Raw genomic sequence first — 127,566 nt, forward strand, 5'->3', positions numbered from 1 at the left:
TTAAAAAAACTTTTTATTATTTTTGGAAGCGGTTTTTGGGCGTTAACTTCAAAATTTTCTTGGGTCACCCCTAACATTTACTGGCTTATTTTGTTCGTCTCGGCGAGCCCTATCCATAGACACCCCGTTTGTAGGGATCCGACGTCATAAAATTCAAAAATTCGCCGTCCCACCCACCCTTTTGTGTCTAGGCAGGTAGACTTTTTTCGCTGGGCCAAAAATATTTTTTCGCGTTTCGATCGGGTTATGCTAGATCTATATCAAGGATCACTTGCAAGTGTAAATTGAGTTAATTTAAAGGACCCTGTCCCAAAGATTAACTGTTAGAGACTGGCTTTGTTTGCAAAAAAAGTTAATATTTTATATTCAGTGCTGCATGGTTCAAGTGACGGTCGCGGGGACGAACCGTGCGCGCGGGGCTGTCAACGTTTAGCACAAATTAATTTATTTTATAAAGGAAATTATTTTTAGTGTTTTTTTTTTCACAAGTGAATTATTCATGCCCAATACATACTAAACAATTTATATTAAATAATCGTAAAACTCACCGGTAATCAGCTATGCTTGAGTAACCACACCACAACACAAATAATTCACAATACTGCACCTCACTGTTTAGATCACGCTCTGTGGGTTTTTTTTTATGTGATAGGAGGCAAACGAGCAGACGGATCACCAGACCTGATGGTAAGTGATTACCGTCCGCTAAGGGTCTTCTACTTCGTTCTGACAAGCACAGGTCGTTCTTCTCACAATGCTCAGAAAATAAGAACCGGAACCTTTCGCTTTGGAGTGGTTCGTTCAGGCCCGATTGGTCGTATCGACATAATCTGAACTTAGTTTGAAACACATTGTGATATGCGTCCTACTTGTTTCGAAATAATTAGTACCTACCTAAAACCGAAAACTCGCAAGGTTGTGCGAAACCTATGGCGATAACAAATGAACGATAAAATTCATGCATTTTTTGCTTTATTATATTTTAAACTTTCATGTTGCATAAATATCTAAATAATTCTCACTATAACGGGATTTGGCAACACACAAACACTTTTAAAAAGGTAAAAAGGTATTTACCTTCCCGACGGCTCGACTCGGTCGCGGGGTCGCGGACAGACTGAAGAGAGAGATTCGTCGTCGTCTGCTCGGGCGCGATGATAATTTTCTTCACCCACCCGCATTTGCACAATATTTCGTCAGTGGTACAGTCAGTCCAACAAACTACACTAACAGTGTCCAGCTTTCTTTGAAATGGCCTTAAACACGATTTGCACTTCGTTATCACCTTAGAAAAAAATGCAACATGAAAGTACAATATTATATAGAAACGCTAACTTATTGACTAAATCATAAAATATAAAACCGGCCAAGTGCGAGTCGGGCTCGCGCACAAAGGGTTCCGTAGCAGCAACAGTTAAATCAACCTATCTCAAAAACTATAAGAGATACTTTGATCAAACCAAAAATCGTTGAAAGAGTTAATTAGCATGCATCACCTCTATTTTTTTTAGAATTTTATACCCCGTAGTTATAAAAATAGAGGGGGGGGGACATACTTTTTACGACTTTGAGAGCTGATATCTCAAAAACCGTTCACTTTAAGAAAAATGTTTTTTAGAAAACTTTATATCATTTTAAAAGACCTTTCCATTGATACCCCACACGGGTATGTACATCGAAAAAAAATTTTCATCCCTCAGTTACATGTATGGGGGGCCCCACCCCCAATTCTTTTTTTTACTATTTAGTGTCATAATTTTGTAGCGGTTCATACAACACATATTCCCATCAAATTTCATCACTGTAGTACTTATAGTTTCCGAGTAAATCGGCTGTGACAGACGGACAGACGGACAGACGGACAGACGGACAGACGGACAGACGGACAGACGGACAGACGGACAGACGGACATGACGAAACTATAAGGGTTCCGTTTTTGCCATTTTGGCTACGGAACCCTAAAAATGAATATATTATAATAAACTTCGGAGGACTTTTCTAGTTTTTTGCAAAAGCTGCATGAATTTTGCACATTTATTTTTTAATAGTCACAATAACTAAACCCTATACGGTTCAGCATAAATCATTAAAATGTATCACAGACCACAGAAAAAAAAATTCACTTACAACTTATTGCAAAATAAATCTCAAAGACGAGCGAAGGCGTGTGTTGTTTGTTTTTCCATAAATATTTTTGTTACGCATTACCTACTTTGATACACTTTGACAGCCGATTATTTTCATTATTTAGTAGGTAGTAATTTTACTCAAAGATTTCTTATTGGTTTATTTACTATTCCATTAGCTGTTTAAATTATTACTTTATTTAATTAATTACGACTTATATCTTGTTGTATGATAATTTTCTATTTTATGTCAAACTAGCTTTTGCCAACGGCTTCGACCGCGTGAAATTTTGTCTGTAAAACATTATCGCGCGCGTCCCTGTTTCAAATACCGGGATAAATCTATCCTGTGTCCTTACCCGGGACTCAAACTATGTAAGTATTTCTATGCCAAATTTCATCAAAATCAGTTCAGTCTTATAGGCGTGAAAGCGTGACAGACAGTCAAGAGTTACTTTCGCATTTATAATACGAGTATTAGTAGGGATTTACAGGATAAGTTACCTAGCTACTACAACCGTTCAGTCTAAATGGTGTAGGTATCTCAGTTTATTAAGAAAAACATGCTGTCTGTATCCTGCTTTGTGTCTGCTTGCCCTACTTCTGGCAACTGTCAGTAACAGTCTATGTAGGTAACAAAGTGACAAGCGCAAGTCATGTCTTTTAATCTTCATACATTGGAAAAGAAATGAAACAATGTCACTTATGTAATAGATCTAACTTTATTACAATACATGTTTAGTGTGGTGCGGGGAAGGAAAGGGGTTGAGAGGTGAGGGGTGAGGGCGGGGGCGGAGGCGGTTACTGCTTGGTGGCGGCCTCGTGCAGCTTCTTCTGCACCTCCTCGGCCTGCTTGACGAAGTCGTCGTAGGCCTTCTTGATCTGCGGCGCGAGCTTGGCGTTGGTGGCCTCCACGTTGGACTGCACCTCCTTGGCCAGCTTCTGGGTTTCCTGTGCGATGGAGAAACAAATGAGTATGCATCAGAAACATCTACGAATGTACCTACTACCTATTAGGTTTAAAAACGCTAATTCTTCTTAGAAGCACTAGAACTAGATGACGGCTCAGACCCAGGAGAGTGACCCAGTCAAAGCAGGCATGAGTTGATTTGGAATCAATCGTTTTTGCGAATCGAAACGGGCTTTAATTATGTTACACGTCGTTATAGAATGAGCACTTATTACCCGACTGCGCCAGAAGGAGGGTTGTGTTTTGTTAGAGTTATATATTGACGTTGTCGTACCTGCACGGTGTTCTGCACGGCGGCCTGCAGCTTGTCCTTGAGCTCGGAGGCCTTCTTCTCGACGTCGGGGTGCGCCTTGCGCAGCTCGTCGGCCGTCTTCTCCAGGTTGGCGCGCGTGGCCTCCAGCGCCTCCTTGGCCTTGCCGTTCGCGTCCGTCAGCTGCACACAACACAATGACAGATCAATCGAACAACAGCTCCAATAGTCAAGTTGCTTAACTGCCAACCACCACACCGTGGTATACCTACATGAACTTGCACTTAATCGGTTGAAACACACACCATAGACCCGGCTAAACTAGATCATGAAAGCCTTGAAGGAAATTTAATTAAAAATAAATACTTATGCACAAAACATTGTTCAAATAATACAGTGGGCGAGTCAACTTATAAACAAAAGCTATGCATATAAAAAGAAAAGTTAATTTGAGTTAAAGTTCAACGCATCGCTGACTAAGTATGGACCACGAGTAATAGCACAATTACCATCATCATTAAGAACGGAAGGTTCCATCTAGGTTGATTGATCACAAGTGCTCTTGTTTGCGAACGAGAGTCGCAACCATCGGTAATTCTCTAATTATGCGCCGGGAATGATAAAACAAAGCGATAAGAGTTGCCGAGCGGCCTGATAAGGCGCGGAGCCGGTACTGACCGCTCCTTGCAGGCTGGAGGACAGCGCCGACAGCTGCTGCAGCACGGAGTCGGAGCCGTCCTTGAGCGCCTTGTTGAAGTCCTGCGTGTTCTTGGAGTTGGCGAGCGAGTTGATCTGCTCCTGGAACGTCTTCTGGAACTCCGCGGCGTGCTTCTGCAGGTCCTCGAGCGGCGAGGGCGCGTCGCGTTTCACGAGCGCCGCCTGCGTCTGTGGACACGATAACGACGGTCACTCAATTGGCAATCTACGAAGAGACCGCGGAAGGCTATCGAGAGGCACTTACGAGAGCGAGGCACGAGATGAGGACGACGAACTTGGCGGCCATTGCGATGTGTGGGTGCTGTACGGCTCGGTCTGCAACACAAGGGGTAGTGTGTCGGGAGGCGGCGGGCGCCGGCTTATGTACGGCGCGGCGGGGCGCGGGCGGCGCGGGCGCCGATAAGCGTCTCCGGGAGGGCGGTGGGCAAATTTTCCCTCCGCCCTCGCCCTAGTGCGGCGGCGTGTTTACAAACACGGCCACGGAATGCAGCGGTGCACGCCAGCGATAACTCCGCGTGACTCTTCCGCCGCGCGTCCTCAGTACCTATCGAGGGCGTGTTCCAAGAACTGCTCGCTTTTTGCAAAGTTCAAGTAAGTAAATAGGCATCTCTACAGAGTTACTACATATTTATTTTAGGCTCATTTGAATATTTCAATAATCAGTACACCTAGGTATATCAATTTATTTCGGGCAGACCCTGAGCCTGAGCACAACATTCTATTCCATTGTAATTCGCGTCTAATTTTGTATGGCGGGTGCATTACGAATTACGTATTAGTAACCATTCTATATTTTAATCACGTTGTTTGTATAGTGTAGTGTACATCTTAATAGCAGATAAATAGTCAAGTCAACCAGTGAGTAGTTACATACATAGTTCGTATGTTTTACCTAGTCACAACAAGCAGAGCTTGATCTGGTACATTGCATAGCAAGAATAAAATTTTGGGCGCGCATTTTGATTCAATCCCTGACATGACGTGCACGTGGTAGATTTAGTTTTCTTAAGGTCTGTCTCTATATACTTGTTTTTTTTAATAACACAAGAGTCTTTCCATGTACAAAAGGAACATAAATAAGGAGTCCTATCGATGTATTGTATTAGTACGTCATGGAAAAAAAATCTAAACCCTTTGAGTTAGGTGTTTAAAATTATAATAATTATTGGCATGCGTATGAGATATTGTAAGAGTATAATCATAGAAATGTTAACTGTAGTAGGTACACAGATATGACATAGGTGTAATGCCTATTATACTGATTCCAATTTAGTTCCGAGTTTTTATTACGAATCTGTCAATTTTGTCGTAGTACGAAGAATAAGAAGTTGTTACTTTGTTCCTAAGTTTTTACAAATACCTATCATTAATTAAAATTATGTTGCAAAAACGTGCGCTCGCGTAATCGCGACCGTGACCGCGGGCGGCGGCGCGGGCGCTATCGCGCCGATAATTCGGGTAACCTTACGGTCGCGCGAATTGTTCTAATATCTCATCTTAGGACAATGACTGCTCCAGTAATTGTACATACGGATCTGCCCGCTTGCTTGTTACAAGTGCGCACAATGCAAAAACTCATAATATGAAAAAAAAAAACTAAGTAGTATCACATAATAAATAATAAGTGCTGCAGTATTAGTAAGTAGTAGTATGTAATTAGTTTGATTAATTATGATAGACTTAGACTGAGTTGCACCACCTAACTTTGACCATAACTTTGACGATAACCGGTGTTTTTTGTATGGAGTTTGACAGATTTTTGACATTTGTCAAAGTTAAAATAGGATGGTGCAACCCAGCCTAAGTCTAGGCGCAGACAATAGTTGGGTGTATGAAAGGGCGCACATTACATCGGCCGATTCTTTATACAAATTAAAATCGGGCCCAACTATCGGCGAGTTTATAAGTGCCTCTAGTGCATTCCAAATTGAATAAAATATTTTTGATTTGATTTGCTTTCATTTAAGTTGAGTAGGTAAGTCTGTATGTAGTCTGTGGGGAGATTCAAGCCCTAGTAGAGTCCATTGATTGCACCTACTCATTCTTAAAATGTTAGCAGTGATACTAACATAGAGAAACTGAATTGACCAAGAATGTTCGCATTACTCTATAGACTAACGCCCCAGCAACGACGACTGATAAAACTATTCTCTTTACATTGTAAAGGGGGTTAGTTACATAAGGAAGTTTGATCGCGATATTATTATGTACTTGGACTAGGCAATAACATTCTGATCAGAGTGTAAGGCCAAGGTTTGACGGTCAGTTATTTTCCGCAGAAGAAGCATAATTTTATCATAAGTGGTAATTTCACATCATGTATCCATTACCCATAGTCTATCAAGTAAGGTGATCATCATGGCGTACTTATGTAGTAGTTAGTGCGTAGTTGTAGTTGCTCGGTAGTAAAATACACACAATTCGAATGATACTTGTATCGAAAATCATACTTTAAATAACTAATATCTCACAAGCAGCTACTAAGCAAGCAACCACTCTGTGGCTGTGGCCTCTTGTTAGCTTATTTTATTCATAGGATTAAACACCACGTAAGCGAAACTGTTCAGAAACATCTCCAGTGGCATGTGCCAGCGCCAACAGGCACCCGGCGGGCGCGGGCTATCTCCGGTTGCCCTTAGGTACATTAGCTAATCTTCAATGGCAGTTATTTTCCGTAATGATCACAAACGCAGATTTTGTGAGATAACTAATCTGCGTTTTAACGACCCCTGTAGACCCTAAATGACCGTGTGCACAAGAATCTGTGGAACAAATTATATTTTTTTACACAGAATCGGCCAATTTATTTATAGACTTTATTTGTTAATCTACAAATTAACGGTAAATATTGACAGTAAAATCGCATGGTACAAATAAAGATACCAATATTATACAATTTTCATAACATGTGTACTCTTTCAACTTGTACTAACATCATTTTTAAATACCTACTAAAGGCTTACCATGTTTTCACGTAAATAAAAATACTGATTCTAAATTAGATGGGTGGTTGATTCTATTCAAGAGACACATTACTAGAAGACAACAGAGGACAACAATGGTTGATTCTATTCTAGACACACGTTACTAGAAGAAAAATCGCTGTTTGTCTTCATCTCGTAGAACTGAAATATAGACATTGCTTTCTCACTTTGTGACGTGTCAACAGTTGCTGGGGGTAGGAAATTAGTAATTTAATTACTTTGCATATATCATATCACAAATATTTACTAACCTATTTCCTGAGTCAGGAATCAAAACAACCCACCGTTGGTCATCAGTTGACCAATTTGTAATCTGTTTGGTACCTCAGAGCCGGATGTTGAACGTAAGTAATAAACCTCCCGTATTCACAAAGGTGCCTGCTTAAGTGAAGAAGCAAATCGAACGCACAGCGTTGAATAGAGTTCTGTGATTGGTTCGTATGTCACCCTGTGCGTTCACGCGCACTGTGAGACCTCATAGTAAAGTTTGTGACTATGGGTGTAAGTAACACTTGGTGTGCAAAATATTTTTAGGTTTAGGTCCTTTTCTTAAAACATAGAGTCCGAAATTGAAGCTTTTTTTGCCTTTTTTCAAACCTACATTTTTAGGTGCTTTTGTCAGTCAGCAACTTCAGTTGAAATGGTGTGCATTTTGGAAATATTCAATACTAGGGTCACTAAATGATAATAATAACTAGGTATGCTTGAGGTGCTGGTGTAGGACGTGGAAAGGTTATGCAAGCTGCAGCACCCACGAGTGCCTAAGTCTGTTGTTGAGAAGTCGATCACGATAACAAGGTCTCCAGCTGGCCCTTATCAGGCGTTAGGTGTGCACCTCGGGAGCATGAGTAATTTGTTTGTTTGTTTTGCGAGTGGAGGGTCAAAGGGTGCGGGCCGCGCCTTGACCCTAGAGGCGGATGCTCATTAAGTGCATCATAAACAAGATATCGGTAATGAGGTGCACGGACACTCGCCTCCCGGGTGGGCCGCGAATGATCCTTCATTCTTTACTTTGGAATCATCGTCGTTTCAGCCAAATGACGTCCACTGCTGGACAAAGGCCTCCCCCAAGGTTTTCCACTTTGGAATATCCACTAATAAATCATGTAGAATCCTCTTGCTGGCGCAGACTATAAAAGACAATTAATTCTAAATTAAGGTTGTTGTTACAACTCCAAAATTTCCTGCTACGAAAAATTAAATGCCTTTGAAATGTTATTGTATCATGTTTTCTTCATCAATGCCCCAGAACTTAAAAATAGCTGCAGCAGATACGAAATAAAAGAAATAGTATGATTCACGATGACGTTAAAGCGATAACTTTGAGGTACTGAGAGAAGAGCAACGATAAACCATTTATTATGAAACTAAATGAGATATTATTTAGCTGATAGCTTTGTCCTTCTTTGGAGGTTTAAAAATAACAAAGCAGTTGAAACACACATGACCTTTCATTTTCAAAAGTCTGCTATTCTAGCACTAACGATGTCTACAATTAAAACCTTGTTTTTCCAAAAGTCAAGTCAACCAGAACTTAGAAATTAAAAAATAAGTATCTTTTAAAGCTGCATGGGATGCTGCATTAATTTTGGATTAAAGAATTTCTTAGGATTATATTATTGGTAAGTAAGGTTAGATTAGTGTTATAGTATTTAATTTAAACCATTGTTAATTATTGTAGATAGTAGAGTCATGACTGCGCCGACGCGTCGAGGGTTGCGTCAAGCTCTACAAGCGAGCTACAGGAATGAACATAAATATTTGGCTTTTCGATTATTCAATATTAAGGGTGGTTTTCGAGGTAGGTACATTTTATTTCTTAATTACTTTAATTACCAACTGAATTGATTATCACGTAGGAAGCAATAATATTATGGTAAACTCCATTTTAAGTAATTCATGAATTGTAAAATTATTAAATTTTCCTTAAAATAATATCGACTCTGTATGTTCTCATGAAATATGAGTAATACTCAAGAACAAACACGCCACTTGCCTATTAAAATCACAATAGCGAATTTATGTTTTTAATATACCATAAGGTTTCCAATCATTAGTATTTACCTACATAATATAAAGAAGTACATAATATTAATGCAATTTTCTTTTAGCACAATAATGCTGTTATTATGTGTAAATAACTCTCATCTTCTATCTGCTTCTCACTTACACCAGGTGCGATTGCGGTCACATAGTGCCTTGTCTTGCATAAAAAAAGTAGTTTAAAAATATATCTTTTAAAACCACAATGTTATTAAGATCGATCAGCGTTAACTAAATTATTATTTAGATATAATAAATACGTTTCATGACATTGAATATTTAAATGCTTTTTGGAGCACGTGGTAATTTATTAAAATACTCCACGAAATAATCTTTCGTTTCCTTCTGTACGTTAATTTTATATACCCGATGTACGTAATTATATTAATATACGTTATATTCAGGTATATTATTGTTAAGTCCACAAAACGTACGTCAGAAGGTTGGAACAGTAAAACATGTGATTTCTTTAAAGGTGTATTTGCGACTAAAATAAAACTGGCGGGCTCAGCCGCCGACACATACAAGGAACAGTATAACTATTGTTTTCTATTGTTAATTGTATTGGGCAATGATGTGGGAACGCAGGACGCTACTCAATACGCTCTGTTCATTCATGAAGTTAATTTATTACTCTGATTAATGTGTACCTACACCTTCTTTACATTTTTTGTTGTTTACAGTTTATCGAGACCCAAATCGTCATAGAAATGGACACGGGCGATAACCTGCTAGTAATTTTCATGTCCATGTAAACTTTTGTACCATCTGATACAACCTTATTTTGGGACTGACTGAAAAACAGCACATTAATATATATCGCAAGAAAGACTTTTGAAAAGTTTAACTTCTATGTTTACGGATGCATACTGCTGCCTAGTGTGCTTACTTACTTGCATTTATTTAAATGATTTTCTTGAACACCTGCCTACAAAAAAGTTATCATTAGAGGCTTCATCAAAAAAGCTTTCCGGGTTCAAAGTTTAAGCTCTTAGTCATCAGATTCCTGAGCAAATTGTTTCTTATCGCACAAAGACCGTTTAACTAATCGCAACTCTAATGATGGTTTAAGTGAAGTCAATAAGGCAAAGTTAAAATAGTTTCACGTACGCATCACATTGCTAAGTTTTGTATTGGCACAACGAGCTCAGCTCGAACAAACTACAAAAAATACTACACTCGTGCTTAAATTAAGAGCTAGGTATCTGACTGAGGTAACGTGTACCTACCTACTCAGTTCGGAGTGGACTACCGACTCTCTTAATTGGGAATGGAGTTTATTTATTTACAAATTGCGTCCCATGCGGCTTAGTGATTAAGTTACATTTTTTTGATCCAAAATGACACTTTGTCAGTTCCATTGAGTTTCCTACTGTTAATCACTGACGGGAAGCTATTATAACAGAAACATTATCTGGTTTTGTCACCTGCTTGTTTATATTGTATGTGCAACTCACCTGCGCGGGGGCTCGCGGGCGACTCCTGCGCAGCGCGGATGCTCCGGGCCGCCATTGTTCCCATATATAGCGCCGCGAGGGCTGTCCTCGTGCTGTTTACAGGTAATAGGTCTACATAATAACTATATTTTAACTACATTTTCTAATTCATCGAGGAAAAATAAGCGTTTGCCATATAACTAATATTTGAATATAATATGGCGTGCACATTCCCTTCGAGATTATGGTGTTTTTCGTTCTCTACCCATGTTATTTGAATTTGTATATAGAGTGTACTCCATGGTTCTAATTGTAGTTATTTCAACGTTATTACATACTTTAAAATAACATAGGTGTATCAAAAGTACGAGTATTACCAGCCACCATAAGCAACTTGAATGTTCTAGCCCCATGTTAGCCCTAGAGGTGCCGCGATGCCGGCAGTTCATACTGAATGTGGTCTGTAGATGAAGATGGACTACTACTTAAGGTCTTGTAGGCCGTATTTTACATTGGGGACAGGCTAAAGGCATCTTTACTTGCGATTTGGCAGGAAACAAGTTCCCAAAGTCTAACAACGGTCAGTAAAATTTGGTGTTCGACCATGTGGCAGCCCTCGCCAGTCGCCACTGCCGAAAAGGTCGCAAGGCTGCGCCTGCGCGACACAATGATAATAATTGAACACTTTGTGATGCTGATTATTGGCTACATTATAATTCACGTCCAATCCTGCCGTGCCTACAACATTACGAGTAACAACACGTACTTAATAATTGTTACTGCGCTAAAACGTGGACTATGGCCTAGCATACATAAATATTACGATGTGCTATTTATAAGTATTTTTCTTAATTGTTATTTTAACAGGTAGAAAATTATTCTCACCTTAATTACATTGAATTGGCTCATAGAAATGCAAGGTACATCTACTATTGAATGATATGGGACACAGTCGTCTTGGTAGAAACAGAAAATCAAAAAGAGTCCAGGTAATTATGTAGGTACGTAACGTATGCAAAGAATTTTGCAAGCTCACCAAACCCCGGGCTACAAGAACCGAACCTCGAACCAGGGACTTGCTGCGGCGTCGCGACTGTGCACTTGACCTTCATATTCGGTCGCCTGTGCAGCAAACGTGTTAAACTGAATATATTGTCACATTGTTGTCGGCGCGTCGGCCTCGCCCCTCGGCTGCGGCTGGACCGGTAGAGTCGTGGAAATTGGCACATTTCTATATTTTCAGTGTTTGAAAAAGTATTTTTTAGTTATTGTTAGTATTTCTTATAACAAAAGGATTGTTTATTGACTCTTTTATCATGCGAACAGCTAGGGACTGGAATTCGTTGCCTGCTGCTGTTTTTCCCGAAGACTATAATCCGGGCCTTTTCAAGGCGAGACTGAATAGGCACTTACAGGGCAGATATATACCATCCCAGACTGCATCCCACTTAACATCAGGCGAATGTGGCCAAATGTTCTATGCCTTGTTATGCATTAAAAAAAAACAATTTCATTAAAAACTGATGGAAAAAAGATTCAGTAGGCTTTCTTCGTTCGTTCGTTCATTTCAGCCGAAAGACGTCCACTGCTGGACAAAGGCCTTCCCCAAGTATTTCCACAAAGACCAAACCTGCGCCGCTCGCATCCAGGCATCTCCCATGACCTTCACCAGATCGTTGGTCCACCTAGTTGGAGGTCTGCCCACTCTACTTCTTCCTGCTCGTGGTTGCCACTCAAGAACTTTTCTGCCCCAGCGGCCATCAGCTCTACGAGTTATGTGGCTTTCTTAATAAAGAATAATAGCATTACCTCAAAGATACGAGCTAAAACGTAAGTACCTAATAGAGTCATGTTAAAATAATGTTCTATTTAAACTGCAAATGGTTCATCGTTATTTAGACGCAACTTTTAATAAATTCAATATACTTAGAACTATCATCAAATTGTTTTAATTAACTTGACCACGTTCACAAATAAGTATCCATTAACAGATTGATAATAATTGGTAGGTACTAAGAAAACATTCGAGTAGCTTGAGATAGTAGTTACCGGTTCGCAGTAATCACTATCGTGTTTAATTGCGTTGTTGATACCTAATCTTATTACTATTTTTATTACTTGAAACTATGTTCGGTGATAGTAAACAAACCAAGGGTATAGGTATAATAATGTTACCAGTGGTTTGCATTAAGTAATACCCGAGGGTAAGTCCTGATAATTTGAATGTGTGATTTAAAAGAATGCACCTACTTAGGTACCTACTCGTAGAAAAACGTTACTATCCTAAATAGTAACGTTTTTTGTTTTTGATATTATTATTATTCTACTTGCATGCTTTAGTTGTTTCCCCTTGTACATGACGTGTAAATGTGGATTTCTACGAGCTGGTATATCTACAAGTTTCAAACGAAGTAGAGCTTTTGAGTGCTAATGAGAAATATGTAGTTACGCCTATAGCATACTACACTATCCGACAAAAACCTGACCGGAAATGGATCCTGGGGCTCTGGTGCTCTATGGTTGCCAGTCGCCACCGGTCGCAGCCAGGACTAATATTAAGTAAGTATAACTTTTCTCGGTATAATAAGAGAAAGAGAAAAGTAAGTATACAATAGGCCTACGAACTAAGCAAGTATGTAGTTAGGTTTTACTTATTTAAAAAGCACAAAATAGGTAACTTTTGTTTTAAAAGTTTACATTACTTTTCATATTTTTACCTACTACCCTACCACAACAATATTATTAGGTAACACCAATGGCACATTGGCTTGTGCAGGTGAAAAATGAATCTTAGGGCAGAAACTGCGTTAAACGGGCCTCGCCGCGGCGCGGGGGACTTTCGTATGAAACCGCGCCGGAGCCCGCTTAACGCAGTTTCGGGCCTTATTTATTGTATTTTTAAACGACCCTCAAGCATTATCTACGCGGGCGATTTGCGGGTGACGTCACGGCCAAAGCTCAAACACTAGATGTCGCTGTTTAGATTATAGTGCCATCTACAGTGATTTATATTATTTCGATGACATAATGTACAATTTTATGTTAGTTCATGTTCACCAAACAAGGGGGCGTTAGGTACACAGTCATGTCATTCCAAGAATTTCACAATGCTAGTTTTTTTTATAAATATTCTATTCTAATCATAGTAATAATACGGCACCAGACATGAGTTTTGTATGGTGTTTTATGATTCTTCAAGCAAAAGTATGGAATATGGAATCATCCCCTTATGTTTTGTTCCGAGCAATCATAAGAACTGAATGCCTATGAATGTATCAATGGTATTAATGGTACCATTTTTATTTATCTTCTATTAGTCATTTAGTTTTTACGATCGTTCATAACAAATAGGGTGAATCCATACTTTTGCTCGCGAGTGTAGTATTTGAAAATAAAATAGTGTTGCGTTGTATGTCATGTATTAGTCTTTAAGTTGTGAGTACACAATAAACAAAGCGATCCATAGAAATTCTGGGAAATAATATTTTATTTATTTATTTATTTAATAATTTACATCAGCAAGACGTATTTATATTGTATTTCTTAGGAAGTTTGTTCATCGTGCACATTTTTAGTTTTACTCTATGAAAGGGAAGCAACAATCTTAGCAGACTAATGTAGCAGACAGAAGTAAAACAAGAGATATGTTTAAAATATTTATTTATTTACTATTTACACAATCCAAATTCCATTAGTACATCGTTATAAAATTATAAATGGGATTTGAATCCAAGACACGTCAGTCACTCACTTGCCTACATTGACTCGAAATACAACTACGCCTCCACACAAGCTCTCCAAGCTACGGAAGTAAATTGTACTAAAATTAAGTAGGTTTCATTATCAGGGCTAAAATTTTTCTTGCTTACATTTTTAAAACCTAGTGGTTTTCAATGTAAAAATAAATTATTTCTATCATGTGATATGTATGATTTCCGAATCAAAATATTGATAAAGGTAAAATACAATTTACAACAAATATAATAGGTCAATAATAACAATATATAAGAGGTCGATTTTTCACATAAATGCCATATTTCTGAAAATATCACCCAATAGAGGAGTTCATAACTGGACACACGCTGCATTCATAGGAACATGACAAGGACAATGGGGAAAGATAAATAAGTTCATACACTAACGCCTGACGCCGAGCTCTCAGGCTCCCCTCGGGAAGGTGCTGCTTTCACTAATACTTATTATTTATGTTTCACCGATTTCTCACCATATTTTGTACATAAAGAATAAGCCAAGTTGAACTTTAAAAGTAAACATAATACTAGCATTTAATACATAAAGGACTAAGCGTAGGAAACCGCCCTCGGGCTGGGCGGGCGGCGCGGCTGGGCGGCCGAGACTAAGGACAGCACTACCGACTACTAGCGTCTTTCACCTATTTTAAATCTTGAAACTGCTGCTCTACCTTACTACTTAACACGCAACCTATATTAGATTTTAGTAGAATAGCTAGGTTTTTTTAAAATTAATTTCGTTATACGCTTGGAATTCCGCTCGAGTCACAAAATCGCGTGAGCGTCACTCATTAAAACCGAATACTATTTCCCAAGAATGTGCCTATACAAATCGGTATGTAAAGAAAGCATGTTCACTGATCGCCTTACATACGTTTAACAATTACTAAACTACTCGAAACGTTTTTCACATCATCACAGAAAAATAGACGTATACAGCACATCCTCGGGAAGCCGCAATTTAAATGGTTCAGCAGCGGCGCCGAACCGAAGCAAAGCAGCAGGTTCCAGGGACGAGTTCGGCGGAGGCTCCCAAGCGTGGAACTAGCTCAAGTTCCAGTCGGGAGCGGCCGCTCGGGCGGACGCAGGGCGGCGGGGTCGGACGCGGGCGGTCACCGGTGCGGCGGCAGGAAGGCGAGCGCGCGCAAGGCCGCGTCCACGCGCGCCACCAGCGGCTCGCGCCAGCGCCACAGCGCCGTGTCGCGCACGGGCTGCGCGCTCAGCTCGCCGCACGACTTGCTGAGCGCGCGCACGCAGTCGGCGCGGTAGTGCTGCAGGCGCGCGTGCTCGTGCTCCAGCGCGTACGACGAGCACGCGCCGCCCAGGCACGCCAGCGGGAAGTGGTTGTGCAGCGCCAGCACGCGCTCCGTCTCGTGGAACGCCTGAAACGCAACACGGAGCAATGTTCAATATCGTTCACTACTATCGAATCTTTTATAAAGTAATCTATTACTTAGTAGGAAAACCAGAATGTTAATTTTAAAATGCAATAGTAAAAACTCGAGCTAAGTTTATTCTGGACCTAAATAACAACCCACAGAATGAATATAAGAAAACACGTAATGAATATAAGAAATAATATAAGAATATCCCACCAAAAACATTCTGTAAAAAACTAGCCAAGTCTCGGTGGAGCTGCTTGTTTATCTCTAAAAAGTAATGAAATCTAGACAAAGTCGTGCCAAGTCTATGGTTCCTTACTGCGATTTCTTTATTATTAAAGTTAATGTTGTGTGACTTGGCCGTTGAAGGGTACAAAACGAGGTCCATCCATGACACAATTGCACCAATCGGTCGCTAGAACCGCTACCTACCGCGCCACTTGGAAAACGTTGATTCAACAATAACCAGTCAATTGTAGGTTTAATAAAGCTGCGTATTTCAATAATACTTATGTAATTATCTTAATAAAGATTGTTCAACGGCCAAGTCACACAACATTAACTATAATAATAAAGAAATCGCAGTAAGGAACCATAGACTTGGCACGACTTTGTCTAGATTTCATTACTTTTTAGAGATAAACAAGCAGCTCCACCGAGACTTGGCTAGTTTTTTACAGAATGTTTTTGGTGGGATTTCACTTCTTTTTGTAGAAAGTGGCAAAATTATTTAACGTCGTCGTTTTATCGACATTTTTTTACGATATTAAACACAAATAAACTCAACGACCCTTAAAATGGACAACGAATGAACAATTATTTAAATAACATAACCTTAGCGAACCTTATAATATAATAAACGAAATTAACGAAATGCAAATTACATAACATTCAACTTAATCGACGGGGGACTCTAGAAAGGAAAAAATCTGGACACCGCTTGCTACTGCTAGCGCCATCTAGTGGCGAGCGATACATGCGAACACCACGGTGCCGGAGTAGTATTGATTATGAATTTGGTGTTACTCCAGATCTTCGATTTTCCTAGTTTTTATAGTTTTCCCTTTATGTGGCCATTAAACCCTAACTTTGTACCAAATTTCAGCTCTCTGAGTTTACGGGAAGTACTAGTTCTATTTTGATGATTATCAGTGAGTGAGTGTCGTAAATACGAAACTTTGCTTTCGCTTAACTTCGGAACTAAATGACCTACAGGCTTGAAATTTTGGATTTGAAGTATGTGATTATAGCTTACTAGATGACGAAAATTTCTGCGTTGTGGTCTTATCCAGAGGTTCTCAAATAGGGGCCTGAAAATGCGGCGAAATGGTTCCAATAAAGGATGGTACGGCAGTGTTTGCTTCGCGCTCGACTTGGCGGGGGCACTGCCGTGCCCCCAGATTATGCTAAAGAATAAAAATAATAGCTTCAGTAAAAAATTGGTGAGCTCACCTTAACGTATTGTCCCGGCTTGGTGAAGTTCCTGGTGCGGAAGACGTGCTGCATCATGTGCATGTAGCGCGGCACGCCGTCCTCCCAGCCGTGCTCGTGGCGCAGCGAGTCCAGGAAGTACAGGTTGGAGGCGTGGTAGGAGGAGCGCGCGGGCTTGCCGGGCGCCGGCGCGGCCAGCGGCAGCACGCGCCGCAGCAGCCCGGCCCAGTCGGCATCCTCCAGCGGCACGATCACCTCGTCGATGTCCAGCAGCGCCAGCCAGCGGTACTCGTACATGTGCCGGTACAGGCAGTCGTTGTACGGGATCAGCTCCATCTGCCGCTTGTGCGTCGTCTTCTTCTTCAGATACATGTGCTGCAGCCCCGGCAGGTTGGGCTGGCCGCCCGGCAGCGTGATCGGCGTGACGGTCACGTCGCCGCGCGCCGCGTAGTAGTCCAGCACCTTCGTGATGTTCGGGTGCACCTGCAGCTCGTAGAAGAAGATCTTGTCCGCGCCCAGCAGCCGCACCAGCTCGATCCACTCCACGAGGCGCACGGAGAGGTCCTCGTGCAGGAAGTCGAGCCCCTTGACGCACACCGCGAAGTCCTTGCGCGCGGCCGGGCGCTCGTAGTGCACGCGCAGGTTGTTGGTGGCGCGGTCGCACGGGCTCTCCACGATGGACACGGAGGCCGGCGTGAGGTGGCGCACGTCGGCCGGCAGCACGCACGCCAGCAGGTAGGGCTGCAGCACGTGGTCGCGGTAGTTGCCCCACTTGCTGTTCCACACGTACTTGTACTCCAGGTTGCGCACCACCACGGGCGCCTCGCGCTCCTCGAACCACAGCTGGCAGTGCGTGGCCAGCGTCGGCTTGATGCGGTCGTGCACGGCCAGCACGCGCACGGCCGGCCCGATGCGCGACGTGTTGCGCGCGTCCATGTACGCGCCGTAGAAGTGGAACACGCCCTGCGTCGAGTGGAACGTCTGCCAGTACGTGTTGTGGAACTCGAGGTCGTACACGGAGGGGAAGGGGGCGCAGTCCTTCTTCTTGTAGAACTTGTTCTTGTCGTTCTTGTGCTTGTTCCAGTAGGCGAGCGGCAGCGACGGCAGGCGGCGCTCGGCCTCGGCCACCTGCTCGTCCTCGGTCAGCACGCGCGTGTCGGTGGCGGGCAGGCCGGCGGTGGGGGCGGGCGCGGGGGCGGCGGGCACGGGCGGGGCAGCGCCAGCGCCGCCAGCGCGCCCCAGCACAGCAGCGCCGCCAGCCAGCGCACGCGGCTGCGCGCGCCGCCGCTCCACCAGCGCATGCACCAGCCTCGCATCGCCTGGAAACAAACGATTCAACTTTAATGCCATCTGTTAAATATACTATTTGATACTTATATGTGAGAAATCTTTGGTAAGGAAGTGAAGTTGAGGGTCAAAAAAAAAGAGAGAAGGGGAGACCGGCTCAAATAAGTACCTAAGCACACTTTGCTGCAAGACAATCACTTGATTGTCCTGCAACAAAGTGTGCTTAGGTTAGTACTATGAAAAGTGCGCTCTACGTGTTATGGTGCGTCCACACTGGGCAAACACGCTCGCGCGGCAAACTCGACATCTTGCTCACTCAAGAGCAGGGTGAGCAGGATGTCGAGCTTCTCTTCGGATTCGCCCAGTGTGGACGCACCATTACATGAAATAAATGTAACATATGGTCCCACCGAACTGTTCATCCATTTGTTGTCACGAAAAGCTATTTGTAAATTTCCCTAGAGCTTAATTTGAACGAAAGCTGAACTAGAACAGAAATTATTACGTGAATCCCAGGAGTGTCGGCTCCAGCCGACATGGTGCCTCGCCACCATCGCTCTCGGACACCGCCTCCTCACAAACTTAATATTAGGAAAACTCACGAACTACAAATTTGACCTCACATTGTCACATTACAACTTAACATAAATATTGGAAAATATTCACACTTTCACTTTAGCATCTTTGTTGTCAGACAGCTTGTGACATTGCCATGTCACAACACTCATGACAAACAAACGAGAGGGTTCGGCGCAAGCAGAATGCAATAGAATTGACAGAATAAAGGTTTGTGTAATAAGAGGCGGCTGTAAATTGCCAAATGCAGATTGTTTTCGCGGCTAGTGCTGCTGAAGTGTCCTTTTGAGCACAGTTTAGTGGTCTGCATCTGATGCAACGTCGCTGCGTGGGCGGGCCTCGGGCCGCGGAGAGCAAGTAACGGGCCGGCCTAGCGCCAGCGTCTGTCCCGTTCGGGCGCGCCCACTCGGAGTCTCGGACGCGTGACGTCGGCGAGCTACAACTATTTAGGACACGTCTTATTTGCATCCTCATAACACTCGTGACATCTTAGCGAGAGAAAGGACGTCGCATATAGGAATGACAAATGTGGATAAAGGGCAATTTCGACAACAATACACGCCAGTAAATTACATCTTCGAATAGATAGAGCATTAGTCATTGCCGAGTTGTGTTGTTGAGTTTCCTGTTTATGTCCGTTGTAGGTACTTCGCAATTTACCTACGAGGGGCCCTGATCATGATGGACGCCTGGAAGATCGCTGGATGTAACGCGCCCGGCAGACAGGCAAGTATAATGATACAAGTAGTGTGTGTGATTCGCTAACGTAAGGTTTAGCAATTGCAATCGTTACGATAACTTTTTTGTTTCGATTCCTACATTTAATGCTGAATACATAACTAAAGATAAATAAGGAGAAGTAACTAAACAGTCCCGGTCCTCGTAGGCCGGTTCGAGGTAAGCGCTGTAGCGGACACAATCTTAAATGGATTTTCCTAATTCAAGTGACGCACGAATGAATCGCTAAACACCTTTAGTAGAAAAATGACCAAGGTAAAATTTTTTTGACGTCATTATTTTTATTGAATGATTGAGTATTCTATCAGCGTATTGAACTTTTTGTATAAAAGTGAGTCATCTGCCTTAAATCAGCGAAGAGTATTCTACAATGAGTGACCTTGTCATTCATGCTCATCCTTTCAGAGTGCATCGCAGGCGGCACTTGGTCTCCGCAGGACCGCAGTTGCGGGCAATTTGTTGCTGTTTACTCGTGCCAATTTGCGACAGAACGAGTCGCAGCCGTCACAACCTGTCTCTGGCGGAAGTGAGAATGAGCCGTTGAAATCAATAGCAGATAACTTGCCCATCAAGTAATTAAATGGCAATAGTGAGTGCTAAGAGAATAATAGAGTCACTTTCAAAAGTAACCCTAATAGGAATTTTAATAATTAACATAATAACTAACGACCAATACACAAGATATTATAATAAGATAACCATTACGTAGAGTTCGTAGAGGCATTTTTTGCCAATGTAGTGTCGTCACAATGTCACCAAAGCAGACAACAGTAGGTAAGGTCAGAAGCAAAATAGCATAAAACTCCTGTCAGTTTTGGTTGTAATACAAGAGGCATTTTGCTAAATTTTACTGAAAAAAAACCTAAACACTGACATTCTAAGCGACATTTTGCAATGCAGGATCGGTCCCAGGGCCAACATTGAGCCATGAAACAAAATAACACCCCTCTCTTTTTGCGTCGGGGGTAAAAAAATTAAATAACACGACAAATGGAATTAATTATAAATACTTTTACATTGTATTAAGTATTTGTGTTCAGCGGCTCTAGTAAATAAGTAGGATAAACTTGTGTTGAAAAAATGATTTATGCTCATAAAGTTAGTATGAGTGTTTTAGTAAAAGTGTCTGTCCGGTGTCGCGGGACAGCGCCGCGGGTCAAGGTCGCGGCCGCGACACACCGTCAGTCTGCTGACGCTACCGCCTTAACACTTACTCTACACATATTCTATACCGATCTTCCGACGGTGTGATGACATCAAAACGTACAGATTTTTTTTATTTTATGCATAACAAGGCAGTTATTTGACCACAATCGCACCTGATGTTAAGTGGGATGCAGTCTAGAATGGTACATGCCCTGTAAGTGCCTTTCACTCTCGCCTTGAAAATGCCCGGAATATAGTCTTCGGGAAATACAGCAAATTTAAGTTGTAACACTCTCCTGAAGATGATTGCAGAAGAACATACAGCTCTAATTTTAATTTCTACTTCGACTAACTTAGCGTTTACATTTTGTAATTATAACTTTACAGATTCTAAAAAAATAACTTAAATTCATTTCCATAGAAGCCTTACAAAAAAATAACCATAAAAATAAAATTATTATTATCACAAACATATTGTAGAGCTATGTCCAAAAGACCGCTTTTTTCCGTTAGATGACAAAAGAACAGTTTTTAACGTTATCCTCAAACGAGAAAATACATTTCTGCCTGTTATTACAAGAAAGTAATATTATGTAATAAAGGTACCAAATGGTATGCTGGATAAGTTTAAAACTTAAAAGCCGTAACTTAAACTTAACGGCATCAAAGTCCATTCTGCTTTATCAATGTCTGTGATAGGTAAGGTATTTATTACTGGCTGCCCAAAGCGGGCAGAGCTCAGGCACTCGCTGTGACCTCGCGCCGATCAAGGGCTCGCTTCCGGCGCGCGCGCACGTCGCCGCTGCGGAAGGGGGGACGGGGGCAGAGGGGGACTTTCAATTACTCAGGTTTATATAAGTAATTGGTTTAAACTTTATATGCCTATCAAAAGGTCATTTTGAACCAGATTACTACGCGTACTTGTATAATGAGAGCTTTATTAATTTAAAATTCACTATTTGCGTATGTAGACAGGGCCGGATCTACCTATGGGCTGATTGGGCTGCAGCCCAGGGCCCCGGGGTTACAAGGGGCCCCCAGATCCCGCTAAAAAGTAGGCCATAAATAAAATAAAAAAAGTGTGAAGTCGGTTTACGGACGATATTTTTACGTGACAACGTCATAAGAAGTTTCAGCCCAGGGCCCCACAAATTCACGATCCGTCCCTGTATGTAGAGTCAGACACATACTATCGCAAACTGAAAATAATTTTACTACAGCTCTCCTAAAAGCATACAGTCATAGTAGTAAGGAGTGTCTGAAAGCTTGAAATCAGACGCTTAGTAAAAATAAAACTTGCCTGAACGGAACTTTAAATTCTTTAAAACTACTGACATAGATAGTGCAGTAAAGCTTTCTGAAGCTTCTTTTACCAGGTAGGAGTAGTTAGTACTTAAGCAAATCATTTTTGTTGCATACTTCTCGTATTCGGCGGGCAGTAATAACACTGCTGCAACATCCTAATACTGAGCAGTGTAAAAATTAAACGAGTGATGAGTTTTCGCATACGAGCCGGTCAGTCAACCCTCGCTCGCTGCACAACCGGTCCCGACGCAAGCGCAGCCTGCCCCGCCCGCCCGGGAACAAAACAACTACGACTCGTTCCAAACGAGCGGCTGATTTCCGAAAGAATGTTACACATTTGCAGACAACAAAGCCCTTATGTTTTCACGTAAATTGTACTTGGGTAGATAAAAATTTATGTTTTAAAACCGACTTCAAGGGGAAGCTGCTCTCAATGCTTAACACATAACTAACCAGTGATACTTCTATGCACGCTTAATATTTTAGTAAGTTGAAGGTTAATTGAAAGCAATAACTACAATCGGACATTTTCAAAGCGTTTTGAAAGTTTGCACGGACATTATAGTCTAGGTCATTTCTGAAACATTTGAAATACCTATTTATAAACCATCGATCCAATAATAATAGTTCATTTATTTAATCATCATTGGTGGTTATCGAATAGGTCTAACTACCTGTTTGAAGTGGGTTTATGCATTCAGCACACTTGAACTTTATTTACTTCCTCCGAACAACATTATTCGACAGAATTTTCCATGGCGAAGGTCACCATTAGCGCGTTTCTGAAAACTTTCTGAGCGAAGGAAAACATCGGCGAGTCGCCTCGAGAGAAACCTCTCCGGCTGCAAACACACAGCAACAAAACAAGTTTTATTCTCGCTTGCGTTCATAAAAATGAAAAGGTTTTCTTTTGCTCTCTTTTCCAATAGGTCGGAAGCCTCTGATATGAAATCTAATATGCTCGAGTCTTGATAAATCTAAGAGACTGCCTTTTAAATTAGTAATCAAAAGATTTTCAATAATCAATGCTTTTACATTCTATTCATCTGCTATAAATAGTACCGCAGGCTGTGTCCTGAGACTTCTTCGCTTACGTGGAATGAATGAAACTAATTAAGTGTAATTTCGTGTGTTGGAATTGTGATTGGAATGTTATTAGATTACTGATTAGGCTAGGCATTGGATGTTGTTCTGATTTCTTCACGATAATTTCTCAGCGTCAGTAAACAACTTTCATTTATAAACTCGTAACTTGTGATGAAACTAGTTACGTCATTTGGTGCATTGCGATGACAAGTGATAATAACTGATCCTCCACTTTGAATGTCGGTTCCGTGTTCGGTTGGCAACCGGGCGTTAAGCCACCTAGTTGTTATTGCGAGCATTCTACCACTTCGCGGCATGTAGGCCACAGCACGCATGGCTAAGCCTTGCCAATCTGTTATCATTCATTACCCTCGTGAGCTAATTAGTGTCGTTACCAGGCGGCCGCTTGGTCGATGCCCCCGGAGCCTCCATGAGGACGATAGTCGCAGTGAATTTGTCCCGCATAGAAAACTTGACTCTATTTTGTCATAAGGGCGATAATTGGAAAGGTGTACGAGTAGAACCGGTGTATTAACAGGAGCGTGTTAACAAGGTTTACTAGTTTTTGTATCTCTATTGTGTCTCTTTGTGCGTGAAACGTGTGTATTCTAAAAGGGATAAATATATTTCTAAGCAATAACTTCTGCAGAGGGTAATTTGGCGAAATATTTATTATTTTGGGTCATTATCTTTCATTGGTCTGTTTTGCAAATTACTTAATTACATTTAGAATGTATGTGATGCTAGGTCGCGATGTTCAGAACTCATTATGTTCTCTTGTAATACATGCAGATTGCACATTCACAAATCAAATTGTCTTTGGCAATCAGATCAGCTTTGCGCAATGTCCATTCGCTTGTAACAGCTGGAAGCGTATTTTCAGCGACCCCGCACCTAACGCCGACCACATGCTTTTACACGGCTGATTGCGTCGCCGCTGCAACTGGCTTAGTGATGTGCTGCACCTATACGTTTTACCGATACTTTGGGTAGAGGTTTTTAACGTTTTAGGACAACCACGTAGTTTGAATGGGGTACATGTAGCCACATGAAGTGAGGACATACAGATCGTAGTAAAAGTTAATTGATTCAAAAATCCCAAGCGTTCACGACGAGGAGGAAAGAGGCTGACACGAAAGATGACAAAAATGACAGTAACTCTAACAAGTTTTGGTGATTTAAAAAACAAGCTTAGGTAAACAGAATACAGTTGTGTTACTGAATAGTTTGCTTAATTTTACTACAACAAAATTGTCCTATGAGTTTTTCTATCGATATGTGTCGGGCAGCGTCACTGCGCGGCAGACGATGCGCGGGCGCAGTCCCGGTGACATAAGCGCGTTGTGCAAAGGACCGCGCGCGCCAACTGGGCCACGCGGCTAATGCCACACCAAACATTAGCCACTGCAGATGCTTTTTGTAAATAGATGCGACAATGTTATTAAAGCTGATTTCTTATCATTGCAATTCAAATTCTTTATTTGCTGCACTGCATGAGTTGCTTTTCTTATATTATAATTCTAGAGAAATCTTGAGATAGCTCTACCATCGGAAAAATAATTTAAGTCCTACACATTTGATTGTAGGTCCTATCTACGAGTATTAATTGACCATTCGTATTTGAACTTGAGACTAATAATAAATGCGGTACTAATGGAAGTGCCGCAATATTTAATTAACGTCGCATAATTAAACACAAGAAATACAATGATTGTTAAATGCTAGGGAATAATATTATGGTCATAACATGCATGGACCACTCAACAAATTCCTGAAGCCCATAAATGTTTCCAAGGAAATATAAAAAAACCACAATGTAAATCCCAAATTTGACTCCTTGATAGCGCTGTCCCTCAAGTTGACGTTAGTCATGAGGTGACTCACGCGCAGCCGCGGGCGTTGTTGGCTCGCTGACCGTCGTCGACGCCTTTTCCGGCCTTGTAAGACTTCTAAGCTTTGTATGATATTTAAAATGTTGTCACTTAAAGATTTCTTATTTTAAGAGAACACAAGATTTTCCTATTTTTGCTGATAGCATGCTGACTGAGCTTACGAATCTTATTGTACTTCTTGCTCTAGCTTACGCTATTTGTACTCGTAGTACACACAGTACACAGTGATGTATTAATTATGCGCGTATTGCATCCGTCGCTATGATGGACAAACACGCGAGGTTCTGTTCATAATTGAGATAACATGTGACAGCCTATACATATTTCAGGAATTTCGTAATATTTAATTTAGCCAGTATCATGAAAATAATAAAACTACTTATTGGTGCGTGATTAACGAGTATCTTCATTATTTTGAAGGGCCAATCCCTGGTGAGTGTAGTTCTTAAGAAATAATGAGACTCATCAATATCTCTAGAGTGTATTGAATCTCTTTGAAATCGTACAGACATTACTTACGTTCTAAGAAATGTTCTTACTGTTAATCTTAATGTGATTTATCATTTAAAACAATATCAGGGTAAATTCGTAAACTTTATAACGAATATTTTCTCTGAAAAGGTCAGAAAACTTTTGTTTGGTTTTAAGATGAATATTGATTACATGGCATTCAATTCAATTGTTACGGACGTCGTTAGTAAACGTTTCTTCATCTCGAGCACGTCGAGGAAGCACACTATCGATATGAAGCATCGGCGAAGAATGCCGATGGCTGATAATCGCTTTGAATGATAGAATGGTGTTGCAATAAACGCCTAAGAGGGTATAATTACGATTTTATATCATCGACATAAGACTCTAAAACATTTGTGTGCTAAGCGAATGGAGGACGGTTCTGATGAAATAAATTGGAGATCGATTTGATTTACATTATTTATTCAATGTTCGCTACTGTTTGCGCCATAAGCTTACTAGCTGTTCTAGTGAATCATTTTCGAAAAGCAACTCTCTGACTTTTAGTAAGTAATAGACATAATGCAGACGGCCGATGGCGAAGTGTGTGGCGTCATGCGGCGGCGCCGCTATCTCCTCGCGATCATCAGCTCTCCTCGCGGCTGGGTATTGAACCCCTATTGTTACTTAAGACAATGCATTTAGGTTTAAATTCGTAACCGAAATACACACTTTTTTATTTCTCAAGGAGACTTTTATCTAGTATCAATTGCGACACCGGTCGGTCTATGTTATTTATTAGGAAATAGGTCTGATAATCTTTAAATTTTAAACCATTTTAGCTGTCATCAATAAAGCCCTTTTCTCTTTTTTTTTAGTATAGTAAGTTATTTGCGCCACAATAGTAACCAATGCGTTACAAATTTCAGTCCAATAACACATTCACTGTGACTAATAACTTAAGGATATCAATTGATACGGCTTATTCATCGATAGGGCACAAAAAGTCTCCGACTCTACCTGCGCGCTACCTGCCTTGCAACTGGTTTGCGTTTCGGTTCGGGTGCTACAGTTCTCGGCTTTTTTGTTACAGTGGAAATACATTTAAAGAGATACCTTATCACCGTGTTTGGATCAATGCGCTATGCTAGGTTTGTTGTAGAGCTAAATTACATCACAGGTTACAATCGTGACAGAAAGTCTTGCGACGTTTATATCATCAATTGCATGCCAAAGCATAATGTTCGACACAGTCACCGAATCTTGAGATACCTAATTGATATCGAAAGGTATTTCAAAAACTTTTACGAATTTTGATCGACAGGTATCACTGATTACGAGTTTACTATGTCGCTAGTGCGAAGGCGTTGGAAAGCGCAGGCGCAGTAGAAATCATGTGTTTGCGCAGCGACGGCGACGCAACTCCGCGGTTTAAGGCTGGAGTCCACATTTTCTCTGAGAAACTTGATAGAAGTCAGGGCTTATGTACTTTCTTGAGCCTACTTTTGTTAATATCTCATGCTATTTACATACGTTGATATCGAAAATGCTACTGTCAGCCTAGTCTACTATTGAAAAGGGTTGAGAATGTTTCCGCAGCGGCTTTGAAACCTTATGCATTTTCTATCGATTCCAGTATCTAATGGATTCTGCATGTGTCATGAATTTAACTAAGTAAATATACTTATTTTTCCTTCATCATCATGATAAATTAAATAAGTAGTAATCGGGATAAAGTGGAAGAATTACGAACTAGTTACATTTACCTACATTTTATGAAGTAGTAATAACATCGTCAGCGCGTGACAAATGTTAAGTGCAGCGGCGACAACTTTCGAGCTGCAGGCCAAGGTGGGCCGGACGCGGCGCTGCACGCGTTAGATAACAAGATATTGCGGTTCCAGTCAACATCAACTACAGAATTCAATACTCTACATTTTGCTAAATTAAACCACTGCCTCGCAAACTAAGTAATGTTCAGTCAGTGGATTCAATCGAGCAGCAAAACAAACAACAAAACATTACATAATTTCAATACTGAGCATCTTTGTCAAGTCATAGTCTTTGGTCATGTTTCAAATTATTTATATCCATGTCCACAATTATTAGTCCCAAATGTATGATTGTAGCATTATACAACAGTTCGGTAATTAGATAGGCCGTTATGACAAAATGTGTAATTAAAACGCTGTGTTTTAATGTCTCGAGCATAAACTAGCTCCATTCGCAAATCGATAACGTCCGCGTACCTGCTAATTAACTTACTACCTAGTACCAAACCTTAGAATTTGCCGATATTCTTGTGCTTGCTGAAATACATAATAAGGAAGATGCATGCCCAAAGCATTTGCTTTACTATGTCGATTTCGTTGTGCGAGCGTTTGAGACCCACGGACGTTCTTATGAGAAAATCGAACCGATGATCTCTAAACATAGCTTGAGGATAATATCGTAATACTCTTACTCTTCGATTAACGCACGAATGCTTTCTACCCAATTCGCAAGTCGAATTACAGAGTACGAGTCGGTCCCTCCTTTAAGTCCTCGAATGTGAATCGGCAGTAATGTCACGTCCGTCATTACCGCTGATCGCCGATGACAGGCGCGGGCGGCATCATTACGCTGCCCGTCATTATGCGCATCAAAACACGATTAGGGGAAAACATGGCATAAGTTAAGTCAGAATCACATGTGAATTGCAGATTCTTTCTGTTTTGTGTTAACGTTCTGCTTCATTTTCAATTCAATTTGGCTTTTAAACATCACGTTTAAATATGTCAAGTTATCAACTGGCATGGACATTAGATATCTGCACTAATAAACGGGGCGTCAATTGAACATCTGTAATAATTTAAACAATTTTATTTCTAAAACTATAGAGCTTGTGTTTTAACCAGTTTAACACCAAACAAACACAGTTCATTATATTACAAAGAAACAGTTACGTCACGGCCAAAAAGGCGTAATATTTTTCAATCTGAAGAGTATCGCAACGCGGACGACTCTGAACTTGAGGCGGTTCCGGGCGAGCGGCGGCGCCTGCGCATGGAACGGTATCTTTACGTGTACTCACCAACGTCTGCTCAGTGCGAACACTTTTATTGGTTGAAAGCATATTTAGCACGAGAATAACTTATTGTACTGGAGAGAAGTCGGTGTTAATCTCCCACTTCTTTGTTTTTGATGCGTTGTTACCTATCTATCGTAGATTATTTTCCCTGGGGACGTAGGTAGGTACCATGTACGAACCATCATCCATAATAATAATATAGTAGAAGTCAAAGTTACTCTATCTGCCTTTTATCATTAGCCTTGTCATTAAGTTGAAATTTTTAATACTTACTTAGAGATAGTTTGAGAAAACAGCTGTTATCAAACAACGAACGTGCATAATTGTCTTTCCATACCAGACCAGAGCGAAATTTTTGCGGGAAAAAACTGGTAGTAATTAATTAAAAATCATCAGGAAAGTGGGTGGCTGGCCATTGACACCGTTAGTAATGTATGTATCATGATAACGAGCAAACATCATAGGTACATAAAGTTACGTAACTCGATATGAAAGCCGATGATGATGTGTTTGATTACTGGAGAGCAATGTATTCGTTTCGTCTTTGATGAAAGATAAATACAAAAGGCAAGAGAGGCCTAACGACTTTGACAGAAAAGGGTCAGCAAGTAAACGTAATGAAGATTATTATTTGGTCGCAGTGAGCGATGACCCTATTAAAACAAACATTAGGGATAAGAGAGGTCCTACTTAACACACTTAATGTGCTGCCTACATTACAAACGTGTTATGGATAGGTGTCATAAGCAGAAGGGTTACTGCGCACTTGTGTGACACTCGGTCCACATGGAGGTTATGCAAATAATTGTACTGGTACTTCTCTTGACTAAACTTAATATTGTTGCATCCTTGGAGATTACTGGGTTGTTTTTCTCAGGGATATTTATAAATCCATTATAGTCTGGTAATTGTCACGTATAATCCGCCACAAATAACGTTAAAAATTAAGAACACATTTGTTATTTAGCAATTCAATTAAAAAGCAAAGTTTTCATTCAATCTGCTACTTCACATAATATTATTGTCTACATAGCTTCTGTGCTGCAAAACCTGTCGACTAGTAAGAGTACTATAATTAAGGTAAATTAAAATTTTGTAAAATGCCGTTTGTCTTGACAGATTTTCCTCAACAGCCAGAGCTCAGACTACAGCGAGGGGCGGGCGGCAGCGGTGGGCGGGCGCATCGTGCGCGATTCTACGAGAATGTTTTACGCAAAGAATTTTAATAAGGTATGTAAAGTTATGAATGTAAAAGTTTAGTCGCCGTGTTCATTGTTCCGTAGTACGGTTTCATTGTAACACTCGTACATTGTCTAGAAATTGAAGTTGGTTGTATGATTTAATAATAAAAATATACATACTGTTTTCGCTGCTCCGCTTCGCTCATCAGCGATTGATAATTACATTGTGTAAAATACTCTACTCAACTAGATAATTAGAGAGAACAGGCGACGACTATTATTTCTTTACTTTTATTTATTTACGTATCTCAAATTTATGTCGATGACTAAGTTTTCAAACAAGCCATTTATATTTATTCATAAATTATGTAGGTATTAGAGTACGTTAGGTAGTTTCCATCGCAATTAAAGATTGAATATAAGATCGAATTCAAATCAGACAAAATAATGAAATATGTATTATATAAACTATCTAATAACTTAATGTCACTCTCAAGTAACGGCCTTGCACCCGCACGTGCTGAGACTGCTGTTTAACGAGCAGTGTAATTCTAAATGATATTAATTATCTTACCAACTCTCATAATATAGCGGAGGAAGGCTCAGAATATCCGCGATTTAGTTATAAGGTTTGTATTTTTCTCTGACCTAACTTTTCAAGACATAGAGACGTCTAGATGATCAAAACAGCTTCTAAATATAACAACCGTCCTAGTGCCAAGTTAGTAGGTATACACAGTTATAAGATACCTGAATTTAATTCTAAATGTCACAATCTCTCGGCAAGTATGGAGTAGTCATAATGTTTTACAGTTCGGAAAAGAGTGAGCCTACTTATTCTATTTGAATTGTACTCGTTCACTGATTATCGAGAGTAGTAGTATTGTCCAATTAGTTGTATGTCAGCAACTCGAAATCAATTGTTGTTGGGTAATTAGTAATTAATAGTAATTATGCCGTAGTATGGGAGCATTGTTCGCTCACGCGTTGGGAGTTGTTAGTTCATCGTGAAAGTACAAGCTGTATATCTGTATAGCTGTATTATGTACATTGTGTTAATTACATTATTATGTAATTAATACAATGTACATAATAATGTAGTGTGCTTAATATTAATACAAATAATAAATGAAAAATAATGTTCTTTTAGAAATAAAGACCTAAAACTAAAATAATACTGATTCAAAAACAGCCATGAAATTTTGTTACTCTGTTTTTCTTGTGTTTATTTTGGATTGTTTAATAATTAATTATTAAAACCAATAAACAAAAACATGAAACTTCTTTGATCTGTTAAGTTGTTCATTTAGGTATTATTTACATTATATTGTAATTTTAGATTTTAATTTTATTTTGGTACAGAGTGCTATGTTGCTATAAAAGTTAAGAATGAAATCTTAACATAGTATCTACTACGAGTATAATGAACTTCATTTAATACCGTTCTACAATATGATTTAACTGGCATGATCATAATATCTTATAATAAATAAGTACGTGATTAATTATACTAATTGGCGATCATGCAATTAATGTATATTTAACCTTCAAGCGGGCGCGCGGTCTTTTGTAACGGCAGCGGTCGCGCGTAAACGAAAAGACCTATAGGGTCTAGTAAATAAATAAAGCACTTATTTTCCAATAATCATTTATTATTTTGTACGCGGATATATTATGATTGTATTTAAGTCTTAAGTAATTTGAATTAAGTTAAAGAAACAATTATTAAATCAATTAACATAACGAAAATATTATTTGGATCAAAAACTAATTTTTGTACACAAAATCTTTTAAATTACCTCAGAATAGTTCATATACCTGGTAAAAACGATAAAAATGGCAAAATAATGATAAAACATAATTTTATAATTTTGGCTTAGTTTAGCTTGGTCTCTGAGCTCCGATTCACTCTCTTTTTCATCTTTTCATAATAATGTCTCTGTTATTTCACTTTGTACTAGCAGTGTACGACTTATTTAATAAGAAAAAACAGAATTGCAAACTTAATTCAATAATATTGGGTGATAGCCGAAGAAATGTTATACCGCATAGAGAGTCGCGCGTAACCTTTTCGACGACAGGCGCGCGGCGTGCTTTCGACGCCGGTGCCGCGTCTAAAACAATAGCAAGCCATGGGGTGGGAAAAGCGCGGAGAGCTGAGGTAAGCTCTTTATTTCACTCACAATGAGCAAGCGACAGGCTACTAAAAATGAGAAATATGTGTAACAAGTAAAAAAAAAGTTATGAACGAAAATGTGTTAGGCGCGGTCGATTAGACGCCGCGCGCCCGCTTGAAGGTTAAGAAAGCACGTCAAAGACAATGTTTTATTACTACACGTTGCGAAAGTTACAACGAGTTAAATATTTAACAGAATATGAGTGAAGTTTGTACCGAGCCTAAGTGAGCAGACCTTTTGCTGACAACGAATAACGATTAAAGCGTAGTAAAGGCAAAGAGAGAAGAACGAAGCTAAACATATAAAGAAGGTTATGATAAAAGTGGCACTGTGAATTCAATTGAACTCCGAAGGCCGCAGAAAGACCTTCAGGCCTTAGTTGACATAATGTTTCTGTTATGTTATAAATGAGTAGTGCGTGCTCTAACAAACGTGTTGTTTGCGTTATCAATTATCACACAATTGATATGCCAATGCGCGCGCGCAGATAGCGCCCGCTAATGAGCAGCCGTAATCAATGCCTTGGTTATTAACACTTTTCACTGATAACTGCTGAGTACCTCATTGATTACGAACATTTGAAGTTCAGACAAAGGATTTAAATCGGAAATACGTAACGAAATACTTACGAAAAATAAGGAAATTTCTTACTAACATATTGAACTGTGGAATGGACTGTCGTCTGCGGTGTTTCCGGACGGATACGACCTGCAAGCTTTCAAGAGGAGAGCGTATGGGTGAATATCCCAAACACGTTTTTTACGCGGCGGAGCTGAGAATCGATGGGAGAAATGTAACTAGAGCGATGATTTTTTTTTCTGTATATAGTTTATACAGCGTTTTATTAATTATTAAAGAATCTGCTTTAATACATTAATCTTTCCCAATTTACAAATGACTAATGCCCAAAATTCTAACATTCGTTTGTGAATGCGGGCATTCACAAACGATGCAAGTGGTGCACTTGAGCAAGTCAAGTGAAGCAGCTAATCGAACGCACAGCGTTGAATAGAACTCTGTGATTGTTTCATGTGTCACCCTGAGCGACCACGCGCACTGTGAGACCTCATAGTAATGTTTGTGAATACGGGCGTCAATCAATTTAGTCCATCCGATTTTCAGCCTTCTTTTGACATCGTGGGTAAACTAATAAACAAATTAAATGTTACTAGCGAATATAGAAAGGTAAATTTTACATTACTATAACTAGTAGGTAATAATACTCGTAGATGATACAATAATAATATCAATAGGCCGGAAAGTAATGTTCTTTTTGCGCATTTCGATATTTGATTGTCGTTTATCAGTTCATTGTGCATCTCGAAGGTGTGCCCCTATTNTCTCCCGTGACCTTCACCAGATCGTCGGTCCACCTAGTGGAAGAACTTTCCTGCCCCAGCGGCCATCAGCTCTACGAGCTATGTGCCCCGCCCACTGTCACTTTATTTTAGCGATTCGAAAAGGCGCTTTATAAGTTCAATTACGTTTTCTTTATTTTTCCCTCAAAATATGAGCCTTGTAAGGAAGTTTCGGTTTCGGTTTCGGTTTCGGCCGAAACAGACACCGTTGCCGAAATTCGTTTTCGGTTTCGGTTTCGGTCGTAAAACTAGTTTCGGTCGGACACTAAAATAAATAAGTAATTTGAGACAATCATCCGTAACATTCAGTACATAAATATTTCATAAATTTCGGTGGATTGGTTCTTAATTCCGGTGGCTCAAATACAATTTCGGTGGCTCTTGATAATTTCAAATTGACATATCTCGAGAAGTATTAATAATATTTTGATCTCTACCATATCATTGAATAATACAAGTTATTTACTATTATTTCTGCCACAAAAAAGTTTTGGAAAGTGGAAATTAAAATTCGCCACCGGAATTAGGCAAAAAACGAGTTTGTTGATATTCACCCGTATCTTTACGTTAAAGGCCGGCAACGCACCTGTAACGCCCCTGGGTCTGCGGGTGTCTATGGGCGACGGTAATCACTTACCATCAGGTGATCCGTCTGCTCGTTTGCCTCCTATCACATAAAAAAAAGAAAAAAAAAGAAAAAGAGGCCTTCCAAAGAATTACTTCTTTTCTTCCAGGCTTAAATACTACTTTCGCAAAAATATTTACAGATAAGTACTAAAAGTTTAATTTGTAATAATATATTATTTTAAATTCGTTTGTTTATCTAAATGACTAACATAACAATAAAGTTAAATGATCATAAAGTAGTGTAATAAACCCTTACAAGCCGCGATTACGAGCGCCCAAGGACAAGGCTGCGTGCGCGCAAGCGTGGAAGCCCGCGACGGCTGCGCAGGCACAGTGCAGGGAAACAGTACATCATCTCCATACTACACGTAGGTTAGGTAGTGTTTTAAAGACTGTAAACCCTTGAAAAAGAGGCTGACAATAGTGACTGGGTTTCTTGCGCTGCTTCTTCTCAGCACTGGTCCATTTATTGTCCCGAAGCAGTGGTAGCGTTAATACTGGGACGATTAAAAGTGCTATTCAAAAGCCTACTTGCTAAAATAATATTAGTTTTAGGAGTTTTTAGTATGTACCTCCATTTCGCTTGTATAAAACTACAAATAAACCTAAGCAAACTAATGCAAACGCTCTACGAATTATCTAGTAAATGAACTCTATTTTCTAATGAAAAAAGAATGGTGGCTCAATAAGAATTCTTGTGCGCATAATCCATAATAATTAGTATCTAGGAAAATATTTTACTTTGTATTATTTTTTACTGTGCTATTACTCCTTTTTTGTTTGCAGTTTGTGCAATATCGGGTTTTTAATGCCATAAAATTAACATCTTCAGATTAATCGTTGATGCATGAAAATTTTTCTATAAATAGAATTCTGTCTGGTTAATAGGTATAGTAATTGCCGTTTATGGTTTGTGTACTTTTTTACTTTCATTTTACCTTAACTTTGTACGATCACATCAGTGATAAAATGCCTACGCTAATAATATTTTTGAGCCAAGCAAAAAATGGTATCAATTTGTAAATCAATTTAATCAATCCGATTGGAAACAAATTATGGTGGCATTATTCAGAGAGGTAATTTGATAATAACATGCCTACATAAGATTTTCTTTTCAAACTATATATGGAAACCTTTTTTGAAGGAAATTAATATGTGACGAAACAATTTTGAAGACTGGGGCACTCATGATTCCACGCACGCGGGCGGGACGTGCGCGACGTTTTATTACTTCGCTTGACGCCGCTGAAGCGCTGTAGCTTGCTGCTTGGCGCGACGGACTCTTCCGACGACATTAGTGTAATATCACCACATGCCTAGAGTCTGCGCTGACTCTTGATGACGTCAGCTTTTTAAACCTGATACAATCACTCGCTTATTTCGAATAAAATATAAATAAGGATAACCCTCCCTCTGTCTCATATTTTGCTGTGCCCTTGCAGGGCGTCATAATTATGTATTCTTATTATAACACCACATTTTGTAACGTGATATGCAATAAACAATTTGAATTTGAAGGACACGGTAGTGAATAAGAATCAAACATTGCTTAATCGGATGCAGTCTATCTCTGTGATATGAATCACAAAACAGACTGAAGCGATATGCGTTTAATGTTTAACGTATTGATTTTATAGGTAGAGTTATCAATACATCTTTCATGATAATAATAATATCTTGATTTTGTGAAGTCTGACTATAAGGAGATTTTGATATAAAGTTTTGATTAGAAATAGGTACGAGGATATGCAAGAAGGAATTACGAGACCCAGCGTGTTAACTGCATTTTATGAAATACTTTTTTACTTCGAGCAATAGGATTAACATAGGTTACAGAGAAACTGTGCTTATAAACAGTATCGATATGTCTTGAAATACTGTATTGTAAAGCTGCGTAACACAAGCTGCCGCACACTGACCACACAGCGGTCAACGAGACAATGGACCAGCCGCGTGTAGTTCACGGGTCAGTGTTAAGTTGTTAACACGTTACTCCATTTATAAAAGGAGGACACTAATGTTAACACCGTATGTTTTTGAAATCTGCCTACCTATTTGAATCAGGTATCATTTAAAACACCAATATCGTTGTTGCTTTTTTTTGCATATTATTGTTACGAATTTATAAATTCTATTGCATTTTTAAACTATTCTGATTTGTAAATCTTATTGTGTGTTCTTGAATGAATAATAGCTGGCACTGATGCAAAATCCTTGGGGTTTTTCATAAAAATCTAATGTAGTGTTTTACATATTTTATTTTCAACGCTCGTGAATCGTTAATTTGAGTGATAGTGTCACTTTGAAAAAGGTCAGATAAGAATAACAAGTTCCGATTTGAACTCTTTCCAAAACCTGTTCCATCTTCATTCCGGCGGCTGTGGGTCACGGGTACAGTTAGAGTCGGCAACGGCGAGATTAGACAAAAACTCGGACCGCGACCGCCGACCGCGCGAGACTATACGTGTATGTGGGTATCTAATGGCTGTAAAAGTGAACACACGAACGGGTCTTATTTTCAATGGAAACTATAGTAATCCAATCATATGTCGTCACTTTGCAAAAGGCTTGTTGAAGATTGAAAAAATTCTGACCGATAAAGATTCTCCAGTGCAATTTACATAAGTAATACATAATGTAGGTCACAATTGTTTTATTTATATCATGTTTCGTAAGAGCACCAGTTTATCGGGGAACCTTTTACGTTTCATATTTAGACATTTGGCATTGGCAGAACCGCTGCACCGTTCACAAAAATAGACAAATAGCTTTATGTAACGGACAGATTAAGCGCGTCTCTGCGCCTTACAAAAAGCTCAACACTGAGATGACTTTCAGATGCTCTAAATTCATTCAATGTATCTTCTTTATGTAATATTACTAGGAAACAGCTAGACCTCAATTTTTACTCAAAATCTACCAGATAAGTAAATGAAATATGTCATCAAGAGAGTGTCTATTGATGTGTTCAGTCTTCAGTATGATGGCATTATGTGATTACTCATTTTTTACGAATAAATATGCAAGCAATACTAGATGAAATTAACTGGATATAGTTCCGTATCTAATCAGATTTATTTATTCGTCAAAAGAATAGATAATGGAGAGAGGATAATATGATGGCAATAACAGATCAATAGATACCTATCTATGAACCGATAACTTGCGAAATGCTCGTACAAACAAAGTATTTGACCTCCGCGGAAACAAACCCTCTCGTATCGACTGGGCCGAGTGGCTGCTCCGGTAACTGGACGCGAGTGTTTGTTCAACACCCGCGACGTGCAACTTGAAACGAGCCGGCCCAGTGTTTTAAATACAAGTAAGAGTCAATTATTACCGACTGACGAGTGTTAACAACCTGACTCTACTAATATTGCCTTCTGTTATTCACCGCGTCGGATCATCGCACTGAAAACTTGTTAAAATACTGTTTCTTGATTAGAAAATGACTGATGAATGGTGTCTGTCTTAACAGTCGACGTCGGCGTTAAGCTGCTGCATATTGATTAATAACTAAGTGCATAAACGAATTAATTAATATGTCGGCCGTTTGGAGTAGTGGTTCAGAACGGACTACTATGCCGAGAGGTCCCGGGTTCGATTCCCGGCCGGGCAGAAATTGAAATGATGAATTTTAATTTCTGTGACGGGTCTGGGTGTTTTCTATGTAGTTATAATATATATGTATTGACAAAAAAAAAAAGTATATTATAAGTATGTTTATCCCGTCGTCTAGTACCCATAGTACAAGCTTTGCTTAGTTTGGGACTAGAGGCGCAGTGTAAAATGACCAAGGATATTTATTATTATATTTATTATTATAATTGTCTTGTTTTTGTGACAGCGATTATAAATCTGACATAACTGACACCAGAAAGTTGGCTCTACCTTTTAAGTAGTTTACAAAACTTAATACTGAGTGTTTGTATTTACCTTTGGGAATAGACCATGACAACTATTTTCTACTAATAAGAAATAAGAGGTGTTAAAACTTACATCTAACAATAAATAGTTTCTTTAGTAAACACACGAGTGTCACCGATTGCGATTCAATAATTAAATAAGTTAGCAATGTAGGTAATTACATTTTCCATAAATGACTAATGTTAGCAGAAACTAACTCTATTATACCTAACTACGAGGATCTTGAGAAGTCACAAAACCCCATTGAAAGAATCATTTCATTTTTGACATTACTCATTACATTACATTCATCACAACATTACTCTCATAAGCAATATCTAGCTAGATAGAGTTACTATCTGATACCATCTTCGTTGCAAGCTTGCAACCTTTCTTAAAACTTAAACAACTGCACATGCATTCCAAATGACGTCACGATCGTCGATGTTCCCAGGTCGCCTGCGCGCGCGCAGCGTGCAACCGCCGCCATTGCTTGTAATTGCGCGCGCGGATCAGCGCATAAATCATGAGCAAGTTCAACTAGTCTCTAACTAAACTTGTTTATTGACAAATCTAGGACAGCTTACATTTTAATCTTTTATATTCATGTACAAAGTTAGACCGTTCCAGACCGTTTTATGATGCTTGAGTTTTTGTTTGAAATTTTTTAACTTGATGTATTGTGTTTACGGTGCAGCTATTTTATTTTTATTTTTCTTTATTAGGAAAACATACAGCTTATATTATGATACAGGTAGAATAAAAATAATAAGTCTTACACACAGTTATCATACATTAATAATGTTTAGCAACTGGACCCGATATTACTCATGAACACAATCTCAATATAGCTTTTACTTCGAGCGCAGGCAATATCTCTATGAAGATAAGTGCGCGTTCGACAGAGGCCGGTAGAAAGCCGCGGCTAATGTCACTGCAAGCCACTACCAGACGATGGACATCAAGCTGAACACTAGTGTACTCGTAACAAGGGCGATTTTGAAACAAAAATAGAGTTTGATGTCTGTACAAAACAGGATGCCAATGGGTCCGATTCTGAACCTCTTCACTTCACTGTTATCGAAAAGTAAGTAATGGGCAAGATTCTCACTCCTTTAAAATGAGTAAAACGGCTCTTAAATGTAGTACCCATACAAAATATTTTACATCAACTTCTGCAAAATAATGTGGCAAACATAGAAATCTTCTTTTGCGGAGTTCGGATATTATAAGAGAAATACAATAATATCGGTTACTATTCATTGTCATGTTTCATTTCTCTCTACATCACACATCTCTCTACCTAATTGTAAGCAATACCTACATTATTTTATTACCACAACTAGTATAGAGTGGTGACAGAATCGGGCTCGATGATTCGCAAATAAACCGCAAGAGCGTATTCAGTCAAAGGTCACGCTTAATGCAAATGCCGCCTTTCCTAACATTTGAATACCACGTTTTATTGTACCTGCCGTCTATTCAATACATTTATTGTGTGTTTTGATTAGATTATCAGATTATTCGGAAAGACAGAACTAGTCTTTGATAATAAATAGGCCAGATGCAATAAGGAGTTTCTAATAAGTTACAAGATGTAGTCAACTGGTAGTTAGATAGTATCTACAATCTTGTGACACGAGTTAAAAACGTTTCTAAATTCGTCAATGAAGAAATCGAACCTGTGACCTAGTTCATTTAAACATTATCACTACGTCTCCAGCGAAATAGTAAAGGCATCCTGCGCATTTTTACGAGCATTACCTTCATAGTTTATTTGGGGTTTCAATTTTGCTTAATTTTAGTCGTCTAACTGATTGTAAGTTTTGGGTCAGCAGCTATACTCAACCTTTTTGTAGGGATAGTTTTGGAGCCGCAACATAACATTTAATTTTAATATGATACTAATGTGATCTTCACTTTATCCTGCCTTGTACAAGAGCTCATTTACAAAAGTTGGCCGGGCCGCAGGTTGAGCTAAGCCTTAGGTAGGTAATTAACTTCGCGGCAAATGGTAGATTTAATTGGTCTGTATTTTTTTACAAAGCCGCAGAGGATTAAAATCCCACAAAGCACGGAACTCACTGTATTAAGCACGGGCGCGTAGTGTCATCATACATTATGTAGAAGCAGATTGTTGCTAATTAGTAAGTTAGTGGAAACAATCTTTTATTCACAAGGTTTGGCTTTAGAAACTTTAACAATTACTTCGCTAACTAGTTTCTTAAACTCAGAGGACTTAAAGCTAAGACAAACTAAAGTTCCTTGAACTTCCTTGTATCGTACAGTTTGAGTTTCTGGCAGATAGAGCAAGCTTTGTAAAACAATAGTGTCTTGGACAACTGAATAACATAGCTATCCAAACGCAAGCATAACGGCACCAACTGCTCCGATGGACAGACGATTACAGTTACGGAGAGCCACCGCAAGTAGGCTGCTATAGGTGGCCGCTATCTCCCTAGTACAGCCGCGATGAGAAAGAAAGTTGCTTTAATTAATCAATTCACAGTTTCCCTCGCGTTATGGCTTCACCTGCTGCGGCGGCGATTTTTAACACGGTTTTTTTTTTCAAAACTCATCATAATTTAACGCAGAATCGGACTCTAGGGTAAAGCTAAGAGTTGGACGTGTGATGATGAACATTATAGCGTCGAACTAAAGAGCTTATGTGAATAATGTGCTGTTTTATATTATCTGCCCATATAGTAAATAGTCTCCGCGTTGTATTATTATTTCCTCCCGGACCCACGTCAGGATTTAGAAGACCCTTTCGTTACTATTTCGTTTTATTTACGGTATATTGCAATACGTTTCCAGCAAGCAGAGAAGTAATGACAATTTGTGAAATCCCTTAAATATGTATAAGTCCAGCCCAGACATGGTCCGGTATTACGTATCACGCTTTATTGCAAATGCCTCAGGAAGCATGTTCTCTCAAATACAAAGTAGAGATTTCAAGTAGAGCCAACTAAACATATTTATTGTTTTAAACCTCTGTAAGTAACACGTAATCACGCTAGAAATTCTATCACAGGCCAACTTTATACACTTTATACATGGCCCCTGTTTATCCAGGAACTACGCACAGTTTCAAAATGTGGTAAAATAATTCTGATCCTCAACACCAAAAGTTTCGTTTCAAAATGTTGTGTTCGTTGTGGGAATCTTTTCTTGATTCAGCCAAAACGTTGAGTCTAACTATTGACAATGTGATCTCCATGAGAAATAACATGGCAGCCCTGGATAAGGGAGTAGGAAGCGATACAGCGCTGCTAATGCGGGCAGACTCTACATAGAAAGCGCACGCGCACGAAAGTAGCCGAGACTGCGCGCCGGCCGCTGGCGTTACAATAACAATTATTGATTGACATCTAACAACTGTTATTTAGTATGCCACTGCCACTACAGCCTGGGCAAGAAATACTACATAAATAATAGAAAAATCAATGAGTGGCTCCAATTTATTTATATTATTGTCTATGTGCGAGTGTGCTGGGTCAGCAAAGACCTGCTACAGTTAGTAAAAAGAAGGATTTAGTTACTTGGAGCCCATCATGTTCAGTATCATAAAGTTATTGTAATACTTAAAAGAAAGTTACGGGTGGAATACTGGGAGGATTATAACTTTCAGACTGGAATGGAACAATTACACGGCAACATAAGGCGGTTCACGAAGTTGATAGTTGATTTGGGGAGTACCTACAATCTGCTAGATTATCGATTGATAATGATAATGATAATCAGTCGATAAGAGCAGCGTGAAGTGATTGTGCTTGACAGCTGGTGTTATTTTTAAGAGTGACTCGCGTCTGGGCGTGCTTGGAGACAGATACCTCCTAGAAGTAATGCACTTTTTGAAGGGTTGAATATGTGATAATGTACTAGTTCCTTATTTCAGGACCATTGTGACTGGTGTGCTGTTTAAAGTGCTGTCTAATATCTTCAATTTTATTAAATTTCAATCTGTATGTTATCTACCTTCTTGTTATCATTTTGCGCATGCTATTTCTTTGATAAACATTATCAGTTCTAATTTGTAATCGAAATATATGTACAGTAATCATTGATAAGATAGATATTTATAAAATTACTAAGGTTATTAGGTACTTTATGGTAATAGGCAAACTCTATACTTATTGTTACAGTGCCGCAATACATTATAAAGAAACGTACATAAATGTTTGTATTCTTGAATAAAAGTTAAGTCTATATTACGAGATACGAGAATGCGTCAATATTGGTTTAGCGATGAAAATGTGAGAGATGAAGAAATTTTGGCGATTTCAATTTTAAATACCTGCTTAAATATTATTGCCCACGAACAACGTCTACATCGGTACAGCACCAGCATTTTGATGTATGAAATGTTGTAAAAACATTGAGTTTCCACGATTTGTGGACGTATTTCTAATTGCAATTACGGTTGTTTTAATTTGTTATTATCAAAACTACATATTAAAGTACTGAAATAATTATTCAACATTTTGTTTCAAATGAGCGCAATAAATAATCACTTGAAAGTTACGCGCACGAAAATTAATTTTATTTTCTAACGCTACAAATTCGCACGTTTTTGTGTAGTACTCGTAGAGTATTTCACTTTTCCACTGAACTGATTAATGAGAAGTAAAAGGGAAACGTTTGTACTCACTTCGAAACAATTCATGTTAGCGAAGATGCGGCGGACGAGAGCAGAGATGAAGGAGGTAGTTGTCCCCGAGTTTTCGCGAGTCTCATGGTAGAGCGCTGTTATCACGGGCGCGCGCTCCGGGGCCGGCCGCGGACTGGCGCTATCACAGGACATCTAATCTGCTGTAATCGCCGTATCGTCGCGACACGTCACCGCGATAATGTGCACTCGGAAAACAATCATAAGTGTTACTATTGTCGCTATAATAGGTATTACCTGTGTGTTACTTTGCCGCGATGACTTAATAAAAAGTGAAGCGGAATAAGTTTCCCGTCGTGTAAAGTAACCTTAGAAATTCTGTAATTGGTTATGCTAGTGATAATGAAAGTTGAAACAACCGTTTGTTATATTGTGTGATGTGTCTATAAAAGATTTATTGTTGGCAATATATAAAAATTATGGATAAGTAATTTATAACATTTAAGTAAGGTAGTTTCCATTAATTAAATTAAAGTGTGATTTTTTACTGTGTTCACACTACGGAAGGAAATGGTTAGCGAACGAGAAATGTGTAATTTAGTATTATTTTTTAACGGAAACTTATTGTTTAACATACTTACTTTATTATTTAGCGCGACAAATTAGTCTTTGTCAAAGAAAATCATTTCAAACTAGTAAAATTATTAGTACCTAATGAAAAGAATTCGTAAATACAAGTACCAGTAGGTAGTGAGGATATAGAGACGTAGCAATTTCAGCTCTGGCGTAGGTCAAAGGTAATTAAAAGTTCCCTCAGAGTAACGTTAATTTAAGTACCTACCTACTTACAAATAAATATAGATTTGGTCATTGATTAAATAAATGGGACACGCAAAAAACACCTAGGCCAAAGGGAAAATTAACAAATAAGTAGAGCGTTGTGTACACGGCGCCCTAATGATACCTTTAATTTAATTAGTTTTTCACGAACATCCGTTTGTTGTGATACGGGTATGTTCGGTGGAACCGGTTTCCAATTAAAAAGACCTGTTGGGTCCATGGGCCGCCTCACACTTGACATTTCTTACAATTGTGTGTTTTCTGAAAATCGAACAAAGGCTCTTTATTCATACCTGAAGGGCTAAGGGTCGGGAGCCAAAAGAAATTAGTGAATAAGTGACTAACGTTGCTAATTACATTTATTTCGTTAATGAGTTCGCGGTACAAATTAACAGCTTTATTTCTTGCACTTTTAATAGATTAGCATTAATTTGTTTTTGCTATTACGAAGAGCTGTCCATACTAATCGGGTATTAATGATGAATCCCAACAAATCATTCCGGGATTTGTATAATAATTAAATCCGACTCGTTACGGCGTTCTAATTAATTCGCTAATGATATATTTGCGTGTGCCGAAACATTCCTTCCTCGCTAACGCAATTTCAAAATGTGTATAGCCAAATTGTTATCATTTTTATAATTTGTCAGTCAAATAATATCGCATTCTTGAAAATCTACGCATAAAATTACACGTGCTATAAGAGGTTTTTATTTTATGAGCAGTAAAAGTACTTGGCCACAGCTGATTATATTCGCCATTGATTCGTTTTCACTACATATTAATGTACTTGTTAGTGAGGTGCATTAACAGCATGGCAATCAGCTCTTCGAATCGATTTCCCGAACATATTTTCCGCTGTCTGTAGCCAAGGGGCTCCACGACAAAAGGAGCGGGGCAGGCGTGTGCCACGGGGACCAGCACACACACTTAATATCAGATGTGAATAATGATCAAATATTTAAATCTGATCATCTATTTTTTACCACCCAAGGAAAAAAAGCATTATAAGCTTTGCGAGGCCATCAGTGAATCTGCCTGTGGACTCATGAGATAGGTTTACGCAAGAAACATAACTTCCCAATGCGACGATACGTTCATGTTTTTGGGGGGTATAAAATTTTTGAATGATTGTCAGTCTGTTATGCCTCATTTACGTAGCTTAAATGCGTAACCAATAAGCACCATTTGTCTATTATCGTAATAAACTGCGTGGCCGGTGCTAGGCACGGGCGGCTCTACTTACTGTCCTAGAGGGCACAAGCACAGCTCGTGGATATAAGCCAGCATTGTTCAAAGCTGGCGTTCGTGTCATTATGTATTGTTGCCTGATGTTATGTGATATTTACCTGAAACAAACAAACGAGTAATTAGTAGGTAATGAGGAATTCACACGAAATAGTAACTTAGCTGAAATAACAACTATTTGAGTCATGTTATACGATCACGCTGATATTACATCTAGCGAAAAACAAAGTTAGAAATCAATCACTACTTAATTATTTGATGTATGTTCTTATAAATCATATTTCCTGACAATTTATTTAAATTAAGTTAAGTGTCAGGAAATTTATAATTTATAAGAGCTCAATAAATAAGCCAAGTGAAGTAGATAGGTAAATAAAGTTTTATGTGCTCTTGTGATTGAAATAATCAATCGCTTTATATAATCCTATTTTCATTCAGAATAGGTTATTCATAATCTTTTATTATCTTTCATGCATACCTGAAAAAGCTATCTGCTCTCTCTGCGCTGTGGCTGAGGGCGGCGAAAGTCGCTGAATATTCTAATGCCTGATAACATCTATGCGTTCATTACATCAATTGCGCTGTTTAATTGCTGGAGATGAGCTCCGAATGGACATTATTATACTTTTGCTCTTTCAGAAACACAAGGTTTTATACACTTTCTCCTACTTAATCGTAAAAGCAGCCGGAAAAGTATTCCGTAGAAAATACATAATTAGACGAAACTCAACTCAACGAATATAAAATTTACAATTACCGAGAGCAATATGAATTGACTTAATCAGTAGTAATCTAATGTTAAGAAGGTATAGGTAATAGATTAGTCCAGATTTTAAATTTTCCAATCATCAAATGAAGAATGTTCACTAATTTTGTTTTTTAGCTTTCTGTATTCTCTGTTAAAAATAAAAAATACACGTGAAAGAATTATTTCGATACGTCAATTAGTTTCCAAGATATTGAATTTTAAAAGTGCGGGCGGCGGCCGGCCCGCCATTTTATGCGCGTGACGTCATATTACAACGACTGGCTCATATTTGTATGGGTGGAATCTTGCAAACTGAATTAAGACCCACTTCCAGGCAACCGATTAAGCAGAAATTTCGCAAACACATGTGATTTGGATGACCATGCAATATTATGATAACATGGAGCTGATCTGATGATGGAGCTGGAAGGTGGCCATAGGAACTCTATAATAAAACGACTTAAATGCATCGAGTTTGGGCTCGTTCGTTTTGTATTGATGAGTATTTTAATTCTATATAGTAATCGGGGTCTAATGATGGAGCTGGAAGGTAATTCGCAATAAAACGACACAATCGCATCAAGTTTGGGTTTGGTTCAATTTTAATTTCTGTGATGGGTCTGGGTGTTAATATGTATAATAAGTTTGTATTTACAAAAAAAAAATATTTAAGTATGTTTATATCCGTTTTCTAGTGAGCGGACGCTGTGAATGTACGTCACACGGGGTCACGTGACCGTCGGCGGGACTCAATATTTAAGCGAACTTTGGATGCCTATAAAATCATAACTACTGGGTATTTTTGAATGAAATAAAAACTAATGTATTTGTAAATGTAAAAGCTTAACTGTAACATAGGTTTCAAGTGATTTTGCATACCTAGTAACATTCTCAATTGTCCTATTTAAAAGTAGCATGAAGTGATAGCTCATTTTTCACCAGCTAAAACTCCTGTGTATCAAAGTGGAATGTTAAATAAGATAAACATGAAGTTAACTTGAGAACACTGATTTTCTAGCGGAAGCAATTTGCTAAGTCGGAGTACACACAAATATTTGTACACGGCTCAGTTTCCAGCCGTCAGATAACAGAAACAAAACACTGTGTATACTTCGTACACGTTATTTCCGCCAGCACAGATTATAAAACAAACGATTATGACAAACAGATATTGCAGATAGCATCTTAAGCTGTTTTAATTCATGCCTCCTTTCATGGGCCGCGTTGCATAAGGCTTTCTCGTCTGTGGCGAGTACCGAGGACGTGCCGAGTCGCTTGAAACGGCTCTTAGTCGTGGATTAATGTTGATGGCTTTTATACACCCGATTGTCGTGGAACCGACGTCCACTAATGGAGCTGCGAGAGTCTGCGAGAGATCTGTACTTCTGTTGCATTCGTCGCATAATATATGTCAAAAGATGGACCTTTGATACTTTGAAATTAATGCTTTATTAAAATGTAACAAAATATCTGAATTGGAACGGTACATAATAAGCATGCTTGCAGTTTCGTACTAATACACAACAAGTACTCATATGGTTTATATTATTTTTCTAAAAGTATACAATTATTCTTATTTATAAGAAAAACACAGAATAAACTTAATAAGAAATAAGCAGCAAGTGCATGCAACAGACAAGTTCATGCATAAACGAAACTACAGAAATTAAAGAAGAAGTCAAATAATTAACAATCCGCTCAAATGCTATATTTTTCCACCTTTGGTTGATATCAATTACAATAAATATAAGAAGAAGAATAATGTTTTTAAATTGAAAATTACTACATCTATCTAGAGTCTAGACGCTTCTGTAAGTACTCTTAGGTTGAGTGCCTTGTGTCGCTGATGTCAGTCCGGTGAAGCCATTAGGCGCGTGGGCCACTATACCCATTAAGGAAAAAGTCACAGGAACACGACGTGATACAGTATCAGTGACTAATTTCAGGCCCTGCTATGAGTATTAATATTGATTTAATCATACAATTTCGGCAAATACTTTATATGAAGTAATTAATGTGAAGTTGGTGTCATCATCGCCAGCAGCGTGAGAACAAGCGACAGCATTAAACGTTTATTAAGTTAAGTAACCCGAACTGTGGCCCATCAGCGGCGCTTGACTCCGACGCGTCGTTCCTCGCAGCCATTGTCTCGTCGATCTGTTACGCGTTGTATAACGCCATTGAATTGATTTAATGATATTATTCAGCCATCTGAAGACGTTTGTCTTAAAACAACCATTTGTTTAAGACAAACGTCTTCTATTTCTATAGTATGGGTTGTAATAGCTGGTATCAGATTTTATGAGCCGTCATTGACATTTGCCCAACCACAAACCACATAATAAGCTATTGGACTATAGAGGGAGTAGGTTAATAAAATTTACATTTGAATCCTCCTCAACTCAGTTCGATTTGTTTAAAAGTAAGTCAGTAATAAGTCAAACACTTTACAGTATTTTTAACAGTAATAAAATAGGTGTAATAATATTTATAACCACATAAACCGTAAAATAATTCGTAATTGAAGTTATTACTTTAAATACTGGGTACTTTACTGTTGGTTCCGGTCGTATATCACTTTCATGGAAATAAACTGAAGGCGATAAGCCGATTCATCGGAACTAACGTATTTTTTGCAACATTGCAATTAATGTGCCTACACATTTTATTCACTTTATTAGTCATAGTCACAGCGTGTCATTTATTGCGTCATACGCGTAGACACGTTTACCTCAACAAGTGCCCAATAATTGTGTCAAGACCTTTCGAAATTAGAGAGGTCAGCAGAGAGTTCATCAATCAATCTCATTAAATCTAGATTTTTTAGACCTTATCTATTAGATACAGATCCAAGATCCCTAGAGATTCAAGCCGCCTCCACCACCACCATCGGCGAAAAATCCGTTTTTACGTGAACTTAGGCATGCATAATGTAGGTAAAACTAATAGTTATTGCTAGAGAATAGTTTGTTACATATTTGCTTAATGATTATATGTTCCTTCCTTCCTCGTCACTGATATTTAATATAAATGCATGATAGTTTATAATAATATCATATAAAGGTGTGTAATGTGCGTTTTATTTTTCTATTTTACGGGTCGTTAAACTCATTGATTACTACTTAAACGCCGCAACAATGTACCTATTCGTACCTACATTATATTAGAATCCTTACATGTAACTGTAGTTTCAAATCATAAAATAATATAATTTAGTATTTATAATTTTAAAACAAATTAAAAAAGCTATTACGTCAATTACAAAAGGTGAAAAATACTTAAGCATCTATTATTTTAATTGTTAAAAAAACTAATTACCTATAAATAAAGTATTAAAGTCCTTAAGTACCTATTATTTTAATTAGAAAGATAATATAGAGTTACCATTGTTTATGCAATCGGTAATAGTTTCCGGTACCTTGAGCAGTTCAATTGTAGCCTCGTAGTACTAGGACTCTAGTATATTGTAAACAGCACGATTTTTGTTTATCAAGTTCAACAAAAATCAGCAGGCAACGTCTGCTTTGCATCAGTGTTGCTGATATGAATATGTCACTTATCCCACTATATTTTAACTATTTCGATATCGCATTAATAGAAAACGTTGCACAGTCGCCACTAGTACATCAAAATAAATCATCAGGTGATCCGTGTGTTCTTTTGCCTCCTGTCACATTAAAAAAAATCTATTCATAACATTTGTTAATTCATAAAAATAGGTAAAAACGGTGATAATTATTAGATTAACAGTGGGCTCTATGCCCAACTTATTCAGAATGAAATTATTTTGAGAAAATTAAAGTAATTGGCCAAAAAACATGGCTAACGAATAAAAAAGCGCCAATTACAAGTACAAAGAAACCGCGTATGTGTGTGGCGTTTCTTGAGCACCCTGTATGTAGAGCGGCCATCGCGAGATGACTTGCGGGTAGGGTTGCTAGGTCCTAAAACACAAAAGCCGGACTCTGTGCTTCATTTGGCCGGACATTTTACCCTAAAAGCCGGACATGCAATTAGTGTCATAGCTTACGAGTGAATTCTCTCATCATCGGTTGCCCAACATCCTGATGCGTGCGCTTGATATTATTCTGTAGCTCGACTTTAGCCTGCTGCGCCAGGCACCACATAAAAAGCCTAACAAAATATCCGGACAAGACAATTTTTGGCCGGACACGACCGTACAAAAGCCAAACATGTCCGGCTAAAGCCGGACACCTGGCAACCCTACTTGCGGGAGTATCGAGGGCAGTGGGCGCCGGCACACTTGCGGAGAAGCGCGGCTGCGGCGGCGCTTTGCTAAGATCTATTTGTTGAGGCACAGTGATATGGCTGGCCAACACAGTCGATGTTGTGGCGGTACACTTATTAATGTTTTTTAAAGGTTATGCTCGCTTTGAAGGTGTACCAATGCAGTCGTACAACAATACAAAAATACAATACAAGACATGTAAACCGATAGCGCCGCGCTCTCTCTGAAATTAAAAATGCCCAAATTAAAAAAAAAATACAAGACATGCAAACTTTGGAAAAGATACCCTTGGGAATTCAAATCAAATCAAATCAAATCAAAATCTTTATTTACTCACACAGACATTGAAAACATACATGAGATAATTATGATTATAATGTTTAATATCAGTGTGAGTCTGATGCCTATGCTAGGTATCGAATACCTGTGTTACAGGACATCAGGCTCCCACCGCCTCGAACCTTATAGCGCTTAGACAAGGCTATGAGCTAAGTGTAAGAACAACATCCAAGTGGACAAAGATTTAAAAAAAAAAAAAGAAAATAAGTATAACATAAATTACAGAATAAAATTAAAAAGATACAATACGTTACAAGAAAACAATGTACCTAGTGCACAATAAAGAGTGTATGTGTATCTAGGCACCAGTGAGTGATATGAATGAGTGTTTGTGGATGAGAGGGTGAGCCCACTTCTAAACAGACGCTCCGAGACGGAAGGCCGCCGCCCGTCCGCAGGACCATACATGGAAAGTTGTATGATAATAGCGTTGGTATAAAATTGTCATGCCACCTAACGACAGCAAGTGTGTAAGCCCGCGCACGCACGAAGACCGCCCAGCCCAAAGACTTCAAATCCGAGAGAGCTCTAAGTCCATAGGTGTGTTTTAGATGTACTCATTTAATTAGTTTTTCGGTTTCATCGTAGTTACGATTCAAAAGCCACTCCGTGATAGTTCTCTTAACCCCACGTTTTAGTAGCGGGTAAATATTGAGCGAAGCATTAAGTTTATTGTACAAACGATCGCCTCGGAAACAGAAGAATCTGTGGGCAAATATTGTTTTAAACTGTGTTTTGGTGCAGGCTATATTTTTTCTGCGTCTAATTTGACTAAGCTGTGGGTCATATGAGAGCATAAAATGCTTGCGTAGAACCACTGCTAGTATGAATAGCTGCCGAACAGTTAACACCCTCCAATGTCTGTATACATCAATTGTGGGGTGCAAACGCGGAAGGAATGCACTGACTTTCAGTACCGCTCTTTGTGCTCTTTCAACTCTTATGAGGTGAGTCTTGGCAGCACCACCCCATGTAGTGATGCAGTAACCCAGGAGAGATTGACACAGAGAAAAATAAACTGTTCTTAAGAAGGACTGATCGGCAATGTGGCGTAAAGTTTTGAATACAAAGATCAGCTTCCTTACTCTAGCAGCCAAAAGATCCAGATGAGGTTGAAAGTTAAGGTGGCAGTCGATCATGATGCCCAGGTATTTAATTGTGTCAGTTCGGGTTAACTTAGGGCAATGGCAGTTAGACTTAGTCACACATGAGCTAGAATGTGACACAAGCGAATGTCCAGTGGAAAGGCCTCTCTTAGAAATGGCAAAGGTAATATATTTAGTTTTACTTACGTTAAGTGATAGCAAATTAGAAGCCAACCAATCTGTAACCATATTCACCCCATCCTGAGCATGGTGGAAAGCCAGCTCCCATGTATCAGCATGGAACAGCAGGGCAGTGTCGTCAGCAAAAGCCACCATCGTTCCATTTATCATTCTTGACTGTAGAAGGTCATTTATGTAAATGAGAAACAGCGTAGGGCCAAGGACAATGCCCTGCGGCACACCGATTGTCACCGGCAATTCATCACTGATCCACTCACCAATTTTTACGGCTTGAGAGCGATTAGCGAGATAATTCGCGAAAAGTTGTAGTGTCAGTCCGCGTATACCCAACCTCTCCATTTTTTTCAAAAGAATTGTGACAGAGACCGTGTCAAATGCCTTAGCCAAATCCAGAAACACACCAATCACCTTCCTCCCCCCGTCCAAATCTTTGGCTATGAAATCGGAAAGCGCAAGGGCAGCGTCGTCGGTTGACTTCCCCGAACGAAAACCAAACTGAAGAGGCGATAGTATATTGTGTTTGTCAAGGAAGCCAACTAGGCGCTTGTTTAGTAGTCGTTCCAGGATCTTAGACAGGACGGGGAGCAGCGATATGGGCCTATAGTTGTTGACACAGTCTCTGTCACCACCCTTATAGACAGGGGTAATGAGAGACTTCTTGTAGTTATCAGGGAATACTCCAGTCCCCATACATAAGTTACATATGTATGTTATTGGTGGAATTAGCAGCTTACTATACTGTTTGAGCAGCTGGCCAGATATCAGATCAATGCCCACAGCACAACCATCTTTTAGGCTCATAACAAGATTAGCGACTTCAGTCATATCAGTGGGCTCAAGGACAAGTGAGTCTGGGAGAGACAAAAGCGAACCAGTGGGGCTAGGAGTGGCAGGATTACTAGTTATTTTGGCAGCAAGGCTTTTTCCAATGTTAGTGAAGAAGTCATTCACGCTATTCACACCAACTTGAGGATCAACATGAGCAACCAAGTCCATGGACGTGGTTTTTGATTTTTTGTAGTGAGTTGTATTTCTTACAGCCTCCCACAGTTTCCTGCTATTATTACATGCATTTGTAATTTGTTGTCTGTCATATGCGCGCCTAACCTTTTTGAGTAATGAGTTACAAAAATTCCGATAACGCTTATAAGTAATCCTGAGGTCATCGTCCTCTGGACTATTACTCGACTTTATGTGTAATTTGTCCCTGTGACGCATGCATCTAAGAAGCCCAGGAGTAATCCAGGGCTTGTTGATCCTTTTCCTCCCAGCAATATTAATAACTCTAGTACTACGTTTAATTACATCAGATAGACTATCAGTCAGGAAACTAGAGGCCTCATTAGCGTCTTGCATGTCATATAGCGGTGTTAAGTCAATACCATCCATCAGCATATCCAATTTACTTTGGTCGATAATATGTCTTGTCTTAACAGGGGGAAGTGGGTCATTATTTGTGTCCAAGAGAACAGCGACGCTACTATGATCAGTGATAGAGGAGTTCATGATCAAGCACCTAAAGACTTTATTTGATTTGATCATAACATGATCAAGACAGGAGCGTTCGTGCGTAGGGACGTTATGCCCAGCATGTATGTTAAATTCAGCAAGAAGGTTTAGGTAGTCCCAAGAGCGAAGGTCATTGGTATTTTGGACAATATTAATGTTAATATCACCGACCAGTACAATGTTCTCAAAGTGTTTCAGTTTATTCAGAAGTGAATTTAATGATGAGTTAAAGATCGCAGGTTCCTTATATCCAGGTGGGCGATAGATTGCAACAATAGCAGTAGATTTATTTAGTTTAACCACTAGACAATTTGCATGTTCAAACTGGGGTTCCTCAATAGATGGGCAAAAATCATTTTTGTAGTATATAACCACTCCCTCGTTTTGTGTCTTGTTGTTATTAGTAGTGGCATACAAATAGTCTTTTAATTCAGGAATGTACCTGGCAGACGGAAGCCAACATTCTGTTAATATTAAGAAGTCCCAAGACACATTTAATCTCGCAAGTAGGGTGTTGAAATTATCAAGGGAATTGTTATCAGATTTCTTTGGAAATTGGATCAGTAGTTTTGAATTAACCAATAAACAAAAATTCTATCTTTTTTTAGTTGTCAGTCACTATGCTGACAGCAAAACATTACAAGTAATAACGCATGTCTCATCATCTGCAATAATCTTAGTACTTACAAAATAAGTATACCATGGCAATTATAAAGGAATTCCAGTGTTTCTGACCCACACTGCGCAAGAGTTCGTGTCGCTGTAGGTAGAGCCACAACGCGACGACACAATAGCGCCTCCCAGACGCCGCTATCAGCATCAAGTTATAATTCACAATTCATTAACAAGACAATCATAAAAAGATGGAGAGATACGTAAGCACTATATCGATATTTTTGCAACCAAAACCTTTGGATTCTTAAAAAACTTTCATCTTTTTCATTTAGGCGTCGCTTTAAGCAACGAACTGGTAACTCTTCCATTTTTTGGGATAACCTACATGCCCATTCTTCTGTCTAATCAATGGCATCTAATTCGAAAACCGCACCTTTAAACTCTTTAAAAAGTGGTCGTTCTGCAGCGCGTGCAGCGTGCATTGCGCGCGCATGTCGTAACGAGTGCGGGCGCGGCTGGCGTGCGACAGCGGCCATTGTGTCGGGACGACATCGTTGCCTAAATACCGACCCAACACAATCTATTTGATTACGACGAACCTATGTGTCGTTTGATATTCGTCAATGATCTAGCATTATTGTGTTAGAAAGCTTTGATAGTCTCTAAAATACAAACGAATATCAGAGTATATAAGGACGGTTAAAGTTTTAAGTAATAACATCACGGGTTCGGCACTTCTCTAACTCGACACAATAATAAAAAGAAATCTCACACATTTTCCACATAAAAGGCAAGGGAACGAGGAAGTGGTTTTATCCTGGGCACACCTCATATAAAAGGAATTTAATAAATCCCGTCGCATACATATTATTTTGACGAAGATCCAATATGAACAATAACAAACATTACCGAGCTAATCTAAGGGTGGGTTGCACCATCTTACTTTAACTTTGACAAACGTCAAAAATCTGTCAAACTCTATACAAAAAGCGCGCGGTTATCGTCATAGTTACCGTTAAAGTTAGGTGGTGCAACTCAGCCTTAGGCATCTTTGTAGTAACTATGAACACAAAGGCTAAATAACATTGAATAGAAAAGCATGGACAATGGACTTGGCTACGCGCGTGCAATTTGCGAAGATTACATCCGATTAAATAAATACAAATTACAGGTTCTTTTCTTGATAGCCTAGTCAAGTGACTGTCTTTGAGGTGGAACCAGTGGGTCTAGACAAAGTGCACTTTTTGATCGAATCGAAAATCGAATCCGTCAAAACTCCTTACAAAAAAAGGCTTTTCGACCACTTTTCGACTGGTTTGCGATTAAAATGTGCACTTTGTCTAGACCCACAGATTATACCTACCCAGTCAAGTCTTACATTAGTAAGAAATCGATAGTCATTGTCAAAATTTGACGTCGACAATAACATTCTTGAGGATGACTGCCAAAGATTGTTCCCACACATTGTATAACTATAATAATAAACCACGCACCGTGAGACGTTGTCATCATAATATTATTATCACTAAAATGTTTATGTTGGTAGTTAATAAATGTGTTATTCACACAAAGTTTTTCTAATTCTCAAAGCAATTGCTACCTACTAGTAAACTTAACTTTTAAGAAAAACATTTTGAGTATCAAAATGAACATAAAAATATGTATAGCAAACGGTCCCTATTAAAAATAAGGTTCTACATCTAACAGTAGGTACACACCAACAAGAACACAAAGACACCTCTCACCTGAGTAAATCAAAACTTCGTATTGACTTAGATCGGCCACACTTTTCATGGCAAAAATATTAATATTGCATAACTAGTCAAATATTATAAGTACTCGTATTACAATAGATAAAACTTCTCCTTTTCAATACAATACAAGCAATATTGATGCTCATATATTTAATTTAGAAGTCCATGGCCAAACGTCCTTAAAACTCGTTTAAACTCAAAATAGATGTGCACCGCTTTTCCTCATAATGCTGTAATTATAAACATGATCAGCTGAATCAGCGTGTGTGCCATACTTCAAAGTGATGTTATTGCATCAAAACTATATTATTGCAAGCTTCTCAGCGTTTTAGATCAACGACAAACCATCGACCTACATTATTTAGAATGCTGTAAACGGAGATTGATTGACTACGTGTTTTTTGTTTGTTTTAGTTTGTGAGACGTAATGGGACTATTGAGTATTCTGTGATCGTGAATAATAGCAGAAATCTCGTTCTCTTTAAAATTCAAGAGAATACGGATGTTTCCTGGGTAAAAAAGCAAGAGTTTTAATTAGTTCGTCGATCAAGTTATCAAAAAATACTTGACACGTATTTTTCAAACTATTGACTTAAAGAGATAATGCGCACCAAAGTTCAAAAGCAGAGGCCCGTGACGTCAAGGCGTGCCAAAAAGTGTAGCACTTTGTGACGTCACGTGGAACTTCAACGCATCATAACTTCGTAAATTACTTGTTTGATTGACAAATAAAAATATACGTGTCCAATATTTTTTGATAATGTAATTGACGGACTAAAAGATATTTTTTAGGAAACTAGCCTATTAGAGCGTTTGAAAGATTGACAACCATTACATGACACAACTTACATTTGTTTGAAAAGTAATAAAGCTGAGTAGATTCCCTACACTTGTATTGCGATCACGGCGCTCGCTGCAGGTGCAGCATTCTCTACGATGGCCGTAAATATTCTAAACTTAGCATCTTCGTGGCATACAGTTCGCGCATCAAGGTGCATTCTTTGGCAGGAGGCGCTGATTTGCTTATAAATCGCCTAACTGCATCTAAAGTTATGGCTGTCTTCAACAGACACGAATTCCCTCGCGTTCAGATTCAAGAGTCTTTCAATAGCCAATAACATAGTTGTATAAGTTCTGTATAGTTCTAGGACTAATACACATTCGCTGCAGTGGATATTCGTTTTATACTTTAAACAAATGCTCTACCTAAATCTAGGTCAGAAAAAAATACGCCATGAATTTTTTCCTCCCTAATTGATGCTGACTGTACCGTGACATTTCAGTTAACTGATAAAGATTAATATTTGTTCACTAAAAGCCATGCTGAACGGCAAATATTTCGTTCCAAAACATCATTAGAAACTTCACATAATGCTCTATTGTTACGTAGAGCAGTGAAATGCATTATAAAGTTTTTTGTTATCCATGTCTAACATGTTTTGATACAGCATTTAAAGTCAATTTGCTAAACCTTTCTGATGTGGGCTCGAAAATGTTGCCTTTGCTTCATCCACAAAGCGAATCTAAAACAAAATCCAGTTATCTTCAGTTTGAGAGTCGGAATGCTGGGGCCGGGTCCGTTTCTCCGCTGCTCATCCGTAACAAGCGGGCTAACAGCCGGCGCACGCGCCGCATTCACTGATCTCCGCTTAGCACATTTCTAAGAACACTCCATTCAACTCGTACAATTAGAGGGAACACAATGGGATGTGTAAATCTGCTCGAGGCAAGTGTTTGGCAACGTTCGGAACCTCAACAATTGGATGAGTGGGTCAAACCATTACAAATGCTTTGTTAGTATTTAGGTGATTTAAATAATCAATATACGATACCAATCTATTTCAAACGCCGGCATTGTTTCCTTAACATTATAGGATCCGCGAAATTACTCCGGTATTTGCTCTTTTCGTCTCTCTCACATAACTTATGAACAAAAGAGACAATAATATAATATGATAATGTGTTAATAATAATTATGTACCTAAATCCAATTATACGAGTATAATTAAATTATGAACTTATAATATTTTGTGTATTGTGTCATTGTAAAACAGTTTCCTTCTGTTTTTCCTTATAAGTGTCTGTTGGCAAAATTAATCCACATCACAAATTGACTGACTCTACATTTTCATTAAAAAGATAATATTTTAATGCTTTTAAATTTCAATAAATACAGCGTTAAGCAAATAAAACAATTAGAACAGTTACTGAGAAGTGTAACTTGTAAATTGAAGTTCCAAGTAAGAGACGTTAATACCCACAATTCACCAGTCAGAACGTGCGCCGTGCGCTCGGCAAATATTCTCACAAAATATTACTTTTCTACAAAATTTGCTTTGTGTATAGCTTTATTACACGTACGGGCCGCTGTTTATTATGTATTGTTTAGTTACGGAACAGCATCTCTGAGTTATGTTCTTCGTGCGGGGGGCGGGGCGGGGAGCGTTGTGTAAGCGGCCTCAGCCGGCACTGAACTCTGACACCCTCGTCAAAATTCAGCAGTCGCAACATTTCCAGCGTATTGTTCTCCATTTTCCAATGACACTTTAAAGATGTATTAGTAAATTACAAGCGTCAATCAAGGTGGCATAGAAAGTGACCTCTCTGCGCTCGTGTCGTGGGCCTTGGTCTCTACATCGGTTCTGGCAATATTGCTGGCAAGCTCAACTACCGTTCTCACTGCAAATGTCCCAACAGTGATATCTCTTCTGGACCGGATCTTATCAGATCTTGGATTAGTTGGATTAAAAACCGCCTCATCCAGATTACAAAAAAACTATAAATGCAAAAGTGATTAAACTAATTAATTACTTAAATAAAAGAGTAATCAACGCAACTGACTGCACATAGTATGCTTTCGTGAACACTGTCTGGGCTCGTCTTTCACGGAGGCGATTGTCCCGCATGTTACGCAAACACGATCGCTTGCGCACTCGCCGCGCACCAGGAAGCGTGGCGCATCATTTAAGACAAATCCAAACCAGTTTTGATGTGTGCACTTTCTTAAACCAATCGATGGTTTGGTTGGGCTGCATGTACGAAATTGTACATTCCGGGCAAACATGGCAATACCTCGATATTAACAACTAATCGCACAGCCATGACATAGTCTTGAATTTTAATCTTGCCTCGACATGCTACCAGCGTCGTCAGTCGACGTTTATCTTGATGAATTGCAACAGGTTGTTAACTTGCGAAACATGGAGACGGTCCCTGCGAAGTGCATCGCGCGGCGGTTGAACAACCAGCCTTGGACGCTTTGTATGCAAACCTGCTCCTTTCCCCGGGATCCATGGGCTTCCCACAACCAGTTCCCTTAATTGGCTGTTGAAGATCATTATACATTAGAACTCATATATTATGTATCGACCTTTACATATACGATCGCCTTTCAAGACTGAGTTATGCAGCTTCTACTTCGATGCTAAGATTACGGTTAGCATTTTAATTCAAGCCTAGATACCACAGCACAGCCAGGCCAATTTACATAAATCATTTTCGGTTGCATATAATAGTCATACGAAATAACTATTATAATGAACTATTATTTGGATATGAATTAAGATACTGAAAACTAGAGGGTGCCCTTTCCCAACAATGCATGGGATACAATAGGTTCATAAAAATGTATTGTTATATTTATGTATAGAAAACATACAATCAAAAGCCTCGTTTTGAGGTACTTAACAGTAAAACGGGTTTGACAAGTGGTGTTTATTTGCAACTTGTTTCTTTATGCACATGCTCAAGCCTTTTTAAGACGGGTAAGCAATTCAGGTACTTATTTATACGATCTGTTTCATTGCCAACTTACTCAACTGCTTATTAGCCAGCAGTAGTAACATTGACATCAACACGCATTTAGGACGCATCTTGAGACTTTATCGCCGTTTGCATCGTGTCAACTGCACTATAAAATCCTCGCAATGTTATTAGCTTTAAATCCAGCTGTCAGCTTATTTTGTTTGCTTTGGCCGCGGCGTCGACGCTTCGGAGCGGATTGATAGATGGACTATTGTTATACAACTCTGTCGATGTTTGTTTGTGATCAGAGTGCCAGAGAGTGCTTCTCGCTCCATCGGAAAGTTCAAAAGCTACACACAAATCTCTTAAGTGCTTAAATGCATTAAACAACGTGATTTGTTCTTAGCTGAACTTTTAAAGTAAATTTGAAAATCTTTTGGTGTTCAGATAAACCATGTTTAAAGTTTTTTCAGTCAACATTACCAATTATTATAGGCACACGTTCCATGTGTGTGGTGAGTCGTGAAATCATTTAGTTCCTTATTCAAACCAGTCCGAGTGTGAGCGACTGCTTTGTCCGTGTTCGCAAGCAGCTCCGTGGTAATTGGAGTGGCTCGTAATAAGAACCCGTCATGTATTGAGATTGGAGAGATTTGCTTCATCACTGCCGTAAACTGTATTATTTTCACGCTTTGCACTCTCGCCAAGAGCATTCCCGATAATTGCTCAAGTGTTTGTCTTGTTCTTCGACAATATCAGTTCGAACAATAAATGTGCAATTGAAAGTCCTTTCGATATCAGTTACAATCTCTTGATAATGTAGCTTTTGTTGGGACCTTGGGCATATTCTGCAATATTAGATTAGGGATTACCTATTGAAAAAGTTCAAAGCAATATGATAACACAAAAAGCGACCGTCGACTGTGTTTGAATAGGATTCCTACACAATGTTTATTCACAAGCGCTTTCGGCCAGACGCGGTTGGAAGATTTGCTCGGCGCAAAAGCTCCGTAACAAACGGGTTCTCGGGTGAAGGGTTTTGCATTACAAGTCTGAAGCTCACCTCAAGTGTGTCCGGTTAGAGGTGAGCGACGATCGGTGGCGCTCCAGGGAGGCGAGCGCTCATGCTCGCGGTCGACGACCTGCGGGCGCCGGGAACTGCACAGCACTCACAACACTCGCGGAGACGTGCGCTCGGGACGGGCGCGCGGGGCGGACTGGCGCGCCGCGTGCGCCTGCGGCCTTGACCGCCGCCCGCGCCCCGCGCCGCCCCGCCCCGCCCTGCGCATCCGCAGCCTGCAGGCCCTGCGGCGGACTCCTCTCCAGCAGATGGAAAGTCTAACACCGTTAGGTAATTGCAATTACGTGGCTTTTGTCATACAATCACAACACAATAATAGCTATCGCATTGTGTGTGAAACTGTGGAACCAACCCAAGTTCAATGCTCGTTTCGAAGACATGGTTGTCATGGTTACAATAAATGGGAATCTTCGTGAAATTACTCAAGATTATGTTAAGGTTTAGAAAGAAGACTAAAAACTGGAGCAACTCCTTAGACAAGGGCTATAGTGATGGCTATGATTAACCATCCTTTTATGGGTATAAACCATCCTCACGTTCAGCGAGGATGCCGTATAAGTTAAGAAGAACACTTGTTGTAGAGTTCAGGGCAATAGTAGGTACCTTTCTATTTTGGGTGATCACAACTGTAACACCGTTAGATGCCGGTAACAATGTCTTTTGTCACACAATTTGGGCATAACCAAGACGGCCGGCAGACTGAAGGTCAACGATCCTCGAATTAAAGAGCGCTGCAGTTGTTTACCGAGAGCTACCGAGAGCGCAATCAGAGTAACGGCAACTCCGACGCCTCAATCGGGTGACTTTCCATTTTAGCATATTTTCACTTAGCAAACCAAATTACAGATTACCTTTTGTGCTGATAACTTTGTAATCAGGTATTTCCTGGCTTTATGTAGTAGGTATTCTTTATTACATGTGTGTCGACTTAAATAAATTAAGGTAAATGGTAACGGATAAGCATGATATGGAAAAACCTTTTGAATCATTTATCGTAAGAATATTTCTATAAAATATAGTCCACATGAAGCTTAAAGAATGTACTAGATTTCAGACTGCATACGATAGAAGCCAGCCATACAAAAACTTTGCATTTGTTTTGGCAAATAAAACGAATCTCTATTAGAGCTTTTGAACTCACTTGTGCCCATTTCGCTTGAGCAAGTTTTGCTTTATGTTTTAAAGTTTTAATCCGTATAAAACTAGGACACGTAGCGTATTCACAAACAAACTATTCATCCAATGTTAAACACATGTACTAATAGGTAACTGTCGACTTAGCCTGGTTTTGAGTACCTGGCTACTATCCGATTAGTTTTTTGGCTTACACATTAATACAGGTAGAAAATTCGGTTCTAAAACATCGATTTTGGACAGAGCTCCTTTTTGTTATTGTAATTGAAGTCGTTAGCCATCACATCAATCATTATCAGCGTAATGTAACATTCACTGCGCATGACAATGTGTGGCCAATTGATACTTGTAACTCAATACAATGCAATGTAATTGGTTTTAGCACTCGTTATTTCGACTCGTTATCGTGAGTTAACGAAAGGGCTTTAGTTAATCGGCCCTGAGGATAGTCTGTCGCAATTACTTAGTTTACTCCACCTATCGAGTTTGTGGGTCGTGACGTGAATTTTATATGAGCAAGGTTAAGTAGAGTAAGCTCTACCAATTCCAATACAACATTTTCCTCATCAGAGGTCTGAGCTTCAAATAAGAGAATAAAATTAACCCATAAAGCTCTCTTTTAGGTTCAAGTGACAGGTAGCTCTCGTGTCAGTTGTTTAGCTACACAGAATGCAATTACCATAATGTACAAAATATTTTGTATACTTAATAGCTTGTTGATCTCTAATTCGTCACAAACCATCTTCTACTAAACTTCTAATTGACTGTACCGTTTGAATTTATTTATTAACCTTGATGTTCGTGAGTTGGAGCAATAAAAAAGCTTCCATGCGTTATTACACCAATATTTAGACGATTTTCTGAGTGCATCGTAAACGTTTGATTGACGAACGTTAACCCAAATGTAATTACAAACAATTACGGCCACACTCCCACAGTCGATACACTAAAAGGAAATGCAGTAAGCTCACCTAACGCTAACCCAAGATTAAACAAGAAAAGTTTCGGTTTTCCTTTATAGAAGACTGCAGATCCCTTTTTTCTTGCGGTCTCAATTATCTATGTTTTCTTGCTTGCGTGATTTATAAAACGAAAGGACAGATCAACGAAATGATACAAGCACATAGTTTGTAGTCATTTTAAATCTCTACTTGAGTATATTTTATGTAGGTACTTATATGGCGAAGAATACCTACCTATGTAATGTAGAGGCTCGTTGAATTGACTGACATTTTTAGCTAGACCACCAAACAGACAGTAGAGTACCTGGGTATTTTCTAGTTAGCAAACGAGCAAGTGCAACTGAGCCTACTGCGTGTACACCCGCTGCATCACTTCTGATGAAGAGCTGACCCACATACCGATTGCTTGCGCAAGCGCAGGGAAGCGTGCTGTCTCGGAGGATTGGTGACTTTGGGTTTGCGGAAGGAAACTATACTTTACTATAGAGACCCGAGGAAAATAATATTGATGACCAAGGCTCGGACCAAGGGTAATGCTTATGCGTAAAACCTTTTACCTACCAGTAGGGCTAAGATGCGCGCCGTGATAACTTTTATCGACGTCAAAATGTATGGGCAAAATCGATAAAATGGCGTGATAACCGCTTATCGCGGCGCGCATCTTAGGCCTACTGGAAATACAAGCGGGAAAAATCTTTCAATGTTTTTTTTAAGAATAACGAATATAATACACACATCAACATACTTCATTGTATATTATTCAGGGATCTAAAACAAAAACATAACCACGACTTAATTTTTAACACCTGTAATATGTTATTTACCTATGTTCCACGAATAAACAAATTTGATTGATTGATTTGATTGACGAATACCTACTTACATAAAGGTACTTTCTTCTCGACATTTCAATTGCAAGTAACAGTAGAAAACAAGCCAAATAAATACTCTATTCTTGCTATACTAGAAGTCAGTTCTGTCTTTCGCTATAGGTATGGTATGGGGCAGAAATCGTGCGCAAGCTCTGTGCGTGAACGTGAGTGACGTGAAATTTGCCGCGCCGGGAGTAGGGTTGCCAGGTCCAAAAACATAAAAGTCGGACGTGTGACCAGGGGGGGAGGGGGTGCTTTCAGTGTCATAGCTCACGAGTGAGTACCTACTATCACATCGGTTAGCCGGACACCGTTTATTTTGGCCGGACACGCAATCAAAAAGCCTAACTATGTCCGGCTTTATCCGGACGCCTGGCAAACCTAGCCGGGAGACGGCATTCCGCGCGCTGACCTTAGGCCGTGGGGTGACCAGTGACCACAGCACGTATGAGATTTTCATTTTCCTTAGCACGTGCTAAACGCAATAAATACATTTATTTACCTACGCTATGACATTATATTGGCGTGATTCATTATGTTATGAATGTTGATATTTTATTACCATTGCGAAGTGCGATATTAATGTATGTAGTACAAGATTTAAAAAAAATTGATTGTACTCAAACTGTCCGCGATGACCAATATGGCCAGTTGGACATTTGAGTGTTTGATATTTTATATTATTTAGGAACAGTAATTAAATTGAGCTTTACTGACGTCAAAAATGTTTTTTTTTGGGCAGGTTATTGCCGTAAGATGAATAAATTGTCTTCGGCCCATGTTCGTAATTCTTACGATTTCTCTTTGAAAAAGAGTTTTCTTTTCTACTTTTATTAGTCATAAAAGGTATTCATAATAAACCTCATCTTACCTTAGTCTCATCACTCGGAATATCTTGCGCCGCATCGCGTCGGGCCGCGACTACGGCAGCTACATGGAGGAGCCGCCCCGTAGACCGTAGGCTTCTATTACGCGCCCTCGCCGCAGCCGCCCAAACGTCTAGATATTTCGGCGCCCAAACAAAATTATATCAAACTCCAAGTTCACAAACAAAAATGTATTATTGTCAATCAATACTCACTGATTGCGACCGCCGCTTTTTATGAAAGAACGAAAGTAGACGTAATATCATTACGTACTTTTTCTGAGTTAGACGTTTGATATTTATTTAGAAAGATCAATATTCGAGAGCCGTAAAGAAGAAAAAAAAAGATCAATAACTATTTACTTTCATGGGTCTTATTAAAAACTCTTTGAGCCTTTGCCACATAGGTGCACTAGCCATTCCATGTTTAAATCTTTGCGTTGCGTTAATTGAAATAATTTGAATTTGGAACGCCAAAATAGGCTGTTCCAAATTCGAATTGCGCGCTGACTGTCAGTAGCTTACAAACAAAGGACAGTTTTCGCTTGTCCTATTGGGAATTCGGTGTTTTTTTTTATTTCTAACCTCAATGTGAGTCACAGCAGTGCGTGTCGCTTATAAAATGTCGAATTTTGTATTTTATTGACTCTAAACTGTTGTAATAGTACTCCCAATTAGAAACAATAAATGTTAGCGAAAATATTTGTGCGTAAAAAGACAATATTTGTTGATGTTGATAATTAGTGTCGTGTGTGTGAAGGACTAATGCTGAAACTACCACAGGTAAGGGTTTCTAATTGATAATGAGTTACATAATGTCCTAAGAAAATAATGTATTTAACAATGGGGAAGCTTAGTTTTTAGCTAAATTGCTTCCACTTTATTTATAATTAGTGTAGTTGATCGAATTACTCTACATTGTCGTGACGTCATAATTAACAAAATTGCTCTGAATTGAGCAATTTAATTGGGCATGTAAGCGCGTCTTTAGATAGAGGACGGGCGGTTTTAAAATAGAAGGGCTTGGAAAATAAAGAGTAGATATCAAAAACGTTTAAGATTCTAACATCAAGGCTTTTTCTTTCTCTATATTATATCATTAGAGCATTCTTCTTTCAGAACTAGAGTGCTGAAAGAAGAATGCTGATAGATCAGATCGGGACGAAATTCAAGTTCACATTCATTTATATTTGAGCATATTGTACATGAGCCAGTTGACCTTAGGCCATTGTCTCCTTATTACGTTTGTAATAACCGTTCGAGCTGAGTCTAGCTTGAAACCCCATCGTCTTAGAGCGTTGCGTTGACAGCGGAGGTCAGCCGTTCTAGCGGCACGAGCGCACAGCACAAACTAAACAGTTTCACTTTGCACCTGAGGCACGTTGAAATCAAACTAATCATGTCAAGAAACACCATTATATGAAAAACAAGGATTTTTATTGTAATACGAGTACTAAGGTAATATCACTAAGTATACAAAATAATCTCATTTTTTTCTATCTACCACGAGGAACCTTTGACCTCCATCTCATCTGATGGAAAGTGATTAGGCCGAAGGTAGAGGCAAGCTTCACTCGGAATCCTCAACCACAGAGGAAGTTTCCATGATGTTCACTTACCGCTTACACTTGCATCATACATGTCAATACTTTCGTAATAGGTTCCTTGATTGATTAGAAAATTGCTCAAATTTTTCCATTTATTTTCTTTCATTACATAGGGTTCTATATTTTCTAAAGTAAATGATCTGGCTTATCAGTATAGCCTGTAGCAACCAAGGCTTAAATTACTTTCGATAGCGACAAACAAGATTTAGTAATCACACAATGCCTAATTATTATCTTTTCATCTCGTCCGCTGCAGAGTGCAGATGAAATCCATCGCGGCCTTGCGGCCAGCCGCTTGACATTCATTGGGAAATATCACAACTCAATATTGATAAGGGATCTCAGTTCTCGGAATAGACAATAGTGCTGTGATATATGATATTGGCTGGCAGGCTTGAGTTAACCTGATCCTCAGGTGAAAAAGGCAAGTGTGAGCGGAGGAGGGCACTTTCACAAGTCCATGAATATTTTATGAGTACAGATTAATAACAGTTGGGCCCTAGTAGTGATCTGAATTAATTACTACCTTTTATTACCAAATATTTTCAAAAGTTTCAGTTTCAGTAGATTTTCATTAATTTTCTGTTAGCAGTTTCAATAGCGATATTTATTATGAATTGATGGGTTTAAACTTACGCTCGTTTGAATTAATAAGTAAACACTAGCCCGATACACTTGTATGTTTATTTTTGCTCGTGAAACGGTAGTGTGTGGGATCTTGGAGTAGTGTGACGTCACGCTCACCTAGTTCCGCGCTTGTTGACGTGCGTCTGCCCAAATAGACACGTGGGAGGCGCACGTTCACGTACTCATAACAAATTGAATACTATCTCAATTGCTGCATTAACTGGATCATTTGAATTATTAATTATTTAGCATAAATCCTAAAATTATTGTAAGCTTAAAACTATCACTTAATTGTGCTGTGGGTGTGAATAAATAATACTAATCCGCAACTCTATAAAATGATATCCTTGCACAAATAATCGAAAAACTACACTCTTCTTGTATCTTCCAATTACCTGTAAAACTTCTAATTAACAAGCAAATACATCAAGACAACGAACCGTGATTAGTTATCTCTCTGGTTTGAACGCAAATTCTAACTAAAAGGCAATAGAGGCGTTGTAATTAACATGAAATTGGTCGAATAGGAAGGTAGAGCGTGAATCTTGACGAAAATAATAGAGCGATCAAGGTTACTAATCTAGAGCCGACGCTTGCTCGTGCGTTAAATTATTACACGAAATACCTCATTGCGGAGGTCGAGAATAGTATTCTGAAGTACTGAAGCGTCAATTTGTTTAGTTCCTCAACACCTTGACACATTTTCCGTCTATTTTCGTCAATGGGCGAAGCACTCTAAACTTTTTGTAACCGAGTAATCAAGCAAACACTAGTGATCTATCTAACACGCACATATTAAATTCTCGTTTATTATCTCGCTAGTTATTTGAGGAGTACCTACAAGTACACTACACCCACGTACAAGTATTTTGAAATTTAATATCTATCTATTTGTAATTTTCAACACGCAGGCAGGTGTGGTTTTCACAACACTATTTTCGCACATTCCAAAGTAGATAGTTGCGTCAAAATACGAAAAACATTATACCTAAAATGCAAACATATTCACACTTTATAAACAATTTGAATGACAAGAGGCTACGATATTTTTAGCAAGAGTGACGTCTCTTATCACGGTCCCGTCAGCTCCTTATAAAGCTATCAATTTAAATACAATCACGACTACTTATTTCCAAATCAACGCTGCATGTTGTATGAGGGCAGTTGTCACCTATTAACTTATAATCGGTTGTCATGTAAATGGTGCTAATTGTGCAAGCGTCGCGGACGCACGGGCGTGGTGCTCGCGTTGTGACAGGCGAGATGGAGCGGAACAACCGGCACAGAGGTTGGGTGCTGCTATAGGGCTGGCCAATTCGTGGTAACCTTATGATCGGTAACTTCATACGACGCAAATTAAATGAGAGCATGCCAAATTGGCGAGTTACTGTCCATGAAGCGCGGAAAATGGTGTTTTGGGGCTTTGTTTAGAGATTTTTCATAGTAAAGCTCAAGTATTCTAAATTGGCATTTGGCAAATCACGAGTGCGAAGACCCAACTCCAAGTATTTGAGGAACTAAGTATTACGCCCGTATTCACAAACGATGCTTGCTTAAATGAAGCAGCGTTCAATAGAGCTCTGTGATTGGTTCATGTGTCACGCTGTGCGTCCACGCGCACTGTGTGACCTCATAGTAATGTTTGTGTAGTAGTACTTTACACTGCGACTAATTTGCAGGAACGATTAAATTAAGTATTTGTAGTAGACCTGCATCGCTGTGGGGGTGTCTCGCGCGCCCCAGTTGCGCGAGTAATGGCCGCCCGCCCATCGGCGCCCGCGCAGCTCGCAGTTCGCGAGTCGTGACGCCAATATACAGTGACTGTTATGTAATCTGTAATGCAGGCTGTATTGAAACACAATCGCCATCCTTCTTGACTTTTAGACTTTGTTTACTAAAATATTCCGGTCCACTAATTCATTACCTGAGGCACTTAATTAAGTTTGTGTCAAATCTATTCCACGAGAGTATTACAGAATAGCCCCAGGCACTCGGTTTAAGAACGAAAATAACTTTCAATTAAAGTTCTCATCAAATTGGGAGAAATAATTCAATAATAAGTTAATGGCAACAATAAAGATTAGAAACGCTATCGAACAATCTCCGGGGAACATCTTCTGCCACTACACGTAAGCACTAAGTTTTGTTTTCGGTTAACACTTTCTTCATCCATCTTCAGTAACGGCCCACACCTAGTAGTCTCTTAATCTAATTCCCGCCATAATTATGACGCTCGCAACGAATCCATTACGCGCCCGTTGACCGCCGCTAATTGATGTGGGGCAGCTGGGCACTCCATCTAAACGATGATTAGTCGCTGTTTGACTAAGAGCATACGACAATTGTGTTCTTTTTTAAACGAGAAAAGTTTAATTACACACTTGTTAGGAACGGTAGAGCCTTTTGTTTTGTTATTCTTGGATTTCAGCAGCCATTGTAGCTACTGCAGCCACCAACAGTGCATAGCAAAATACCACTATCACTCATTCAAGCATTTTCAGCTTTAGTCTGAAATTATACTGACTATGATCCATCCATCTCATATGCAAAGTTTTCTTTCAATTATGAATTTACTAACGAACGACCCACTCCGGCTTCACATAGATGGTAGGGACATAATAATATACCTTCTTCTTGAATCATTCTGTCTATTACTGTAAACTACATAAAAATCCATTGCATAGTTCAAAAGATCTAAACCACTGGGTGTCTGCTTATGTAGAAGTTTAGAAGTCATGTTAATTCGTAGTTAAGCTATGGACGGCCTATATTCTAACACATTGGTTATTTCAGCCCACGCAGTGAAACGGAGATGCTTTACAGCTAGTCGAGTTAATTGAAACCGTCAGATATCGCGCGTGCCCAAAGATTACAGGTGTCCGTTGTCCGCGAGTAATGGATGCTGTACGCGAATGTGGGCCGCGGCACAATTGCCGGGCGCAAGAAGTGCGCGTCAATCAGCGTGCGGCGCATTGGCCAATGTTGGTTATTGTAATGAACTGTTTTGTTCCCGTTGCGTTAATAGCAATTGAAATTGATAGGCATGACCCAAAAACTTTTATTCACGACAAAAGCATAATATTATGCATCCTAGACACCTATCTATACTGAGTATAATGCAAAGTCTTAATCGTAGCAGCGGCTTCGTTACTAGCTCATCGTTATGACTTTTTCGTAGCTTTTCAAACAACTCCATTTTACGCACTCATGCAGGATTAAAGACTTAACAATAAAGTTTCAAGGCAATACTATTATTTCTAGAGAAAAACATTTTATGCCTACGACTTCCAAGAACTGATACGAATCGTAGGAACCCATTGTCATAGTGATTGTATGTGAGGATCGTGCGTAGTTCCCTGCCGCGTGCATCGGTTACACTTTCTGCTTCTGGACAATACCTACCACTCGTGGTGGTCAGACAATCGGCGTTTCAAAGCAACTGGAGATTACTATAATATAGTGCGCAGTTTAGGAAACCTATTATGATCAGTAATCTGATTCCCCCCTAGCTAAACAACGTGTTCATAACATGAGAGTATTCAAAGAAATAACTGAAAAAAAGCAACAAAATTATTACTTCAAACGCGCTACGCAGTCTTCTACTGTTATTAAAAATGTAAGGGCAATTTTAATAAAAACAAAACAGGAGCTGATTCTCAGTTAAAAATCTGTGGTTTTTCCCGCAGAAAGGTCACAAGTTTCCCACATTTTTGCAATCAATTACATTTTCTTACTAAAATAATGACGTATTTCTGTCATATTTATCTACGATATCAAAATTGCTAATCCTGTTAACGTCAAATTATTCTCAATGACTGCAGTCCACTTGCGAAGTAACAAACAATTTTATTGTCAGTTGTGATGAGGCATTGCACAAGATCTTATTGAGTTATCAATGCCCTTTTTATTGGATGGTATGTGCGTCTCTTTTTATTGATCTTTCATTATTAAACATCAATGAACAGTCTTTAATTTGAATTATTGTACCTACGCCATATTTAGTGTGGATGTGTGGGTATTTTACCATATTTACTGGTACCCAATTGTCAGTTATTTTGGATAGATCAACTGTTTACTTACCTTTTATTGCACTCTTTTACCAGCAGCCGCGAAGTAGATAGAGGCACTTACCGTGTAACTTACCAGTTACCACCAATTCTTGTTTTTCACGAGAATTATCATGCTCATGAAACCGTATTTCGGCCCAGATTTTCTATGTTGTTTCTTCATTATTTTCTTACGGTTACCGCATGCAAATCGCTTCTTGTTGGAACGCAGCGGAAGTGCCGAGTTCCGACGCATTATGCGGCGCGCACGCTATGACCGCCCCTGCTTGCTGCTTGTATCATTCAGTACCTTATTTTAATAGGTTACTTCCCTGATGAAGAATTTTCCAGTTCAAACACAATCACTTTCAAAAAAGATTTCAATGTCTCTCTTCCTTTTCTTGTCTGCTAATTTGAAAATTCTTGTAACTATTTTTTGTCCCGAAGCAGTGATAGGGTTGAATAAATACTTTAATGGAAAGCTCTTTTTAAAAGCCTACTTGCAAAAATACATGACTTTTCAAGTTTTTTATGTCGTTCTTGTGAGTATAATCTGTAGGTGAGTTACGTAAGCTCATGAGATCAGTGCGTAAGTATGTGCTGCATTCTCTGTGGCCTTCGTTCCTATTGAAGGCTTCCGGTGCAGCTTATCTGCGTCATTACGAAGATATATCGCTATTAGACTCAGCTTATCGCGGCCTACTTGCTCGCTCTGTGATTGCACCTAATACAGGTAGCGTAAAAAGAACAGCTAGATAAACTCATTTTTAGCAAGTTCACACTTTCTAAACCAAAAAGCAGTTAATAAAAGGGCAGTCTCAAGGAATAAGTTGTACGACATCCGCAAGAATAAAGCGGAAAAGTGAATCTAGAATAGAATAGAGTCACAATGTCATCTGTTCAGTACGTAAAAGATTCCTGAGGCTGACTCTTAAAAGAACCTCCTGCCTCCGACTACTTTCTGCCTACTGAAGCACTGCCCAAACGAACTACCATGATCTACGTAACGTAGTCCCTTGAAAGACTTACCCAGATTTTTGATTTTTTATATCTGAAAAAGAAGCTCAATTTATTTAGAAATCCATTGCCATTTGTTACTTTTTTTATAGTAAATGTAATTATACTGTTTGACTTCTCTGCGCTAACCTGCGTATCTGGTGTCTGGATCGGCGGTGTCAGGTGTCGGTTTGCGCATGCGTGAGCCTCGGTTAATGTGTCAGTGAGGTGTTGATCCACTTCTCGTGGATTACTATGCGCCTACGTAGTTTGCGTGATACACTGGATTCTGGAACTCTACATCTTGAAACTAGTAAGTTTCAAGACCAATTTGTAGTAACAAATTGGTCCATATGACTACCAGGAATGTATCGGCAAGAGTACCGGATAAAATCTCATACATATTTTGCACATGCGTGTTATCAAAATATGAAGGGTATTATAACTATGGTAGAGGCAGACCAATCGATGTTTTTACGTTGCTCCTTCACCTTTTCGGTCACAGACACCATATTGTTCGTTAAAAGAACTTACCTTCAAGAACAAGAATTTAAAACAAACCAGTAGCTGATTGTTAGATGAAATGCCAAAGCCGCAGAGCATTGAACTGATTTCAATAATAGCTCAAATTATACTCATAGAGATTTCCAACAATAACAATTTGTGAAATGTAATAGCAAATAGCCAAGAAATAGCGACGGCGCCCGCGCAGCCCGCTGCGGCGGGCCGATGACCTCATCTATAAATACGCGACAAGTTCATTAACTGGCCGAATTGGGTCACGGAGCCAATTCTGCACGAAGAGCTTTCGGAGTAAAAACTAAAAGCTCTAAAAAACGAAACTAGCTCGCGTGTAGCGGTAATTGAAGTGGTCTTGTGTGGATAGTGACAACAAACTCGAACTAGCTTGATAGTTGGATGAATAAATAAATTAATAATAGAAGAGTTGTGGAAACTTAGCATTTAGAGTCGCTTCTCAAAGTGTAAGTGTAACGTGGGTTAGATGTCCGCCTTAGGCAGTTCGATTTTTTCAATTTCTTTATAATAAAAGAGTTCTCATTTCTCCCAAATTAAATAAAGCTTACAAATGTGAATGATGAAGTTTACAAACGAAAGTTTTTCTGCCAACATATAAAAATGGGTTTGTGGATTACGAGATAAGTTTGAAGTCTGACACCTACCTATGTACCTACGAGTATAATGTTAACCTTGTTTACTTAATAAATGACAAGAAGACCTGTTTTTGTAACACAAGTAAAAAGTTGTTTCTTTAAAAATAATTCATTTCCTTGTTAAACTACCATCCCAGCATGGCACATTAATGTTTTGTTTACGTAAAGGCCGCGGGTAATTATGTTTTATTACAGCTCGTAATACGTGCAAATGCTAAACAAAAATAATATGTGCGTGAATACGTGCTAATAAGGTAAAAACTAGGGTTGAAACTTTGTTTATACACGTTCGCTATAATACTTGATATATCGACGAATTGATTGGCATGTCCAGCTAAACACTGAAGCATCTTACAGTAACACGTGAGTTTGCAACAAAAATGTATAAGCTGTAAGATAACTTGGTGATTTATAAATCATATCCATCCAAACTGTATCCAGGGCTCATGACAAATTGGCGTAGGTGTTTTTCAACAATTTTATTAGGTTTTTAATTTGGGTGCAAAATCAAATAAATTATATTCGCCAACTAGTCAAGGTAATTTTTGATTGAAATGATGATACCCTGTCAGCCGATAATGCGTACCTATGACTAGAATGAGCCAGCCGCAGCGTGGCGCAACGCTAATGAATTGGCCATTAGACATTCGCGCGTCACGTCTGCGCCCGCGCAGCCTTACATATCAACAGCCCCGCTGAGCATTTACCATTACGGCCTCGCACCATCATCTTGGGTATATTATGAAACTGCGGTAAAATCTCGATTTTTCCAATCTTTTATTGGTGAAATTTTACTTTCCATCTTCCACCTTCGGCCTGATCATCACTAACAAATCAATATTTCTATTAATCTCAATATTTATTTATTGAAAAAAGATACACCAACGACATATAATTTTACATGCATAATACAGTGTCGATTTATAAATATATATATACTCAACATCAAATAAACCGCACCTTCCGCGACGCGAACTTTAACGATTTTCTTCTGACACAATCATGGTACCCCAACAATATTGGTGTTATTTGAAAGCTCAATAAATATTCTTAAAGAAAAACACATTTAATTTCTTAATAAATGATTAACATATACCATAAATGTGACTTGAAAAAATACCTCACTTTGGGCCCACCTATGGGATCAATTAGACCAATTTTTATGGTTATAAAACCAAATAATGATCTCACGTGTCCTCTTTAACAGATGGATAGCGATTAATCCCAACTTAACAGTTTTATAGCCATAAAAGTTGGCTCAAGCGTAACTACCTATTTTTTGAAGAAGTGACTCTGGATCCTTCTAAAGACACATTTTTGGGGTAAAAACCTTTCCTTTAATGAAATGAAGGTTAGAACTAGGCTTTTAAATGGTGCCAATATTGGTGGGAAGTGGGGATGCATACGTTTGAAAATGCTTGTCGCGGGAGGTGCGATTTATTTGATGTCGAGTGTAGAAAAAATCTTCTGAAAAACTATTTATACCAAAACGCACAAAGCAAATCAACCAACCATGGTGTATTTGACGAGATCTTATTACAGTAATGGGCAAAGCTAACAATTTGATGACGTCTGCATCGCAGTGACATTGAACTAACTGAATAATGATCGGGAACGCTCCGCGGATGGCCACTCGCTACGTGCCACCTTTTTAGACCAAATCAACGAGGAAGCAATTAACTACCATTGTTTGTTTTGTCAACAAACTGCAAAATTACTCGTATGATTATCAAAATGAACGAGACAAGTTTTACATGATACATCAAAGATAATACAAAGATATACTAATATTAATACGATTCTGATTAAACTGGTTTCAAGGAAGAATTTAAACATGGATTTAATCAAGATTTTTGTGGAAATCATTGGGGGAGACCTATGTTCAACAGTGGACGTCCTATGGCTGAAAATGATAATGATGATGATGAATCAAGATTTTTAAAACATACAAATATTTCTATAGCCTGAAGGCACATTGACACAACTTTTCAGTAAATACCAACACACTTTTGCAAGAAGATCTTATTTTGAAGAGACCTAGGTCATAATGTTTCCGTTATCTAATACGACATAATATGAAACCGGTGGTCCCACAGATGTTTAGTTCATAAAATGATGACATGATGTCATGTTAGCTAGCAAATGGGTACCTATTTCAAGCTGTTCTTTTCGTGCTGTCTCTCCAGGCCACGATGCATGATTCGGCAGGATTGTCATTCAATGGAGTCCGTCAGGCAGCGTCAGCGAGACGTGACGACGCACAAACACGTTTAATGACGACCCAATCCAATCTTACACGTGTTGTGTAAGCCACGCTGTCTACTGCAGTAAGGTATGGCGATAGCAAAGCTATACATACAGTTAGTAGTGGTCTAAAACTGACTGTCAAATACTTATTTAAAGAACCTGCAATATCTAAGAGAGTAGTGTACGCAGCTAACTTTAACTTTCCCCCGGGACAAACTTGACCTTTACAGGTTGGGTTTTTATTGGCGGTCAAGCTGTAGAAGATGGTCTTCTGCTGTTCTACAATTCTGTACAGCGTTAGTGCTGCGTTCTTCCACCGTACTTAAAGAATAGGGACATCTATTTAAGCAAGAAGCTGCGTACTCGTACGGAACTATTCCCACCTCTCGTTCCCACCACTGCAACTCCTGTGTAGGCTACTATTCTTTAAGTACGGTGGAAGAACGCAGCACTAACGCTGTACAGAATTATAGAACAGCAGAAGACCATCTTTAACTAAGTATAGTATAGCTTAGTATCAAACTATAACTCTGTGGACAGTGTACTTAATCCCAGTCTTGTTTAATGCAAGAAGGGTTCGGTTGCCGCGAGTACACGCGCACAAAGCGTTCAAGGAGCGAAGCCGACGACAATACACGAGCCGCATAAAGGGACTGGAAGTGAGGAACAAGCTTCACTCCCCTCGTGTACTGACCTATTTTATTCCTTTGAAATAAAAATTACCACCGCACATACTTAACGGGTTCGCTCGCGACCAACATGAAAGAGTTATGTGCCATTGTTCCCTTCTTCTTGGTCCAATAAATGTTAAAGAAATTACAATATTTCTCAAGGATAACAACTCGGTTAAAAGGGCGGTTATATCCTTGTAGAAACAAGGCAATTAATTCTGTAATTTCTGCTGTATTTTTACATTACTGGTATTTTTACAGTCATTTCGACCTATTTGGTTTTGTTTTCGTACCTACATGTACCTACTTAGGTACTACCTTTTTAACTGGACTAATTAAGAAGTTGGACTGGGTAGTTCATCTTCTTGTCAAATGTTCGGCGTATGGTTGGTTCTGTCTTAACGATGTTTATTAGTTATTTATACAGTGTGAGTCTTGATAAAGTGCACATTGTATATGAAAATAGGTCTAGTTTCACCTATTTTCAGTGCACTTTATCAAGACTGACTGTATAATCAAGTTTAATTGGATTTAGGACTTTGGTTACAAGGAACCGTAAATTGATAAGTTCAGTTTAATCTTGTGAAGTGATAAGTAAAGGGACCTACCCGGATCTCCAAGAATAGATCGAACGAAGCAACCGACGAGGTAGGCTGGCAATATTTATTGTAGAAAATTGATACACGGAACATATCAGTGCTGGGAGCACCAATGCAGGATCTGAACGTGTCTAGACTAACCGTTATTTTGTGTCGTCTGTCACAAATGTCACAATGCCATAAGTCCTCGCCGCGAATCCTGTTTGGGCTCGAATGTGCGTAATGTGGGCTGCATTTACATACTATTACAAGCAGTTCAACGACCAGCGCCGGAACTACCGTATCGAGCGATGTATTTCGGTACTATCAATCGATACTTGTGGTCATACGTCAATTTATTTATACTAATACATAATATCACAATGTACTTTCAGTTGAGTGCCTTTAGATAATGTTACTTTCGATTCGTCGCTGATTTGGATTCGATAAACTGTATTCATCTAATACTTTTTTGTACATAGCATTGGAGGAAGCGTAACGGAGCAATCACGATCTCGAATAAATGTTAATTTGTTTAATGTGACACGGGATACACGATTCTTAGTCACAGTACTAATGCATGAGCTTATCGTATGATATCATAAAATTTGGCTGGTGTTTGAAGGTTCAAGATTGTTTTAATGTTTCCAAACAAATCAATTGTAGCGGTCGTGTGAGGGTTTCCACGATTTTAAATACACCACGATACTCGCTCGATATGACCCCGCAAATAAAATAATTTTAGTATTTGCTGGGTAACATGATAATGATGAATATGATTGTTAAATTAGTGGTCGCTGTCGACACCCCAGACAGTCCGTCCCATCTGTTTCTGCAACCCGATACGGAGTTCGTTTGCGAATTCACAGGGCTGACATACAGTCAACCTCTAAAATTGTTCAAAACATACTAAACTTTTCTTAACTTGATGAAATTACATTATAGTATAGATAGAGTGTGTTACATTATTAAATCATGGAACTACAAATTTCATTTCTGTAATTCTTCCACCAATGCCATTGTTTTTTCAGGCAATAGAAAATACATAGAGTATAAAAAATACGTAGCGCATTATTTTTATTTCTTTGCAATTTAAATCTACAAACTTCCATGTCGGTATGTGGCAGCCCAAATATAAAGTTCAATCATTTTTGATCTTTTTTGACGAAACCAACTCCTCCAGACGAGCGGAGCGCGCGCAAAAAGCACCAAAAATATTCCCACATCTGCTGCAACTCGATCCCCGCGACGGAAGCGCCCGCGCCGACGGGAGCTGCGCGCACCACTTCACAGTATCAATGGGGACTCGTGTCATTGGGCATTCATTGCAAATAGACCGGCTAATGCTTCCGTAACCATACTCATAGATAATGATCAATACAAATGTAATGAAGCTTTTCAATTTTCTGGGAAAGTGCACTGGTTTTTTTTACGTAAATTGTCTGCATTCACTCTTCAAGTTTTTGCTAACCTGTCTCTTAAAACATGGGTCTGTGCTATGATATAGGCTACGCAATATAATAGCAATTTATAGCATTCAAGAAATAGTGATCAACCTGTTCTTTCGTACTTAGAAGCTCTAGAAAACACATCTTTAGTCGGGCTGTTAGCAAGTTTCACTAGAAAGCCTTAGCAAAATCAAAATCAAAATCAAAATCAAAATCAAAAATATTTATTCAGTTTAGACCACAAGTGGCACTTATGAACGTCAATAGAAAATAATAAAAAAAGAAAAAGGTAGCCCTTATGGGGCACTTTACATGTCTCCATGTAAAGTCATTCTACAAAGATCAATTATTCTTCGCTAAAACAATATTACTATTGTTATGTAGAGTTGCACAAACGGACAGTGTAACTTTCATTGAGCATTTATTATTGAGGTTGCTTGCAAGATAAATACTAGATTAGAAAAATAGAAAAACTAGACAATTATACATTTACAGTTTCAGCAGTTATCGTTAAACCAGTAAAATATCTGATGGAGTTTATTTACATCGTTGGTTTTTATGTGTGGCCGAGCACTGTTCCGCTTTATTGACTGCGCAAGTGGATCGTATGCGCACTGTGCGCCGACGCACGGGCCACGCTTGTTACGATCGCTGTACACTTTCAAACGAATTAAAGTATATCACAATAACACGGGAAACGCTATCCTAGAAGTTACAGTGGTGGTAACGACTAACGAGAGGTGGGAAAAGTCCCGTTTAAAAGAAATTAAAAATAACACGGGTACACATAGTCTGGTTGAATTAATATATTAAGGCGATTAGAGTCCTCAATGACCTTGGGCGTTTGACCTTCACGCCGCGAGCAACACCCGCGTACCCCGCACCAAAAACTCCGATTTGACACCGATCAAAAATACACGGGCATAGGTAGATACAGAATAGAAGCTCTTTCTTCATACATTACTGCCTATTATTTTAAACTTAAATTGATGAACCTTGATGTCGGTGTCATTTAACTCAGGCGTAAAGGTATTTAATAAAAATAACAAAATCCATGAACATTTTGTACGGGATAAAATTTTATTTTATTTTTCGTAAATTTTCTAATGCTTTTGTCGGTTCAGTCGTTCTCGAAATTTGAACAAACCCGACTTTATTACAAGCTTTTATTTAGCTTGCAATTTATGATGTATGTAGGTAATTACATAAATGTTTGTTCGGGTGGAATCTTGCAAGCTGAATTAGTTGCAAGCTGAATTAGTTAGACCAACTTCCTGACGACAACTAGGCTAGATGACAAAATTTCAATTATTTGTCCGCCAGACAGATAATTAGAAAATATTAGACTCATATTTTTTATTTTCTTTCATAATTAAATAATAACAGTGCTACATCGAGTTGAAATGGCGCGATACGCCACGCTTGAGTAGAATTTTTACTCAAATGTGACGTCACGCGACATTTCAACTCAATATAATACTGTAATTATTCGATTATGGAAAAAATTAAAAAATATGAGTCTAATATTTTCTAATTATCTGTCTGACGGACTAAATAGAATTTCGATTTCATTACCCAGTCATCATCCCTATTGGAACGCATTAGTACCTACCTAGTATTGTCTATGGCCTAAAAAAGCAAATGTTTCTGCTTTTGTCTATCACTTATGAAGAATAAACTGAAAATGTATTTGTCTTTTTATTAGAAATCCTTCATCAATTGATTGAGTTCAAATTTCGGATATACATGTAATTCGGGTGACAATGCAATATTGTGATGACATGGAGCTGATCTGATGGTAGAGCTGGAATGCCAGTGGCCCCATAGCAACTCCGGGAATAAACGATTCCATCGAGTTTAGGCTCGTTTGATTTGTATTTATTTATTATTATACCTAAATAATTTCATTACAATTTTCTAAAAATGCACAAAAACTTAAAAATCTTGAAAACGGTGATATTTTTACTGGGGTCAAAATTGGACGTTAGGGAGACCATGGCGAGGCCTATCGATGGTTGGTTGGTTAGGGTATTCATTAAGGGTTATCCATTGTTTTTGGGACACCCTGTATAAGCAAGTACCTAATGTTATGTAAGTAGGTACGCTACTTTGAAAATAATGAGTCTTCAACTCTCTAAGGGAAACTGCAGGGTCTGATGATGGAGCTGGAATGTGGCCATAGGAATAGGCTAGTTTCTTTAAAAAAGACAATTTTCCGTCAATTTTACATTATCAAAAAATATTGGACACAGGATATTTTTATTTTTCAATTAAACAAGTAATTACGAAGATAATGATGCGATGAAATTCCGCGTGACGACACAAATCGCCACATTTTTAAGCATGCCTTGACGTCATGTGCCTCATCTTCTGAACTTTGGTGCGCTTCATCTCTTTAAATTTTCATAAGTTTAAAAAAGTGAAAAATACATTTAGAGTTTTTTTGGTAAGTTCACCGACGGACTTGCTTTATCCACGAAACATCCCTATTTCTTCGAAATTATTATCTACAAACGAAAAATCTCTGCTACTACGCCGCAGTAAATTCCCCATCATAAATAAAAATATTTTTTTTAAAACAAGCTCTTAATTTTGGTTTCATGACATGCTCCTAAAATTCATCACATTATAAGAGGATTTCAGTTTTTATCTGCGAAAATTTTTAATAATATAGGTACGTTTCATGGTTTGGTAATTTAGGGAAGTTTATTTGCACTTAACATGAAAAATATGGTATCAAGAAGCTTGAAAACTCTAAGTGGGAGGTCGTGAAGACTTTAAGAGATTATGATTAAGACTCTGAACCCTCGCAGCAATCAGATAAGTTTCGAGTTCTGATCTAGGGGGAGGGCTGATATGATGAAGTTTTCATACAAATACTTCAGAAGTTGCATGTATCGACAGTCAATTTGACGCCATTAAAGAGACTGTAGCACAGCCCAAGTCTTGACCGAATCGAAGAAGGTACAAAAAGGCCAATAATAATGACTGATTATAGTCCTCAGTCTTCTGCATAATTTGACGCAGCATTAAATATGTACGTAGTCTTAAATACGAACGTCTTTTCGAAAATGAGGTTGTCTGGGAGACTGGATGTTGGATAGCGAGAGTGTCATGTTTCAGGAAAAAGCTGCCTCGCCTGACTCTGGACCATCGCCAACGTTCCATTCCATTCCAGTCTCTAGCACCACCACCATGTCTTATTTTTTGGTTTATCGACCAATAAACATGGTGGTATTTAAGAGAACTTTAGTACTAGCATTCCATCTGATTTCATAAGCTCAGTTGTGATTTCATTATCCCCTGGTACATACCTTGTTGTTTTTAATNATTTTGTGCGGGATAAAATTTTATTTTATTTTTTGTAAATTTTCTAATGCTTTTGTCGGTTCAGTCGTTCTCGAAATTTGAGCAAACCCGACTTTATTACAAGCTTTTATTTAGCTTGCAATTTATGATGTACCTATGTAGGTAATTAGATAAATGTTTGTTCGGGTGGAATCTTGCAAGCTGAATTAGTTGCAAGCTGAGTTAGACCAACTTCCTGACGACAACTAGGCTAGATGACAAAATTTCAATTATTTGTCCGCCAGACAGATAATTAGAAAATATTAGACTCATATTTTTTATTTTCTTTCATAATTAAATAATAACAGTGCTACATCGAGTTGAAATGGCGCGATACGCCACGCTTGAGTAGAATTTTTACTCAAATGTGACGTCACGCGACATTTCACTTCGACGTCTGACGGACTAAATAGAATTTCGATTTCATTACCCAGTCATCATGCCTATTGGAACGCATTAGTACCTAGTATTGTCTATGGCCTAAAAAAGCAAATGTTTCTGCTTTTGTCTATTGTCATTCTCTCTGTGTCACTTATGAAGAATAAACTGAAAATGTATTTGTCTTTTTATTAGAAATCCTTCATCAATTGATTGAGTTAAAATTTCGGATATACATGTAATACGGGTGACAATTCAATATTGTGATGACATGGAGCTGATCTGATGGTAGAGCTGGAATGCCAGTGGCCCCATAGCAACTCCGGGATTAAACGATTCCATCGAGTTTAGGCTCGTTTGATTTGTATTTATTTATTATTATACCTAAATAATTTCATTACAATTTTCTAAAAATGCACAAAAACTTAAAAATCTTGAAAACGGTGATATTTTTACTGGGGTCAAAATTGGACGTTAGGGAGACCATGGCGAGGCCTATCGATGGTTGAAGGGTTATCCATTGTTTTTGGGACACCCTGTATAAGCAAGTACCTAATGTTATGTAAGTACGCTACTTTGAAAATCATGAGTCTTCAATTCTCTAAGGTAAACTGCAGGGTCTGATGATGGAGCTGGAATGTGGCCATAGGAATAGGCTAGTTTCTTTAAAAAAGACTTTTGGTCCGTCAATTTTACATTATCAAAAAATATTGGACACAGGATATTTTTATTTGTCAATTAAACAAGTAATTACGAAGATATGATGCGATGAAATTCCGCGTGACGACACAAATCGCCACATTTTTAAGCATGCCTTGACGTCATGTGCCTCATCTTCTGAACTTTGGTGCGCTTCATCTCTTTAAATTTTCATAAGTTTAAAAAAGTGAAAAATACATTTAGAGTTTTTTTTTGGTAAGTTCACCGACGGTCTTATTCAAACTCTTGCTACTTTCTTGCTTTATCCACGAAACATCCCTATTCTTCGAAATTATTACGATCTACAAACGGAAAATCTCTGCTACTACGCCGCAGTAAATTCCCCATCATAAATAAAAAGATTTTTTTTAAAACAAGCTCTTTTATGCTAATAATTTTGGTTTCATGACATGCTCCTAAAATTCATCACCTTATAAGAGGATTTTAGTTTTTATCTGCGAAACTTTTTAATAATATAGGTACGTTTCATGGTTTGGTAATTTAGGGAAGTTTATTTGCACTTAACATGAAAAATATGGTATCAATGTACTGAGTACCTATGCACCTTCAGTGGCAACAACAAGGTCTACTGGGTACCTATAGTCTACTAAAGGCATGAAATAGATTAATTTCACTAAAAATTAAAACCAACTCCAAAACGAATCACCAAAAGGTAGGACACCGACACCGACTCCGAAAATGGCTAATTTTGTAATCAGTATCCAAATTTTTAATAAGCTCTATAGAACAATTCAATACCACTTTATCTTAATTTTTTTTAATGTGACAGGAGGCAAACGAGCAAACGGATCACCTGTTGGTAAATGATTACCGTCACCCATAGACACCCGCAGACCCAGGGGCGTTACAGGTGTTATTTTTAATTGTGGTATTTTCGCGAAGAAACATATTTAAAATCTAATTCTAATAAGTATGAAAAATATAAATTGTTTTCTTCACGTAAATCGATTAAGTTACAGATTCTGACTAGCTCCTAATTTGGATACTGATTGCAAAGGCCTAGTAAATAAATAACGTAATAATTTTTCTACTTGTATTTATCTAGTGCAGTTGTTTTGGAGTCAATTATAGTTTTTTTACACTAATAGATTCTATTCAGGTAGAAAATAGCGTCTGAGCGCGTCATAATTCAATTGTATCGTCTGACTGCACGTACTCTATGAACAATTCTGACATAAAATCTATTGTCGAACAAAAGCTGGGTTGCACCATCTTACTTCAACTTTGACAAGCGTCAAAAGTCTGTCTAACTCCATACAAAAAACACCGGTTATCGCCAAAGCTACGGTCAAAGTTAGGTCACGTCAGGTGGTGCAACTTAGCCAAAGAAAAAATTCATTTTGATCGCTAATGTCAGTTTGTAGCGAGTGACACAACCTCCCCGTCTGAAGGCCAGCGGCCGACTGCCGCCCGCACCCCGCGAAGGCCCCCTCAACAGCAAAACGTTCGGAATTTATCAAAAGTAAAATTTATGAATGAAAGTAATGTTCGATTGAAAAACGCAACGTGTCATTTAAAGATTAAAGAATTCCCAATCTATTCGTGCAAAAATCTTTTAAATTAACATAGCCGTTTTGGAGGAGTAGGGAATTTAAGTAAAAAATCGATGTCCCGTATTTATTTTTTTAATCCAAAACAAAGAGACGTAGCGAAAATTCAAACGTCACAAATGTAGTCCTTGAACTGTTGTATAACATATATTTTTTTCAACTATTTCTGTCCAGCAGTAAAAGAGGAGTAGGCTTTACAAAATGCCCATTTGGCGCGGATTGAGGACACTAATCGCCTTAAATACTAATACTAATACTTTACCCAGGTTTCTGAAAGTTTTTCATTTCAACAATCGAGATCAACAGTTATCGAGAGGTGCTTTATTATTGAATTTTGTTTGAAAATTATGTAACGGAAGTAGCAAGTAAAGGCTATCCAGAATGGGCACTTGAGGAACACGATCGGTAAAGGTTCTAGTTTCCATTACTTCACCACACATCCACTTAACATTACAAAAATACCTAATATGTTATGAGCTGTAGGTAGGAGTAAGGACATTTCAATAAAACGAACATTCAATCATTAGCCTTCATTAATGTTTGACAGTTTTAAATGCTATTGATGAACTTCCAATCAAAACAACCTTTGAATCCATCCAACAACTCAATGATTAAACAACATTGCTCTTAAAAACCTAAACATTGCACCCAGTTAACTAAATCACTGTTTTATATTCTTATCGCACGTACTTTTAATAATCACGTATACAACGTAAGAATATTTTAAACTTAATCGTTCTTTGTTATTTTTGAAGGCCTGTCTAAAGGACTATTTTAAAAAACAAACAAGTATTTTAAATAACATAGCAGTGTAGAGTCTTTAGTAGCGTGTAGTCTAACGATCCTGTGTACGCGGTAGTTCTCGCGTTAATTAACATTTTATTCTTCATGATCGTGGTTCTCGGGACTTGTCATTTTTATTTTATGATCATTATGTTATGTCTTTTGATCAGTGACCTTCTGTCTGTCATTATCTTTTCCTATTTTACAAGGTTTATTCTATAAAAAACCTTGGTTAAGTAGAATATTACCTTTCAATAAATTGTACTTTATAATAAAATGAAAAGTTTAATACAAGCAAAAAAATCATACAAATATCATACAAAATCAGGAAGAACTAATAGCAACATGTTGTATACGGACAACTGTAATCAAAGTTGCGGTGAGGTCTTGACATGACAGAGAAACTAATTTCTAAAACCTCAGCTGTCTTCCTAAATTAACTACGGTGACTACTATTACATAATATTTTAGACATTTTGACACGCAGTTTACTCGTATATTATGACATGCAAAATATGATAATTAACGGTAAACAAAAAATAATGCGAATAATTTTAAATATTAAATACTTAACAACAAAATTCAATATAAGTATTACTTATTATAAACTACAGATGCTTTTATAATTAGAGTCTTCACTGTCTGTTTTTGTTTTCAGTTAGTGAATGGGCATGTTGATTTAATTAATACTAGCTTTCTGCCCGCGGCTTCGCCCGCGTGGAATTTTGTCTGTCACAGAAAAACTTTATCGCGCACGTCCCTGTTTCAAAAACCGGGATAAAAACTATCCTATGTCCATTCCCGGGACTCAAACTATGTCCCTGCCAAATTTCATCGAAATCGGTTGCGAGGTTTAAGCGGGAAAGCGTAACAGACAGACAGACAGACAGAGTTACTTTCGCATTTATAATATTAGTTGGGAAGTTGGGATTTCAAATCAAAGAGGCAACATTTTTAAAAGGTCCTGTTACAGCGATATTAATTAAAGTCCCCACGATGGCCGAACCACAAGGTTGTGCACATAACAGCATTATTACATTTTTATATTAATTTTTTATAAAATTTTTGCTTTCGTTTTAATTAAAAAGCTTTCGGTATCACACGTTTTAGCTTAAGGACCTTCTTGACTATGATGAATGAATAACACAATAATAACTTTAGTTAACCTGTGGCTAAAGTTTTTCTTAAATTTTTGTAAAATCTGACTTGTAATTTAATTTAGTAAAAACTTAGTTAAATTACAAACGTCGACATAGGAGGCTTTATTACGATGATTGCTGTTTAGCGTGACATAAGATCCAACATCCAACTTAAGACTGAGGCAATATTGTGCTTTTAATTATCGCTAGACGTGACGCGCCAATTATCGCGACATGTCATGTTCATGTTCATGTTGTACGCTATACAGGATGTTCCAAACAACACCCAATTATAACGCCTTAATGGCTTCGAGGTGAATTACGTAAGTATACATAAGAAATTGATTTCAGTGAGAGGAAAAGCGCGGAAAGTTAGAAACGATGCTGAAATATTACTTAGCTTGTTAAAATCTCATAAAGATAAGTTTCAAAATTATTGCTGACATATAATTCCATATTATATTATAATATTACTGAAATGGGCGTCTCGTGCAGAGGTTAGAGTATGTGAGACATTCCACGCGATTGCCGTTCCCAGGATTAATTTTATGAACTATTGTTTAGTTGTATTTCCTACAGTAAATTCTATGAAGATTATTCAAATAGAACCACAAAATTTTGTTCAAATGATGATAGAGATGAATAATTGTGACTGAGTTTCTTACGCTGTTTCTTCGTGGTAGGGTTAATACTGGGACGTGTAAAAGTGCTTTTTATGAGTCTACTTGCGAAAATAAAATGAGTTTTTTATGAGAACCTCCTTTTTTAAAGTCGGTTAATAAAGGTATGTGTGTAAGTAATTAGGTATCATGCGTATTGCCAGTGCCAATTGATTCGGCCCTCCGTGTGCCATCGGCCGCGTCCTCGCCATTGTTTCACCGCCGATTGTCGCGACGTGCGACTGCGATCGGACAGATACGTCGCAAGGTTTATTTGATCTCGGCCTTCTTTGGGTTTGGTGGTGCGACCATACATAAGGCCCTCACACGTGAGTGCTAATGCGGGATGGTTGAAAACATAGGCCTTCATTGAGAGAACAATAGATATTAATAATGCAAACTAAGAAACTATTGATAATTGTTTAGCTAGTAACTGAAACAATAACAGCGCGTTAAAATTTTGATACCATGTAACTTATATTTTTATTGAATTCAAACGATAAGAGAGAACAGTTACTAAATTTCAGTTTCAGAGAGTACCTACTGAAATATTCCAGAAGCTCATCAACAATTCTGTTAATCTTTGGAGCTCTTGTGTTGTAGAGCATGTTGGAACGATGCAACCATAAACGGCTTCCAACTCTTCCTAGCACTTAGTCTATAATTGGAATATACTGCTGCGCTCTCCACACAGTCGTCGCTACATTTGGAACCGTCTGACAAAGGTTCAAAGTTCAAAGTTGATGAAACAAAGGAGGCAGTTAAATATAGCCACAACAAAGTCGTCGATAATCCAGCACTAAAGGGCGAGCATTGATCTCACAACAATAGTTGTTAAGCTTTCGTAACTTTCTTACTAATATATTTCTAACTAACCTTTACCCGCGGACTCTGTTAGACGATTTGTATTCTCAAAGAAGAAGTTCTTGGCCTGCATCTTAAATGATGGAAAGTGAAATCATCACTGCATTATGTGTCCATTATGTCGACTCTTTTGGGTTCTGGATGCTCTTCCCAAATAGAACACATACAGTAAAAAAAACTCATAAAACTCGTTTATTTTTGCAAGTAAGTTTTTAAAAAGCACTTTTACAGTTAGTGTGTAAAATCACTTTATGTATTTCCCCTACTTCAATTAGGAATAAGACTGATTAGGACATTGCAGACTCCAATCAACCTCATGTTCAAAATATGATGAGTCATGTCAGACGGTTATGGCAGCTTATTAAGCTACCACACAAGAAGAAGAATAGGCACGTCAATTAAGCATTATCACACATCGTTCGTAAACATCGCAACTGCTCCAACTCGTTACCCGGGCAATTGCCGACACAATGGAAAACAAATTGTAGTTCGCACACTCTTTGCGCTCGCATACGAACGATTCATTTTGCTTCAACCACTACTCTGGTCTACTGGAAAATAAGTATGTATTTTCCATGGAAAATCTCAAGCCTCTATCGCATTTTATAAATAAATTTATAAAAATTGCGGCTCATTAAGAATTTATGCCATCACATACTAAAATCAAATGTTATAGGTAAGCGTGTTTTTAAATTTTCTCTGCATTTTTAATGTAGTAATCATTATGTTTCATCATTAAAAATTTGAGATAGCGCTGCACTTAACCTAAGGCATAATTATATCTTCAGAATCTAATCAATAATTCCAGGGATAAAGCTTTAGAACTAAAACTCGTGTCTGCTTTAGAACCCTTTAATTAAAACTTTGACGTTTACTTAATCGTACGCATAATATTCGTATCGAGGACACGCCTCTAATCTTTGCGTTTCATAGTTTAATCATAAAGTTAATAAATTACTTTGAAACAAACAGAAAATTATGTTTTGGGACGTTAATTACTTGTTTCTAAAGTAGTTGATGCAAAGGAAATTAATTAAAATTGTAACGCGTTAGAAATCGTTACTGTCACGTTAGTCGACTTCGGTATTTGGCGTCTCTTTTCCATCTATCTGCCAACAAGACCCTTATGATACTATGAGGTCTCCCAGTATACGTGGACGCACAGGGTGACACACGAACCAATCACAGAGCTCCATTCAACGCTGTGCGTTCGATTTGCTGATTCACTTAGCAAGTATCGTTTGTGAATACGGGCGTAAGGCTCGTGACTGACGCCCACTAGAAGATCCACGCTGATCCAATCGCATCAAATTACTCTAGTTATGATCAACTTAAATAAGCTCGAATGTGGCTTAAGATCATTTTGCGTAACCCGGTAGTAATCAGATTGAATATTCACCGCGACCACCAGGAGTTTAGGCAACAGCCTCTACATTATGCACTAAACGGGTATTATGAGTTAGAGTGAGCTGCGGTCAACCGGCGCCGGCGCAGCCACCGCTCGGTCGCAGGGAAGCTGCGTTACATTAGGGCCATTAAATTAATAGACAATAAAGTTTAGAAACAAGTTGCATAAGCTTATGGGCCTATATTAACACATTTATTTATTACCACCGGCTGTGTAGTGGCTGCCTATAATTAAATTAAAATTTACGATAACTTTATTAGTTATGTTTTAATCCTTACGCAAACATAGCTCGATTATTGTTAGTAATTACGAATATTTGGGTGCTTTAATCTTTATTTAGAAAAGATAATTTTTGTTTTTGTGTGTGTTGTACCTACATCTGGCACCACCTACATATCTTTACACAAGTAATATTACTTCAATGAGACAAAGTGACATGTTTTTCAATGTCACTCAAACATTTTGTATGATCATGTAACTTTTCATCTTAACATTGCAAATATTTTACCTTAACTGATGGATTATTTTCACTTCTCACCTTCAACAAATTCTCAAGGAAATCACACAAGATGACGGCCAATGGTAATTTAATAAGGTATCAGAGATCTCCAACAATCGTTAAAATGAGCTTACGAAATTCGCCGCCAGGTCATCCTCGTTAGAGGCGTTTGACAGACATTTTATTGGATAATTATTGGTAATTATACACAACCCTCACGTTTAGTTGCAAAATATGAATATCTAGATAGCGATCAAATTTTATTGCCTACTAAAAGACAAATAATATAAACACAGTAGGTGGTTAACTACTTAACTCTATAATTCAGAAAATATTAGTTGTTATTCGTAATGAAGAAAATAAATGACGTAAGTGTAGTAGGTGTATTTCAAATTATAATTTAGTTACTGGGTTTGGAAAAGAAATGTTCGATTTTATTTAAATAGGGTGTCGAATACCTTGTTTGCATATAAATAATCTCGTAAATATAAATTGTCAAAAAAACCAAGTCTCGCAACTCAGTTGTTCTACGGTAAAAAGTTGTGAGATCCATGTAATACCAAGTCCAGGCCAGGAAATCTTTAACGTTTTACATAAATTATTGACTTGGCCATCGCACTAAATAATTTAATTTACACGTGTTTTCATGCGATGGCCAAGTCAATATATTTATGTAAAACGTTAAAGATTTCCTGGCCTGGACTTGGTATTACATGGATCTCACAACTTTTTACCGTAGAACAACTGAGTTGCGAGACTTGGTTTTTTTGACAAGTATTGTTTTTGATGGGATCTCATTTCTTTTTGTATTTTGTAGACAGCAGTTATGTATCTAGAAAACTGGACCGAAATTGAAAAATTTTACTCGACTTGGCGGTTGCACTACCGTGCCCCCAAATATTTTAGTTTTTCCTTGATTCATACACCAAACACTACTTATATTCCAAATTTGAAGCTTCTAGGTCTGCTAGAAGTGCCTTAGAGTTTTGATGATCGGTGAGTCAGTGAGTGAGTCAGTGAGTCAGTGAGTCAGTCAGTGAGTGACAAAATTAAGTAACTTTGACCCGTTATAATTCTTAAACTACTGGTTCAAATTGAATGAAATTTTAAATATACCGTGTCTTTACAATGCCTGCATAGCTAATGAAAATTCAGCCTTCTAGTTTTATCCACAACGAAGTTACAGGCGGTCGAAAATGGCCTGAATTGCTTCGAGAAAAGGATGGTACGGCCGTGCCGCTTTTTTGCTCGACTTGGTGGGGGCACTGCCGTGCCCCCAGATTACTAGGAAATTCTAAACAAATTGATTGCCTATCCTTTAAAAGAGGTGCAAAATTACGTTCCAATGAATCTAATCCAAACACGGAACTTAAGATTGGCTGATGTTTAGTATGTTAATATTGGTCTCGATAACCGTAAGGAGAGCACGAAGACGCCGAAAGAACTCTACAACAATGATTTCGTAACGTTGGACAGGAAACGTCCACAATCAATCACAGGTATCGCCTAGATGTCGGACAGACGATCCTAATGTAACAGATGCTAGCGCGTTGCATAATCATGCGCATCTACAGGTTGTTACTATTTTGTACAATATGGCCGCCGTAAATATAACCACCATACGAATAAATGGACGTTATCGAGATCGAATGGATCTCGATGAGTGAGATTTTTAGACAAAACAAAATATTTAATACCTTTATGGAAACCATTAATATTTAAATGTTGGTTAATTGTCGTTTAAAAACCATAAATGTTAAAACGTTGGCAAATGTATTTTTGATACGATTGTTCAAAGCCTTTATCTCACTTTTATATTTAATCACTCAATAATCGATTTACGCTTAACGATAACAGCCTGTAGAATTTACAAATGAACGGATCTAAATGAAAGGCTTGTAACAATATCGTTTCTGTTTTGAAATAATGGTATGAAGATACTTTGGTACTCGAGTTTATTTTGTACTTTGAATTTTTAAATAACAACCTCTTTAAAGAGTTACAACATTTATTTGATGCGGCGACTAGGTATTTTAGCTTATTGCAACTCTATATTGAAGTGATGAACAGAGATAAAACAAAGTTAAACATTTGTTCAATATAGGCTTAAAAGGGTTCGTTTTCTATTATTAATTTCTTTTATTAATTTTTAACCTATTGTAATTCTAATTACAATATTACCTACTAACAATGGAAACAAGCCGATAATTTGCTTGATTGAAAAGCATTGTTCGATATTAAGTTCCCATTAATTATTAATAAACAAACAAACCCTATCGGAAGTATAATGCCTCGTCCCATTGACGTGGAGGATGCCTAGCGAACAATGGACCCGCCCGATACGGCGCTCGGAGCCGCGCGGAATACCAAGTCGAGCGGCCGCCGACTGCTAATGACGACTGCTCGGAAATGGATATGCACGATCAATCAATAAGTGACGGAGACCGGTCCAGAAATACCTCTATATTTTAAACTGCTTGCTTTAGTACCAAGGCGTCGCTTCAACAGAGACGTCAGTAGGATCTGGTTGAAGAGTCACATCTTTAGAAGTCAGCTGAAAGTGCTATGAAAGTCGGGACTATCATCAAAGAGTAGTTAATGTATTGTTCCTAGAAATATTCGAAGCCTACTTAGTTTGAAACAACACTGACCAAGGGCAACAGGCCGACGGCCGAGTCCTGGCGCGCAGACATCTGCTACATTGTGATTTAGCATTACATAGTTTCAATTAGTTATAGTACTTAATAACTTGACATAAATTTTCAGCAAATTAATGCCCCAGCATTAATTACACATCGATCCATTCTTGTATCTAATGCATTCTAAAAAGCCTCTAGTCATCCTACTTATACACCACCTTTAGTGGTGGTGTTCCTAAACAGTAAGGGCCTGAAAAGTTCATTATTTACCCTGTATTGTTAAACTATGCACATAATAAGTTACACACAGAATACTAGAATTGCTGAGTATTAAGAAAATAATGAAGGTTTCGCACAACCTAATTAATATGACGCACTACTTGTTATTTATTTTATTAAGTGCCCTTTATTGAGCGCGAATGTTGGAGGGTCTTCCGATCATAGGCTCGCTATCGTATGTTGCGCATTTGTTTTTAAGTCATAAATGTAAAAAGTAATAAATAAATGTAGGTATTTAAAAAGCTCTTTTACTCCTCCCAGTATTACTATTACCACTGCTTCGGTGTAATAAATTTTATTTTATCTACGAGTATGAAGATTAGACAATATCTTCTAACAGCTTCAACTATTTAGTCTGCAAACAGCCTTGTGTCGCTTAGCAGTCGGCGCACGCAGCTAATTCGAGACGCCGCGCTTCGATGCGCACGCGCTGCACTTCCATCGCCTTCGTGACGGTGACTAACAGATTGTCGCTAATCTCGCGCATAAACTAAATTAGCTTGATCTATAGTCTGGTCCGTGAGCACGTAGAATTTTGTCCAATGACCCCAAGCTACCCATCCTTATTGCTCGCGCGTAATTATGTTGCTATCGCGCTCGCACACTCACTGCGGGTGCCAGTCGCACAGTCGCGACAATATAATTACGCGCGAGCGATAAGGATGGGTAGCTAGGGGTCATTAGACAAAATTCTACGTGCTCACGGACCGGGCTTTATACACTTTATTTATTTGCAGATGTCACTGATACGACCAGAAAACTAAATTCGCTCTCATAGTCGGGGTCAGGCTTTTGCATTTATTATGTAGTCTTACCTAAGTTTTCTATAGGTTAAATTTATAGATGAGATTCTGATAAGCCATGGCATTTACATCATCCTAAAATGCAGTAATAAACATTAAATTAATATCACGGGCCATTTCATTCCGTCATCTTTGCATATTTATAATATAACTAACGTCAAAGTACCCTTTTATTCATTTATTTTTATGACTCTGTGCGTACGAGGTGTTTATAGCATTGGGTAACTACAACAGCTGGTATTCGGCTCGGTAACCTCAAGTTGACTCCTCTTATACCATGGAGTTCTACTTTATTACACGTTCTACACTGTGCAGTTCCTCGAAATAATAACAGAGACAAATAGAGTATTGAAAATATGCCGCCGAGAGCAATTCGTCAATCACGCGTTAATTGAATTAAGTTCGTCCACCCACAACAAAAATGTCATTTGATTAAATAGGTTGTAATCTCTCAATCATGGCTTTTTAGAAAATATTTATTAAATTAGTATTGTATTCATTTATGCAAAGTAGCTCTACTTGACCTATTACAACATAGAGTAGGTACAAGTCTCAAACTCTCCCTGTAAGACAGCAGTATTGCATTTGCTGGTAACGTGAGTAATATTGTGGGTAATATTGACAATCTTGTGGCAGACGCTTGACTGAATCTGCAAATTCATGCTCATTCCAAAAACGAGATGTCGTATGTTACTGTCACATATCACATGTCTTATGTAAATTACTCATTTATATTCGAATCGGTAAATACAGTATTTTATTTTATTCTACTCTATTCTCGAGAAATATATTCAAGGTAAGAGCAGACTGTGAAGCAAACCAAGCAAAAATATTAGTGAATTGTATAGAGTTTCAGAAAACATTTCCACAAATTTGTTTGCAATGGTTGTTGCAGTTCTGCAGGCTGCACTCAACATACCTAAAATCACAACTTCCATAAAATGGCTAACAATAAAATCACAAAGCTGTCTGACAGTTGGCGTCCTACTAGCCCTTTACAGCGTTTGACAAGCGAGGACCTTAAAATTTACTGCCAATAACATCCAAGACTGCATGGTTGAGCCGTTTGAATACATTGTTTCTATTTGTTTAGAAGTTAATTCTAATGTTATTGTGTAATTTCGACGCAGAGTTTTCCAAGTACCTATTATTTACAAACAATCGTTGTAAATCTCTTGTGTAATTTAATGCATATTCATTTTTATCATAGTCATAAATTTTTATTACCTAATTCTATTTAATTATTTAACCAACGTTTTTAAATTCTAACAGATATTTTTACCAATACAGTTAAACGTCGATTTAGTTCAAATCAAATGCCTAATTTGAAGAAAATGGTCTGTAGGTGTGATATTACCTTCTCAGCATTAGTATAGTGCAGACTGTCGTCACCCAGCTGCAACAAAAGCGCCGCCATTATGCTTCTTGCGGGTCGTGCGCAGGCCCCCGTCGCCGCCATCGCCGCCATAGCGAACAATTAGCCGCGTTTTTGCAAATTCTTATAGGCTGCGAGATTCTTCGGTAAATACTGCGGTATACGCACCAATCGTGATCACGGATCCTTTTGTATTGCCCATCCATTGCTTCAGACACAAGGTTACTTCTTCATTGACAAAAACTGAATCGTTGACTGACCTGGCAGTAGATGACCAGATATATGAAGACCCAAAACATATGTTGGGAGTTGAGGAAACACTGTACGATGCAATTCCTGAATATGCGAAATATGACTTAAGTTCCAGTACTAACTAGTACTTACTAGTCAACGTCATCAAGTTCAGATCATCTGTAATTACAGCATAATTAGCTCAGGGCATATATGAGTCAATATGGGACTATTCCCACCTCTCGCTCCGACCGCTGCAACTCCTTCCTGTGTAGCCGGGATCTACAGCCTGACCTCCAATAAAAACCCAACCAGTGAAGGTCGAGTTTTTCCCGGGGGAAAGTTAAACTTTCATTGGATCCGCAATGAAAATAAACAGAAGAACGTAGGAGGAGTTTGAAGTTAAGGTTCGATTTCCCTCTAAAGCAAAGCGGATGACAAAGAAAGGTTTAAGAAAAGATATACTCCAGGGGTAACAATTAAAAAAAGAAGGTGATAAAACATTGATGTCAGTACCATTTTTACGGACTTGCAACCACTGGTGCCCCCGCCTGCGCACTTTCAATTGAACAAAACAGTCACCTTCACCTCCGAGCGCGCATCCAAGTGACATCGTTATACAACAATGGCGGCTCGTGCTCGATGCAATTACTCTGAACAATACGATCGCTGGATTTGCAGAATATTATGTTAATGTGCCATTAAAACTCCTTTGCCATTATACTTACAATTAGTTACATAACTTTGATGCGCATTTATCTATTTTAAACGCGATTTGACGAGGACTTGGTGGATGGATAAAATTTGAATTAATTATAGGATACAACGACTCTATAATTAATGGAGACAGCAAAATGAAATTATAATTCACGATAAAAATAAAATCATTACACGTTCATTACCTTTGGAACATAATATCACGTTAACATTTAAAGGGAAAATTATAATTCTCGACATCCCTTGATTTCTGAAAAGTTCCCGTTGTGTATTTCAGCAGGTCTCATTACGTCTGTCAATCACGACGGCTCTAATTAACGTGTTCCGACTCGATCGCTCGAGTACAACAATATTGAACACGTCCTTGGCGTCTCGCCCCGAGGTTTTGTCTACAGATTCGACTGAATCAAAACATTGTCGTATCATTACTGAGTGTAAACATAAATTATATCTTCATTGATCGAGCAGCTAGTAGTTTTTGGCTATATTTACTTTGCATTCGAACAGTATCCATCGTGTGGGTACTGGGTAGTGGAAGCGGTGTTCACAACTCTGATGATAGACTTTCAGTTATGAGTTACGTATTTATATTGAGAGTTTAAATTATTATGTAACCCAAATCTATACCAAATCTACTATTTTTCCATTGGGTATATGCTTGTAAAATGCATATTTTAAAGATAAGTATTCAAAATTTGTGAAACCTTAATTGTAATCTGTTTTGCGTCTTTAATAAATAAATAAATAAATAAAAGCAGTTTCCTGATAACACAAGTTTTTGCATTAAGGACTACTCACCTAGTTATGTAAATAAGATTTCATTATTCTATAAGAGCTACTTATTCAGTCTGGCCGGACGACTTGACGTTACCTTCCGAAGGGCGGAAAAACTTTGTAGACTTAAGCCAGTCCTGATCAAACTTGGACCCGATACAAAGTGATTTTCCATTTCACAGGCGGACAATCGAATCTAGGTCCCCTGGGCCTGCCAATCTAAAAACTAAACTAAACAAGACCTCTATTTTCACGAGAGTTTGTGAAGAAAGATCCACTTTTCAAGATTTGGCGTTTATTTAGTAACACATTACATTATTTATGATGTGTGGCAACTTTATTCTGTTCTATGAAATTGCTAAAAAAATTACACCTTTTTGAATCCACTCAGAGTTTTTCACCTCAATTTAACAGTTAGCGTAAAGTGCGTAATTTAAAATAGCTGTCAATCGGCTTTTGTCATGGACTAGAGGTGGGCGCCGATATACAATTGGCCGGCGGCGGCGCGCCGACTTTTTGACCTCGGCGGCGGCGGCGTCGGCGGCGTGACCTTGTTTGACCTTTGTTCATTGGGTTTTTTTTTTAATCTGCTTTTTTAGTATCTGTCGTCAAGACTAATCAGGTGATTTGCAGTTGGTTGGGGTTTGAGCCACTAGAGCAGTGGTTTATCCTAGTAAATTAGCTCTCTTGATCATAGATACTTTGATATTTGGATAGCGGGTTTGGCTGAGATCAGGTTCTCGTGTATTTCCTAAAGGCGAGCGTACCAATGTGCCGATAAAAGTACCCTTAACATGTATTTTTGAGCTCTTTGGAGGCACATAGTTAATGTTAGATTAGTTGACTGTTGGTGGAATATTATATTCAGTTCTGTTTTATTTATATTTATGGTCTTTCTATGTTATCCTACGGTCCAGGATGTTAATGTAGGTTGATTGCAGCAATGGGTCGAGGTCTAGATTGGCCGGAGGATACGTTTCACGTCTTAAATTATAATATGGTGACTGGTGAGACTTCGAGGCTTAATTACATGCGCCACTTGGTCAGCCAATCAGCTGACTTTGCAACAGTCTAGTCACTTTAAGATCACAGTTACATTTAAGGAAGGCCGCAGCTTTCTGATGTCTGGGCTACTTTACTAGTAGATGTTATAGAGTATCAGACCAAGTACAGAGTCCTGGGATACTCCAGCTCTGCAGCTAAAAAGAGAAGATTTTGTCACCGAGTTTGATTTTAACTGTCTGTCACTGAGATAAGAATCCATCAGTTGGTAGTAGAAGTGTGCTAGAAAGTACTTTTTAATTTCATAGTGTAGTCCTTTATGATAAACCCAGCTGAAGCCGCAGCGAAAGCAGACGTACAGGATTCTTTCTTTTCCAAACATTGTACTGATTATGGTTGGTATGGTTTCTGTCAAAATTTATGGTCGGGTATACTATATTACATGGGTCATACTTAGGCAAGGGAATAAACGAGCAAGAATGATCCTTTTCCATAATTTTAACAATACAAATGTCAGATTATTTGAGCGATAAGAGAATTCGTTAGGCGACTTGCCAGTCTTATGGATCATTAAGAGACTTGCGAGGTTCTCACTCAGTGTGGTCATTGTCAATAATACCTTGGACTTTATGGTGATCAGATCAAATGCAAGTGCTTTACGAGGGTTCATTTTTGCTATTTCTTTAGTTTAGCTATCTCTCTTAGCGGTAGTTCTTTCGTTTCGTCCTGCGCCGCTCGCATCCAGGCACTTCCTGCGACCTTCCCCAAATCGTCTGTCCACCTAGTGGGAGGCCTGCCCACGCTACGTCTTTCGGCTCGTGGTTGCCACTCAAGAACTTTACTACCCCAGCGGCCATCAGCTCTACGAGATATGTGCCCCGCCCACTGCCACTTGATTTTAGCGATTCTGTGGGCTACGTCAGTCACTTTGTACTCCTGCGTCTTTCGTCCTCAATTAGCGTAGTAGGAATCAATCTTCTACTTTGAACTTGAGGAGGGTAAGCAGAAACATGGCTTCCAGAACCCTTTTGTGGCATTCCCAAAAGTCTCGCTTGAATGACCCTGGAGAACATCTATTTAAACAAATCCTTTAAGGCATGGTCAGACACGCCAGGATTAACTCATTCCAAAGCTCTCATAAAAGCCTATGACCGAAAATGCTCTAAGCAGATCATAGGACTGAGTAGGATCAAAAAGCGCATCTTAGTTCGAGCCCTCACTGGACACTGCAGCTTAAACAAGCACTTGTCCACTATGGGACTGTCCGAATCAAGAACGCGCAGGATGTGCCAAGAGGCAGATGAAACGCCACCACACATTTTCACGGCTGCGGACCTTTGATGCGCAAGCGGAGCTTACACCTGGGCAAACACATCCTAAGCCCACAAGATGCCACACATATCGCCCCCCAAAAGATACTGCAATTCCTAATGGATGCAGGACTCGGGGACGAACTGTAAGGAAAATAGCGGCGATCACAATAGATTGGTACCGGTCGTAGTGATACTAGGACTTTATTGAACTAGAATAGCCGCTCAACTCAATAAAAAAAATGGTTCTTCTGCGTTCGAAACACAAATTAGTACAGTATAGAAGAGGAATAAATTGCAAATAGTTGGTACAGTATCAGTATCGGCGCGCCGACAGCTGGTCGTCGGCGGCGGCGGCGTGAAAAAATTCGCGGCGGCGGCGGCGCGCCGGCGTGGCGCCCACCTCTATCATGGACATGTGAATTGCAGTCTTCAATGATAAACAGAATATGTGTCACATTAGTACGAATGCGCGCGCGCATACAAGCCCGGCTTGGAAATGTCAAGGCTTGAGGCGACATTTGAAAGTCTCAAGATATGCAATAATATGCATATCTTGCAATTTAATTAACCATCAGTATTGTGTTAGGTTTTTAACCTTTAATTGGCTTTTGTTGTGGTTTGTGTCAGCTTATTAAAATGCAGGAAAATACACTAACCGCAAATAACCACCGTTAATTTCTTCACTCTCCAAAAAGACGTAGTTATATTATTTTAAATTAATTAACACATGTATTAAACTAAAACCAATAAATAACATGGCGTAGCGTCATGTTAATAAGCAAACAAGCAATAATTCAGTTTCTGGCCGGCGGCCATGCTGGAAGCTGCACATCACTGTCCACGTCTAAATAAGCTTTGGTTCCAGCTAGGGTTGCCAGGCGTCCGGCTTTAGCCGGACATGTTTGGCTTTTTAGGGTCTTGTCCGGCCAAATATTGCCTTGTCCGGCCTGTCCGGCTTTTGTTAGGCTTTTTATTTGGTTGCCGCGCCAGGCGAAAGTCGAGCCACAGAATCATATGAAGCGCACGCATCAGGATGTTGGGTTAGCAACCGATGATGATAGTACTCACTCATGAGCTGACACTAATTGCACCCCCCCCCCGTCACATGTCCGGCTTTTAGGGTAAAATGTCCGGCCAAATGAAACGCAAAGTCCGGCTTTTGTGATTTTGGACCTGGCAACCCTAGTTCCAGCGCCGGCGCACGCGGACATACTCGTAGCGAGCGGGAAGCGACGAGTTCTGACACGCATTTTCCTTCCATGGAAAAGCGCACGCACAACGTATTTATTGCATGAAAAACTAACCAGCTAAGATGGGGCAGCGACCAAAAGCGTTGGCCTCCGACAAGAGCAATCTCTACCAAAGTTTATTCAGCGCGACTTCTTATCAGTTAGATTAACTGGGATGACCAACCGAGCCAAAATTGCACGAAAAATATCATGATTAAATCTAAGTATGATAAAATTGTAATGGCACAAGACGGTTGGTAGGCGGTCTTACCGCTTGCAAATGGTCTCTTCCAGATAACCCAAAAAATACAAAAATAAGTAGGTTCGTTCGTTTCAGCCAAATGACATTCACTGCTGGACAAAGACCTCCCCAACGACCGGTCGTGCGCCGCCCACATCCAGACACCAAATATGTAGGTTTTTAAAAGAAAATAAGACTTAACCTATTATATAAGCATGTATAATAAAAAATAAAAAAAAAATTGTCTAAAATGGTGTATATCTTGTTGGTGTTAATAAATAAATAAATATTCTGCCCGCATCTAGGTTCTTCCCGCGACCTTCACCAGATAGTCGGACTGATCGTTATGGAAAGCCTTGGGGGAGGCATTTGTCTTGCAGTGGACGTCATTTGGCTGACGCGAACGAACGAACGAATAATATTCTGAGAACTATGTTCTGAACATTATTATTCTCCACCATACACGCTCTGCTGCACGGGCGCGCTCAAGGTGGCTCGTGTTTCGCTCTTGACAAGTGACGCGCGAAACGCACACTCGAGCCGACATCAAAGTGTTCCCATTCGATATGTTCCTGCTTCGGGAATAGATTCGTTCGCTCGCATCCAACAGCGCACAGACAGCTCGCCGCTCCGGCTATTTGTATCATTGTCACTTTACTAAAGAGGTGTCGTAAAGTTATAAATGGTCTTCTAGGCGGGTGGGTTGCAACGTTAAAAGTTAAAATTTACAGCTCTGGCATATTATGTTACTGTCACTGTGACAGTAATATAATATGTCATTATTATGAGACAGTTCTTTTCAGCCAAATGACGTCCATTGCTGGACAAAGACCTCCCCCAAGGATTTCTTGCGGTCTTGCGCTGCCCGCATCCAGGTTCTTCCCGCGACCGTCACCAGATCATCAGTCTACCTAGTGGGAGGCCTGCCCACGGCCATGTCTTCCGGCCCGTAGTCGCCACTCGACCACTTTTCTGTCCCAACGGCCATTATGTGACAGTGTCACAGAATAATCACAATATGAATGCTGATCGGATGCCCTACTACCACGACGGATAACATAGGTTACTGAAAGAAGATGTGGCACAAAAACTCAGCCTTTGTAAATTATTTTTTCTTGATATTGAAGTCAGTCAGCGGGTAGATAGCCGTTATTAAAGTTGTATCCGTTATATTTATTGAGTCATAGCCACGCCACGTGGGCCACATCTTACTTCTCTGCATTTCGCGCTGCGCCGCCGGATGGTGCGCCGTTACAAGAGTACCCTCACTCATAAATCTCCGAGATCCGTTGCAATTACTAACGCTAGGGTTGCCAATAACATGAGTATAATGTTATTGTACAGCAATATGTCTTAAATAAGTAGACTATTTTAACAGTGCTATATTGGCAACCAAAAAGCTCATGTCGCAACGTTCGTTCCACTAAGCTCTACTTTTCTTATCCCTGCAGTTAACAAGTCACTTTATAATAATTTAATTTAATTTAATTTCATTTTTTTTTCATTTATTTACCAAATAAAAAGAATTACAGACAAAATTTGTTTTGACAGCATTCAAGAAACCACTAAGGTTTGTATTGATGCTGTTGCAGTTCTACATCGATACCTTAATTACAATAAATTTACAATATTTTAACTTTAAAATTTTAATTTATAATTAAACTACACAATTAACTAAAACACAACTCCCTTACAGATGGTGGCTCGCAGCATCATCTCTTCGGGCGGGTTTGAAGACTGCTGCAGCAAAACAACCGAAACATCAAGCTGTAAGTACTCATGAAATTCATAATAAATGTCGCGTTGAGACTCATTGTTGCTAGTTTCAAATACTATTGGATCGCGAGATAAAACTATCCTTACAGGCTTAAATGTATGATTTTTGCTAAAGACACGGTATTTTACATTCAGAAGTACCTATTCATGTACTCGTATATATGTATGTACATATTTACAAAAAAAAAGTATTTAAGTATGTTTATATCCGTTGTCTAGTACCCATATTACAAGCTTTGCTTAGTTTGGGACTAGAGGCGCAGTGTAAAGTGTCCGAGGGTATTTTTTTTATCATGTGGCAGCCCTAGCACATTTGCGCGCGCGCATGTGACGCACTCGGCTCTATTTATACCCGCGACTTGCGGGATCCCGCCTGCAAGTCTTGCAACACGTGCAATGGCTATTGCTCGTTCGGAAACTGCGCTACAATGTAGAGCTCTTGCAATAAGTCAAAATTAAATAATGGATTTGTCCCCTATGGGGGTGCCGACGTTTTCTTTAACATTCCCTAGAAGTAGGTATTCGTTTTTGTTTAAACAACGATTCTAAGGCTGAGTTGCACCATCTTATTTTAACCGTAACAATAACATAATCCGGTGCTTTTTGTATGGAGTTTGACAGATTTTTGACGTTTGTCAAAGTTAAAGTGAGATGGTGCAACTCAGCCTAACTTTCAAACCTCGTCTTCGTGGCTGTCGCTACCAAAAGCGTAATATCACATACTTACATATCATTATTATGCTCATATTGTTAATAACAATGTCAAAATGAAAAATATTTGTCGTTAACAACATTAACAAATAAGATTTGAGGCAAACCCTTTGTTATAAGTGCAATGGTTCCTGTGCCAGAAGGAGTCACTGCCCCTTAACATAATAATTATGTAACATAATAAATCCATTGGACATGGATTTGTTAAAAATATGTGCATAATTATTTTCTGTATTATGCATCGAAACTGTAACTGATCAGAAAAAAACGGACAACGGACTTGTTCCAGCAGACAAGGTTATTGTTTGTTTCCACAAATTAAAATTAAAATAAAAAGAATCAAATGAACCTAAAAACTGTTGCAATAATGAACAAACAACTACACAATAAGTAATTTTCCGCATCGTTCTGCACCGTTGTTAATGATGTTTTATTAAACTAAAATTAAAATGACAAATATAATATTATGTTAGACACCCTATTCAAATGATACACAACGTCATGAATACCAAATAAAAACATTATTGTTAAATAAAATATTATAATTACTAATTACGTGGTAAATGTTAAGTATTTTGCAAGTGTGTACAGCATACTTAAATCATGCAGTTATATAACATAAGTTACTGGCAATGATATTTTATTTAATTATACAAAATATTCCTATTAACTTGAACAGCAAAGGTTAATTTACCGGTAAATACACTTCACATCACTTCTCACATTATAAAACGTGTATTAATTAATAAAGAAGCATGTAGAGTTAAAGGTTTTACGACCACACATGATGCTTGTTTTGACAGTTACTTTAGAATTTTTACACCGCCTTAGTTTCTCTGCTTGACCTGTGGTTGACTGGCAGAGAATGCCACCCGGTATTAAGTCCGCCACTGTACATTAGTATTATGTGCAAAAGTATAAATAAAATAAATAATTTAACAACATAAGAACATAAGAACATAAGCATTCTTATAGAAGATTAGTTATTTAATAACTTGAGTTTTATTTAAAAATTATTAACTATTCAAGTGATTCTTGATGTCCTCTGACAAACGTCAAAGATCAAGCTCATTTTTAAACGACGTGTGTTTCAAGGTTCAACCTACCTGAAAATGCTGAAAACATACTCGTATGTTACCTACCAACTAGAACAGAGACTTTGTTTATATTGTTGAATACATGTAAAGTGCAATCCCAAGTTTCTAGTCTCTACATAGAAGAAAGTACGTCGGGGTCAGCCGGTAGGCGGCGCGGGCGTACCACCCGCTTTCACAAGCGCTTGGGCCCGATTCTGGGATGTGCCCTTTCTCTGTGCCAAAGATAGATAAGTTGAAGACTAGGCAAAATGGCGTGTGTTGTGTTGTGTGCCTAGTTATGTCTAGCAGTAGACTGCTATAGGATAAAGAGAAAAACAGACTCAAGAGTCCAGACTAGGAGTATTTGATCGACTGTCAAACTGACTGATTTCTTATACGGTACTAAAAACAGAACGCCAAATATGTTCGCCTTATGTTCAAATTTATTTGGCATTAAAATTTTAAATAAATAAAGCTGTTGGTAAACAATAAACATAATATTACAATAACTAAATGGTAGATACACTATAATTAGGTGACGTATTTGTTACACAGCATCATTTTTCTCTTTTTCATTTACTTCATCTTCAGTATTCGAAATTTGGAGGTATGTAGCTGATACTGCTGGAATCGACCCCTGTCCTGGGTACCACAGCCTGTAGTCGGTTCAGCAAATACCAGATTCGCCAGATAGCTCTTCACTTTACGAGCTTTGCTTATCGTATTTCGAACAGATAAGTAAGGCTCGGCCTCTGCTCTCCACAATAGCTTATTGCCTTAACAACTGTTTAGAAATAACCTAACGGAAAATTAGGTAGGTACGTAACGTAATTTTAGTAATAAGTAGTTCCATCAAATAGGTATTGTATACTTCTTATTTGCTAGTAAGGTTTATTGGTTGTTATGTTAGTGCCTCGTTTAGATTAATAGCGAAAATCAATTGCCAAATAAGTTCAATCCCGACTCCCGATCCTACCTTCTGTGTAGTGCAGCGTGTCCCATACTTCATTGCAGTCGTGGCCCTCTCTAACCAAACCTTATGAACGCATACAGTGCACGGCAATAAAGATGAACCATTTTCAAACTAAAATTTCCATCGAATCGAATGTTTTTAGATATGACTAACCCAATCCTATCATTGCTAGGAAAGTTATAATTCGAATTATTTTTGCGGGTAGGCCCATTTAGGGCAATTAAATAGCCCTACCCAACTCATGGAATCTAACTGTTAGCAAGAGGTACTCAGGTGCATTTGTCAGACTTTTCTTAAGTTTGAAATTCTTCTTCTTCCTCACTAGGAAGAAGAAGAATCTCAGTAATTTCTCATCAGTTGCGATCCTCATCAGTGGATGAGGATCGCAACCACATATATTGTTCCTCTACCTACAGACTGCGGTCATGAGGTTACAGAGATGGTTCAGTTGAATATCGGTCTAGATATAATTTCATCACTTAGGTATTTACATGACTGTATTAAGTCGTGTCCCATACTTCCCAACGTCGTGTCCCAGTCAATCGTGATCGTTGTGTGGAGCGGGACGCACAACGACTCTATCTGGATTTACGACACCATTTGCGATTACCTTCTCTACTTCGCACACTAAACTACCAAGTGACTGGAGGGCGTCACGTAATTACCCGTATGTTGTTGAATATTGATAAATGTGGCACTTCTACTAATGTTGCCATGCCACAATAGAAAAATATTTATCACTTCTAGTCGCCCAGTGATTTCAATGAAGGATATGGCCCTTATAAAGGATGAGTACAGAGCTATAAATAGAAATAAGTAATTTCAAATAATAACCTCCCAACGTCGTGACGCCCCTCGCGCCAAGCACGTCAGTACGTCACGTACGGACACGTCATTATTTTTAATTGAGCTTTTAATATGTACAAGCTTTAAATAATAAGCGTGCGTGCACGGATGTACACCTTTGATAGCATCAAACTTTACTTTATTTTTTATTATTGGTGCTATAAGGCCACACGCATACTGCTGAATATTAATTTAACATCATGTTTAATCATAAGGAAGCCAGGCTAACTTACGTTACTGCTTACGTCTAATCTAATGGAAAGTGTTCCAATCATTTTTGTAAAATAAAAAAAATATTCAAGAAACTAAATCTATTTCGTAAGTTCGACTTTGTGTCAAATTACATATTAGAAAAAACTTTATTACGATGATGCTTTAAAAGTTTAAGCTGATGATGTTTCTTCTTCTATCTTGTGGACTATGACAAAAGGTCAGAATTTTGGTGTCTGACTGACTTTATGAGTCTGATCATATCTTTTCAGGCAGACAGGCTGATTGAAGTCTCTTTACTTAACTATGTATTGCTTAGATTGTGCGCTACTTCGGTAATTTGTGAGGTAGAGACGTTACATGTCATACCAAATGAAGTTAATAGCGTTTTTAATTATTCAATAGTAAAATGCCTAAGCAAGGCGCTCACGCATATGAAACACTGACCTCTCCGCAATCGTGCTACAAATTAGTCGATAATTGACTCCTGTGCGTGACGAAGAAGAAACAATACTCAATACTCGTAGTTACGCACAGCACGCCATTTTTCCGAACGACACGACGAGAACAATGGAACCACGGGCCAAGTGCGGCAATTAATGTTTGCTATGACATAACCGCAATTAGAAGAATCGATTACCACTGATCAATGACAAGCCCTTGTGAACTCTTCCGAGTTGTTCCATGTTATGTCAGTTCTGTCACAAAAAGCTTATCTTGTTCTATGAACACGAAATTTAAAGTTTAAACGAGCGAGACACGTCTCTTCGGGGCAATTTACAGCCGAACAAGAACTTAAATCAAGTTAATGGGCTCGTTAGTTTCACAATTGATGTAATTTTTCAGGATGTCGCTACCTATCTCTTGAAACTATTTTATACCTTTTACTCTAAATATCTCTACTATCCTCGCTTTTTACAAATTGTGCCATTTAAATACTGTATTTTTTAGTGTTATCAAAAACTCATTTACCTAATGAACCTGTGTTTGCTTAAAACTCTTCCAATGTCGCCTCTAATTATTGTAATCTCATTTCCTGGAGCCGTAGCCTTCACTCACGAGCATTATCTCCAACAGCCGCGGCTGCGCGAGCGCCGTCGTGAGAGCCGCGGAAGAGACGCGCGACGGGCGCGACAGGGGTCACCATTACCGATTATACGGTCAGCTGTTACTTAATAAGTGCCCGCACACGGCTCTGAGCTGACAATTTGTAGCTCTTTGGTGTGATTGAGTTATTATAAAAGGCTTCACACACGACCATCATAGGTATTGAGTAATTTCGGTTTTTACAAAACCAGATGGATTCCAAATTCCGAAAGCCTGGTAAAAGCAGCAAACTGAAAAAAATGTAGATCTTTCTTCGAGTGCCCTCTCTCTTTTCTTCTAATATGCACTGCATTAACTGACATCACAGCTCTGCCATGGTGTCCACTGGCCATTTTCATGAGCCTTGGACTATATTCAGTCGTAACAATGGTATAATATGCTCTCTAAAATACAGATTCATATTCCTATTCACATAATCAATCAAATTGATTGTCCAATGTCCTAACTAGGAAAATTATTATTACCTCTACAAACTTACCTAAAGCATTTTCTAGGAAACCACATTAACACCAAGAGGCCGTGAGTGAAGGCTCTAACAGTATCGGCGCTGATAACACAAAATACCAACGTAACGCACGAGGAAGTGGAACTGCTTGTGTGAATTTTGAGACATAATGTAATTACCTACATTACGTAAATGACATGATTCGAACCAAAAGTCACGATGAGTATCTGTCGTGTAACAAATTATTTAAAAGTCTCTACATTATTAAGATGTAATCCAGCAAAATCGATGTAACGTGTTCTTATGAAGTTATGATGGCTACTTTAGATGATTTCAATGTTTTCTGATTGATAGAGTACTTATGTTATCTTGTGGTGAAACACTCATCCGGCTGTAGTTTCTCTCTCGGCCTCTACCATAGAATTTATACGAAAAACATAAACTGCCATGAATAAAACCGCCCTGTACATTTGTATTATAAGTAGCATCAACCGATTCGGATCTGAATAAACGAAGATAAACTTAGATTAAACCTGCAACTTAAAATATAACACCGGTCAACAAAAAAAAAATTTTTTTTGCGCATGGATTTTAATTATTATATTCTGATTATATAACAAAATTTATATAAAAAAGTGCGATTACAAATCGAAAATATTTGCTTTTAAAGAAGTTATAGCGATTTGAATTTTCCATCTTCATAATAGAATGTCTCTAAAGATGCACGTCCCATTCTCATAATATATACATAATTATGGGGGCTTATTCGCAAGAACAGGGGCACGCTTTCATCAAAATATAGTGGGATTTGAGAGACGACTTTACCAAGGCCAGTATACTGAAAGCATGATAGGGTTAGATTTTTATGAGAAAAATCTTCTATGGAACATGACAGGAAATTAGAACTTTTCATTTTGAATAAATATTTGGACTCTATTTTAAATTTTCTCTTGTGAGAATGAATCTTAAATGGATGTTTGGTATGTTTTAATAATTAGAAAGAATGAAAGAAAGAAAGAAAAAAAAATATTTGGCAACAAATTGAATCATCTCTATGTTCGTTCATGTGTCATACATTCATTGATATGAATTTTTCTATTTTGTACACATAAAAGCAAATTCAGAACAATTTTTTGTTGTTATTCTTATTTCTAGGTTATAAAGCAATAAAAATAAGCTATGCATAACCCGTGCGCAAAAATTCTGTAGACAGTTGTAATAAATTACCTTAGCTAGACCTTAATAACTATTCTAGAAAACAGTAATTATTCGAAGCTAATAACAACAATATTATGATTAAAATACATTCAATAGTTTTCTCTGCGTGCAATAGGAGCGCAGAAGGAACCGAGTGCATCAGTCGGCATGGACCGGATTTCTACTAATGATCTTTACTAATTAGCGCGTAAACTGCGCACACGCAGCCGCCATCCATCAAGGTGCACGGCAGTGATAGGCCAGGTTCCAAGAACAAAATCAAATCAAATCAATAAATTTTTTTCAGACACTACAGTCCATACAATAAGGAGGAATATTTAAAAGCCAAAACAGTCAGTCTAACATCATAAAATTAAAATTAAAAAAGAACTGTCAATTTTACACATGCAGCCGAACCCACTGCGTGATAAATGGACAGTTTACTCGGCCAGTTACAACGCGCGGAATGTCGTGAGAAGCAAAAGAAAATCTATATATATAAAAGAAAGTCGTGTTAGTTACTCCACTTATAACTCAAGAACGGCTGAACCGATTTAGCTGAAAATTGTCAGGGAGGTAGTTTAGAGTCAGGAGAAGGACATAGGATACTTTTTATCCCGTTCGAAATAAAAAAAAAGTCTGCTTATTTATTGCCATTAAGGCGGAACAAAGTTCGCCGGGTCAGCTAGTTTTTGATAAGAAACAGTAGGTACGTCGCAAATCGCAATCGATTACGATGATGTAAAGTTTTGACAAACGCTTAGAGAGCTTTTCATTTTTAAAGGCCAGTCAAGACATTAATTTTATTCTTGCTCTTATCCAGTCTTTTAGATGTTAAGGTATTATATAATAAGACTTAATAAATAAATATCCTTGGACATTTTACACTGCGCCTCTAGTCCCAAACTAAGCAAAGCTTGTACTATGGGTACTAGACGACGGGATAAACATACTTATATACTTTTTTTTTGTAAATACATAAATATTATACATAGAAAACACCCAGACCCGTCACAGAAATTAAAATTCATCATTTCAATTTCTGCCCGGCCGGGAATCGAACCCGGGACCTCTCGGCATAGTAGTCCGTTCTGAACCACTACACCAAACGGCCGACAAAACGACCGACTTAGATATCAGCAGTTCGCGTATTAACAAAATAACTAATTTAATAGGTAACGTAAGTAGCTCCTATAAATAACTGAAGATAAACATTGAATTAATTCTAAATGTAAATTCCACTCAGACAACTTGGCCTCCTCCGCAGCTCCGGCTCCTACTCACTTTCATGATTTAATTAGATTTTCTAAAAATAGGTTAATAGGAACTCTATATCATTTTCATGAGTGTTTTATGTTGCTTCATGAATTGACTAATTTGTGAACAAAAAATACCTAATTACCGATTATGCATTAATCCCATGCTGTAATTATTTTATCTTCGCTTCTCTAAGTCAATCTCTAAACAGATAAGTGTGCACTTATTTCATTGCTTAATTCATATAATTATCTCGTATGTCGAGGTTTGATCGTGTTGTATCTTCAAGCTTGCCTGCCTTTAAGACAACGAGACCAGCGAGTGGGTCTCTGAGGCCACACCAGACGATTTCGTATGGAAATCTCTTCTGTCTGCTACCCAAGGCGTAGCATACTTGGCTTATCATTAAGTGATTTCCTAACTTTCTTTATCTTTCTACTTCTTAAAAATACACGAGACAAAATTGAAAAACTGTCAGAGAGTTTTAGAGGTCATGAACCATAAGAGTAGGCGCACACCGTTGATTTTTTAGTCGGGCAGTTGATCAGTATGGGCATGTATGGCCGATTCTTCATACAATTTAAAATCTGGCACAACTATCGGTCAACTAAAAATCAACGGTGTGCGCCTACTCTAATAGTTGCTGCATTTAAATGGTTCTATCCTACGCCATAACCACCAACGAAGGCACAGTAACTACAACCGGATTATTCTTCAATCGTTTCTGAAATAACATTCACAGGTATAAATAAATGAATCATCATCACAATCAACAGGAATTTTAAATGTCTAATCATAGACGAAACTAGTTTCATCCTCAAATTACAGATACAAAAAGAATCGGTAAAAAAGACATTACCTACGAGTATAATAGCGACTCGGAATCATTGGCTGTTATTTGCAAATGCCTGTAATTTTGTTTTTAATCAAACACAACCGGTATTCATGCAAAAAATTCAAATTTTTGAAAATGTCGGAATCATTCTTGCTACTGGGTTATTTTCTATTTTTTTTTTATTACTTGGACTACAGATCATAGAGTTTTTATAATCATTAAAAATGTGACATTAAAAATCAGCAACTGAGAACTTGAACAGCGATAATTGTGTATTTATGTGTTAATTTTTCACAATCACTCATGCGGGCAGCTCGCTTTTGAAAATACGAAAGTGACTGCAATGAAGCCCGCTGCACTTTTCACTTCAGGGTTCAAGAGTTAAGAGAAAAATAAGTTACTTTTCTCTTAATTCTAATAACTGTGTAACATAATAATAAATAGGTACTTGAGTTACACAAATTTTTCAATGGTCACTCTCATTACCAGTGCAGTTATTGTTCTTGTCATATAACAGAGATACCTAATATGCTTTTTGTGCACGCTTTATCTATGGGCTAGTGTTGTTTGATGCCATCTTATAGTGCCAACGGGGACAAAATAATGGCACTAAAATTATTTATTTTTCATGAATTAATAATCTATTAAGTATCACCATCATTTTTCCTCGCAGACTTTTCTATTTAGGTACTTGATTTTCATATTAACACGCACATTTCAAAGCAATTTGAGACGTTTTATGGGCATGGTGATATGATAATTATGGTAATGGAGCTAGACTTTCTCAAATCGATCCGAGCACAAATGGAAATAATGAGCAATCGTCTGTCGTGCTCTCGTCGTGACCAATCCTGGAAACCTATTCAATCGGATATTAGCTTTCCTTGACAACCTCAAGATTACGTCTAATCAGTAATTGGAAAGTGGGAACCTGCTTTAGATCAAATGCTCATGAAGTTCATACTTTACTGTAGTAGTTTAATGCACGTCAATAAGCCTGATCTTCGACCATTCCCACTACCACTACCACAGGCCCTGCCTGCGATATCTTTCCATCACCCATGTTGTTTTTTACGAAAAATGATAACTCGATTTCGGAGCTCATGGAGAACTTAGAGCTTGTTGAATATTTGGAGTAGGAGGAGGAGATATATTGATTACTTTTATGTNTTGTATGTGTACATAGAACTTTCTGTGCGAAGTATATGAAAAAATGACGTTATTTAGCGGGACATGGCCATCAGCGGCACCCCTGCCAGCGCTTCACTTTCCCGCATGCGCGCGCGTTGCGTCACTAATCGCGCGCAGGGGACTGTGAACTGTCCCTTCCGTGCTGGTGCTGTACCTTCCTCGTTGACATACTTTACATAACGCTTAAACTACATACATCAATGTACGCATTGGCTCTTACGGGTATCACAATTCTTTACTTAACCAAACGATGAAACAACCGTGAATGTCCAAAGCACAGGTTTTGTACTGTAGCTCGGCTGCTTAGCCATTAGCCAAGGGCGTAATATTATGTGAAAAACTAAATTCTATCTGCCCGTGCGCTTGCGCAACTCTCGAATTCCGCCATAGCCTGCTAATTACGCGGCGGATGACGAAACTTCGTACTTGAGGCTAATTTGACGTGGCTTATACCGAACCATTATTTGATCACGAGCGGTGACTGATTAATGCGTTAAATCCATTGGATTAAAGTTAACTTACAGAGTACTAGCCCTTGCCTGCTGATTCTCCTGCCTGTGTTATTTCTTGTTCAAATTTGACACAAGGTCTTCCCAATGCACAAAAACTCAGGAACCAATTACGTATAGTACGTATACTCATGAAAAACTACATCCTTTCCTTGCATCTACCGAGGTACCAGATAGATATCAATGTGTTGTCTGGATTTCGATAAAATGGAGACCAGATTCATAATTTACTCAATAAGGAAATAAATCCATGTAAAATTTTTAAAACGCTATTGCTGAAAACCTGCTGAAATTATTTTCGAATTCATAATTATCCTCTTAGATTAAATTAAATATACATTATACAAACTGACAAATAGTAAATTAAGATAAGTACAATTAATAATTTGAGTGTAGAGTAACAAAAACCCTACTTATTTATCCTGTTAACTAAAGCTGCGCATGAGTGGAAACAGCCATTAGTTTTCAATCATTGACATTAGCGAAGGGTATGCGAGATGTAATCAACTCGGGTACTTAACTCGCTGGAGCGACACGTTAGGCTATTAGAAGACATGACGACACTTCAAATACAATTTATAAACCTACGAGTACTAATTTGTAGTTTACAGTGAATTTTTTGTTTTTCCACCGCAGGTAAGCTGCGTTCTAGTAAGCTCGCAGTTTTATTGATTAAAATAAGCTCTATTCAAGAGCAATTGTTGAGACACTGACTGACTGAGAGCTGACTCTACTTGCATTGTCGCCAGCCCACTAATAGGTACTCCAGTGTTATCGATAATAATGTTTGTTATATCATTGTTTTTAATTCGATCACATTTTTCGTTAGTATAAGAGTTACGCTCTTCAGAAAAGTGAAAGGACAACAAAACATTCACGTAGGCTACATAATCAAAATAGACGCTGACATTTAGCGATCGCCACCAAATAACAATCGGAAGTTCCAATTGGCATACCAGCTCAACGCCGATTCACTAATGTTTTTATAAGTATTGATAATGAAGATTTACCACCTGATAAATCATTTGCCGGTCGTGAGTGTGGATGACCCCGGACGCACCATGACCCGGGTCGGTGGTCGATGACGTCAGCTGATGGATGCTGAGCTTTCAACACTGTAGGGAACACACGATGCAACTTTGATGGCGTGGTTGGCGAAAACAACAAAACGTGATGTAGACGGGCCTTAAGTGCTTCCTAAATAAAGACGGTTGGAAAAAACAGGGAAGTAACTATTAAATCATTATGGTGGCGCACATTAAATAAAAATACTATGTGATTCATTGAATATCCTGGGTTTTTTCAAGGTAAGGTAAGAAATACCTGCTAACTCGGTCCACCACTCGAGGACAATAGAAGAATATATTTATTTCCAAACATTTTCATCGAAATATAATATTTAAGCCTAAAATTTCAAAAGCTGTCCAAGATTGACGGACACCATTCCCTAAATATCTGCAATTTAGCTTCAAAGCCTTTTAAACGTGTCGTAAACACGGTTCATTATTTTTTCCACGGTTATGTAAGACTCGTACGAGGGTATTATTAACTCAAATTACCTTCACGACTAGCTCACCCACTAAACGGTGTGTAATAATAACACAATCGGAAAAAACAGCTCTTAATACATAGTTGTAGTCATAGTTTTAAATTCTGCGGTTACGGTTTTTGCTTCAATGCATAAAAACAGTTCCGATAAAGTATTTTACTTAACTCTAAACTCAGTAGAGCTCTTATGGCAACTAGCATAAATGAATGAATATAAAATCTCTAAAATGCCGGCAATCGGCACGCTTATTTATTTTTTTACTTAACATTTCAGATATTGTCTACATTTCATACATGCCTCCATAACTTCAGAGGCGTTTCCTCGGAAACGTGATTTAGTTAGCAAGTTTAGCCGCCACATTCGCGGCACTTCTCCGAACTTCCGAGCCCTTCCTCATAACTTCTCACGCCCTTGAGACATGCTCCTTTTCCAAAAGTGTTAATAATTCATTTTCTCTTCGTATCCTCGTGCCCTTCTCCATTAATAAATACAATTGGAAGTAGCCTCAGCACAGTGACAGTACCATTGACACAATAATCGTAAACCGTAATTATTTCCAAGCCGTGATTATTATTCATCTAGATTCTAGAACCAAATTGACATCAATGTCACCTCACCAAACTAACGATTGAACCAATCAAGTTTCTCTTGTGGTATTCGAGTGTGAGGCTTCAGTAATAAAGTGCTAATACTTCACTTTATTACTTCCTCAGCGGATACCCAGCGATCTTGAATGACGTATTATTAGCTAATTTAATGCTGCAAAAAGTCTTGCTTTAATTCGGCACTTAGTTCTGATGAACCAAAGTCAATAGCGCTTGAGATAACTTGATTGCGTTGTAATAAGAGCACTTGCCTGTAATCGCCGCCCAAGGGTAACACAACCACGGTTTACGGTTTATTTGATTAGTTTATAATTAACGCATTAAGCGCAGCGGTCTTTGGACACGTTTGCGTAAATATTTGAGCTGGTACGAAGTACGAATGACCTAATCTTCACAAGCGGATCACTACAACGCGCTGTAATACCAAATTGATCGATTGAATTGGGATTTGTAATTTGAGCTGGGTACGACTGCCATAATCTTCATGAGCGGATTACTGCGGCGCCCAACAATTGATTTCCATTGAATGTCTCATGCATGTGGTCTATGTGGTCGAATTTTATTATTTAGGGGGATAATTAAATACAGCGTTGTCAATGGTGACCACAAAATACGACGTATAACTATAAAAGTACCCGCTCAGAGTCCACCCAAGTAAAATTACGTATGTTGTACAGAAGAATACATATAGCCTAGAGTTCAAGCTTTTTTACTTTTTTAAACGAAACCAGCAAATACTCTTATAATCGTCACTTCAAGACGACTTTCTATTTCATATTAATTTGCATGAGTTATCAGACCAAATCCGAAATTAAAAGTCGTCTCGTTTGGACTTCATCGGCCAAGTGGGCCAAGTTTACTATCACTTGAATGTTTTACGAGAAAATTATGTAAAATACTCATTTTGTTGATAATAATATACTAGAGAAAATAAATGTAGAGTCATTCAGATGTTAATGACATCATCAGTAGCGTAGAAGAACATTAATGAACAATATTATTCTGAAGATATTTCATCTGTGTTAGTTTCTGTACCATCAACAGCTGTCCAACACTAGGTACTTGCCTCGAGGCGGGTCATCAGCGACCGAAATTATCCGCAACGGCGGCGGATGGCTAATCTATCAATTCATCTTTATTGCCGTGGACTTGGCAAGTTTGCCGGAGTTTGCGGAGTTTGCCGAGTGATAAGGAACGATGGCAATATTGGCAATTACCTTAATAACCTCATTAGAGAGTCATTTCAGAGATAAGACCCAAGAATATCTTAATTCTGCCTTTAAGCTTGGTTTTCCCGTTATACAATTTGCAGAATGTCTTAGTTACTGCATGATACGGTACAGTACAACTATACGGTATGATAATATGAATTGAAATATAGAGATTGCAATTTTACTGTTATTAAATACACTCGCGCTGCACGCACGTAAGTAATGTAGGTTAGTACTTCTGATAGTACGAGTAACAGTTAATTGTGGGAGTCAACTAACTAAGGTGAACGAAACATATGAAAACAAATGAAAATACAATCATCATCATCATATAGTACATTGATGATACGTTACTTAATTATCCGTTGTAAAATGGAGACCGTTCTTTTGAAAGGTAATTCTTCTTCTTCCTCCCTCCCTCAAGGATGAGGATCGTGACCATTATAGTGTTATAATTTAATTCTTGACAACAGTCATCCCTCATCTCTCCGCGAAATATTCATCGAAACTATTTTAGCAGATGGTCAAATCGCCAGCCGAGCATGCAACGAGCGGTTAGTCACTCCGAATTATCGCCTTACATCTGCATAATTACAAAGTCGCAAGCCCGATGAAAGAGGCATTGTCCCTCCCACCAGGAAGTCACGTGTAGGTGTCACTCGTTATTTCATATCCGGCCGATAGAGGGAGCGCTGAACTTGCCACAAACGTATCTCATCTGCCAACTACCCGCACAATGCGCACTAATATACAATTAGCGATAGACATCTTATACCGTTCCCAGGAACCCAGGGAAGGTGAATGATCGGACCGAAAAGAATTGTAGAGAAAATCCCTTGATAAACTTAACTTTTCATAACGCAAAACGCAATCTTTTAGTTGTTACTTGAATAACCTAATCCCTAAAACGATCTCCTGCGTGTAAAAACAAACGGTTTTTGTGGGAAAACCTATGATTACTTAATTGTAGACCTGATTTCAAAATCACTTGGTCAATTTGTATCTTATTACTTAGCTCTTCCTAGTTCCTTCCAAGTGAGGTTAATACCAATTAATCTTATCAAAGCGATGTTAAACTCGTGACTAACAACTCTATTAATTAGGGAATTGCTAATCGATTGTAAGCGCATGCAGATTAGGTTTTTTAATTTGATTGACATTTTGTTCCATCGGCTTAATTATGTGTATGGTTATTTCAACACATGGCCAATCTATGCCTGTAAAGTAGTAGGTATGTACTCTATATTTTCAAAAGAAGTCCTGTGAATGTGGCAAACAGCTGTGCAGAACAAGGTAAGTAGTACCTAAGTAGTTCGAAAAAATAACCATAATAAATTATGCCTACTTATTGAAGTTGTTCGAACTTCGAAACAATCAATTTTTATTTTCTTTTTTAAATATTTAGAACAAATTATGAGAGAGATGTGGCGGATTTGGAATCACTGTGGGTGGGCAAATTAAATGCAACAAAAAATCCAGTTCAATCAATGTCATGTTTTTGTACAATGCGTGTCTTCCGAACGTCAGTGTGATCACGAAGCTAACTAATGTTTTGTTGAATGGCAGCTAAATAAATAAGCACAATGTGCCTAAGTAAGTTCCTTTATCTTTGGGCACGATAAAACGTTTTGTCATTATCAAAAAATGTAATAGTATAAAAACGNTTAATGGCATAAAAACGCACTTAATCTTCATCTATAATTGATTAATCACTTAATTTACATTCTACCAAAAGACGTCCACTGTTGCCCTGTTGGACAAAGGCCTCCCCTAAGGATTTCCACAATGACCTTCTGCATCCAGGAGCTTCCCACGATCCTCGCCATCGTCTTTCTACTGAGTGGGAGGCTCAGATCTGAGGTGGGAGGCCTGCCTACACTACATCTTCCGCTCCGTCATCGCCACTCGAGAACTTTTCAACGGTCGTCGGTTCTACTTATCTATGTGTGGTTCATAATTTTCTTATACATAACAGGCGTAAAATATAGCTATAATTAGGATTTCTTAGTGATCTTGTGTTGTAAACGAACCTAGGCCAATCATTACCATATCGCTGTTGCTTGCTGCAGGCGTGAGGTCGGTAATCGATACTGCGCAGTGACATTGAAGCGTCAGTCTGCGCGGACGCATCCCGCATCTAAGTACTTACTTACACCTACTTAAGTATAATTTACTGCATTGCGTACGTAGGCGATGTGGGTTANTGTAATAGTATAAAAACGCACTTAATCTTCATCTATAATTGATTTAAATCCTACCAAAAGACGTCCACTGTTGCCCTGTTGGACAAAGGCCTCCCCTAAGGATTTCCACAATGATCTTCCACATCCAGGCGCTTCCCACGATCCTCGCCATCGTCTTTCTATCGAGTGGGACTGCCTACTACACTACTACATCTTTAGTCGAGAACTGTTCAACGGTCATCGGTTCTACTTATCTACTTATGTGTGGTTCATAATTTTCTTAAACATAAAATATAGCTTTAATTAGGATCTCTCAGTAATCTCGTGTTGTAAAAGATTACCTAGGCCAATCATTACCATATCGCTGTTGCTTGCTGCAGGCGTGAGGTCGGTAATCGATACTGCGCAGCGACATTGAAGTGTCAGTCTGCGCGGACGCATCCCGCATCTAAGTACACCTACTTAAGTATAATTTACTGCATTGCGTACGTAGGCGATGTGGGTTACAACTATGACATGATTTCTCAAACGATTTTTAAATTGCATAGCTATTACCATCTTAAAAGTATTTTGAAGCGCTAACCACGAGAGTAGAAAGAAACTTTCTGATGGTTAAGTAGATGCATAAAATTAAGCTTAGGTATACGGTATGCCTTCATATTTAAGCGTCACACATCGACTGATTAGAAACCATAGCAAGGTATCATCTAAAATGAAATAATAATTGCCTTTGCCTGTCAAATATTATTTACCTTGTTTGCTCATAATACAATTGCATGTAGGTACAATGTACATGATATACCTAGTACCTACTTACATTTATAATATTCCCTTACGCTAATAACATTCTATGTATGCACGGTGACACGCCAGATGCCTTTCCTAGCGTGGGTGCGTGATGCAAGCGACTGCAGAACATTAGCATAATGTAATTGTACGCGTATGATTCCAATGTACGTACCTAATAAGCAGATGTTGACATGACGACTACTTGCAAATTAATCACACTAATGTCCTCCCTGTGTCTAATCGTTCGTTTCACCCAAATGATGTCCACTGCTGGATAAAGGTCTTACCCAAGGATTTCCATAACGACCGGTCCCCTGCCGCTACTTGCATCTAGATTCTTCCAACGACCTTCAGCAGATCGTCGGTCCACCTGTGTCTAATACTCCATTGCAACTGGATTATTTATCATAATCAAGATCAGAACTTTAAGACTAAAGAGTTTAATCGAGATTTGAGTGTTTCTTCTGGTGAAAGTTTGGACNGGACGACGAGATGCTAGGCGCCTTAATGGTATAAAAGGCAACCCCAGTTTTCTTAAATCATTGCTCGTCAAGTATAGTCAGTAGTCAATTTTGGCGTACATAAGCTATTATTCATTAAAGGACGTGCGTTATTAAAAAGAATGCCGAATATAGTGTTCTGTTGCAGCTCTACTTATGTATTTCGTCTAGATAGCACATAATATAATAGAGTTGATATTTTAATTGAAACTGTCATTTTTCACTTGGCGATTACTTAATGTAGTACGTTTACAAATGTAATATTGTAAGTTTATTAGTTTGCACTTCATCATTACTTAATATACAAGCGCCTGTCGTGTGGTGTGTTGCGCTTGTTTAAAATGATAAATGTCTTACAATGCACCAAGTGGGACAACTCGAAGTGCCGGCGCATAAATCACTCGTTTGATTGGCCCACAGCAACATTAGCGGTGATTTAGGCGCAATTTGCGCTTGTTCCACTCATTGGATATGTATTTAGAGGACTAGGGGCAACGCGCGCCCAAGGAGGTCAATGTGCGAAGCAAATTCGCACCTCCATAAGTATAGGTAACTTACTTACTTATGTTTTACTAAAAATTGAGAGGATATTACAATAAATAAAGTCTCTAGATAGCCTTGACAGTTCTAAACTATGTAAGTACCTACCTACCTGCAGTGAAGCTTAGGTATACTATAGACAAGAAAAATAATACCCATCTACTTACGAGTAAATAGGCCAAGAATAACGGACAAGTTTGAAGTTCATGCTTTTAAATATGTTTGTAAGTAGGTATTGCACAGAAATCGAACCCGCGTCATCTTGCATGCATTTGCATAGTAGGTTTGTGGTACTAGTCAGGTAAATAGGTGAACCACAGACCCGTTTAGCGCTACCTCTGTGCCATTGCGAGGGTGCTCCAAGGTGCGGCCGCTTGAGCAACCGCCAGCCGTGCTGCACTGCGCCACACTCCACTGCTTTCTTCGTTGCTCATGCTACAAGTCATAGCGGATTTTTCGATTTACCTACTTTGCCGTAGAACATGGTGCTGAATTTCTTTCTAAATAATGTAAAAATAGGAGGGTCCCTATCACATTATCCACATAATTCACACATTCCTATTCTTTGTTATGATTTTGTAAAGTAACTAGTAACTTATGTACCTACTGTCCTTTACAGCAGACAGAACCTAATGATAAGGACGTTTTTTTTAAGCTGTAAGGAATAATAAAACCAAGAATCTCGCTCGCTAGCACCTCTCGCTCGAACCAGCTCATGCAGTCAATTTTCCACCCCGTTTAAGACGCACCACTAAACGCAGACAATGGGATTGCACACCGCTCGCTGCGTACGCGACTTATCGCTGTTACGCTTGTTTTGAGCCTGTAAGTGGGTTGCTAACTGCAGGATTGGGTGTGGAAATATTGCTGGTTTAACATACCATCTCAGTTTAATGTTGTTGTAGTCATTTTACCGCCATCGTAGTGTGTAGGCGTTGCGTTAACTAGATTTATAAATAACTAGCTTTCCGCCAGCGGCTTCGCCCACGTGGACTCCGAAAAACCCAAATATTTTACGGAACCCTATTTTTTCCAAAATAAAATTTAGCCTATGTTACTCGTGGATAATGTTGCTTTCGAATGGTGAAAGAATTTTTAAAAACGGTCCAGTAGTTTTTGAGCCTATTCATTACAACCAAACAAACAAACAAAGTTTTCTTCTTTATAATATTAGTGTAGAAGTACATTATTTCATAATACAAAAAAATATAGAAATACTAGCTTTTGCCCGCGGCTTCACCCGCGTAAAATTTAGTTTGTCACATAATCGTCATAAATTATAGCCTATATGTTATTCTGGGTTATAAACAATAATACTGTAAAGTTTCAGTAGTTTTTGCGTGAAAGAGTAACAAACATTCAGACATCCAGATATCCAAACTTTCGCATTTATAATATTTGTAAGATATAAACAATAATACTGTAAAGTTTCAACAAAATCCGTTCAGTAGTTTTTGCGTGAAAGAGTAATTAACATTCAGACATCCACTTTCGCATTTATAATACTTATTAGTAAGATAATTTTTAGAGAAACAGATACAGTCTTTTCAACCGACTTCAAAAAAGGAGGAGGTTCTCAATTCGATCCGTATGTTTTTTTTTTTTCTTGTCTAAAGAAAACGCGACGGGCAAAGGGTTGTTTTCAAACAATAAAACCACCAAGCATTTATGACTAGATCCGGTTTATTAAGCACCACAGCCAAGGTTCAAGCATAATAATAAAATATATTATACAAAATCTTAGTGTGGTCTAGAATGTATTATTCCTTATAACATAAGTAGGTAGGTGTACATACATAGGTTATATTATGTTAATAATAAAATTACGAAAGTTAAGTAATTTTTAGAAGTATGTAAGTCTAAGTTTTGGCAAAATACCTACTACAATAGGTACCTTGGGTAAACAAAACATTCGAATATTTACTCAAAATACATAGTAAAAAATAGTTTTACAATGAAAATAGTGAGACACGGGACTTACTACATATTTTAATTGAAATGGAACTTGAAAGTTTAAAATCTTAGTTTTACAATATTATGTATTTTATACTTCATCTTAATAATACTGAAGAATTAAATAGATGATCATATCAAAACAATGCAAACTAAACCAACTAACCTTTGATCAGTTTCTGAATTGAGATTTTCATATTAGTTAATTTATTTAAAATAAGCATGGAATATTTATGGTCTATTTGGGAATCCTTTGTCCAGCACTGGACGTCATGTGGGTCTGCCACATGACTAAAAACGAAATAAGCATGCTCAAGCTAAAAATCTCAATTCACAATTCAAACCGGGCAATTGACAATTAATTGCAATAAAATATAATTCAATGTTTGAACTAGTGACTTCTCTCAGTAGTTACATTATGAATAATATCCTTATCTAAAATAGACAAGGATTTAATTCAGAAAATTAGCCTATTTTCAAAATTGCACATACCACAGTAGTAAGTATAAAAATTCAGTCTTGCTTCAGTCCCATAATTTATTCTGTAATCCTGCTTCAGTCCATCTTTGTTAAAAACAAATTGGACTTAGGTAATACCTGTGGTATTCAGAATAATTGATTACAACGTTGAAACAGAATTAATGCGACTGTAAAATATTATACCTAAGAGATCAATAATAGTCATCATCTGAATCAAAAGCAAAAACATTAGGATCATTGAGCGGTTTCAAGAGAGCGTCCTGTGTCCAATAGTAGTACAAACTCGCCCGATAGCCCTCCCCGCGGCTTCGGAAATACTTGAACTTATATCGTTGATCGGTCGAAATCAACTTGACTTTACTCATCTTGTACTCGGACAGATCAATCTCGGAGACAGAACTTCTCGTGCAACACCGGAGAGTCTCGAGAGACGGGTGCTCGTCGAGCTTTCGAAGCAGAGGGTCCTGCAGCGTTACATCTAAATCTAAAAAACGGAGAGCGGGCAGCGCGGCGGCGAGCGCGACCGCGCCGGCGGGCGACAGGCGGCAGCTCCACAGCTCCAGCACGCGCAGGCGCGGCGCCGCGGCCACCAGCGGCGCCATGTGCTCGTTCCCGAAGCAGCTCGCGCTCAGCGCCAGCTCCTCCAGCCCGCCGCGCAGCCGGCCCAGCAGCAGCGCCAGCGCCGCCGGCCGCACCAGCGGCAGCCCCGCCAGGTGCAGGCGCCGCAGCGGCAGGCGCGCCACGCTCTGCGCCGCGCCGCCCGTCAGCAGCCAGCACGAGTACAGCTGCAGCGCGCGCAGGCGCGGGCAGCACGCGGCGATGGTCTCGTAGGCCGCGTCCTGCAGCTCGTTGCAGCGCAGCACCAGCTCGCTCAGGCCGTGCGCGCCCCGCAGGAACGTGAGCATCTCTCGGGGCGGGTAGTACTGAGCGCGCCCGTACATGCAGAATCTCCGAAGTTGGCAGCCGGCCATCGGAGCGAGCACGTTGCGGCCGATGATGTCGTTGACCACGAGCGACTTCAGGTTGAGCAGGACGGGAAGCGCGTCCTCTCTGAGCACGCGACCCTGCATGAACACGTCGAGGTGTTCCAGGTGTTTCAAACCTGCCAGGGGACGCAGGTGCTCCGGCCCCAGCGGGTTGGGGGCGTATATGGTGAGCTCTCGAAGGTACGGAATGTGCAGAGCGGCGCGAATCAGGAACAGTTTCAGGGGCACTGTTTTCGTAAGGATTTGTACATAAGAGGTGCTCCGGTGGGCTCGCTTCAGATCACTCTTGCGCTTCACGCAGAGTGCGCGGCGCTCGATCAGCTTCTTCCAACGAGAGCAGACGAGCCTCAAGTTTGTAAGCAACTCCTGGACAGAAAAGTTTCTAAATATCATAATTAACATCTCATCAGGAAGCGTCTCCATTTTAAGCGGCAATATGTCTAATAATATTCACCACTTCTCCGCCCATAAATAGATTCATTCCGATCTACATTTTCCAATAACTTCACTCATTAAATCATTATTATTTTTCTTCAAACTATTTATTTACACAACATACACATATGAGAATGACATTGTCATTCTGCTGACGTGCTGCTGACATTTCTGACATTGACATAATGGGTAGACGTTCAGAAACAGAAACAGCCGGGAACCGTTATTGCGCAAGTATTTTGCGGCAAATTGAACCAAGTCAAAGCGCTAGCCCTTACACCGCACCAAAGTATGGGCGACGCACGCGAGGAGAAAGGACAAAATAACTGAGATGGTGTTTACACTATTACGTCTTGGCCAATTTCCCGCATTGTGTACTTGCACCATTTAGGGCCATCATAGTCAGCTGATTGTCAGTCAGTTTATTGTGTCATCAGTGTCAGTGTCATTTTTCTTGTTATTGTGTCATTGTGTGAGGTTATGATCTTAAAAATATTTGAAAATATTGAAAATGTATAGCTATTAGGTTTTTTAATCTACAATTAATGAGAAAGTTTTCTTTCTCCTCTATCTCTGTGTTCCTTATTATGAGAGTCAACAATGTGTCTGCTAACGCTCAGTAGGTTGGGTGGCTTTAAAATCAGACCAATTTGTTATCATATCTCCAAGACTTTTAGCAGTGATAATGTGCAAGCCAAGATAAATACCCAGAAATTATCAGGTAATATTGATCTTTGATCTAATAATTCAACAGAGGTTTTATACTTTAACAATCGTATCACAACAGTAGCTGTCAGAAAAGTTCGTTTCAGTCGAATGACGTTTACTGCTGGACAAAGGCCTCCCCCAAGGATGTCCACTGCGCCGCCCGTTAGCAAAGTATTAAGATAAAAAATTCCTGCAGGAGATCCGAGCCTGATAGAGGTACTGCCGTCGTGGAAGGCGGACGAGGAGCCCGAGCTGCGAGCGGCGGTGCTGCGCGACATGCAGGTGCTGCCCGACTTCGTGTCGGAGGCCGAGGAGGCCGCGCTGCTCGCCGAGCTGGAGCCCGCGTTGAAACGCATGAGATATGAGTTCGATCATTGGGACAATGTACGTTGTTTTTTTAATTTATTTATTGATTAGATACCTAGGAAATGACTGAGTTGTTTGTATTAAAAAGTTTTCATAACAGTTTAGGTATAAGCTCGAAATAATAATCAAATTAACAAAATTGGTTTTTGTTTTTAGTTTTGTTCCAAATTAGTTATTTCAAAAATTTTATAATAAGTTTCTAATTTTTAATAACTTACAGGAAAATAAAATCATAAAGTTCAATTTATTATAACTTAAACTTTCGCTCAATTTTTTTTTTATGTTTGAAAGGTAAAAAGAAAAAATATTTATTGGATGCAAGTACATCCAGATTCAGAGCGAGTAGATCTAATACTGAGCAGAGATATTTGAAGGAAGAATTAATTAACCCACTTGTTACTAGCGTTCTTTTTAAAGAACGCTTGTTTTTACATACATATTTTTACTAATGTGGGTAGTGTAAACAATTTTTATGTGCAACATTTGAAAGATGAGGTGGGTCGCAGTACTGTCCAAGTCTTATAAGTACACTGACGTAAATAACTATAAAGTTTTGGAGCGATTGTTTTGAGATAAATTTATCATGACTGATTTAAGGTAAGTGATAGAAAAAGTGAACTCCGTAACAAGTGGGTTAAATAAAACCACAACAACTGCAACTCTCACTATCCTAGAAGCTATGTGATGACAAACGACAGCACATTCTGGACATGGAGAGCCAGAATTAACCATGGAGGAATCCCTGTGGTCCTTCTCATTGCCTTTAATACAGAACAACTTTGTTTATAGTCTTCTGACTGATCACACAATATTCTCTGCAATCAGTCGTCAGACTATAATCAGATTTGTTGAGTGTCTTTTTATCATTAAAGAGTTGCTGGCTGGCCTATGCCAATCTGTCTTCTTAACTCACATGGTTTCTTTTTAGCCTTATAACCATGTAAATAATTATTAATTGTAAATAGTATGTAAATAGTTATTATAAATGAGGAGGTTANGTTTACATTTCCTAGGAATAGCATACAATTCCTAGAATTCATACATTTCCTGTAACAGATATATATTTAGAGGACTAGGGGCAATGCGCGCCCAAGGAGGTCAAATGTGCGAAGCAAATTCGCATCTCCATACCATACCTAATACCTACTTATTATTATGTTTTACTAGAAGTTGAGAGAATAGTAGCTAGATAGCCTTGACAGTTCTAAATATGTAAGTACTTACCTACCTGCACTGAAGCGACCAATAACAGATTTACAGAATGTTGCACAGAAATCGAACCCGCGCCGCGTCATCTTGCATGCATTTGCATAGTAGGTACTATAGGCGAACCAAAGACCCGTTTAGCGCCACCTAGGTGCGGCCGCTTGAGCAACCGCCAGCCATGCTGCACTGCGCCACACTCCACTGCTTTCTTCGTTGCTCATGCTACGAGTCATAGCGGATTTTTCGATTTACCTACTTTGCCGTAGAACATGCTACTGAATTTCTTTCTAAATAATGTAAAAATAGGAGGGTCCCTATCACATTATCCACATAATTCACACATTCCTATTATTTGTTATGATTTTGTAAAGTAACTACACTTGCGAGCAAAAGTATGGAATCACTTACATGAAGTTGTTTCCACGCGATCTTGTGTACTAACCAATTTGTTAGTAACAAAAAAAGTAGCACCATTTTAAAGATTAAACTTTTAACTTTAAATTGATACCAAATTCATTTAAATCACACCAGTATTTAAAAAGATATCCCGGCTGATGTGAAGAAGTAAAGAAAAAGACATGTATCAACTGTTTGATACGTCGTGAGTTGCGGCCTATTTACCCCCCATAAAAGCAAGTGTTTTCGGATTTTTGCGTTCACACGTTGATCCATACACATCTCCGCTTCTTTTGACACTTTACCTGGGATTCTACACCTTCAGAAGCAGCACAAATCGTTGCACTATTGCAAGAAGGGCTCAGCCAGCGGGCTGTCGCACGTCAGCTCCACATAAGCCAGTCCTGGGTTTCGAAAGTTTTAAGAAGCTTTCGGGAGACTGGTGGCTTTATCCCGAGACCAAGTTCTGAACATTGCCGGTGCACATCGCAGAGGAAAAACCGTTTTTTCATGTCAACTTCTCTACGAAATCGTCATTTGCCTGGTATCGACGTCCAGCAAGAGCTCAGAAATGTTCGTAGGATAGCTGTTAGCAAGTGGACAGTTTGTCTAAGATATAAACAATAGAATTTGACTCCAAAAAGGTCTGCCACAGGCTTGAAACTGACGGCAGGTCACCGATAAGCACGCTTTCAATTTGCTCCTACACATCTCGATGGGAAGTCGAGCAAGCCACCCCCATAAGCCAATGTTTTAGCGAACCAGCACTGCACAAATCGCTCCCCAGGCCGTCTATAGACCCGACCTCTTCGACTGCTGCTGCGGAAAACAAAACTCGCCTCCATTACTCGCCTTCCGAGTGCGAGCTGATTGAAAGCGTGCTTGTCGGTGACCTGCCGTCAGTTTCCAGCCTGTGGCAGGCCTTTTTGGAGTCAAATTTTATTGCTCATATCTTAGACAATCATACGGCTCGTGGTTTTATGGCCAAATTATGACCTAAAGTAATAAAATAAAATTTTTATTTATATAAATAGTGCTAAAAGCTTTAAAGTAACAATAAAATAAGAAGATAACAGAGCTAAAACTTTAGTAAATGTTTGGCTAATGCTGAGCAGTAAATAACCATAAGAAAAGATCATAAAAATGCGTTCAATCTGTAAAATGTGTTAATATATCTGAATGCACTATAAAATATTTCGACAACGTTTATTTACTAATATACGGTTTTAACCTTTGTGTTAGTGTAAATGCTGTTAAAGGTGCTGTATATTAAAAGTAATTAATGTTTTAGTATGATTATAAGCCAATTAACTTAATTTTTTTAGACCATATAATAGCTTCATGCATTGTAAATTTTACCGCATTCTACTTAAAAGCATTTAAACTAAGTCAAAACTGATTTAAAGTTATAGTCTGACTTTAAAACGTAAATTAATCTTAACTTCAGTGAATATACAGATTACGTGTTACTTGGGCAGTCACCACTAATTCAAAACGTCAGCGAGTGTCTTCTCGCAGAACCATGTGCGCATATTATATCCAAAATCCTGAGGTGCCGGACCGGTGCCCGCGGTGCTCAATGCCTGGGCACCGCTCTCGCACCCTAGCTAATTACGGCGGCATGTTAAAAATTTCTTAGCATTTAGCCACTTCTCAACAACTTTATAGCGTATTACACTTGAAAATTCCGACTGGTTCACACAGTGTCTAAGTAGCTCAGATGGAAGAGCAGTCGCCCCGGCAAGCGAAAGTTAGACATACACTTATACGCTCTAATCTGAGTAAAAAGTCGTGGATTCGATTCCCGCCTTAGGCAGTTCGATTTTTTCAAGAGTCCGAGAATGATTCCGTTGCTTGTTGCGGGCAGTTCTGTGGCGGCGTGATCGCGGGGCTGTGCCTGGCGTCGGACGCCGTCATGCGGCTGCGGCACGCGGCGCGCGACCACCTCGCGCTCGACGCGCTCATCGCGCGCCGCTGCCTCTACGTCATGAGGTATACTATAGTCTGCTCTGCGAGCACGTAGAATTTTGTCCAATGACCCCAAGCTACCCATCCTTATCGCACGCGCGTAATTATGTTGCTGTCGCGCTCGCACACTTACTGCGGGCACCCGTCGCACAGTCGCGACAGCAATATAATTACGCGCGAGCAAAAAGGGTGGGTAGCTTGGGGTCATTGGACATAAATCTACGTGCTCACAGACCGGGCTTTACTCATTACCCTTCATCATCATCATTTCAGCCATAGGACGTCCACTGCTGAACAGAACATGCCTCCCATGCTTTCCATGTTGATCAATAATCGATTGGTATGGCGGCCTGCGTCCAGCGCTTCCCTGCTACCTTTATGATGTTGTCGGTCTACCTTGTGGGTGGACGTCCCACGCTGCGTTTCCCGGTACGCGGCCTCCATTCCAAAACCTTGCTGCCCTATC

The 127,566-nt window shown here is 38.8% G+C and overlaps 3 protein-coding genes across 3 annotated transcripts; 1 reads left to right on the forward strand and 2 right to left on the reverse strand.

Moving 5' to 3' along the window:
- Positions 1 to 2,830: 2,830 nt before the first annotated feature.
- On the reverse strand, positions 2,831 to 4,419 carry LOC114355821 (apolipophorin-3). The gene is made up of 4 exons (XM_028308837.1): positions 4,309 to 4,419; positions 4,026 to 4,232; positions 3,372 to 3,530; positions 2,831 to 3,078 (listed from the first exon to the last, which is right to left on the reverse strand). Exons 1-4 carry the CDS (start codon positions 4,348 to 4,350, stop codon positions 2,929 to 2,931), a joined length of 558 nt encoding a protein of 185 aa, XP_028164638.1. The 5' UTR covers positions 4,351 to 4,419; the 3' UTR covers positions 2,831 to 2,928.
- A 9,751-nt stretch (positions 4,420 to 14,170) lies between these two features.
- LOC114355818 (uncharacterized) lies at positions 14,171 to 60,048 on the reverse strand. Its single transcript, XM_083287604.1, is given in 4 exon segments — positions 14,171 to 15,661; positions 17,114 to 18,264; positions 18,267 to 18,411; positions 59,899 to 60,048. Coding segments are annotated over 3 exon segments (1,563 nt in total). The 5' UTR covers positions 18,409 to 18,411; positions 59,899 to 60,048; the 3' UTR covers positions 14,171 to 15,391.
- A 62,842-nt stretch (positions 60,049 to 122,890) lies between these two features.
- Positions 122,891 to 127,157, forward strand: LOC114355820 (alpha-ketoglutarate-dependent dioxygenase alkB homolog 7, mitochondrial-like). Its single transcript, XM_028308836.1, has 3 exons — positions 122,891 to 123,177; positions 123,361 to 123,548; positions 126,946 to 127,157. Exons 1-3 carry the CDS (start codon positions 123,057 to 123,059, stop codon positions 127,153 to 127,155), a joined length of 519 nt encoding a protein of 172 aa, XP_028164637.1. The 5' UTR covers positions 122,891 to 123,056; the 3' UTR covers positions 127,156 to 127,157.
- The last annotated feature ends 409 nt before the right edge of the window (positions 127,158 to 127,566 follow it).

This window comes from Ostrinia furnacalis, unplaced genomic scaffold (assembly GCF_004193835.3).
Source record: "Ostrinia furnacalis isolate ACB-3 unplaced genomic scaffold, ASM419383v2 OfSCF2556, whole genome shotgun sequence".
Taxonomy (NCBI): Eukaryota; Metazoa; Arthropoda; class Insecta; order Lepidoptera; family Crambidae; genus Ostrinia; species Ostrinia furnacalis.

What these genes read in the sequence shown, in the direction of transcription:
- LOC114355821 (XM_028308837.1), bottom strand. Translation starts at nt 4,350, where the DNA reads ATGGCCGCCAAGTTCGTCGTCCTCATCTCGTGCCTCGCTCTC. An exon ending in TCATCTCGTGCCTCGCTCTC is followed by an intron (nt 4,233 to 4,308) that starts GTAAGTGCCTCT and finishes TCGTGTCCACAG; the next exon opens with ACGCAGGCGGCGCTCGTGAA. An exon ending in CCGTGCAGAACACCGTGCAG is followed by an intron (nt 3,079 to 3,371) that starts GTACGACAACGT and finishes TCCATCGCACAG; the next exon opens with GAAACCCAGAAGCTGGCCAA.
- LOC114355820 (XM_028308836.1), top strand. Translation starts at nt 123,057, where the DNA reads ATGTGTCTGCTAACGCTCAGTAGGTTGGGTGGCTTTAAAATCAGACCA. An exon ending in AAATACCCAGAAATTATCAG is followed by an intron (nt 123,178 to 123,360) that starts GTAATATTGATC and finishes AAATTCCTGCAG; the next exon opens with GAGATCCGAGCCTGATAGAG. An exon ending in AGTTCGATCATTGGGACAAT is followed by an intron (nt 123,549 to 126,945) that starts GTACGTTGTTTT and finishes TTCCCGCCTTAG; the next exon opens with GCAGTTCGATTTTTTCAAGA.